Source organism: Conger conger, chromosome 13 (genome assembly GCF_963514075.1).
Source record: "Conger conger chromosome 13, fConCon1.1, whole genome shotgun sequence".
In the NCBI taxonomy this organism is placed as follows: Eukaryota; Metazoa; Chordata; class Actinopteri; order Anguilliformes; family Congridae; genus Conger; species Conger conger.
This window is the reverse complement of record NC_083772.1, coordinates 28,965,873-29,107,759: the sequence shown is the minus strand read 5'-3', so window position 1 is coordinate 29,107,759 and position 141,887 is coordinate 28,965,873. Positions and strand designations below refer to the sequence as shown.

At 41.3% G+C, this 141,887-nt stretch overlaps 9 protein-coding genes across 9 annotated transcripts; all 9 read left to right on the top strand.

Moving 5' to 3' along the window:
• Window positions 1-14,854: 14,854 nt before the first annotated feature.
• LOC133108414 (extracellular calcium-sensing receptor-like) lies at window positions 14,855-25,816 on the top strand. Its single transcript, XM_061217926.1, has 6 exons — window positions 14,855-14,973; window positions 15,198-15,489; window positions 18,153-18,974; window positions 23,371-23,598; window positions 24,496-24,619; window positions 24,924-25,816. Exons 2-6 carry the CDS (start codon window positions 15,232-15,234, stop codon window positions 25,814-25,816), a joined length of 2,325 nt encoding a protein of 774 aa, XP_061073910.1. The 5' UTR covers window positions 14,855-14,973; window positions 15,198-15,231.
• A 5,319-nt stretch (window positions 25,817-31,135) lies between these two features.
• On the top strand, window positions 31,136-40,987 carry LOC133108090 (extracellular calcium-sensing receptor-like). Its single transcript, XM_061217512.1, has 6 exons — window positions 31,136-31,284; window positions 31,553-31,844; window positions 32,319-33,140; window positions 34,360-34,587; window positions 38,245-38,368; window positions 40,095-40,987. The coding sequence occupies exons 2-6, from the start codon at window positions 31,587-31,589 to the stop codon at window positions 40,985-40,987; spliced, it is 2,325 nt and encodes a 774-aa protein (XP_061073496.1). The 5' UTR covers window positions 31,136-31,284; window positions 31,553-31,586.
• An 18,507-nt stretch (window positions 40,988-59,494) lies between these two features.
• On the top strand, window positions 59,495-70,147 carry LOC133108467 (extracellular calcium-sensing receptor-like). Its single transcript, XM_061218010.1, has 6 exons — window positions 59,495-59,610; window positions 59,879-60,170; window positions 61,962-62,783; window positions 66,087-66,314; window positions 68,102-68,225; window positions 69,255-70,147. Exons 2-6 carry the CDS (start codon window positions 59,913-59,915, stop codon window positions 70,145-70,147), a joined length of 2,325 nt encoding a protein of 774 aa, XP_061073994.1. The 5' UTR covers window positions 59,495-59,610; window positions 59,879-59,912.
• Window positions 70,148-77,190: 7,043 nt separating this feature from the next.
• Window positions 77,191-83,688, top strand: LOC133108371 (extracellular calcium-sensing receptor-like). The gene is made up of 6 exons (XM_061217867.1): window positions 77,191-77,306; window positions 77,545-77,836; window positions 78,931-79,752; window positions 80,711-80,938; window positions 81,628-81,751; window positions 82,796-83,688. The coding sequence occupies exons 2-6, from the start codon at window positions 77,579-77,581 to the stop codon at window positions 83,686-83,688; spliced, it is 2,325 nt and encodes a 774-aa protein (XP_061073851.1). The 5' UTR covers window positions 77,191-77,306; window positions 77,545-77,578.
• Window positions 83,689-85,950: 2,262 nt separating this feature from the next.
• Window positions 85,951-98,211, top strand: LOC133107520 (extracellular calcium-sensing receptor-like). Its single transcript, XM_061216508.1, has 7 exons — window positions 85,951-85,957; window positions 86,775-86,925; window positions 87,168-87,459; window positions 87,701-88,522; window positions 94,343-94,570; window positions 96,726-96,849; window positions 97,319-98,211. The coding sequence occupies exons 1-7, from the start codon at window positions 85,951-85,953 to the stop codon at window positions 98,209-98,211; spliced, it is 2,517 nt and encodes an 838-aa protein (XP_061072492.1).
• Window positions 98,212-101,604: 3,393 nt separating this feature from the next.
• LOC133108418 (extracellular calcium-sensing receptor-like) lies at window positions 101,605-111,018 on the top strand. Its single transcript, XM_061217929.1, has 6 exons — window positions 101,605-101,744; window positions 101,975-102,266; window positions 102,525-103,346; window positions 104,006-104,233; window positions 104,782-104,905; window positions 110,117-111,018. Exons 2-6 carry the CDS (start codon window positions 102,000-102,002, stop codon window positions 111,016-111,018), a joined length of 2,343 nt encoding a protein of 780 aa, XP_061073913.1. The 5' UTR covers window positions 101,605-101,744; window positions 101,975-101,999.
• Window positions 111,019-112,965: 1,947 nt separating this feature from the next.
• LOC133108108 (extracellular calcium-sensing receptor-like) lies at window positions 112,966-120,644 on the top strand. Its single transcript, XM_061217533.1, has 6 exons — window positions 112,966-113,093; window positions 113,306-113,597; window positions 113,836-114,657; window positions 115,343-115,570; window positions 116,119-116,242; window positions 119,752-120,644. The coding sequence occupies exons 2-6, from the start codon at window positions 113,331-113,333 to the stop codon at window positions 120,642-120,644; spliced, it is 2,334 nt and encodes a 777-aa protein (XP_061073517.1). The 5' UTR covers window positions 112,966-113,093; window positions 113,306-113,330.
• Window positions 120,645-125,636: 4,992 nt separating this feature from the next.
• On the top strand, window positions 125,637-135,219 carry LOC133108193 (extracellular calcium-sensing receptor-like). The gene is made up of 6 exons (XM_061217641.1): window positions 125,637-125,776; window positions 125,964-126,255; window positions 126,514-127,335; window positions 128,098-128,325; window positions 128,870-128,993; window positions 134,327-135,219. Exons 2-6 carry the CDS (start codon window positions 125,989-125,991, stop codon window positions 135,217-135,219), a joined length of 2,334 nt encoding a protein of 777 aa, XP_061073625.1. The 5' UTR covers window positions 125,637-125,776; window positions 125,964-125,988.
• Window positions 135,220-135,919: 700 nt separating this feature from the next.
• LOC133107519 (extracellular calcium-sensing receptor-like) lies at window positions 135,920-141,390 on the top strand. The gene is made up of 6 exons (XM_061216507.1): window positions 135,920-136,137; window positions 136,363-136,654; window positions 136,913-137,749; window positions 138,504-138,731; window positions 139,278-139,401; window positions 140,498-141,390. The coding sequence occupies exons 1-6, from the start codon at window positions 135,920-135,922 to the stop codon at window positions 141,388-141,390; spliced, it is 2,592 nt and encodes an 863-aa protein (XP_061072491.1).
• The last annotated feature ends 497 nt before the right edge of the window (window positions 141,391-141,887 follow it).

Sequence of the window (141,887 nt, the reverse complement as noted above, 5' to 3'; positions counted from 1 at the left end):
CACAGTTTAAGAATTGCAGAGATTGGTTACATCTTGGTGTCGCCAAGCCTCAAAAATAGCCATAAAATGGCACCTCCATACCTACAAACTGGAAGGGTGGCATGAAGTCCGCACTGACGGAGCACAATAAACAAAACCAAGCATCTGGGCTTAGTATTTCAAAACGTAGTTTTCAGACTGAAAATCAAGATAATCCTGATCCCACTGAAATTATTGAGGAAAATAATCCACTGTGTTTAGACCACTGTGATAAGGCACTCTTTATTACATGCAGCATGGAAAGAAATACATTAGCATGGTGCATTCCCTGAAACAAAACAGTAAGCTCTCTGATATACACTCACTCAGCACTTTATCAGGAACATTTTTACTTTATTACACGTACCTATTAATGCGATTATCTAATCGGTTAATTGTGTGGCGGCAGTGCAATGCATACAATCAAGTAGGAGCTTCAGTTAATGTTCACATCAGCCATAAAAATGGGGGAAAAATGTGATCTCACTGACTTTGACCAATTGTTGGTGGTGGAAAGGGTGGTTTGAATATCTCAAAAACTGCTGATCTTCTGGGATTTTTATGCACACTAGTCTCTGGAGTTTGCAGTGAATGGGGCAAAAAAAAAAATTTTCAATCCAATGAGCAGCAGTTCTGCAGACAGAAACACCTTGTTAATGAGAGTTGTCAGAGGAGAATGCCCAGACTGGTTAAAGCTGAAAAGAAGGTGACAGTAACACAACTAACCACACACTACAAGAGTGGTATGCAGAAGTGCATCTCTGAACACACAACGCATAAAAGTGGATAGGCTCCAGCAGTAGAAGCCTCATAAATACCTAATAAAGTGCTCACTGAGTGTATATCCATCCTATTATACCATCCTAATGTATTCCTTTTCTATGTTGACCACTCACGAGTCACGCACCCTTGTCATCTGAGAGAAATTGGAGTAAGTTTACAATGTGCGCAAAAGCTAATACAAATTGGCTTTTGCTTGGGGTGGGGAGAGCTCATGTTGGCAAAGTATCTCTTTACCCATTTTATTTGTTGAGTTGTCTGTTATGTGTGAAATTCGAGGCAATGAAATCGTCATATGTAATTTCAATACTTATAGGCTACATAATTACACTTATTTCTAGCTATTACCAATTCTAGCTATTAAGCTATTAAAACAAGATCAATAACTGTTCCTGTGCAACAATCATGATGTAGGCCTACAGGCTTTTTTTTTAAATAAAAAAGTTATAAAAATGTATGAATAACTATTATTGAAGTCAACATTACATTGTCCCGGCATGGTTGATTACAGACAAAACTATTCTAAATACTTCTAAAACAAGTCAAAGTAATATATCCACCAAGTAGATTTGGAAATATCTAGATCTTCATATTCCAGAGAGTCATAAATGTGAAATTCATAACTGTCCAGGATACTGTGAGCTACATTTAGCTGCTGTCAGGAATGCAGTACTCACGCTAATCTGTCCATTATGTATCCCTTGGTATTTCTCGAAGATCATTGGTCTTGCTTTCTGGGCCACCCCCAGACATGGTGCTATTAATGAAGGTTGTATGCGTGTGAATGGAAACGGTACAATGAGTTTTCATACAGACACTAATAACCCATAGTCTGCCTTACGTACAAGAAAAATACAGTATTCTACCAGAATCAGAGAGAAACAAAGCAGTTTATTATTGGTAACTATATACAGTAAATAACCCCCATACAGGTATGCTAAGTTTTATTAGCAAAGGCTTTTATGTTGTTGTTCAAAATTTGCCGAAGGTGGAGATAAAAAAATAACATATATAAATATCCATCCATCCATCCATCCATTATCTTAACTCGCTTATCCTGAACAGGGTCGCAGGCGGGCTGGTGCCTATCCCAGCATACATTGGGCGGAAGGCAGGAATACACTCTGGATAGGTCGCCAGTCCATCGCCGGGCGACACACACCATTCACTCACACACTCATACCTATGGGCAATTTAGACTCTCCAATCAGCCTAACCTGCATGTCTTTGGACTGTGGGAGGAAACCGGAGTACCCGGAGGAAACCCACGCAGACACGGGGAGAACATGCAAACTCCGCACAGAGAGGCCCCAGCCGACGGGGATTCAAACCCAGGACCTCCTTGCTGTGAGGCAGCAGTGCCACCCACTGCACCATCCGTGCCGCCATATATAAATATTACAAACAGTAACACTTACAGATGAAGGAGCACATCTTCACCGTGTGCATATGCAGTATCTACCACAAAATCAATCAATCAGCGTCTAAAAAGCTGTAAGTAATCTCTAATTGGACACACCATCGATTGTTGGAAAGCTGAATACGTCCTTTACTGGATGAACTGCGTTTACTCCGATCCGAATTAATTGGAACGACCCACAAAGACGTAAACAGCACACCTGGTTTTATGCACATGTATTTCAGAACATAGACAGCCATTACAATTGAGCCTGTATTTAAACGGATTATCCAAGACCAACAATTACGACTGCATCTTCAAAGGGACATCTCTACTTGTAAAACCAGTGGTAAGATTTAATATGTATTCCATATTTAGTTGCATATATTGATAGAATAATTACGTGGCACAATTATCCAATAATTCATCTTGTTTATTTTGCTATTCACTGATCAGCGTTTTTCACCACTGCGATTTGAAACTATTCATGCTTTCTTGGCTTTATCTTGCTGCTATGATGGAATACACATCTATACATATATATGTATATGTATATATATGTGTATATATATATACACACACATATATGGGGCATTCTACCGAATTAGTTCAAAGTGCGGTCCCACAACAAGAAAAACTATTTAACAAAACAATTAAGTATTCAGACATAGATATTTACTAAGAATATGTTATGGTCTATTTAAAACCAAGGCATTAAATTAGATAGTGATAAGCTAAATATATACAAAAGCATAATTTATAGGGAATTTATTGGGAAGTAGCTGTCCCAAACCCTGACATCTAAATTTCAATTTCTGTAAATAACACTTAAAAACATTTTTTTTAGATTTTGTTCAATGGTGTATTTCAAAGATCTTTATGATTAAGTTTAAACAGAAGTTGGAAGATTTAGATTTATTGTGGGTTTAATTTTTAATTTAAAAAACTATACTCAAAAAATCATGTCCCCAGTTTTCACGTCACTACCGAAACACAAGAGTTTTAGTCCATTGGCTGAGCCTGGTTTTTAGCCACACCCCTGCATTTTTGACCAGGCAGTGACACTGCATCCCTGTCCCTCATGGCTGAATGGTAAGTAGCTAAATCCCATACTTTTGATATAAATCTGTTCCAAAATCTGAAAATCGGCGTGTAACCTTAAGAATTGTCACTACCGAACACATATTCTCTTCAATTAAGTAAACTTTTTGGGGTTTTATGCAAAGTATTATGTTTTTATGTGTGTACACCTCTTCAAAGAAGTGTATGCCATGTGCTTGCTAGCATTCTTTAGTTATGCTCAAAGTTAGCTAGAATTGTCACTACCGAAACAGTCACTACTGAAACATATGGTAAAGTTTTGGTAGTGACATGATAATTTCGGTAGTGACAAAATGGAATGGTAAGTTGTTAAATCCCATCATTTTGAAATAAATGTGTTCTAAAGTCTGAAAATCAGTGTGTAACTTTAAGAATGGAACACATATTCTCTTCAATAAAGTAAACTTTTTGGGGTTTTATGCAAAATATTATGTTTGCAAAGCTATTGCTATAGCCATGTGTTTGCTAGCATTCTTTAGTTATGCTAGCAAAATGGAATGTTCAATCATCTATTTTCAGTGTTTCCCTTACCATTGCCTTGGAGGGACCTCCCGTCCATCCTGAAAGACCCCAAAAGCCAAAAATACGGACTTTTAGACCGTTAACTTTTTTAGCATAAGTCAATGGAGTTTAACATAGCGAGAATTAGCATCGTGGCTAGTGGACATTTTTGTTTGAGTGAGAGATGATGAAATGAAAATAGTTTGTTGCCGTAGCTAGCTAGGGCTACATAAGTAGTGTGACCACAGTTTAGTCTATGTCTTCTGATGTTGGTAACTATGTAGGCTAACATTAGGATAAGATCTGGTACACAGTGTACAAGGTCGTCACCTTAATCCCTCTACCAGAAAACGTCACACAGAGGCATGTCCAGATCAGCCCAAGAGTGTTCACCGCAGTATGTGAAAAACTAAATTTGTGAATGGATTTGTGATGGAGGCGGCACGGATGGTGCAGTGGGTAGCACTGCCGCCTCACAGCAAGGAGGTCCTGGGTTCGAATCCCCGTCGGCCGGGGCCTCTCTGTGCGGAGTTTGCATGTTCTCCCCGTGTCTGCGTGGGTTTCCTCCGGGTACTCCGGTTTCCTCCCACAGTCCAAAGACATGCAGGTTAGGCCGATTGGAGAGTCTAAATTGCCCGTAGGCATGAGTGTGTGTGTGTGCTCTGCGATGGACTGGCGACCTGTCCAGGGTGTATTCCTGCCTTTCGCCCAATGTATGCTGGGATAGGCTCCAGCCCCCCTGCGACCCTGATCAGGATAAGCGGGTTCAGATAATGGATGGATGGATGGATTTGTGATGGTGTCTGACACTGAACCCCCTTAAACATACAGTACAACAAATGTCTCTCTCACTCTGTGTGTGTGTGTGTGTGTGTGTTCTCTGCTGTGTTTGTGTTTTGTGTGTGTGTGTGTGTGTGTTCTCTGCTGTGTTTGTGTTTTGTGTGTGTGTGTGTGTGTATTTGTTTATTTTCCCTGTGTGTGTGTCCACTCTCATTCCATTCGCCTGGCTGTAAAGAGTATCCAGAGCGATAGCGTCTTTTAAGATTGCAAGATGGCTTAACCACTCAAGACCCGTTTTATGATGGCTTACAATAAGCAGGTGCTCACTAGCAGCAATAACGTCAGACATACTAGTAATGTTTGAAGCAACATGAAGACCAGTTGCTGTTTTAATGAAATCCTGATGGTTCTCTGTTACAATTGCGCGCGCGTGTCTGTGTGCGCGTGCAAGTGGTGAAATTTAAAAAAAAAATTTTTTTTTTAGAAGTTTATTTCAGGGACAACGTACAAAAAAACATTAGTCTCCGACTAATCCGACTTAGTACCCTAAGGGTACCCTACTGAAAGTGGGAACAGAATTGACTAGCTAGCAATTGTCCTTTCAAGTGAACTTTGAAGGTGTCAATTGAGCTGCACCTCCTCATCTCTTCTGGCAGACTGTTCCAATAAGTTATTGCTTTTACAGAGAAAGATGACTGTCCAAACACAGTGTAGCGGAACGGTTTAACGCAATCAAGTGCTGACACTGTTCTTGTAGCTCTGATGGAATTTGTAGGACGAATGTGGACACAGTGGAGGAGGTGCCAACCCATTAATGATTTTGTAGACCATACATGAGTCTGCTAGTTGTCTAAGGTGTTCAAAGCTCAGTAGCCTGTGTTTCTCGAGTATCTTACAATGGTGGAAGTGCATAGGCTTTTTGTCTAAAGTTTTCAGGGTTTGCTTATACAAAGAAGCGAGAGGTCTTGTACCTGATTCACTAGCTTCCATCCATCCATCCATTATCTTAACCCGCTTATCCTGAACAGGGTCGCAGGGGGGCTGGAGCCTATCCCAGCATACATTGGGCGAAAGGCAGGAATACACCCTTCACACACACACACTCATACACTCACACACTCATACACTCACACACTCATACACTCACACACTCACACACTCATACACTCACACACTCATACCTATGGGCAATTTAGACTCTCCAATCAGCCTAACCTGCATGTCTTTGGACTGTGGGAGGAAACCGGAGTACCCGGAGGAAACCCACGCAGACACAGGGAGAACATGCAAACTCCGCACAGAGAGGCCCCGGCCGACGGGGATTCGAACCCAGGACCTCCTTGCTGTGAGGCGGCAGTGCTACCCACTGCACCATCCGTGCCGCCACATTCACTAGCTTGTCCCCAGCATGTGATACAGTATGCCATGTGGGAGAGAATCATAGCGTGCATAAATGTCTTAGCTGCATCTAAGGAAAGACAGTTTCTGATGTGTCTAAAATTAACTATGTTGTACTTTAATGTTTTAACCATTTTTTTTACATGGCTCTTAAAGTTTAAATTGGAGTCTAGTACCATACCAAGATATTTAAAGTCAGAGACTACGTCAACCTTGACACCTTTGATCAAGATGTCCGCTGTTGGAGTCATCTTCCTGGGTTTCTTGTGGAGGAACATAGCTTTTGTCTTAGATACATTGAGACTTAGGCCTGACTCTTCTAGCCATTTTGTGATACTCTCCAATGCAGCTGTTAACTTAACAGCTGCTAACACAGCTGTTGCTGCATAAGTCCACACAACAGTGTCATCAGCATACATCTGAAGATGGATGTCTTGAGGACAGTGTTGTGGGAGATCGTTTATGTACATGCTAAATAATAGCGGCCCCAACACGGACCCTTGTGGGACACCCATTGTACAGTTCATGACACTAGACAAAGTATCACCCACTTTAACACATTGCCTCCTATTAGGTAAGTATGAAGACATCCATGTCAGTGCTGTGTTTGAAAAATTAAAATGAGACAACTTTCACAGCATGACAGCATGGTTCACTGTGTCGAAAGCTTTGCTCAGATCTAAAAACACGGTACCAGCTAAAGCTTCCTTATCAAGCCTGGATTTGACATGCTCTATAAAATGCAAAGTTGCAGTTTCAGTAGAATGGTTCACTCTGAAACCGAACTGCATCCGATGCAGCCCAAACTCACTTGTGTTGAGGAAAGTGGTCAGCTGGTCAGCGACCACTTTTTCAGCAACCTTAGAGAGTATAGGCAGTATACTTATCGGTCTATAATTACAGGCATCAAGGCGGTCTCCAGACTTATGGATAGGTGTCACAATAGCACATTTCCAAGCATCGGGGAAAGTGCAGTGTTTAAGAGACAGATTGATTAGATGTGCAATGGGGGCAGCTAGAAGATCTTTATGTGCTTTGATGAATGTAGTGTCGAATAGGAACACATCTCTACTTTTAGAGTTTTTCATGGAACTAATTATTTTGCGTACCTGAACCTCACTTGTTTCAATCAATGTAAAAGCCTGCTTTGTGTCATCAGTAGGACGGATGACCAGGTCCTGCTTCATGAAACCTTTCGCCAGCTCATTTACAGATTCAAGAAAAAGGTTATTAAAAACATTGGCAACCGTGCGGTGGTCTTCAATTAACTCTCCCTGAACTTTGACTTTAAGATCACCTGAGAATTTTGAGTCCCTCCTTGTAAGATTATCTATATTCTTCCAAATTAGTTTACTCTTCCCTTTCGCTTCATGCAGTATACTAAGATAAAAGTTGGATTTAGCTTGTCTCAGCTCCTGAGTGACTTTGTTCCTAAGGCCTTTATATAGAAAGATGTCAGTGTCTCTCCTGGTCTTAACAGCCTTCCTCAGTGCAGCATCTCTAGATTTCATAAGCTTCCATAATTGACCATTAAACCAGGGTAAATTATTTCTCTTTTTCTTTTTGGTCTTTAACCTTACAGTAAATGTTTCCCTCACAGAGTTAATTCTGTGAGTGAACGTGTCACATACAGTTGCCAGATTGTCAGAGGACAGCAGGTCATCCCAATTTAGGGTGGTAATTTCGTTGGCAAATTGGTCCTGTGTAGCTCTGGGAATACACTGAATGATCTTCCTTTTTGTTGTAATATTACTAAACCTGTTTTTGGTCAGTTTTCTTGCACATAAGGTAAAGTTGTGGTTGGACAGACCGGTAATTAAGTTATAGTGTTTAATTATTCTTTCTGTCTTGTTGGAGAACATCAGATCGATCTGCGTGCTAGAGCTTTTTGTTATTCTCGTCGGGCCGTTGACTATTTGTTCCAGGTGGAATTTATCAGTAATCATTTTTAACTTTTTTCTCTTGGATTTGTCCTCCCAGTTCAAGTTGAAGTCACCCATCAAGATTAGTTCCTTATTCAGATTACATTCTTTCAGGGTAGCTTCAAGTTGATTGTAAAAAGCATCGGTAGCAGATGGGGGCCTATAAATACCTATGATGTTAAAAGACATTTGTTGGGACAGGATAATTTTAACACCAACATATTCCAGCATGCTACCGGCGTTGTAGGTCACACGTTCACATCTGATGTTGTCTTTTACATAAAGAAGCACACCACCCCCCCTTCTGTCTGGTCTATCTTGTCTAAAACACTGATACCCTGGCACCGTGAATGTGTCCTCGGGAGCCGTTTCCTTCAACCAAGTCTCAGTTAGACAAAGAAAGTCCAGGTTTGAGTCAGACAGGAGATGGGATATTTGGGTGCTCTTACCAGTAAGGCTTCTGATGTTGAGGTGCCCCCCAAATAGACCTCTAGGTTTCACAGTCGGGTCCCACAGGACTTTAGCATGATTAACAGTTTAGCAGACGAAACAGCCTCTGCTTTCTCACGTGCAAGCCTAGTGGTGGCGTGTGGATCTCAGCTGCTGATGTTGCTGGGGGCCCCCTGCCGCTAGGGCCTAAGCCCGGCCTGATGGTGGATGGGCTGCTGCTGCTGCCACTGGGGCCTGAGCCCGGCCTGGTGATGGATGGGCTGCTGCTGCCGCCGCTGGGGCCTGAGCCTGGCCTGGTGGTGGATGGGCTGCTGCTGCTGCTGCTCCTGCTGGGGCCTGAGCCCGGCCTGGTGGTGGATGGGCTGCTGCTGCCGCTGGGGCCTGAGCCCGGCCTGGTGGTGGATGGGCTGCTGCTGCTGCCGCTGGGGCCTGAGCCCGGCCTGGTGGTGGATGGGCTGCTGCTGCCACTGGGACCTGAGCCCGGCCTGGTGGTGGATGGGCTGCTGCTGCTCCTGCTGGGGCCTGAGCCCGGCCTGGTGGTGGATGGGCTGCTGCTGCTCCTGCTGGGGCCTGAGCCCGGCCTGGTGGTGGATGGGCTGCTGCTGCTGCCGCTGGGGTCTGAGCCCGGCCTGGTGATGGATGGGCTGCTGCTGCCGCCGCTGGGGCCTGAGCCTGGCCTGGTGGTGGATGGGCTGCTGCTGCTGCTGCTCCTGCTGGGGCCTGAGCCCGGCCTGGTGGTGGATGGGCTGCTGCTGCTGCCGCTGGGGCCTGAGCCCGGCCTGGTGGTGGATGGGCTGCTGCTGCCACTGGGGCCTGAGCCCGGCCTGGTGGTGGATGGGCTGCTGCTGCTCCTGCTGGGGCCTGAGCCCGGCCTGGTGGTGGATGGGCTGCTGCTGCTCCTGCTGGGGTCTGAGCCCGGCCTGGTGGTGGATGTCCAGGAATCCAGGCAGTCTATCAGGACTTCACCAGGTCTCGTTTTCATTTGCTTGATGTGTTTCCGGCAGTACTGGCTTCACGTCGGCATCCAGGCAGTTGATGTGTCTGATTTAACGAACTTCGTAGAAAGTCGAATGGAAATTAGTGATGAACGCCAAGTAAGCTAAACTTTTCAAAACAAGAAAAGCCGTATAATTAGCTAGCTAACTTAGCGGACGACTCAAAAACAAGGTACATAGGCTAGCGCTATCTGACAGTGCATTTGTCCAGTCCAGTGTAAATTTGTGTTCATGATCAGTTCATTCATTCAGATTCAACTGCATATCACTTTCTGGTGTATTTTTCTTTAAGATGTTGAATCTATTTGTTACAAACCTTTCGAGGATACATTGGTTAGCGTTCAGAAGCCTGACAGCAACAGCATAATATCAGTTATTTGTCAATGTTTTCTTCTTCTCTTTTACTGAACCCACTTGGGTAATTATTTTCCATTGATAAGTAATGTTTGTACTTTAAATGGTTATGGATGAACAATTGTTATGTCTTCAAAAATAAAATTATTCTATTGACCACAAAACATTTGTGTTTGTAATATTCCCAACATAAGGCATGTTATGAGTTAAGATTAAGCAATAAGGTTGAGGGAATATGATACAACCTTGCAAACAAAATACTGTGGTCACTACCGAAACAGTGCAGTCACTACCGAAACACTGGATTTTTTTGTAAAAAATAAAGTATATTGAGTTATCAACTAAAATGTTATGATACTGATTGGTTTAATGTATGTTCAATTTCATCAATCATCAACTCTGGAATCAATATGATCAGTATTATGCATTTTATAAAGAAAGATTGCATTTAGATTTTGATGAATTGTATAAATTGAACTTTGAAATTTGGTAAAAATTTCATTTTTATTGATTTAATTGTGAAAACCTACAAGAAATATTTGTAAAAATACTCTTTAGAGAAGGGAAGGAAACACAATCTTAACAGGTTAATATAATACTTTTTTACTATAGTGTATTACTATGTTTTGGTAGTGACAATTTTTGGGAGAGGAAAAACATTCCAACAGTCTGAAAATACAATATAAAAATTGACGGTTCTTTTACTAGATATGTGTACTTTAGATATGGTACAATATATATACGGACAAAGTTTTGGGAATAAAACATACAAAATTTCAAAATATTTCCAACCTGACTTTGAACCAATTCGGTAGAATGGCCCATATACACATATATATACATATACATACAGATACATATATACACACATATATACACATATATACATATACATACACATATATATACGCACATATATACACACACTGTGGCACCCCTGCTCCTGCAGTTGTGCCACGTGGGTGGAGAACCCTGGAGGGACCCGCGCAGAGCAACCGCGCAGACGTCACGCATTAGGAGAGGTCTGGGAAGGAGTGTATCTTCCTAGAGAGGTGATGGGAAGATCAGCACCTTGGAGAGAGATCCCTCTACCTGCAGTCCAGGACCCCGGACAGCGCACATGAGTGAGCAGAATGGAAAGGTACTGACTCAGCTGCAGCCTGTTTCCTAACGAGCAGAAAATGGTATTTAAGGCGCGGTCGAGGCTGCAAACAGGTTCAGTCGGCACCCTTCCTGAGCATGTGAGAGTGTGAAAGGCAGAGAGAGGAAGGACCTTCTATGCCCTGCTGTACTGACCCTGAAGGAGACCCCACCTTTACGAACGGCAACCCCAAAGACCCGGAACGGACGCCGGACACGTGAGCCAAATAAAATCCCATCCTACTTACCCTATATCTTTGTGTTTCCCCCACCCAGCCCGGACGCGGCTGAAGAGGGAAGGAGGGAGGAGGCCCTGGAGCATACCCCGGTCTGGGAAGAACCTTAGTTTATTTTTGCCTGAACGGCCCCTTTTATTTCTCTAGTTTTCCCCTACCCTTGCCCTGAGGGGGGGGCGCTATCACCAATACCCCGGGAAAAAAAAAACACAGAAAAAATAAAAATAATAATTTTTTCTGATATCTGCTATCTCCTGTGTCTGGTTTCCAGCTGCGCCCACCCACTGCACCTCAGGATCCACCCCGAGGCACCACAACACATATACATATATACACATATACATATATATACACATGTGTGTATATATATACACACATATATATTTATCTTTTGTCTTCTGATCCGTAGGAAGGATATATTAAAAATAAAAATAAATACGGAGCCCCAGGTGATGTACAACACAGTTTAAAAACACCAGTGCTCCACGTAGCCAGTTACCGGCGTACTAATAGAACTGAAGCCCCACTATTCACGTTCCTTAGCTCTTTAAGGAGTCTACGCGATAAACGCAAATTACTAAATGTCGGCAAAACGGCAGTTAGCAATGTCCTATAATGGAAGAAAGTATTCGTTAGTGCACATGCAATGTGGCGTTCTTGTAAACGCAATATTGAAGCGCATTTTTACCATGACATTACCTCTGAAGCTAAATGCTTTCTTGCCCATACCGTTAACAGGATCGATAAAAATAAATACCTCAATAGGATATGCACGTGCAGAGTCTCAAGCTCCACCACCTCGTCTATGGCGACCGACAATAAAAGTTCTCATCAGGCTTACATGGAACATTACGTGGCTGCAGGCAACAGAGCAAACTGTGTGTTAGGCTACTTGAGAAACAGCAAGGTTATTTTACCAGGCTTTAGTCTTCCACAGCTCTGACAATACACTGCTTACACTACAGAAATGAAATACACCGATCAGCCAACCACCTGCTTAAACCGGTTTTTCATTATTAAAAATGCTTTAAACTGTATACACTTGTCTATAAACATTTAATATGTCATTATATGATATGCATACTTATATAAGCAGATAATCATAAGTGAATAGCATTCAAAAGTAAAAATTTGTAATCAAAATGGAAGTCTTGTAAGCGTATTTGAAGGGGGGTTGTGCGCACTGTTTTATTATTTAAATATCTTGGTATGTACTGGGGTTCACAATGATGTGTATGCTCCAGGACCTGTAGAATTTTCATATTTAACAAGAAATAAAGACCACCCGCTATATTTTAAAATGTATGGCATCTAATCCTACATCAAATTCACCCTTCTTCCCTCTGTTAGAATTACATGGTCCTGCATGTGGTGAAATGAACAGAATGCTCATTTTTGGTGATATTGTCCTCAAATTACTGGGGATTTGTCCAGTATTATGACTTGGCGCCATTGTGTTTCTAATCACATCAGACACAGCTACAACAATCTGTATCCAGTCAAAAACTGAAAATCTTTTCAGTGGAAAAAAAAGCCCCCACTTTTTCAGCCTTTCTAACTTTGTTTTAGTAATACTTACGTTGTAATCTATTCATGATCCTGGATTCTGTCTGTTTAATTCCTTATTCTTGTAAAAAAAGAATTTTCATATTCATGTCTGGTTTTCTGTTTAAATTCATTAGTCATTGCACTCATCTTCCCCTGTGATGTCTGTGTCTTTATGTAGTTCTGAGCCTGAGTCACTTTCCAGTTTCCCACGATTCCTTCTCAGTTTCGCTTTTCTTCATTCTTTCTCTCCATTTATGTTTGTAGATAGCACTAATATACTAATCCAGACTATGTTACGTTCTACGTTTCCCTCCAATTTTACTCTGCAGGTGGCCAATCACAATTCCATTTGCTGTCCCACCTGTCAATCATTGTCATCCTGGTCCTGCCTCCACCAATCACATCCCTCCTCCCCAAGATAAAAGTTTTTACGATTGATCTTTCTCATATCTCTCTGCTACCATTTGTGTATGTGCGTTAAAAACTCTGAACTTGTTATTCCTCCTACTTGTGTGTATGTGTGGTTGTCTGTGTGTATAGTCCAGGCCCTGTGGCAGGTAAGACAGATGCCTCTATACACCATTGCTACATGTAGGTGGAATTTGTGTATTAGACACATTAGGAAAGGGGTGGTTGCCAACTGTTTAATTTCTTATGTTAGAGAAGTCAGATAGGTTGACTGACTTATCCAGCAACAAACAAAAGCCTATCTTTGTTCCTTGTTCGGTTTTGTTTATTTAATTTATTTGGCAACATCCGTGTCCCTTGGCCTTGTGACCTATATGGGTTTGTACTGTAATACTTTTGCAAATAGCACTTGCACTTTGTATAATACACCTTTTTGCACTTTAATTCCTGTTTGGCCCTCATTATTTTCACTGAACATGCTCAACAATCATCAAAATATGTTACGCACTCCCTCCTACCCTTAGACACCTGAGGGACGTAACAGACTAACATAGAATTTGTACAATACTAATTATATTAATACACTAATATGTTCATCTAACAAACTAACATACTAACTCTATTTCTAGACTGCTCTATATAATGACTATATAATATAATATATATAACTCTGCCTCCCTGTTCTCTAATTGCCTGCCTTAATTCAGCTAAATTAATTCGCTCCTGCTCTCCACTATCTCTATATTCCTTAACTCTGTGTGCAATTGTCTACTCCCTAGTCTGGAGCCGTTTATTACACGTGTGTATGTGAATCCAGTCCCGCGTTTTCATTCCCCCCTCATCATTGTATGATTGCCCTTTCATGTGTCTCACCTGATGTTTATTTGTTAGACCGCCCTCACTCCCATGCCCTGCCTAGGTTGTCTCATTCCCCTGTGTATTTATACCTGTCCTTTTCAGTTGCTTTTTGCTAGTTCCAAGCCCTTGTATTCCTTGCCCCTTGTTCTAGCCTCCTTGTCCCTGTACCTTTGCCCTTGTGGCATTCTGTCTGGGCTTTTTTTTCACAGTTTAGGATTTTTTGGTTTTTAACTTCTGCCTGGCTCTTCTCTGGACTCTTTCTTGCTTTGTGGTCTTTCAGAAGATACCAGGATTCTGCCTGTAGTCAAAAGGGTTCAAGAATCATAACCGTTTTATTTTGGGTATGTCATTTTAAAGCTTGTGTCAAGACAGGGGGCAATACTTAAGGAGTTAACTGAATAATTAATACTTATTGTTTTTCTTTCATCACTCATCCAGTAACTGGGCTGCACTGCACCATCCTGCCTGCGGCTCAAACAGTTAAAGTGCAATTATGTAAGGGAAAGCAGTGGAGAGGTGAAGGGTCTGCTCTAAAAAAAAAGAAAGAAAATAAAACATCTGTTGAATACAAACAGCACTCAGCACATTAGAGAGGGAGAGTTAGTACCAGAATCCACTCCTGGGTCTTATGATATAATTACCTCCAGATAAAAAAAACAAGGCGATTTAGCTATTTCCCTTTGGGTTGAGGCCCCAACCATTAACTGCTCCACCAGGATTTGTACAATTACTGCACTTACAATCTTATTTTTCTTTTTTTGCAGTGCAGGGACTGAGCCCTACATAAGGAAGCCTCCCTCTATTTCAGTGGGAGAACTCAGACCCCTCTCCCCAAACTCTCTGTCACTCCTCCTTCTCCTTCAGGACATGGGTGTTCATACCTGGTTATGGCTGTGGGTGTCATTGGTCCTTGGAACTGTATGTGGAATGGTAGGATCCTCCTGCAGGCATCTGGACACTCTGATTTCTCAAAGTGTGTATAAGGAGGGTGATGTGGTCATTGGAGGACTGTTCCCTATTCATATACAGGCACCTGAGCCCAACCTGGACTTCACAAAACGAGCAGCACCTTCACGGTGTCAGAAGTGAGTGCAAAAGTCTTATCTGTGAATATCTTCCTGTGTCTATGTGTAATTACCTGTCTTTCTGTGAATATCGGTCTTTATATACCTGAAAATACCATGTTCATATACAGTATATGTGTGTGTAAGTGTGTTTTGGTGCATGTGTGAGATACATTCTCTAACAATCTACATGACTTTGCATGTGAATAGGTGAATCTCTCTCTCTCTCTCTCTCTCTCTCTCAGATTGGGTTTGGCTATATACCGTTGGCTGCATATCATGATCTTTGCAGTGGAAGAGATAAACAGAAACCCTGAGCTGCTGCCCAATGTCACCCTGGGGTATGCCCTGGCTGACACCTGCCTTGCAGAGGGGACAACATTAGCAGCTGCATTGGGGCTGGTAACAGGGAAAGACCCTGTCATTATGCGCTCCAGGTGCGGGCGTACTCCTGAGGTTCCTGTGATTGTTGGTGATGCGCGCTCCTCAGCATCTATCGTCATCGCTCGCACACTGGGAGTCTTCAGCATCCCCATGGTGAGAAGTACAACAGTACAACAGCAAATCAGTGATCATTAAAGGTCCCATATTGACAACAGGAGGTGGAGTGGGAGGTGGAATTGGGCTCTGAGGGCAGCGTTAAGAAAAAAAAAAAAAAAAAACCTTCACTGTTCTTTCAACCGGGAGTTGATAGATTTTTAAATAATTATAAAATGATTACATTAATGAATAGCATCAGAGCACTGAACCTAAGAGCGAGACCACAGAAGTTAATGTTACAGTCTTTATTAATGTGTGACACATCGAATACAAGAATCCAGGCAAAGGGTCGGTACACAAGCAAATAGGTTCAGCAGGTCAATGTCATATGCAAAGGGTTGAAAACATACGGGCAGTCCAAACAAAAGGAGAATCCAAAATCAAAAAACGCATCGCCAAACAGAGTCCAAGCACAACGGGTCAAATCAAAACAAAAGGGTAAAACCAGAGACGGCGGTGAAAAACAAAACCAGTCAAAATGGAAGTCAGTCAGAAAATACCACTGGGGATTATGGTCGTGAGACAAAACAATCTGGCAGAGACTTAACAAAACAGACAGGTTTATATAGAGGGATAACAAGTGGAAATAACAATCAGGTGTGCACAATAACAAGGAAGTGAAAACCGGTGAAACGATTGAATTGAATGGGACAGACAGACTATGGAAAGCACAGAGGGTAACAAAAGATGAAAATGCTGGGGACTTAAACGAGAATCAGATGACAGAAAACACAGAACCTGACAAATCTGTTTAATAGGCTAGTGGGATTTTTAGCAAATGATTTCATGACTGAAAGAACAACAACAAATTAGAGGTAGGCAATGTTATGGGGTTATTATTGTCTCATAAATAATTAACTAAGCAATAACACACGAGAGGGAGTGATTTATCATGGTTATTGGTATGTGTGTGCTGCGGCAAATCTCTTATGTGTTTTATTGCTTTTAAACAAGAACACTGCCCTGTGTTAAATCTTTTTTTTTTTTTTTTATATATCGGTCAGTAATGTTAAATTTCACTGAATTGTGTTGCTTGGGGGCGACATGGCTCAGGCAGTAAGAGCAGTTGTCTGGCAGTCGGAGGGTTGCCGGTTCGATCCCCCGCCCGGGCGGTGTCGAAGTGTCCCTGAGCAAGACACCTAACCCCCAAATGCTCCTGATGAGCTGGTCGGCAATCGCCGTCAGTGTGTGAGTGTCTGTATGAATGGGTGAATGGAGAAGCATCAATTGTACAGCGCTTTGGATAAAGGCGATATATAAATGCCTGCCATTTACCATTACCATTTATTTCAGCCCTCCGCAATCCAAAATAGTTCCCCATTGTTTACCATTGCTATGGGCAACTTAAACGCCAGCTGGACTGGTCCACAACGTAAACAGAGCAAGCAAGCTCGCCAGCGGCTAACATAAACGTCATAAAATTGTGTCTGTCCCCTTTCAACTAAACATTTTAGTATTTTTATTGTTCACAATGAATGAGTAAAATAATGTCAATAAATAGGCTATCCATCATAGATGGAGCTAGATAGCTAGTGTTAGATTTGGATGTCTCCATTTAATGTGCAGTTGGTGAAAAAGGCAGAATATTACTCTGTTCTCCGGAGATGCTCTCCAGTAACTCTTGAGAGCTCTCTGACCAGTTAACAACATATGCCAGTAGCTATGCTAAACAACTGCGCACTTCACCAACAAAATTAATATTGATTGCTTTTATTTATTTACATTTTTATTCTCTCTCATCAAATATTATCAGTTTAAATCATAAGATTTAATAGGCTGATGTATTACCGGGAGCTAGCGAAATGGCAACATGCGCCAGAGAGCATAGAGTTCTCGGATCACCCCTAATAAACCCCACCCCCATTTACATGCCTAAGAACTGGCTTGCTTTACTAGAAAAAATTATAGCATAACCATCGGCTCTGCTTAGAATCTTAGCTTTTAAATTTGGGCGGCCAGTAGCGTAGTGGTTAAGGTGCATGACTGGGACCTGCAAGGTTGGTGGTTTGATCCCCGTTGTAGCCACAATAAAAAATCCGCACAGCCTTTGGGCCCTTGAGCAAGGCCCTTAACCCTGCATTGGTCCAGGGGAGGATTGTCTCCTGCTTAGTCTAATCAACTGTATGTCGCTGCCAAATGCCATTGATGTAATGTAAAATGTATTTTATGCATTGAAAATGTGTTAAATGATTGTTTTATTAAAGTTATTAGGAGTACATGATTGCCCACCTGGTGGGTCTCAGGGGGTTAATGCAGCCCTGGTTGTGATGTTATAACTTAACAGAAGCTTAAACAGCTCATTTCAATGTACATATTCTTCATACAGCATGTGTGGATTTATTTGGGTTCTATGTGTGTTTTCATACTTTCACAGTGTTTTAATAGCACATTTAAATCCTGTATAATCTAAATAGCTAGGAAATGTCATTTTCCACAATATAGGACCTTTGAAAGCCATTATGACTCCTATCCCTCCTAATCCCCAAATGTGCACAGAGAGAGTGAGTAAGTATGGGCACATTTTCTCATGTCTTACATGTGTTGTTTATTGAAAATGTCTGATGTTGTGTTTTTTTATATTTAAAGTTTTCTGAAGATGACCTGGTTTTGTTAGAAGCAGAATTAAGCTGACAACATGGTGTGTGATGTGTGCTCCCCAGGTGAGCTATTTCGCCACGTGTGCATGCCTTGGAGACCACCGAAAGTTCCCCACCTTCTTCCGCACTGTGCCCAGTGATGCCTTTCAAGCCCGGGCCATGGCTCGCATGCTGCGTCTCTTTGGTTGGACCTGGGTGGGTGTGATAGTGGGAGACGAGGATTATGGACAGTCTGGGATCCAGATTCTGCTGAAGGAGCTTCAGAACTCTGAAGTGTGTGTGGCCTTTTCTGAGGTCATCCCTAAGGTCAATTTAGAGACTAGAATTCCAATCATCGTGGAGACGCTCAGGCATTCTACAGCCAAAGTCATCGTAACTTTTGCCCTTGCCCAAGATATGGAAGTCCTGCTGAAGGAGGTGGTGGGACAGAACATAACCAACAAGCAGTGGATTGCCACAGAGTCCTGGATTGCCTCTGAACTCATCTCCTCTCCTCAAAATATGCGCTCACTCAGTGGTACTTTAGGACTTGCCTTGCGCAAGGTAAACATTCAGGGTCTCAGGTCTTTTCTCACCAGGTTTCAGCCCAAGGATTTGCCCTCTGACCCCTTTGTGAAGGAATTCTGGGAGGTGGTTTTTGGATGTTCTTTCACAAATTATTCCACCCCCTCTGCATCAGTCAGGCCCAAGTGCACAGGGTCTGAGAGCTTGCACAATGTTGAGAGCATTTATACTGACATCTCCCAGTTGAGAGTCGGTTACGGTGTCTACAAGGCTGTGTATGCCGTTGCACATGCCATTCACAACATGCTGTCCTGCCAGCCAGGGGATGGCCCCTTTGAAAATGGTGGGTGTCCAGATGTCTTCAACCTACAGCCCTGGCAGGTAAGAGTGAGCACAGAAACATACTGAGAGTATCAGCATCCAATAACACTGGGTAAATCTATTAATAATTAATGGTTTAGCAGCTTATGAGTATAGGAGTTGAAAAAAATGTACTTGGGCTGCACACAAAATGAAATGGTACACACTATATGTGACACGATGCTGTAAACGGGATATCATGGTACAGATCTCAATTTCTCAAAATTGGAATCTTTTGGAAAATGAATATTTGAAAATCTCAAATGTGTTATTTTATCCTAACACACACACAAAAAATAGACATATATATAATAAAGTCTAGGGTGCCTAAGACTTCTGCACAGTACTGTATGTCTGACATGTGGTTTTGAGAAATTTGTCTCCAAAGTTTTGTTAGCTTTTGTCACAGATTCTCACCCAGAAGTGACCTCAATGTGAGTACTGGCCCATCAGCCACTGCTGTGAAGAGGTCTGAGTAGTTGGGGGCAGGACAATAGGTCTAGGGGTGTCAACAAGCTGCATAATGTATGCATGAGCTTTAGGTGGGAGGTTTAAAAGTTATGTGGTTTACTACTGGAAATTTAGCATTTTTTCAAGCCTCCTATTGGGGATATGATGTTTGTTTAGATTTATAGGGTCATTATCACATATTTATTCTCCCTTAGTGACCTATAATAAATATTATGAAATCATATACTGTAAAACTATTTTTGAAATGTTATCAAAGAGAAATGTTATGAAAGGCTCCTATCATGCTTTCCCTATCTCAGCTATCTAAAAACTGAAAAAAAAGGACTGTTACGAATTGAAATCTGATCGGATTCAGCATATAATTATGCATTTAAACCATGAAACACATACTTTGAACCCAGACTTCAACTTGTAGTTTGCTTATATTTAGCTTCGGCCGCTCTATTTAATAGGGAGCAGTATACCAGTTTACTGGTATCATTCCCGAAACATCAGCTTTACCTCCCTTTAGGCTACTGAGGGTATTGTATTGTATGGGGAAAATTTCTGCAGGGCCATATAGGAAACCGTTTGTTTCAACACATTGATTCTGAACCAATTGACCTTTTTGACTCACAGCACAGCAGAGAACATTCTAGCAGTGCCACCACGCAGCTGCTGTCTCTATCTTGGGGAGACGCTGGAATAAACATAATTTTATATTTCTAAAGTATTGCTGTTTTGTTTTGATAATGATGAATTAATTGAGGCATATTATTATTCTTTTTTATTTTATTCATCCTTTATTTAACCAGAAAGGTCCCATTGAGATGCAATATCTCTTCTACCAGGGGGTAACCTTAAGAATATGAAAATACTGTACAATGAGTTTAGCTTTATGGTTCATATTCATTGAAATATGTATGAAATTAACGGATATTCTACCTCAGATCATTTTTTTTGTATTACAATTCAATGGGGATACTGCTCCACTATTACGTAACCTCACAAACAGGCTCATCAAATACTTAAACCTTGCAATGTAGGCCTGAGACAATGAGGTTGTGTAATTGTTTGCTGATAAGAAGATACGAGATTACGAAGTTTCCTGGGCATGTCGAAGTGTTCCAGAGCAAGACACCAAACCCCCAAATGCTCCTGATGAGCTGGTTGGTGCCTTATATAGCAGCCAATCGCCGTTGGTGTGTATGTATGAGTGGGTGAATGAGTGGGTGAATGAGCAGCATCAATTGTACAGCGCTTTGGATATAGGCGCTATAAAACTGCCAACCCTTTATATTTCTTACCATTGCGTTTTGCAGTTTTCCGACATTATGTGTAAATACATGTATTGTTATCTCACATCATTAAATGTAGAACAACCCATTTTAAAACATTTATATGTAATGCATGTCTAGGAAGAAATGTGTAAGAGCGAGTGCTAAATAGGACCAAATAAATGCAGTGTATACAACGAATATACGGAAACTGAGAATATTACTATACTCATTCTGGGTATGGCCTCCATTAACTCTCAAAACATTGTGGCCATGAAGAGATGCACATGGTCAGCAACAATACTCAAATTGGCTGTGGCATTCAAGCAATGATTGATTGGTATTACCAGCCCCAAAGCAGGCCAAGAAAACATTCCCCACACCATTACATCACTGCCACCAGCCTGGACTGTTGACAAAAGTCCATGGATTTATGCTGTTGGCGGCAAATTCTGACCCTGCCATCTGTATGCTTCGGCAGAAATCGAGATTCATCAGACCAGGCTGTGTTTTTCCAGTCTTTATCTGTCCAGTTTTGGTCAGCCTCAGCTTTCTGTTCTTGGCTGACAGAAGTGGAACCCGACGTGGTCTTCTGCTGTTGTAGCCCATGTGCCTCAAGGCTCAATGTGTTGTGCATTCTGAGATGCTTTTCTGCTCACCACAATTGTACAGAGTAGTTATCTGAGGTACCGTAGCCTTTCTGTCACCTCAAATCAGTCTGACCATTCTCTGTTGAGCCCTCTCATCAACATTTTTGTCCGCAGAACTGCCGCTCACTGGATGTTTTTTGTTTTTCGCACCATTCTGAGTCAACTCTAGAATCACAGTTAGAGAAATACTCAAACCAGCCCGTCTGGCACCAACAATCATGCCACACATCTGCGTGATTTTATGTACTGCGCTGCTGCCACACAATTGGCTGATTAGATAATCACATGAATAAGTAGGTGTTCCTAATAAAGTGCCCAGGGAGTGTACAATGTTATATTAAGCTATTGTGGCTAATGCATTTATAATAAGCAGGGCATGTACTAGTTGTACGCCTGCATGGCTCAGTTTTTGCTTGCTAATGACGTGTCAAAACAATATTGCATTATATGCGACAAGACGGTTATTTAAATGACGTATATTTGGAGGCTTATGTTCACACATCATCAATGGAAGTAGATATTGATGTGCAGGTTTCAAGAAACTTGCATTATGTCAGCTAGATGGCTACTGTATTCTCTCTGTTGAGAATCTAGCTTATACCTTTTGCATAGTGTAACCATAGAGAAAGCCAGCCGATTAATTTGGTCTCCGCCCAGTGACGACAGACCCGAGTTCTACGGGAACGTCCTGGAGAGATGCTCCTAAGGACTCGATTGATCAAAGGGTAGTGCTTTCATATGTTTCCAGCCGATAGCCTGAGCAAAACCTGCCCCGGACCAGGTTAGCCGGTTGGCCCATAACTCAGAAAACCCAGGGTTAGCGCTTTGGTTAGCTTGCTAACCCCCAAATTCTTGTTTTGTAGTATAGGGGTGCAATGAATAATCAACATAGTCAACTAAAATCAACGACCAAATTAGTTGCCAACTAATTTAATTGTCATTAATCCATAATCAATAATCCAGCCAATCAGAAACAAGTATGTAACCAAGCCGTGGTGTAATAACCTATTATTCACAACGATCTTGTTCACACAAAAAAAGTGGAATTTGTATTTATCTTTTGTATCAGCGGGAAAGACCTATTCATTGAATTCATTAAAATATGTATTTTTGAATGTACTCATGTATTAATTGTTGTCTTTATTTTTATGTAATGCTAATAATAATGCGAGCTCCTCATCATGAAAAAGGGCACTGCTGCCCCCCTATTGTTGGAGCCTGCAAGTATTTCAGACCGCTGTGGATTAGAGTGCTCACATATGACACCTGGTGGTGGTTGTGCAAACAACAAGTAGTTACTGTGGAAAAAAACTAAAAATATATGCTGCTGCCTGGCAGATCTCCCGAGGGGGGAGTGCCAAACATGAAACTACTGTAATGGAAGAAAAGCTGAAAACGTTATTTAAATGTTTACCCACATGTATTTTTTAACACTTCTTAATGCTGGATAAAGGTTTTTTTAAAGGTTCAATAGGTCATTTCTGACTAACGGTCAAGAGAGGAATTGCCCTCAAACCACAACACTGTTTATTCCTCCCCCTACTCTGTGAATGTGCCGATGTTGAACCACCCCTCCCCCCCCTTGCTCCAAGTTCTCATACACTGTTTTGGAAAGCTGACAGAGACAAATGGTGATAGTACTTGCCGTCTTTTTGTAGTAGTCTAGTAAGAAAATGTTCGCCGAACATTTAATGCTGACTTGAGAGCTACACAACACTTTATATTTTTGTCTTTTTGAAGTTTTAACTTTAGCTAACCTACTATATTATGAGTACACAAGTTATTTGGCTATATAAGTAGCTGGCTATATAACTATGATATGCTATAGATATGGTCTACCGCAAATGATGCAACTGTAACTAACAGTTTGAGAGAAATGTTAGCTTTATAGAGTTACATTTTCATTTGTCTGTCGCTTTTAATATTTCAGAATAAAGTTTAAACCTGCCTAGCATTGACTTAAAAGTTTACATTTTTCATCACCCTGTGTTTAGTTTTGTAAAACACTGTTGAGAATCTAGATATTTCCTGTCCTTGAAGATTCTCCACTACCTCCGCTCCGTCAACTTCACCACTCCTGTGGGAGAAGCTACACACTTTGATGAGAATGGTGAACCACCGGCCTCTTATGACATCATTAACTGGCAAGTGGGGGCACAGGGGACAGTGGAGTTTGTCAAGGTGGGAGAGTTTGACACCGTGGACAGATCACATAACAAGTTTGACATCGATGTGAAAAGAATCGTCTGGGGTGGAGGCCAGAATAAGGTAAAGCAAACCGCATGCCATACATTTAGATAGATCCTTCGCTGTCATATTTAGACTGCTGTGTCGCTTGCATCTGAGTGTTATGGGAAAGTTATGCCAGTATGCCATTTTTCAAAAGCCTAGGAAAGGCCAAGTAAATCAAACGCATCTCTCCAGTCTGGCTGTTGGATGCCTCTGTAGCAAATCGTAGCCCATTATGTGGTAGCTTGCTAATTTCAAAAGCCAACACGGTTTTTGTGGATCTTAATGTCAAATTTTACTTTGATCTGAATCCCAGAAACAGGAATTTTCGGCATGAGCCGAGTTTGATGATTCATGCAATATGTTGGCACTATGTAAGGAAAGTAATATCAATGTTAAAAAATTACAAAAATAATTATAATCTGTGTAGAAAATTATTATCATCTGTGTAATAATCATTTCAAATTCCTATATGTATTCCTACCAACAACTATATCTGAAATTTTTTAAATCAAATTAAACATGTATTTCTTTGTCCTGTATTTTTCAACATAAAATTATAATATTTAATGGAAATATATTTTTTTCTTTATTTCTTTCATGAAACGTTTGCTTTTTATAAAAGCAAAAACTGTACTTCATTAGGAAGTAGGAAACTTCTCTGTCCTTCTATATGTGAATCCAAATGTTACAACCATGCTGCATGTGGTCGCGAAAATACCAGCATTCACTAGTTACACCCAGTACGTACACTCGCTGTGCCATTGAGTACATGCATGCAGTGTGCAACATTGATTCAGGAAAACAGTCCTAAGAGGTCAGTTTCAGTATGTGAAAACACAGTATATTTAGATGTCTTGTTGAGGGTATAAGATGTTTCTGAGTGACGGTATGGAGGTAGAGTGATGTTCTGTGTGTTGTGTTGGATGCATACAGGTGCCTGTGTCCATCTGTAGCATGCCCTGTTCCCCAGGCACTCGGAAGGCTGTGCAGAAAGGAAAGCCCATCTGCTGCTTTGACTGCTTACCATGTGCAGCAGGAGAGATCAGCAACACCACTGGTAAGATTAAAGTTAAAAGACAGTGAATAAACATTGATACCATGGCTAGAGAGCGAGCTCAGTTTAGTTTTCGATTCCAATCTGGCCGACTGTCATGACGGATTAAAAGATGCATAAGGGATGAAATCTGGAGTGAAAATCTTTTCTATAATTGATTATTGTAGTCATTTTGGTAAACTTCTATGCAACACTGGTTTGATGTTGACTAAATAGTTTTATATTTTTACATGTGACACTTTATGACACCTTAAGTGATTGTCACCCATATATGTGATTGTAAACTACCTTGTGTACACTTTTTAAGATTCAACAGAGTGTCATAAGTGCCAGGATCAGTTCTGGTCGAATGCTGCTCGAACTGCCTGCGTTCCAAAGGAGGTGGAGTTCCTGTCCTTCCAGGAGACCATGGGGATCGTCCTTGCTGCTATTTCAGTCTCTGGGGTGGTCCTCACAGGCAGTGTCCTCGCCACCTTCTTTTTCCACCGGGACACACCCCTTGTTAGGGCAAACAATGCAGAGCTGAGCTTCCTGCTGCTGCTGTCACTCTCTCTCTGCTTCCTGTGTGCGCTGGCCTTCATTGGTCACCCCTCCCCCTGGTCCTGTATGTTGCGCCACACGCTGTTTGGGATCAGCTTTGTGCTTTGCATTTCCTGTGTGCTCAGCAGGACAGTGGTGGTGCTGGTGGCCTTCCGTGCCTCAGTCCCTGGCAGCAACATCATGCAGTACTTTGGCCCGGTGCAGCAGAGAGCAGCCATCTTCCTCTGCACCTCCATCCAGGTGCTCATCTGTGTGCTGTGGTTGGTTCTATCACCTCCCGTCCCATCTGAGATACAGGGGCGGAGTGCCAAGATCATTCTTGAGTGTGATGTGGGCTCAGTGGCTGGTTTTGCTTGTGTCCTGGGCTACATTGGCCTGCTGGCAGCCATCTGCTTCCTGCTGGCCTTTTTAGCCAGGAAGCTCCCAGACAACTTCAATGAGGCCAAGTTCATCACCTTCAGCATGATCATCTTCTGCGCCGTCTGGATCACCTTTGTCCCTGCCTACGTCAGCTCCCCAGGGAAATACACTGTCGCTGTGGAGATATTTGCAATCCTGGCCTCCAGTTATGGTCTCCTCCTTTGTATCTTTGCTCCCAAGTGTTATATAATCCTTCTGAGACCTGAAAAGAATACGAAGAAGAAGATAATGGGCAAATAAACGTCATATACCTTTGATTACATTTAAAGAGTGTGTGAAACATTCAGGTGATGACTAGCAAGAATGTGTATCTGCTTTTGTTTAGATATTGGGTCAGTGTACCAGTCAGATTCTAGAGATTAAAAAAATAATAATTTGTAAGAAATGAGTAATGCTTTTAAAATGTTATTTTTCTTCCTTCTTCGAGTCCTTCCCTAATCACAATTGTTTTCTGACCAAAACGTGAAATAATTAAGCAATCATAACCCATTCAAATATAATGTGAAATGTGATATATTCCAGAAATCATAAGACATTATTCCAGAAACCAAACTGATGAAAATAAAACATCTCTCCCAAGTCAAAACATAAAAACAAAAAAAGCATCTCACATTTTTGGTCCTTCTGGTCATTCTACCATCACAGGCTAGGCCTTCATCAGATTGTCGGCCCTGGAGGGGAAACAGTCGCTCCACTGAGTGGCTGGCTTCTAGGTAAAGAGCCAGTAAAGCTCTGCTGCTTCAGGCCACTGAGTAACCACTCAGAGAACTCATAGGAGAGTAATTAGTGGACACCTACCTCGAGCTCCATTACACTGAGCAATATACTGCAAATATGTGCAAATGCTTTGAGATGCTATTTGAAAATAAATTCTGTAATCTATTCTAAAAGAATTGCGTAATGGGTAGCTGCAAAAACAAGAACTTCACAGTTCTTTCTCAGAAAATGTTACGCCAGCATTCAGATGGACCAGTTGGAATGTCAATGAGACACACTGTAGTGAACCATTATTGTAACGCTTATATACATGCAGTTAGCACTTATTTCAGTATTTATTAGGCTTCTTTTTTAAACACATTGGTCTTGTTGGGGAAGTGAAGTTTAAGGTTAAATATGGCCAATTTCTGAGTCAATTATCAAATAAATTGCCAAATTCGTTGATAGGCAGAGCAACCTGTTGGATCAACGTGTATCAAAATGCACAAGTCATGAGGAAAATAAGATTACGTTTTTATTAAGTTACAACATAACAATCAACGTCTAAATCTAAAGACGAGGGTGAACTTCCTTAAAAAAAGAAGTAACAAACATCGGCAAGTACCAGTCACAAAAGAAATGAGTGATAGAAAGTGCCAAACCCCAGCATGTCTTCCCAAACGGTCCCACAAAACTGAAATTAACCACAGACCAGAAGCCAGGTGTATCTCCCTGCAATCACTGATGGAAAAGTGGTAATATTGCCAGAGCAGTGATGAATCAAAATCCTCTGTGCACACTAATAGCAGCAGAACAACTCCAAAATGTCCATTATCTTGACTCCCTGGAAGTGTCGATGTGAATAAGCCATCCAAGTCCGTTGCGGGGGGCAAAGGGGGCCACAGTTGGACTCTGGAAGGTGCAGGGGAGGCAGAACTGTCACAGCTGGAACTGGAAATCTACTTATTAAGTTCCCTTATGTTGTTAGAAGCAGGACTGAGCAGTATGATATTGTCATCAAAAGATCCTTTAATCTCTTTCTCGGGAGACCAAACATGAGTATTCTAAGAGGTACACAAGCTCAGTTATTGTATAGCTCTAAAGAAAGAGTTTCCTCCTGCTTCTAACAATAGAGGTGATACTTGTAGACAAATACCTATTAAACCCAGTCAGTTGCAACCTGCACCTTCATGTAACTTCAAGTGTTCCATGTAACAAAACCAAATGGGGGGGGGGAGGGGGGGGGAGGGGGGGGGTGGTCGAATGTTCTTCCAAAGCCATCAAGTAATAAACTCAGCATAGTGGGGGCAGGATACAACCAGATAACATTCTACCAACATGGTTTAAGAGAGCAGGATACTTAAACACATGGGCAATGAGAGACTTCTAATAATCAAGTCTGTCTCTCAAAGGCAATATTCAGACTAGTTATCCAACAGTCTTCTGCTGTTGCCTATCCACTTAAAGGTTTTTAACCCCTGCATCCTCCAAGGAGGACATTCCATTTTGGCTTCCCTGAACTCTACACTTTTGTCTCAACATAAGGGACATTCAATTAAAATTAAATATCATATATTTTGGAAAAGAATTTCACTGCAATATGTTTTTATCATCCAAGACATGTATTATGTCAAAAACAGTTGAAATACTTGCTAGCTTTTTTTCTCCTGGGTTTCAGACAAACAGAGGTGAATGAACATGGTGAATGGAAGTAGTGTAAATCACTTTGCATATTAGTGCTACCTTCTGCATTAGTGCACAGTAACTAATTTCAGCCAGACAGCACACTGAGAGAAGCACCATTGGGTTGTTGTTTTCCATATGTGGGAGGTCATAGCAAGTTTGCCTATTCCTAAAATGTAGCCCCTACTGCTGCTCTGCTATAAAATGAGATTTGTGTAAAATGTATCAAAGAAAACATAATTTTAAGTATCAAACAAAACAAATAATCTGCACAGGCACAGAGATAATAATCAAATAAAGATATTTTATAAAAAATTGTTTTGTGACATAAATTACTTGATAAATTTGGAGAAATTTATATATATATATATATATATATATATATATATATATATATATATTTTTTTTTTTTATATATAAAAGAAAATAATGTGCAACTTTAATTGCTCCCTACACCCCAGCCAGACCACTCTGGTCTGCCATTACAGGACTTGTGGTCCTGTCATTACAAGCACCATATGGTCGAGGTTCATGCCTATCTTCCTTTCTGGTTACTCAGTGGTGGAATCACTTGCCTACCACTGTCAGGACAGCAGAATCCCTCCCCGTATTTCAACACAGACTAAAAGCACACCTTTTCAGAATATACCTTAGTGCTCCCTCCTGATTTACCACCCCCCTTCCGATACCCCTCTTGTTCGCCCTATATTATGAAATGTAAAAGAAATTGTACGTACGATGACTATTGTTTTTTGTTTAGAACAGCTCTTCATGCATGTTTTACTATTTATCGATTTGACTTGTTGAATAACCTATGCACTTGTAATCGCTTTGGATTAAAAGCGTCTGCTAAATGACTAAAATGTAAATGTAAAATGAAAATTATTTTAGTATATACACTCACTGAACACTTTATTAGGAATGCCTACATACCTACTTATTTATGCGATTATCTAATCAGCCAATTGTGTGGCAGCAGTGCAATGCATATAATTATGTAGATACAGGTCAGGAGCTTCAACTAATGTTCACATCAACCATCAGAATGGGGGGGAAAAATTTATCTATGTGACTTTGACCGCACACTAGTCCCTAGAGTTTGGAAAGAGTGGTGAAAAAAAAAAAATTCCTGTGAGCAGCAGTTCAGCAGACGGAAACGTATTGTTAATGAGAGAAGTCAAAGGAGAATGGCCAGACTGGTCAAAGCTGACAGGAAGTTGACTGAAGCAAATAACCACACACAACAACAGTGCTATCTTAACTCACAATGAATCATAACCCTAAAATATGTCTAATGAATACCTAATTAAGTGCTCGATGAGTGTATATTCAACACAAAAACTTAAAGTGAGAGATAATGTCATAATGGTAGGCAAAAGCTGAAAAAGACAGGAAATTTACAGAAGCATTATCTTGACCTATGCACTGACAAGGCTTCCAACACACAATGCATTAATACCTGCTATGGGTACTGTAGCTACGGAGGTCTACTTCACTACCACTGGGCAGGCTGCTGAGGATTCAATCAAATATTCTCTTTGAATCAACAACCAAATCGATTATTTTCAGAGGAATGCAAATTATCAAGAGGAGCGCAAAGATTACGAAATCGGTGAAGGGCAGTCATTGCAGTCAATGGAGTCAATAGCAACCACAGAATAAGCTGTTTGGCATTGGCAGAGAAGATTTGACAAATTTTTCATGAGCGCTATCCACATACTCAGCTGTGCTGCTCATCGCACAAATACATGTTCCTTACAAATGGGGCACCATTTAAAAGGGAAATAAACAGGCTTTCCAATGGAATAAAATGTATTGCAAAATTCCCTTTTTAACAAATAAGATATCACAGGTGAGCGTCGTCTGATAACACAGAACCAGTAAAAACACAACAATAGCTATTCTTATACCTTTTAACTTTCATATTTATTTGCAAAGAAATGACAGAAAGTGAGAAAGCTTACCGGCTTTCTGATTTGAATCAGACATAGTAAGACTCTTACACACACTTTTCCTGAAGGGGGGGCTTTACCAAAACAAAAAGACATGAAGCTGGCCACGAACATTTATCAGAATTTTGTCTTCTGAATACCCCTTGTTGACCTTGCTGTAAGACCAGAATGTGCAAGCTGAGAAGCAGAGACATTAAGGTGAAAGGCTATCGGTCTGCTGGAGAGACAGAGAAAGACTCATAGTAAGCACTTAATTCAGAAAGTGGTCTAATAGTATGATTATCACTAAAAGGTTATTTGTAATCATGTGATTGTCTTTATGTTAACACACATTGTCAATTAAGAATCAATTAAGAAAATTACCCTTGCACAAACACAAATTTCTGAACTTTTTGTTCAATGTTTATATATGTATATATGTGTATATATAAATATAAAAAAAAATATATATAAATGTACATACATGTACATATATACTCAACGTGAAGTGAAAAGAAAAGCTTCCACTTTCACTGTGTTTTAGCTTCTGTAACTTTGTTTTAGTAATATTTAGAGTAATTCTAAGTGGAAGACAAACCCCAAAGCAAAGGGTTAACTGTCAGAAGATACCAAGATTATGCGTGTAGTCAAAAGAGTTTTATTTAAGGTATGTCATTTTCAAGCTTGGGGTGATACTTAAGGGGTTAACTGAATGATGAATATGGATTTTCCTGGGATTGTTGTCATTGCATCACTCATCCAGTAACTGGGTTACACCATCCTGTGGCAATTACAATTGCAAGTGCAATTCTGTCAAGGAAAACAGTGGAGAGGTAAAGGGCTTCTCTAAAAAAAACATCTGTTGAATACAAACAGCAATCAGCACATTAGAGAGGGAGAGTCAGTACTAGACTCCACTCCAGGGTCTTATGAAATAATTACCTCCAGATAAAAAAAACAAGGCGATTTAGTTGTTTCCCTTTGGGTCAAGGCCCCAACCATTAACTGCTCCACCTGGGTTTGTACAATTACTGCACTTACAGTACAAGCTTATCTTTCTTTTTTTGCAGCAGTGCAGGGACTGAGCCCTACATAAGGAAGCCTCCCTCTATTTCAGTGGGAGAACTCAGACTCCTTTCCCCAAACTCTCTGTTTGTCCTCCCTCTCTCTCCTGCAGGACATGGGTGTTCATACCTGGTTATGGCTGTGGGTGTCATTGGTCCTTGGAGCTGTATGTGGAATGGTAGGGTCCTCTTGCAGGCGTCTGGACACTCTGATTTCTCAGAGTCTGTATAAGAAGGGTGATGTGATCATTGGAGGACTTCTCCCTATTCATTTACAGGCACCTGAGCCCAACCTTGACTTCACACAACGAGCAGCATCTTCACGGTGTCAGAAGTGAGTGCAAATCTCTACATGTGAATATATTACTGCATCTATGTGTGAATACCTATATATCTTTATATGAATATCTATCTGTACATACCTGTAAATACCATGTTAAAGCACAGTATATGTGTGTGTGTATGTGTGTTGGTGTGGGGTGTGTGTGTGTGTGTGTGTGTGTGTGTGTGTGAGAGAGAGAGATACATGTGGTCTGTGACCATCTACATGAGTTTGCATGAAAGTAGGTAAATATCAGTCTCTACCTACCTCTCTCTCACAGTTTTTATTTGCCAACATACCGCTGGCTGCAGACCATGATCTTTGCAGTGGAAGAGATAAACAGAAACCCTCAGCTGCTGCCCAATGTCACCCTGGGGTATGCCTTGGTTGACACCTGCCTTACAGAAGGCACAACGTTAGCTGCTGCGCTGGGGCTGGTAACAGGGAAGGACCCTGTCATTATGGGCTCCAGGTGTGGCCAAACTCCCGAGGTACCTGTGATTGTCGGTGATGCGCGGTCGTCAGGAACTATTGTCATCGCTCGCACACTGGGAGTCTTCAGCATCCCCATGGTGAGAAGTACAACAGCAAATCAGTGATCGTTAAAGGTTCCGTATTGTACTGTACACCTTTCCAGTGTTTTATTTGGTTTTACATGTCCAGCTTTACCAAGAACAGGTTGTTTTAGTGGTTGTATCTTCAAGGCTCATTGATAATAATCTCTTCTGATTGGCTGGCCAGCTCCAAGGAACTGAAAGCCATCTGTGCCTCTTGGATTTGTTCTGGCTAGGGGGCCATGCTGAAGCAAATGAGTGCAAACGCACTTTAAATTCCTTCATACGGATTGTGTGGATTTATTTGGGGACTGTCTCTTTTGATACTTTATTGCACCTCCAACTTACAGAGAGAGTGATTAAGGATAGACACAATTTGTCATGTCTCACTTGCTGTGTTTATTTTATGTTTCAAGATTTCTGAAGATGACCTACTTTTATCAGGAACGGCATTAAGCTGACAGCCTGGTGTGTGATCTGTGTGCTCCCCAGGTGAGCTATTTCGCTACGTGTGCGTGCCTCGGAGACCACCGAAAGTTTCCCACCTTCTTCCGCACTGTGCCCAGTGATGCCTTTCAGGCCCGGGCCATGGCACGAATGCTGCGCCTCTTTGGCTGGACCTGGGTGGGTGTGATAGTGGGAGACGAGGATTATGGACGGTCTGGGATCCAGATTCTGTTGAAGGAGCTTCAGAACTCTGAAGTGTGTGTGGCCTTTTCTGAGGTCATCCCCAAGGTCAACATGGAGTCAAGTATTCCTCGCATTGTGGAGACTCTCAGGCATTCTACAGCCAAAGTCATCGTAACTTTCGTCATTATCTCAGACATGCGTGTCCTGCTGAGGGAGGTGGTGAGGCAGAACATCACGGACAAGCAGTGGATCGCCACAGAGTCCTGGATTACCTCCAAACTCATCTCCTCTCCTCAAAATCTGCCCTCATTGCGTGGGACTTTAGGATTTGCCTTGCGCAAGGGAAATATTCAGGGTCTCGGGTCTTTTCTCACCAGGTTTCAGCCCAAGGATTTGCCCTCTGACCCCTTTGTGCAGGAATTCTGGGAGGTGGTTTTTGGATGTTCTTTCACAAATGATTCCACCCCCTCTGCATCAGTCAGGCCCAAGTGCACAGGGTCTGAGAGCTTGGACAATGTTGAGAGCATTTATACTGACGTCTCCCAGTTGAGAGCCACTTACAGTGTCTACAAAGCTGTGTATGCTGTTGCACATGCCATTCACAACATGCTGTCCTGCCAACCAGGAGCTGGCCCCTTTGAAAATGGTGGGTGTCCAGATGTCTCCAGTCTCCAGCCCTGGCAGGTAAGAGTGACTACTAAGTGTATCAGCATCCAATAACACTGGGTGACTCTATTAATAACTAATGGTTAACAGCTTATGAGTATGGGATTTTCAAAATAATTAATGTTTCTAAATAATACATTTGGCTAAGATTTAAAATTGAATACAAACAAATGTGTGAAGTAACATTCATATATTTATGAACAGCTTCAAATACGTTTGGAGATAGTCCGAGGCATTTCTTGACTCCAATTTACTTTTGTGTATGGATAAGTCATCGATACAAAAACTCTTGACCGTGTCTGCATGCTTTTATGCATTTAGTTGCTGCCACATGATTGGCTGATTAAATATCTGCATTAACCAGCTGGTGTATAAGTATACCCAATAAAGTGTTCACTGAGTGTATATGCAACAATATGGTGACTTTTTTTTCCAGTTTGACATGCTGCCAGTTAACAATGGGATAACAATTCTGAAAAAAAAAAATTATGCGGAGCGTCCGGAGGTAGTTTGGGCAGACAACTTCAGAAGTGCCGCCCCCCCACATGATGCTTATGTCTAATGGGAGGGGCTATATAAAGCACCCACCTTTCTAATTTTGCACGCTCAGCTGCATCTGCCCTGATACAGTCATACAAAGCTACCTGGTTCATTCTGCATGCCATTGCGCTGCCTGACTTTCTGCTGCACTGCTTGTTTTGGAATGCTGCTTTTGCTCTAATTATCCTGTTATTCCTAATTCATGTCATCAAAAATGTTTGTGCTCCCACCACCACCCCAGCATCCACTGGCGCGCTCTGCTTCTCAAGATCCCCATGAGGGGGTGTTTTTAGGCACTCCTTGTTTCGGCAGGCTTTACAACAGGGAGTGATGAGAGGCAGAGCCAACGCCAAAGTTTGCATTTGCCTCAATAAATAAGCAATTAAAAGTATTAAAAGTCATTTGTAATAACCTTTTGTTCTGAAATGGAATATTCACCCTGATGTTTAATGTATTTAGTTATCATTTAAAAGGTACTGCTCAGCATTTATTTCTTAGGTTCTTAGGTTTCTTAGGTTCTTAGATTTAGTTTGCCCTTAACAGGTTCAGTTAAACACTGTTTTCATTGTTTAGTGTTAGCTTTATAGAGTCATAATTACATTTGTGTGTAGCTTTAATATTTCAGATTAAAGTTTAAACTTAAAAAGTTTCACTTAAAATGTTTCATTTTTCATCTTGATTTTCCCTGCCCTGGAAGATTCTCCACTACCTCCGCTCCGTCAACTTCACCACTCCTGTGGGAGAAGCTACACACTTTGATGAGAATGGTGAACCACCGGCCTCTTATGACATCATTAACTGGCAAGTGGGGGCACAAGGGAGAGTGGAGTTTGTCAAGGTGGGAGAGTTTGACACTGTGGACAGATTGCATAGCAAGTTTGACATCGATGTGAAAAGAGTCATCTGGGGTGGAGGCCAGAATAAGGTAAAGCAAACCACATTCCATACATTTAGATAAATTCTCTAATCTATTTGGACAGCCGTACCCATCATTTGCACATTTAAAATCTAAATTCAGATTCTTATTATTGCAGGTGAGTCTTATGGGACAGTTCAGTATGATATTTTTCAAAAGCACAGGAAAGGCCAATAAATCACACATATCTCTCCAGACTATAAAATAGTTTGAGAATTTTTACTGCATTGGTGAGTTACGAAGTTAATGAGTTAATAAGATATGATGGGTAAACAATGTATACCTTGTCTTTAGAAACTAATTATGTAGACAAATTATGTTTACCATCAATAGGGTTTGAGTGATAATGCAACAAGCAAGAAGTGTTAGAACTTGGTCTCCCCTGTACTTTATTTTAATAGTATGTGCAGAATTAGTTTTGATTATGATTTATTGTGTAATTCACATCAAGGTTTTGGTAATTCTGTTACTAAATAGCCTGTTGGAGGAGAGTGACCCATTTTCACCTGGGTACCAATAGTCTTACCTGCTTCCTACGGGCTGGCAGATTTTTGTGGAAAAAATTTAACATATTGGCTGTATTTATCTACTGAGTTGATTTTATTTTTTTTAATATATTTTTAAAAACTAAGGAGAGGATAGTATTTACAGTGTTGGAGTAATTTATGTTTTTAAAGTCAAAACACTCAATGGCCTTTCTAGTTTGAAACATTCAGTCATTTTTTTCAGGGTTCTACCTCAATAAGATATTTTAAGATGCTATTGCTTTAGCGACAACAGTTCCTTATTTTGTGGGTGGTAAAACTAGTGTGGGGGACCTCACCTTCTCTGCATTTTTAAAATCCACATATCAGTATCCAGTGGACCAAATCCATAATAGTTTCTCATTCTAAAATTGTGCTAACTCAGAGACATTTTGATAGAATGTCTATTGTTTACTTTGAATTTCTCTGTTGTGAATGGTAAACGTTTGGCATTTATATAGCGCCTTTATCCAAAGCGCTGTACAATTGATGCTTCTCATTCACCCATTCATACACACACTCACACACCGACGGCGATTGGCTGCCATGCAAGGCGCCGACCTGCTCGTCAGGAGCATTTGGGGGTTGGGTGTCTTGCTCAGGGACACTTCGACACAGCCCGGGCGGGGGATCGAACCCGCAACCCTCCGACTGCCAGACGACTGCTCTTACTGCCTGAGCCAAAGTTTTACCTTTGTATACTTCTACGAAAGTACTTGTACATAGAAATGCTATAATCTACATGTTGTATAGGCTCTCTCAAACACAATGAGCCCATGTCTATGACCAGTATTTATAACGTAGTTACATCAGTGTGTAAGTTTGGAACTTCAGCTCATCAAAGAACCAACTACGGGCGTGTTATAGAAGTGATGACTGAAAAGCATTTTACCTAATAATTAGGTAGCAAATGATTTAGCTAACTGATAATTAGTTAGGCTCACATAAAACAACACAGCATTTCTTTTTGCCTGTGTAACAAAACTGTAGCATTTTCAATAATATTTTTTAATGATCTGAGGAGAGTAGCAGGGAGAGGAAGTTTGGGACAGAGAGGTAGGGGAGGGTGACAGGTGGGGGGAAGTCCAAACATTTGTTTTCATTATAAAAACCCATAATATAATTTCATTTCAATGTGTCCTGCCTAGACATACAGTCAGGTCCATGAATATTGGGACATCGACACAATTCTCATCTTTTTGGCTCTATACACCGCCACAATGGATTTGAAATGAAACGAACAAGATGTGCTTTAACTGCAGACTTTCAGCTTTAATTTGATTTGTATTTACATCCAAATCAGGTGAACGGTGTAGGAATTTCAACAGTTTGTATATGTGCCTCCCACTTTTTAAGGGACCAAAAGTAATGGGACAAACTAACAACCATAAATCAAACTTTCCCTTTTTATTACTTGGTTGCAAATCCTTTGCAGTCAATTACAGCCTAAAGTCTGGAACGCATAGACATCACCAGACGCTGGGTTTCATCCCTGGTGATGCTCTGCCAGGCCTCTACTGCAACTGTCTTCAGTTCCTGCTTGTTCTTGGGGCATTTTCCCTTCAGTTTTGTCTTCAGCAAGTGAAATGCATGTTCAATCTGATTCAAGTCAGGTGATTGACTTGGCCATTGCATAACATTCCACTTCTTTGCCTTTGGTTGCAAATATCTCCACAGCGACAGTGTATTTCCCAGGGGAGCTGACGTAGGCTGCGAAAGCAACTCTTTGGTTGCTTTCGCAGTATGCTTCGGGTCATTGTCCATCTGCCCTGTGAAGCGCCGTCCAATGAGTTCTGAAGCATTTGGCTGAATATGAGCAGATAATATTGCCCAAAACACTTCTGAATTCATCCTGCTGCTTTTGTCAGCAGTCACATCATCAATAAATACAAGGGAACTAGTTCCATTGGCAGCCATACATGCCCACGCCATGACACTACCACCACCATGCTTCACTGATGAGGTGGTATGTTTTGGATCATGAGCAGTTCCTTTCCTTCTCCATACTCTTCTCTTCCCATCATTCTGGTACAAGTTGATCTTTGTCTCATCTGTCCATAGGATGTTGTTCCAGAACTGTAAAGGCTTTTTTAGAGGTTGTTTGGCAAACTCTAATCTGGTCTTTCTGTTTTTGAGGCTGATTTTTCAGCCTAATGATGGCTTGCTTCACTGATAGTGACAGCTCCTTGGATCTCATATTGAGAGTTGACAGCAACAGATTCCAAATGCAAAAAGCACATTTGAAATTAACTCTAGACCTTTTATCTGCTCCTTGTAAATGAGATAATGAGGGAATAACACACACCTGGCCATGGAACAGCTGAGCAGCCAATTGTCCCATTACTTTTGGTCCCTTAAAAAGTGGGAGGCACATATAGAAGCTGTTGTAATTCCTACATCGTTCACCTGATTTGGATTTAAATACCCTCAAATTAAAGCTGAAAGTCTGCAGTTAAAGCATATCTTGTTCATTTCATTTCAAATCCATTGTGGTGGTGTATAGAGCCAAAAAGAGAATTGTGTTGATGTCCCAATATTTATGGACCTGACTGTATATTAGAAAAAAACTATGCAGAATGCTCAACTTTGGTGATATTGGAAAACTCTTGCACTCTTAGAAAACAAAAGAAAATTTCACTTATGATGACTGTATTTTTTGTTTAAAACAGCACTTCATGTGTATTTTACTAGTTATGGATGTGATGCTTTAACTTGTGGAAGAACCTGTGCACTTGTAAGTCACTTTGGATTAAAAGCATCTGCCAAATGACTAAAATGTAAATGTAAATATTGTCCTCAATTTTGAAAGGGGAGTTGACTAATGCGACTTGGCTCCATTGTGTTTCTAAGTGCACCAGCCACAGCTACAATAATCTGTATCCAGTCAAAAACATTAAATCTTTTCAGTTCACTTTCATTGTGTTTGAGCTTCTGTAACTTTGTTTTAATAATACTTTGAGTAATTCTGACTCTTGGAAAACAAACCCCAAGGGGTTACATTTCAGAATTATGCTTGTAGTAAAAAGGGTTCAAGAATAGTAACCATTTTATTTTGGGTATGTGATGTTCAGGCTATAAGATGTTTCTGAGTGATGGTATGGAGGTAGAGTGATGTTCTGTGTGTTGTGTTGGATGCATACAGGTGCCTGTGTCCGTCTGCAGCATGCCCTGTTCCCCAGGCACTCGGAAGGCTGTGCAGAAAGGAAAGCCCATCTGCTGCTTTGACTGCTTACCATGTGCAGCAGGAGAGATCAGCAACAGTACTGGTACTAGTAACCATTCTTTTGTTAAGCAATAGTGATGCACTCTCAGAAATAAAGGTACGAAAAGTGCCTAAAAAGATACAGATGGTTGACGCTAGGTCGGTACCCTATAGTTACATAAAATTGGACCCTAAGCCAGCAATACAATATTTCATTAATTTGAACTTTTCTTGCTTGGAAAACTTCTGTACCCACTCACTCATCCAAAGAGAATATTACTATAATTTAAGGGGAAAATTCAGGGCACAATTTTAGAAATGTGATCCTTGAAGAACAAAAATGTACCTCCACTGTCAGTATATTTCTGAGAGTGTGAGCAAGCACTCTGATTTTCAATATATGCACAAAGATGCTAAGATGCCAAGATGTTTTCCATTCTGAACAAATGGTTATGGTTGCTATGTTTATTTGAAAGCCCACTCATTTTAGTTGTTTAGGTTGCTAATTAGCGAAAATTACATTGAGCAACTGAGTATCTCAGTGTATCATGGTACCTGTAGTTTTGCACTGGCCTCTTGGTAACCTGGGCAGAAACTTTGCTTGGCCTTCTGTGCCTTTGTTATTGTTGCAATTTGCATTAGGCTACTATGGAAATATCAAAGTCTCAGGTAGTTATGCATGGTTAATTCCATGAAAACATTAGCTAACTATTCCATTCGATAGCTTAACTGATGGGTGAATTATGAGTGTCACACACTGTGACACACCCCTGGGGGTTAGAAAATTCTCGATTGCACGGGTATTGTATTTCTAACCAGCCAAACTTTGCCCTTCTCCCTCATGGGCTCTGGGCAAAAATAATAAAATAAAATAACAAAGGGTGTGTGGAGGTGTGTGGCACATTGGCTTGGTTTGTGGGAAGGAAGAAGGGCAATCCAAGGACCAAACCCACTGCTTATGTAGGCACACAATTGGACTACATAACAAACCAGTCCAGGAGTTTATACAGTATGCCACTTTCCACAGTAGGCGGCTGGACCAGGAAACCATAGCAGAGGAGAGAGCCAAGACCCGAGAGCGTCAACAAGCGTTGACAAGCTACGCAAGTGGGGTTATTTGCTTTGCCATTGTAAATTTAGTTTATTATTTTCGCCCATTTATTATTATGAGAGGGAAAGTTCAAGGTTGCTGTTTATTTTTTGTTTGGCTGTGGGCTCTCTGTCCCTCCAGCTTCGGCTGGTTAGAAATAAAACACTGGCGCAATCTGGAATCTCCTTATCTCTGTGTCCTGCTCTTCTGGAGAAGATCAGGACACTTCCAGCAAGGAAATTCCAGATTGCACCCATATTTTATTTCTAACCAGCTGGAATTCTGATGAACAAGGAAGTAGTGTTGGTCTGACACTTATTTTAAAAAATAATTTCCTTTAGAAGTGCTTTTCATGAGCCAATGCGTATTTCATTAGCAACTGAAAGTGAGTGGGCCTTCAACAAGGACAATCTTCACCCAGACCAGCTTAGTCAGGGTGGCCAGTATGTCACACAGGTGTCTGCACTCAAATATGTGGGTGCGTAAGTATAAGGTAATAATCTACAAACAATAGATCCTCACAAACTAGGAAAAGTTCCTTTAACTCAAGGCGATATGATGCAACACATTAAAACACTCACACACACAGAAATTGTACCGGTGTCCAAATACTTAAGGACTGCAGTGTATGTTATTGTTAACTTCCTTGTAAATTGTGAATTGTGTCTTGTCTTAGAGGTTTGTTTATACACTTTTAAAGGTTCAACAGAGTGCCAGAAGTGCCAAGATAAGTTCTGGTCGAATGCTGCTCAAACAACCTGCATTCCAAAGGAGGTGGAGTTCCTGTCCTTCCAGGAGACCATGGGGATCATCCTTGCTGCTATTTCAGTCTCTGGGGTGGTCCTCACAGGCAGTGTCCTCGCCACCTTCTTTTTCCACCGGGACACGCCCCTTGTTAGGGCAAACAATGCAGAGCTGAGCTTCCTGCTGCTGCTGTCGCTCTCTCTCTGCTTCCTGTGTGCGCTGGCCTTTATTGGTCGCCCCTCCCCCTGGTCCTGTATGTTGCGCCACACGCTGTTTGGGATCAGCTTTGTGCTCTGCATTTCCTGTGTGCTCAGTAGGACAGTGGTGGTGCTGGTGGCCTTCCGTGCCTCAGTCCCTGGCAGCAACATCATGCAGTACTTTGGCCCGGCACAGCAGAGAGCAGCCATCTCCCTCTGCACCTCCATCCAGGTGCTCATCTGTGTGCTGTGGTTGGTTCTGTCACCTCCCATCCCATCTGAGATACAGGGGCGGAGTGCCAAAATCATCCTTGAGTGTGATGTGGGCTCTGTGGCTGGCTTTGCTTGTGTCCTGGGCTACATTGGCCTGCTGGCAGCCATCTGCTTCCTGCTGGCCTTTTTAGCCAGGAAGCTCCCAGACAACTTCAATGAGGCCAAGTTCATCACCTTCAGCATGATCATCTTCTGCGCCGTCTGGATTACCTTTGTCCCTGCCTACGTCAGCTCCCCTGGGAAATACACTGTCGCTGTGGAGATATTTGCAATCCTGGCCTCAACCTATGCACTCCTCCTTTGCATCTTTGCTCCCAAGTGTTATATAATCCTTCTGAGACCAGAAAAGAATACCAAGAAGAAAATGATGGCCAAATAGGTCATAAACCTTATATAACATTAATGTATGTTAGAAACAACCCAGTGATGTCCAGAGAGAATATTTATTTGCTTTTCTTTAGATATTGCGCCACTGTACCAGTCATCTTTCAGAGCTGAATCTAGAAGATATTTTAAAGCATCATACTACTTGCTGAGAATTAATTCATTTGTATCAGGAATACAGTCCTGATGATAAATATTTGGACATCCATCCATCCATCCATCCATCCATCCATCCATCCATTATCTGAACCCGCTTATCCTGAACAGGGTCGCAGGGGGGCTGGAGCCTATCCCAGCATACATTGGGCGAAAGGCAGGAATACACCCTGGACAGGTCGCCAGTCCATCACAGGGCACACACACCATTATACCTACGGTCAATTTAGACTCTCCAATCAGCCTAACCTGTATGTCTTTGGACTGTGGGAGGAAACTGGAGTACCGGAGGAAACCCACGCAGACACGGGGAGAACATGCAAACTCCGCACCGACGGGGATTCAAACCCAGGACCTCCTTGCTGTGAGGCGGCAGTGCTACCCATTGCACCATCCGTGCCGCCCAATATTTGGACATTCACAGTTATTTTTTGGCTGTCAGAGGAAGTGAAGAATGAATATGAGCTCAAAGTGCAGACATTCAGTTTTAATTTGTGTAGTTTTACAGTTTACATCTAAATCAGGTGAACAGTGTAGGAATTACAGCCCTTTTTATACATAGTCCCCTCAATTTTAGATGCTCAAAAATATTTGGATAAATTAACATAATCATAGATTAGTGTATTTTTTTATACTTGGTTGCATATCCTTTGCATGCCATGACTTCCTGATGTCCCTAACCTCAACATCATCAGCGTCAGGATATCTTATTTTCAGTTTGTCCTACAAGCGATACTAAAACCTTTTGCATTGGGTTCAATAGCACAATTATTCAGGAGAAACAACCCTTGAAGTGATCCATTTATATCTTCTGCATATCTGGTGGCAGCATGATGATTTGAGGCTCATTTGATACCTTGTACCCTTGATGACTTAAAGCCATTCAGCCAAAAAATTTGTTCTATACTGTATCAGCATAATTTACATCTGAATCTTGTCCCACCCCCCAATTCCCACAGAGATGCAAATGAAAAGAGTTTTAATATTGCTGGTAGGACAACCTTAAAATATAGGTCATGGACATCAAGAAGTCAGTAATGTTAATAATTTTTGAGCCCATAAAATTGGGAACACAGTGTTTAAAAAGGACTGTAATTCCTACACCGTTCACCCAATTTAGATGTCCATCTATCCATTATCTTAACCCACTTATCCTGAACAGGGTCGCAGGGGGGCTGGAGCCTATCCCAGCATACATTGGGCGAAAGGCAGGAATACACCCTGGACAGGTCGCCAGTCCATCGCAGGGCACACACACCATTGACTCACACACTCACACACTCACAAACATACCTATGGGCAATTTAGACTCTCCAATCAGCCTAACCTGTATGTCTTTGGACTGTGGGAGGAAACCGGATTACCCGGAGGAAACCCACGCAGACACAGGGAGAACATGCAAACTCCGCACAGAGAGGCCCCGGCCGATGGGGATTCAAACCCAGGACCTCCTTGCTGTGAGGCGGCAGTGCTCCCCACTGCACCATCGGTGCCACCCCAATTTAGATGTAAATATCCTAATTCTGAAACCTGAAAGTCTGCACTTAGCTCATATTCGTTATTTACTTTTGACTCCAATATCCTGTGCTAGATAGCTAAAATAATAATAACCTTGTCTATGTCCAAATATTTATGGACCTGACTGTACATTTAAAATTGATATTTTTATTAATTCTCTAGTCATTCTACAAACAATGTTTTATTACCAAATCATATGAGATCATTAAAGAATAATAACTGATTCATTATAATATGTTATAAAATTCACCTCACATTTCGGATCTTGTCATTCTACCATCACAGAACAGAAGCAGTGCAAACTTTGCTCATCATTGTGTTTCCACCTCATACATGTACACTCATTCAGTTTTACTCGTTCAAGTAATATAGATCAAGGCTCAATATTGCAATTGTTCTGTTCAATAAAGACGCACACATAGGGAGCCAACTTTATGAATCATCATACAGTTACAGTGGGCTCCACAATGTTTTCTGAAAAATACATTTATTTACATACATTTATGTGAATTATCTGACTGTAAATCTATTCTCTGCTTTCATTTAAGAGCGTTTAATTAAGAATTTCAGGAAAGCATACTGCTTTTGACATATTAATTTCACGTAAATGAAGTTCAGTAGAACCTCAGAGATTTTAATGTCAGAAAACTCTAATGTCTGGTCAACCGTAGAAGTTATGGAATCGGAAGTATAACATTAATAAAAAATGACCAACGCAAAACAGTGCAATTTGCAAACGAATAACACTATTAATTCAGAAAAAAACTTGAAATTTATAATTAGACAAGAAAGTGAGCTTCATGGCTGTTGCTAAAGAGTAGCCTCCAAGGAAAGTATTGTTTTTCACATAAAAACACTGATGGCTATGGCCAATGCAAGTGCTGACTTTGACTTTCGCTTACCAATGGTGTTCATCCCTAATAGTGTGAAACCTTGCTGCTTTGCCAACGTCACTATCCGGATTTGGTTCTGACTTGGCTATTTTACAAGTTTAGCCTATTGTTGGTTATTTGATTTTGATGGATATGTATTAATATTTTCACTTGTTTCACGATGTCCAGCTGCTCTGTTATATAGTAATACCCCCCCCTTCACAACCATCAGAGCCTGAATGACCTCCTTTCCATATTATCAGATTGTCTGAATAAGACCAACATAGACATTATTCTATAGGTATCTGGTTGTGGAGTTCTTTACATCTCTACAATCATTGTGTTTACAAAACCATACAATTGCACTTCATATGAAAGTTACGGTGGTTATGCCATTGATGCCATTGAGGGTATTGGTTTATTATGACTCAAAATAAACTGAAAGTGAAATAAGTGTGATGCACTTGAGCCACTGTGTGTCCTTCCCGACATAGCTTCTGTGAGGCTTTATAACTCCAGAGGTGAACTGAAAACTGAAAATGATAAATTATAAATAAATTATATTTATAATATATTATTATTAATTTATTTTATAAATTATAAAATACATATACACTCCCTGATCACTTTATTAGGAACACCTGTATACCTACTTCTTCATGCAATTATCTAATCAGCCAATGATGTGGCGGCAGTGCAATGCATAAAATCATGCAGATACAGGAGCTTCAGTTAATGTTCACCATCAACCATCAGAATGGGGAAAAAATGATCTAAGTGACTTTGACCGTGGAATGATTGTTGGTGCCAGACTATGGTTTGAGTATCTCAGAAACTGCTGATCTCCTGGGATTTTCATGCACAAAAGTCACTAGAGTTTGCAGAGAATGGTGTGAAAAACAAAAAACACCCAGTGAGCAGCAGTTCTATGGGCAGAAATGCCTTGTTAATGAGAGAGGTCAGAGGAGAATGGCCAGACTGGTCAAAGCTGACAGGAAGGTGACAGTAACGCAAATAACCACACAACAGTGGTATGCACAAGAGCATCTCTGAACACACAACGTGTCAAACCTCTAACTGGATAGGCAACCACAGCAGAAGACGTAATAGGTCTAAAAAATAAGTCTAATAAATAAAGTGATCATTGAGAGTATTTTACAACAAAATAAAAAAGACAGTTTCTTGACCTATGCATTGAGACGACTTCCAACACACAATGCATTAATACTTGCTATGGGTATTGTAACTATGGTGGTCTACTTCAAACAACATGTACCACTGGGCAGGCTGCTGAGGATTCAGTATTCAAATATTCTCTTCAACAACCAAATAGATTATTTTCAGACCGTTAATACATCTTCCCCTTATGGTGGTATACACTGTGATACACATACGTAAACATTTAATCATTCACTTTTTAAGTTTTCTGTTCTCTAAACTACGTAAACTTTAGTTTAGGGGATTTCAAAACGAATTCAAAGAAAGCATGCCCTAGTCCCTAGCTGCCCTCGTTAGGCTATACCGTGCTCCTATAGGCGACTAGCAGTGACACAGTCCAATACAAATTAGCTTTATTAGCAAAGTCTTAACAAAGTCTTTTACAGCTAATGCGAATAAAACGATATCAAAAATGACACTATGCAAATTATTAAAATGTTACAAACAGGAATATGTACATCATCACCATGTTCGGAACCGTTGTGTCCTGTTCATACTTGTTCCTGTGTTTAATCTGCACTTCGTTGTACGTTGCTCTGGATAAGAGCGTCTGCTAAATGATTGGTAATGTAATATAATGTAATGTTCATATCCTAGACTTCTTACGTCATCTTCTTCTTCTGATACACTCCTCCAAATCCATGTCAGTATGGCTAGAATTTGCTTTCACCATTCAGATCTATTGGCAGAATAATACTAAAACCTTCCCAAAGCCGTATAAAGCAATAATCGTGACTCCAGTGCCTGTATATCACGGTGTAAGTTTATGCTTCAATGTGCTATGCTGTGTAAGGCTAGCATTAAAATGGTTACACAGAACCTGCTGTGGTTTTTCAAGCACCTTGCAAGTGCAATCGTGCTACTATCATTTGAGGAATATAAGGTCAGAGCAGTGTTGTCATCTGTGGATGCAGAGAACATATTACATGCTTTTATTTATTTTAGATTAGATTATTGTTATGCCTTGTTCTCCTGTCTTAACCGCCAATCACTCTCAAGTCTGCAATGGGTACAGAAGTCGGCAGCTAGATTGCTGACCAGAAATTGTGAACCTGTCCTAGCAGCCCTTCAATGGTTACCAGTTTTAGAATCGATTTTAGGATTTTACTAATAACTTTCATGGCTTTGCCTGCTTTAGCACCAAAGTATATTTTAGATTTGCTTGCCCCCTATCAACCACAAAGAAATCTTAGATTGGCTGGCTGTTCCAGAGCCTTGGTTAAAAACAAAAGGAGATTACTTGTTTCTGTAAAGACTGTAAAGCCCGAGACTGTGGAACAGCCTTCCTATTACTCTGAACTCTGAACTCTCATGGCGCACAGCGCACATCGCACTTGCGGTCAGACGTGTTCCCAGGAGCTCCGCATTATTTGCATTAGTTGCCTATTTTCTTTTCTTTTCAAGTATTATTGTGTTATTTAACTTTTGTTTGTTTTGTTTTTAGTTAGTGCCTCTGTGTGTCTGTCGAAGCTGAAAGTTTGGAAGGGCTGACGTTGCGGGAGAACAGCGGCGCATCGGTCGCTTAGTTAGGAAACAAACTAGCCTGTCGAGGCTCGTCTTTAGCCGAAGTACAGGTTAGTGTCGTTTAGCGGCGGGAGAAAGCTTATCATCTGGAATATAAACTGGAATATATTGCTAGACTGGTGTGGCTCGTTTTCAGCCAGGATCCAGGAGGGCAACGTCGGTACAAACAACACCATGGGACCGAAGAAAACTCCAGCTACAACGGAGGATCTTGAGGAGTTAAAATTTACTCTCAACATGTTAACCGAGGAGGTTGCCACTGTTAACAAGCAACAGAAAACTATCATGAGCTTGGTGGCAGAAGTAAAAGCATTGCGACAGCAGAACACGGAGAAAGAAAAAGTTATTTCCAGTTTGGAGAACCGCGTTGCGGACTTGGAACAGTACACACGAATTAATGACATCATTGTCTCGGGATTGGAGATCAAGCCCCGATCGTACGCAAAGGCCGTCTCCTCAACAATGAGCGGCAAGGATGCAAGCGACGAACGGGACCTGAACTCCGTGGAGAACCAGGTGACTACTTTCTTGGAATCAAAGGGAATTGTAATAGACCGAAAAAACATCGAGGCTTGTCACCCTCTCAACAGGAAAAACAAGAATGATAAACCAGCCGTTATAATGCGATTCGCAAACAGAAAACACAAGATGGAACTGCTCAAGCAGGGAAGAAGGCTAAAGGGAACACAAGTGTACTTGAACGAACATTTGACCAAAAAGAATGGGGACATTGCCAGAAAGGCTCGATTCCTGAAAAAGCAGCAGAAAATACAATCAACGTGGACAACCAACTGCAAAATCTTCATCAAATTAAACGGAACGCCAGAACAGGCAAAAGTGCTAGTCATCAGAGAGCTGCAGGACCTGGACAATTACGAATGAATCAAACAACAAAAGGTAATGGGAAAGACACATCATAGATCAATGGATAGACTGTCAAAGCAATTTCACAACACATCATGACAAATCAGGACAAAAGCTATTCATATAAGGGTGAAATTATTGACCAACTAATAATCTTAGACGAACGTTTAAAAACATTTCAATATACTGAACACAAAGCACAGGACATTGAAAACGACATTGACCCTGAAAACAATTTCTTTAACAATATCAACAACAACTGCAGCTACTATTCAGAAGAACAGTTTAATACAAAGATTAAGTTGGATCACAGCTTTTCAATCATCCACTTTAACAGTAGAAGCCTGTCCGCCAATTTCAAAAGCATTAAAAGATACTTAGAGCAATTCAAGAAACCATTCAACATAATAGCAATATCAGAGACCTGGATCAACCCTGAGAAGGGTGTTGATGACTTACAATTGAATGGTTATGACTTGAACTATAAGAGCAGAAAGAATAAGACAAGAGGTGGTGTGGCATTATATGTGGATAATAGACTCAACTATAAAGTGGTGGAATGTATGACAGCAGTTGTTGATGATATAATAGAATGCATAACAGTAGAGATATGTATGGAAAAAAAGAAAAATGTATTAGTTAGTTGTATTTACAGAACACCTGGATCAAGTATTGACTTGTTTAGTGATTGGATGGAAAAAGTGTTTGCAATATCAAATCAAAAAATAATGTTCATTTGTGGTGATATGAATGTGGACCTTCTGAACCCAAATAAGCATAAGAATACAGAGGATTTCATCAACACAATATACGGTTTGGGTTTACATCCAAAGATCACAAGACCAAGCAGAATTACAGTACACAGTGCCACGTTGATTGATAATATACTGACAAATGTTCTGGAAGACAATATAATGAGTGGGCTCCTAGTAAACGACATCAGTGACCACTTGCCAGTATTTGTAGTCTATGACTGCAATAATAGGAAGGACAAGGATGCCAAGAAATTCATCTATAAACGTGATCTAAATGAGGAATCTATGACTCTACTTAGAAAGGCATTATTAGAACAAAATTGGGAAATGGTTTACAATATAGAAGACATAGATAGAGCATATGAATCCTTTCTAAATGTATTCCAGTTATTATATGACACATACTGTCCGATTAAAAAATACAACAGTAAACAAAATTACAAGGATAGTCAATGGCTAACTAAGGGATTGCAAAATGCTTGTAAAAAGAAAAATACATTATACAGACAATTCATAAAATATAGAAATATAGAGACTGAAAATAAATATAAAAAATATAAAAATAAGTTAACTAATATTATGAGAACATGTAAGAAAGATTATTATAATAAATTATTGGATTATAATAAGAGCAACATTAAAGGTTTATGGAGTGTATTGAATAGTATAATTCGAAATGGATTTAGAGGTTCTAGTTACCCATCACACTTTGTCGAAAATGATAAGACTTTAAAAAATATGGAGGATGTTGTTAATGGTTTTAATAAATTCTTTGTCAATGTGGGACCGGAATTATCAAACCAAATCAATTTAGAGTCAAGTGAAGGTTTTGATGGCTATAACTATGATAAAAATCCAAGTTCAATGTTTCTTAAAGCAGTAGAAGAAAAAGAAGTAGTGGACATTGTAAGCAATTTCAAGAACAAAAGGTCAACTGACTGTAATGACATGGATATGACAATAGTCAAGAAAGTCATTGACGGAATATCAAAACCATTAACACACATCTGCAACTTGTCCTTCCAAGCTGGCAAATTCCCAAGTGAAATGAAAGTAGCTAAAGTCATACCGTTATATAAAACTGGTGATAAACACAGCTTTACAAATTACAGGCCTGTATCATTGCTTTCACAGTTTTCAAAAATTTTAGAAAAGGTATTCAGTGTAAGGCTAGATGCATTTATTGATAAACACGAGCTGTTGACTGAGAGCCAATATGGTTTCAGACAAAATAGAAGTACATCTTTAGCACTAATTGAATTATTGGAAGAGATCACTAATTGTATAGATACCAAAAAATATGCTATAGGAATATTTATTGACTTAAAAAAGGCCTTTGATACTATAAATCATGATATATTATTAGATAAATTGGAAAGGTATGGTATTAGAGGGGTAGCGCTGAACTGGATAAGAAGCTATTTGTTGGGCAGGCAGCAATTTGTAAAGTTGGGTGAGTGTAAGTCAACACTTATGGACATCAAGTGTGGGGTTCCTCAGGGTTCCATTTTAGGACCCAAACTGTTTATTATTTATATAAATGACATCTGCAAAGTTTCAGACATTCTTAAATTTGTTTTATTTGCTGACGATACAAATATTTTCTGTTCTGGGGACAATTTGCAGCAGCTTTTGAAGGTGATCACTTCAGAAATGAATAAACTAAAACGGTGGTTTGACAGGAACAAACTGTCATTAAATTTGAATAAAACAAAGATAATGTTTTTTGGTCATCGTAAAATTGAAACAGAGGCAACAGTAATGATAGATAATATAAAAATAGAAAGAGTATATCAAATTAAATTTCTAGGTGTGATTCTAGACCACAAAATCAGCTGGAAACACCATATTTCATATATAAGAGCTAAACTGGCAAGAAATGTTGCTTTACTGGGGAAAACAAGACAAATTCTAAATCAAAGGGCTTTGTATATACTCTATTGTTCAATGATATTGCCATATCTAAGTTATTGTGTGGAGATTTGGGGTAACACATATAAAAGTATCTTACAACCACTGGTCATACTGCAAAAGAGAGCAATAAGGATTGTGAACAATGTTGGTTTCCAGGATCACACAAACTCTCTTTTTGTAGAGCTAAATACATTGAAGTTCATGGATTTGGTCAGGTTCAAAACAGCTCAAATCATATTTAAAGCAAGAAATAATTTACTTCCGGGGAATATACAGAAGATGTTTTTTGAGAGAGAGGGGGGTTATAATTTAAGAGGGGATTTTAAGTTAAAGCAACTTCCTATACATACCACTATGAGAAGTCAGTGGATTACAATCGGTGGGGTCAACCTATGGAATGGTTTGGATTTGGAACTCCAAAAGAGCACTAATATTGTACAATTTAAGAGGTTGTATAAAAACATCATTCTCAATGGTTATAGTGTGGAGGAAAGAGGATTGTTTTTAATTTAGTATTATGTCTTGTTTTTGTGAACAATACAGTGATCAGAGAGTCTTCACGCTTGTAACATACACCAACGTGAATGCGGGTTATATATGTAAATATGTATGTATAGTATATGCATGTATATGTGATGTATGTATGCATGCATGAATGCATGTTGGCATGTGTGTATGTGTATGAATGTATGAATGTATGTATGTATGTATGTATGTATGTATGTATATATAAATAAATGAGAATATTCAAATAGGTGTGTATATGTAGGTATAAATAAATTATATATAGCTATCATAATATATAGTAAGCATACAGCGCATTTGGAATTGATTATTGAAATTATGATTAATGAAATAAGGGGGTAGGAGTAAATAAGTCTTTACTTCTTCCTACTCCTTTTTGGACACAGGGGATGAGAAATGATCGCACTTTTATTTATTTTGTTTTTTTTATTTTTTATTTTTCATTAAATATAGTTTGTGGCCTTCATTATGTTTTATTTTGTTTTAATATATGTAAGTTCAAAATAAAGATTATCAAATCAAATCAAATCAAATCAAATTATGGGTGAGCAAGTAACCAACTAAATTATCTGTATCTGTACTCTGAAGTGGGCGAGGTGTAACCCGGACGTGAGCAGAGTAAACAGTCCCCCGTACTACATTTCGATTTGCAGTGAAGTACATTGTAAAGCCAAGACTTTCACCTTTACATAGAGTCATCTGTCACTTCTGTCATCCATTTGAGGACTTCATTCAACATTAACCCTTTGATGCATAGGATAATGCGTTGTCTTTTTGTAGCAGAAGGATTTTCCTTTTTATTTTCATTTTATTCTTGTTTACTTTGTTCCTGTGCCACTGAAAGTGGAAGGGGATAATACTCTGCCATGCTCTGGCTCTCTCTCTCTTTTCTGGTAATGTCAATTTAATGTCTTCTATGTTGTAAATTTCAAGTTGTGAGCCTACATTTAATAAACAATAATTCATTTTTCAAATTGTAAGCTTCTGAATAATTAATTTAACCCTTTTGTACTTTCGTCCTTTGATTACCTGAATTTTTTACCTTTTGCTTGTTTTTTCTACTATTCTTTTGCTTTCTGTTTTTGGCATTGTCTTGGATCTCTTGGCTTTCAAACTCAGAAATAAATACAATGTTTTTTGGATTATCTCGTGGTCTGCGTCTGGGTCCTCAGTGCCTTACATAACAATGTCATGACAGTTGTGTCTGTTATTTTTCTATTATACTACTACATCTACAAGTAAATTATTTGCCATACAGAAATATCACTACTACTTATAACAGTGGTTCATGAGGTTACTGATGTTGTACTGCTGTTTTTTTTACACAACTATGCAGAACAGCATCTCTGAACACAGAATGCATCATAACTCTAAGTGGATAGGCTACAGCAGCAGAAGTCTAAAAAATAAGTCTAATAGATACCTAATAAAGTGCTCACTAAAATGTTATAACTTTAAAAATTTCAATCCGGTTGTGGGTTGTGCATTTGATAAACAGGTTTGATATGCTCTGCCTCCACCAGCGTGCACACCATGCCAGAATATGTCCTAAGTGAAGGGACAAAGGAGTTCATTGAGAAAATTACAATTACACCTTGCACCCTTCTTAAAATGTCCAGCATTCTGAATACTGAACACAAGTGGTATTGCGTGCTACAACCCCTCACCCTACATAAAAAATAAATTTAACGTTATTAGAAAGAATCATTATTATAGAGAATGAGAATTATCAGTCTACAGTAAACTGGTGGAATCAGCCAATAAGTAAAAACAAACTATATCAGATCTTAAGATTAAGGCAAAAAATCTGAAAACAAAGCAAATAATCAAAACCAAGAAAGCAGATGGCCAAACAAAACCAGAGGGCAAGGCAAACTCGAAAATCAAAATCAAAGGGGTGTTCTTCAAGAATCTCAAGAATAGGCGTACTAGGAACTCGGTACTATCAGTACTATCAACGTTCTGACAATGAACAAAGCGGAGACTGAGGTTTAAATACATACATGAGAGAAGATGACAATCTAGGCGGGGCTAGGGAGAAGGTGATCAATGATGATAAACATAATAGGGTAATAATACAATAACAAGGGAGAGACAAAAATGCGGACTGTAGGCACGATAACACATGTAAAGCTCTGGATAAGGGAGTAGACATTTGCATAGATTGAAGACGTAGTGATAGTCAGAGACAGGTGCGAATACTTCGCTGAAACTAAGCAAGTAATCAGGGATAGCATAGGGAGGCGGAGTTATAGAATAGTGCAGAAAACTAAGAGATTGCGTGAGTTAGTTACGGGATAAATTCATACTACACAATTAAAGTGGCTGTTAGTTAGTTAGACAGACAGTAAATGTATTAATCGGATTAGTACTGTACAATATCTAGATTAGAAGTAGTTAGTAAGAATAGTGCTTTACTACATTTAATTATCGAGAGAAGCAGGAAGTAAGAAATGCAAGACTGCAAGGTTTGTTGAAATCCCGGAAACTACCGTAACCACCCGAATAGTGAAGCACACAGACAGTGACTCGGGCTGGTAAACATTCAGACGCAGACATAACAGGGGATCACAAATGCAAAACTGTAATGGGAAACAATAACCAGGGATGCATGATAATGAATAAATAACCAGAATAAACAATAATAAACAATAATACAAACAGGACAGATTTAAAACATTACAGACACATTACAGACGTGCTGAGTAATTGACTCATTCATTGAAAGGGGCATGTTCAAAATAATAGCAGTGTGGAGTTTAATTAGATAATTAATTCATTCTGTGAAAAATCAGGTGTCATTAATTGTCCTTAATTGAGGAAGAAGGGAAGCAAATGTTTCATACATTGTTATAAAATATAAAATGGGCCGTTCCAAACATTGTTCGGAGGAACAACGTCATCTGATTCAAAAGTTGATTGGTGAGGGGAAAACGTATAAAGAACTGCAGTAAATTATAGGATGCTCTGCTAAAATTATCTCAAATGTTTTAAAATGGCAACAAAAACCTGAAACACGCAGAAGAAAACAAGCAACTACTGTTAAAACGGATCGAAGAATAGTCAGAATGGCAAAGATTCAGCCCTTCATCAGCTCCATAAAGATCAAAGATGATCTACAATTACCTGAAAGTGCTGTTACAGTCAGAAGACGTTTGATTGAAGCTAAGCTATCAGCAAGAAGCCCCCGTAAAGCACCATTGTTGAAAAAATGGCATGTGGATGGTGCAGTAGCACTGCCGCCTCACAGCAAGGAGGTCCTGGGTTCGAATCCCGGTTGGCCGGGGCCTCTCTGTGTGGAGTTTGCATGTTCTCCCCATGTTTGTGTGGGTTTCCTCCAGGTACTCCGGTTTCCTCCCACAGTCCAAAGACATGCCGGTTAGGCTGATTGGAGAGTCTAAATTGCCCATAGGTATGAGTGTGTGAGTGAATGATGTGTGTGCCCTGCGATGGACTGGCAACCTGTCCAGGGTGTATTCCTGCCTTTCGCCCAATGAATGCTGGGATAGGCTCCAGCCCCCCTGCGACCCTGTTCACATCAATTGGACCAAAGATAAATGGCATAACATTCTGTTGACTGATGAGAGTACTGTTTTGGGTCTAGTGGTTGTCAACAGTCAGAGTCACTTAGATCACATTTTCCCCCAGTCTGATGGTTGATGTAAACATTAACTGAAACTCCTGACCCGTATCTACATGATTGTATGCATTGCACTGCTGTCACACTATTGGAATTTAAATTATTAACATGGGTGTTTTTGTGCTTTGGTATGATAGCTGCTCAAGCAAACTTGTGTTTTAAAAAGAACAACAACATACTGATGAATGAGCTCATGCAGCCTTCTGGTGCTACACTGTGCACTGGAACCAGAAATTGACCCATGCAAATCAGGCTGGCCATGCAAAAATGCTCAGTGCAAAATGTTAGCTAAACTAAACAAACATGGCAGCACCCTTTAAGCTAAAGGTGGCTAGCTAACTTAGCCAGCTAGACAAGAAATAGCAACGCTACACTGAAACATGATGATGATATTCATCCCTGCTAATACCTCTCCCCACCTGGATCTCTCCATTTCCCTCGGGGATACCACACTCACGCCATCACCCAGTGCAAGGAACCTCGGTGTGGTGATGGACAGCAGACTGTCCCTTTCCGAGAACTTTGCGGCGGTGACCCGGTCGTGCAGGTTCTTCCTATACTTCCTATACTTCCTTCCTATAATCTCTTGATAACTGCCTCACCCTGGCTCCACAAGTATCCTCCACTGCCAGAACCTGCAGGTTCTTTCTGTATAATATACGCCATATCCGTCATCTCCTGACTGAGAAAGCCACCCAGCTCCTAGTCCAGGCGCTCGTCATTTCCCGCCTGGATTACTGCAACTCCCTCCTAGCCGGTCTCCCAGCGTGTGCCATCAAGCCCCTCCAGCTGGTCCAGAATGCTGCAGCCCGCCTGATCACTAGTCAGCCCAGGTCGGCTCATGTCACCCCGCTTCTCATTGGCCTCCACTGGCTTCCTATTGCCGCACGCATCCGTTTCAAGGCCCTAGTGTTGGCATTTCAGGCTGCTAAGGGGACTGCCCCACCTTACATACAATCCCTGATCACTCCCTACTCCCCAGCTAGACCACTCCGGTCTGCCAGCTCTGGTCGCCTTATGGTTCCCTCTCTACGTGCACCTGGCGGTCGAGCTGCACGTTCACGCATGTTTTCCGTTCTGGTTCCTCAGTGGTGGAATGACTTGCCTACCACTGTCAGAACAGCAGAATCCCTCCCCCTATTTCGACGCAGACTCAAAACCCACCTTTTCAAACTCCACCTTAGCCCTCCCTCCTGATTTCCCCTGCCCCTCCTTTGTGATATCCCTATCCTTGTCTAACCCCCCCCAAAAAAAAAAAAAATTATGCACTTATGATGACAACTATGTTTAGAACAGCATTTCATGTGTATTTTGCTAGTTTCTGGATGTGATGCTTTGACTTATGGTAGAACCTATGCACTTGTAAGTCGCTTTGGATTAAAAGCGTCTGCCAAATGACTAAAATGTAAATGTAAAAAAATGTATACAACATACAGAGAATCCGCCCCTTTCTCACCCCCTACTCGACCCAGCTCCTGGTCCAAGCGATGGTTCTGTCCCGCCTGGACTACTGCAATTCCCTCTTGGCTGGCCTCCCAGCGTCCGCCATCAGACCCCTCCAACTTATCCAGAATGCAGCAGCTCGTCTGGTCTTCAACCTTCCCAAATACTCACACGTCACCCCCCTGCTTACTTCCCTCCACTGGCTGCCTGTCATGGCTCGCATCAAAACATTGGTGCTAGCCTTCCAAGCAGTTAAGGGGTCTTCCCCAGCTTACCTACAAAAAATCATCAGACCCTACACCCCTGCCAGACCTCTTCGTTCAGCCTCCACAGGCCGCTTGGCACCTCCCCCTCTCCGAACCTCCACCTCACACTCACGACTACTGTCTGTTCTGGCTCCACGGTGGTGGAACGAACTCCCCGTTGAGGTCAGAACTGTAGAATCTCTCCCCACCTTCAAGCGCAAACTGAAGACGCACCTCTTCAAGCAGCACCTCTCCCCATCCCTCCCTCCCTGTGATCCTTAATTGTTGTCTTTGTGATTTACGTAGTGTTTCGGTATTTTTAGTTGGCTAGGTAAGCAATATTTGGATAGTTAAGTTTGGTCACTTTTGCTTTGTTGTTTGTTTATTTGTTGAAAAAAAAAAAAAATAGGCCCTGGTCCTTATCTTTGTTGTACGGGTAGCAATTGAAATTGTACTTCCCTCTAGGGTCTTTCAGCGCACTTAGCCCTGGTTATGGGTATGCACTTTGTTGTACATTGCTCTGGATAAGAGCGTCTGCCAAATGCCAATAATGTAATGTAATGTAATGTAATGATATCCACCTAAAAAAAAAGTTAATAAAGTAAGTTTCCAGTGTACATGCCTCAATCTAGCCTCAATTGTGCCTCAATCTATCCGGAGTGGTAGTCACTGAGTGGTGTAGCAAGCATTGTTAGCTCCACAAGCTAGCTATCCTACTTGTTAACAAGCAATATGTTCTTCAAGGCCCACACATATTTTTGACCTTTTCGTGAAGTCCTGGAGATTTTCAATTGTGTGCCATTCTGATCCAAGTAAAACAGTCACAATTTTGGTAGAAGCATGCATACTTTGGGTCTAACTGCTACTTTTCTGAGTTGTTTGTAAAAACCGCATAATTATTGGATGACATTGCTAAATGGTGACACAGAGACCTGACAACAGGAGGCAGAAGGGGAATTAGGCTCTGGGGGCAGTGTTATGTGACTGCATTTTGTGAACATATTGTGGGTGTTTTAGATACTAAAACCAGGAAGAGAATGCTGATGCTTGTGGGCCTTTAATGAGAGGTGGCTAAAATTAGCTTGCTAGCTAGCTTAATAGCTAACACCTGTTCTTGTTTCTCTATACTATACTGTCCAATAAAGCTGAAAAAGGCCTAAAAAAAAAAATCTAAAAAATAAAATAAAATAAAAAATAGGTACATGTAACCTCTGGAACTAGAAATTGACCTAGTACAGGCCATGCAAAATTGGGCAGTGAAAAATAGCATGTACCGCTAAAATGTAGCCTACATGTGAGACTGAAGCAGATTTTACAAAGAATGACAGATGTCTTCCATAGACTAAAGGGCATTTTCCATAGACTGAGGGATGCTTTCCATTGAATTGACTGACTGTTACACGTTGTGTGACTCCCCTGGGAGGAAGATGCAGCACTTCCGGGATGTTCACCGTTGTTTGCCACATGGAGAGAGTGAGAGCGCCAACATCAACATAAAATGAATAATGGTCTTCACCCTTCCCCCCACAGGTTCCAGGCAAATACAATAAACTAACACAATAGACTAAAATAAAAAAGGCAAAAGAAAATAAAACCAGTTGGCCAGCTCCGCTGCTTTTCAGCTGTGTCTTCCTTTGTAATGCTCCTGATGAACTCTAGAATAAACAACATGAAATAAAAACTTCACCACCAAAACTGATGCTCTGGAGTGATCTCCTAGTCTCAGCCCTGTACTGTGGAAAAAGACACACTTTAAGCACCTGGGCTGACTAGTTGACACTACCCACCAATTGGCTGGGCCAAGAATCTGCTTCTTAAATAGACCAAATGTTTTCCATGGACTGACAGATGTTTTCTATTGAATGACAGATATTTTCCTGAGATGTTGTACATACAGTTGAGGCCAAAATTATTAGCCCCCCAGGAATTATGAACATTTTCCTAAAATTCTGCCCAATGCTTGCATTATTGCTAAAACTTGATATAATCAAACATTCACCAGTGCTATTTAGTAGATTTTGGTACATTTTTAGGCTTGCTTTATATCAAATATAGTGAAAAATGGGGTGGTCAAAAATATTATCCCCCATCTGCATTTTTGCACAATCAACCAATTAGCTTTCAAACCACACCTGTGCAGTCAATTAGCTTCCCAACAACGCCTGAGCATTCAGTCAGCATTGAGCTTTACTTAAGGGACTCCAAAGAACAGGGCACTTGAACACATTGAGAGGGACTACTCTTACTCACCATGCCAAAGACAAAGGAAATAAGTCTTGAGCTCAGAAAGAAGATAGTGGAGGCTCATAATAAGGGGGAAGGCTATACTGCCATTTCCAAGCGTTTTACAGTGTCTAGAACAGCTGTACGTTGCATCATTACTAAGTACAAGGTGACAAATTCTGTAAGAAACAAACCTGGGCGTGGTCGAAAGCGCAAGATTTCAAGAACTCTGGATGTTTGGCGAAGAAAGGGCGAGGCCTTCAACCCTAGATAGAACACAGTTCCCACAGTTAAACATGGTGGTGGGAGCATCATGCTCTGGGGCTGTTTTGCAGCCTCAGGCACAGGGAGCCTTGTTCGGGTGCATGACATCATGAAAAAAGAAAATCATATTGACATTTTGAGGGATAATATGAAGAAATCTGCTCTTAGGTCATCGCTGGGTCTTCCAACAAGACAATGATCCAAAGCATACCTCAAAATTGGTCCAACAGTTCTTAAAGGACACCAAAACCAAGGTCCTGGAGTGGCCCGCACAGAGCCCAGATCTCAATCCTATTGAGAATCTGTGGCGGGTGCTCAAAGTGAATGTCCATGCTCGGAAACCACACAATTTGGACCAGCTGGAACAATTTGCAATGGAAGAATGGGCCAAAATCCCTCAAGAGACATGTGCCAACCTTGTGAAGAACTACTCTAAGTGGTTGTTGTCAGTTGTGGCCCAGAAAGGGTACACTATTGACTATTAATGGCCAAGGGGCTAATAATTTTGGCTGTGTCATTTTTGCCTTTCAACTCCGTGCATCAATAAAATATTCTAATCAAACTTAGTGGGCATTTTGTCTTTGATATTTTGGAAACAAACAAACTATAAACACTTGTTGTTAATGGTCATTTCCATGGAGAAATCAAAGGTTTTGTCTGATTTCACAAGGGGGGCTAATAATTTTGGCCTCAACTGTACATGCCCACACATAGACACAAATCTTTTCTTCAAAACACCCATTTGATTTGCCACTACTATTTTTACACTTGTGACTTGTCATTTAAATTCAACTTAATTGAATAGTTAACAAATTGTCCTGGGTGTATTTGTATTGCAATTGGGCTGCACCATCTTGCCTGAGGCTCAAACACTTAAAGGGGCAATGTGAGGGAAAACAGTAGAGAGGTAAGGGGTATGCCATGGAAAAAAAAATGTTGAAGACAAAGCATGTTGAAGCACTTTAGAGTGGCAGAGTCAGTAGCAGACTCCAGGGTTTCTGAAATAATTGCATCCAGATAAAAAATAAGGTGGTTTAATTATTTCCCTTTGGGTCAAGGCCCCCGAACATTAACAGTGGTTCCCCAGGGTTTATACAATTACTGCACTTACATTACTACAGCTTATTTTTCTTTGTTTTTGCAGTACAGGGACTGAGCCCTACATAAGGAAGCCTCTCTCTATTTCAGTGGGAGAACTCCCCCCCATCTTTCTGTCACACCTCCCTCTCTCTCTTGCAGGAGATGGCTGTTCATACCTGGTTATGGCTGTGCTTGTCATTGGTCCTTGGAGCTGTATGTGGAATGGCAGAGTCCTCCTGCAGGCATCTGGACACTCTGATCTCTCAGAGTCTGTATAAGGAGGGTGATGTGATCATTGGAGGACTGTTCCCTATTCATTTACAGCCATCTGAGCCCAACCTGGACTTTACACAAGTGACACAATCGCGGTGTCAGAGGTGAGTGCATAACTTAGTCTATGAATATCTTCCTGTGTCAATGTGTGTGAATACCTATCTATTTCTGTGAATATCTGTCTGAATACCACATGTATATACAGTATAGGCATGCTGACCATCAGTGTGAGTTTGTATGTCAATTGGTGAGTTTGTATGTTAATTGGTGACAGTAGCTATCCGTCTCTACCTTGTCTTTCTTTTACTCAAGCATTTCCCTCTCTCTCTCTCTCTCTCTCTCTCTCTCTCTCTCTCTCTCTCTCTCTCTCAGTTTTTATTTGCGTGGATACCGCTGGCTGCAGACCATGATCTTTGCAGTGGAAGAGATAAACAGAAACCCTCAGCTGCTGCCCAATCTCACCCTGGGGTATGCCCTGGCTGACACCTGCCTCGCAGACAAAACAACACTAGCTGCTGCGCTAGGGCTGGTAACAGGGAAGGACCCTGTCATTATGGGCTCCAGGTGTGGCCACACTCCCGAGGTGCCTGTCATTGTCGGTGATGCCCGCTCTTCAACATCTATCATGATCGCTCACACACTAGGAGTCTTCAGCATCCCCATGGTGCGAAAACAAACCAGCACAGCGGCAAATCAGTGATCATTCAACAAAACCATTATGACTCCTCTTCTTCCTAATGCCTTGAGTGCTCAGAGAAAGTGGTTAAGGATAAATGTTTGTTACAATGAATCTGTATGTGATCAAAGCAAACCTGGGGCTTGTTTCATGAAAGCGATTTGCAAGGATTTTCACTCTTTTCACGAAAATGTCTCTCTTCCAAATCGCAAATAAAGCTGCGATGATTCCAGACCTCTCGCACAACAATTTTCTCATTTGAAACAACTGTGATTTGGATCACCGCTTCATCACAGGTGATTTTACTAATCTAGGTGACAGTGTTAGGTTTAATTTGGATAATACAAATAACAAAACATTACTATAAAGTGTAGGCTATATAATATTAGGTGTACCAGGTAGACGTAATAATTCTGTCACCTGCGTGCCATTTTACTTTTGTGTTTTCTCTGTAGTCACCCCCTTCCTAACATTTTTCTGTTTTCTTTGCATTTTGTGTCTTATGTCCCTGTTCCTTCCATAGTCCATTCTGTTCTGCCTGTTCATTCTTTTCAACTGTGTTCTGACTTCTACTAATTATATGAATTTCCTTCCTGTCTCTTGTCATTCATTTCACCTGTTACTTGTTGCATGCTCGTCAGTTTTGTATTTAAACATCCTTTTCAGTTCTTATTGCTAGGCCAACTTATCATCTTACCTGACTTTGTACCTGTTATTTTCTTGGCCCTGGTTCTAGCCTCTGCTTCCCCATTTCCTTTGCCTGTGTTATTCTGTTCTGACCGGCACCTGGATTATTTGTATTCTGCTTCGGGAATGTTTGTACTTTCGCCTGTGTGGACTGCCTACCCATTACCAAACTCTGCCTGTTTTACACTCTTTATGTCCCTTGATGGTTTTTGCTGTTTTTTTACCTCTGCCTGCCTGAATCTGCCTTTTATTATTATTATTGCCATTTTCACATGATCCCTGAGTCTGTGCTTGGTTCCTCTGTCCCGCATAGTTCATACAAGTTCATTTTTATTTTACAACCTAGATATGTTTTTCATCTGACTGGATGATTCATTTTTCACCCTTGGAATAGCCTTTGAAATATCGGTGTCTGACACCCAGCCCACTTTGCTGAGGAGCACTAATGCTGTGCAAAAATGCAAAAGTTTGATAGAAAACCAAATGGAAGCAGGCGGATGAGAATGATAGAAATTGCGATTTCTACATGAAACACTCCAAAAAGTGCAGGAGAAACCTGTTGTATCTGGCAGATCTCAGCTCACACATTTCAACTTTTGGGAAACAAGCCCCTGAACCCTAAATGGTCGAAATAGTATTGAATAGTACTTGAATATTATTGAAAATCTCAAACATGCCATACATGCAAGGAGACCAAAGAATGTTTCTTAGCTAGAGGTATCCTGCCAGGAAGAATGGGGAAAAATACCAAAAGCAATATATAGTTGCCCGAGGAGGAGTTATAAAGTACTAACTGACAAACTTGTGCACAGGGCCTTTTGCCTTTTCTATAATTTTGAAAAATGTAAATAAAAAGTAATCTTGCTTTAGAATTTTAAGAAATGTGTCATGTTTAATGAGGTCAGGTTCGCTTGGATATTAATTGTAAAAGGGGTGCCCACATTTTTGCTGTATATGTATATGTTTATGTATATGTTTTTTCTATTTTGTTATGCTGTATTTGTGTTCTGTTTGATGTTTTCTGGAGATGAAATGGAAGTGTCAGGCACAGCAATGAGCTAACATCTTGTATGTGATCTGTGTGCTCTCCAGGTGAGCTATTTCGCCACGTGTGCGTGCCTCGGAGACCACCAAATGTTCCCCACGTTCTTCCGCACTGTGCCCAGCGATGCCTTTCAGGCCCGGGCAATAGCACGCATGCTGCGCCTCTTTGACTGGACCTGGGTGGGTGTGATAGTGGGAGATGATGACTATGGCAAGTTTGGGATCCAGCATCTGTTGAATCAGCTGCAGAACTCTGAGGTGTGTGTGGCCTTTTCTGAGGTCATCCCCAAGGTCAACCTGGAGAGGAGCATTCCACGCATCGTGGAGACGCTCAGACATTCCACAGCCAAAGTCATTGTCACTTTTGCTATTGCCACAGACATGGAAGTCCTGATGAAGGAGGTGGTGAGACAGAACATCACTGACAGGCAGTGGATCGCCACAGAGTCCTGGATTACCGCCAACCTCATCTCATCTCCTAAAAATCTGCTCTCACTGAGTGGAACTTTGGGATTTGCCTTACGCAAGGGTAACCTTCAGGGTCTCAGATCATTTCTCACCAGGTTTCAGCCCAAAGCTTTATCCTCTGACCCCTTTGTGCAGGAATTCTGGGAGCTGATTTTTGGATGCTCTTTCAGGAATCATTCCAGCCCCTCCCCATCAGCCAAGCCCCAATGCACAGGGTCTGAGAGCTTTGACAATGTTGAGAGCATTTATACTGATATCTCCCAGTTGAGAGCCACTTACAGTGTCTACAAGGCTGTGTATGCTGTTGCACATGCCATTCACAACATGCTGTCCTGCCAGCCAGGGGATGGCCCCTTTGAAAAAGGCAGGTGTCCAGATGTCTCCAACCTACAGCCCTGGCAGGTAAGAACAAGCACAGAAACATCATCAGCATCCCATCGTGTAATGGGTAAAACTCTTAAAAAATAAATAGCTTATGAGTCAGGCATTTGTGAAACACTTCCGGGTTGTAAATCACTCATTTACCTAAAATTGACAAAAACAAATACAAGTGTAACATCATAGCATTCATACATTCATGAGCAGTTGCAAATCATTCCACAGATCCTGCATATATTACAGTAAGTGTCTATATTAGTACACTGTATAAAAACTCATTAATACAACATTTAGAAAGATAATAAATGTTTTTCCCAACATTAGATAATGCATTTATGTACACTTCCACAGAGTGTGTAAGGGTTGGTAATAATCTCTGAATAACACGCATTTCACGATTTTGTTATATTCTCAAAGTGATTATTGCTTTTCAGACTGCCTCAGCAATTATCTATAAAATAGATGAAACAGTTTAAACATTTTTCTACTGATATTCATACATTTATTCAACACAAATAAATAAGGATTACAAACTGTACTTATGCTATTAACATGGTTATTATTTAATATTATTATTATTTAGACATTATTAGTGTAAAACCCCACAGCTAACCCAATGACGGAATTTAGCGGGGGCCGAAGGGGGTTTTGCGTGCTTGTCCTTCTGGCGTTGCTGGGAGAACATTAGTTGGGTTAATTATTATCCTCCGTACAAGAACAGAGCACAATTATGTTTAAGAATATACTGGGTCCGTTGCCATGGGTCGGATATGGATTGACCTGCCCCATATCCCGCTTATAGCTGGCCAGAAACAGATCAGTACAAATTCTTAATATTCTCCGTTCTCAAACGGGGCCGTATTGTACGCTTAGTGGTTACAATAGTTTTACTCGTTTATCTGACTCCATTTTAAATATAATTTAGAAATTTGGGTTTGCAACTTACGCGGACCTCGGGAGTGATTACATTCGACTTGTACCTGCGCCACCATTACTCAATAGATGCTCCCGGGATTAGCATTACTGCTGAAATCTCAGTTCGGTGGAGAACTCAGAGGCTGCGGGTCCAATCAACACAATACATGCAAACCTGCCATGATAGTTGCGAGCCCAGGTTGGCGTAGCATTAACTGGGCTCCTTAGAGCTAATTTGGCAGGAACCAGCACCGTAACGCCCAAGGGTTCCCTTCGCACCAAATCACAAGAGCCATGCGTCACCCGACCCTTTAAAGGACAGAAATTGCTGGCCGCACAGCTTAGAACTACCACAGGTGTACCGCCCCGCCGATCGGTCGGTCTTCGGCCACCATTTCCCCCTGAGTATTCAGTTGTAACTTAGGCTGAAAAGGTACAAGATAAATTAGAGTCATGGAGATCACGCAAGTTCCAAACAAAATAGTTTATTCGCAGACAGGTAGGTTATTAGCTTTAGAATATCACAATCAAGTATGAAATACACAAATTAAGAATAGAGATAGAGTAAATAATCATACCTAGCCTGCTTGGACTACACCCAAACACAGAGTATAGAATATGCCGTATGGAAAGTCGAATACGATCTTCCTGATACTTACATACACGTACAATATGCTGTGTGGGAAGTCGAATACGATCTTCCCAGATTGGTCTGTCTCCCTTGCTTTTATGCCAAATCATACGTTTGGAACCAGGCGGCAGTGCCATAAATCAACCTGGAGGGGTGGTCAAATCTGGAATTTAGACCCCCACCGTTGGGGGTTGTTGAGTAGGGAAAATGAGATGATTACCAAGAGAGGACGTGTAGGTTTTCCCTTGGGATACTGAAACTATAGTTTATTAAATTCCATTTGGTATGAAATGTATCTCATCCGATTCCTTGATTTTATCAGATCACATCCATACCAAGGAGATTACCCTTATGTTTTATTATGTTGCAGTTATCATGAAACTTCCCTCCTGATTATCCATTTTACATGCAATTCCTGTTACCATTACATAAGACTTAATGCAATAATACAAGGATCACATGGGCAATGTTTTCAAGGTGTTACTGGGTCTATTTACTATCTAATAGCAGTTTTGAATATTTAATCCAAGAGAGCAGTCACCGGCGTAATGACAGCAGTGCCCAAATGAGGGCAATGTGGCATTGTCCGGAGTCTTCCCCCTTGGAAGTGACAAGGTATGGGGTCACAGGGAGGTCACCAATGTTCGGGAGTATTCTTTTCCCATGACCCAACTGGCCTTGGACCACTCATACATCTTAACTCCCCAACAGGTAGTCTAAACAACATTGAAACCCCAGCTCTCAGGCCCCTCACAAATGGCAGCCCTTCCTGACCTTAACCACTATGCTACAGGCCGCCCCATCATATCTATGAATGCTGTAGTTGGGAGTTTTCATGATAACTGCATTATGCTGTAAATATGTCTTTGTGCCTCTCATGGTAATATACCTTTTGGATAAACCTGATTTGGGTGAATGAAAGGAAAGGAGACATCCCAGACTGTTTGGTTTCTTCTCCTTATCTCAGAAATCCAGGCCTTAGTTCTTGACCCTAAAAGTGAGTCACCCATCTATAATTTACAGCCAGGCCCACCAGGCAGGAGGCTAAAACACATGGCTTCTACAGAGACAGCTTTTGCCCAGTTTCCCCTCGGCTCCTGAATGGTTATGATATCAACGGTAGACTGTTACAAAAACTAGACCATTACACCAGTCGCACTGAACCAATCAGAATAACACCAAACATTACTATATTCTGACCTGGGATTATCATGAAACATCTTTATGCCATCTCCAGTACTCCTGTACTCAAATCCTGTAGGAATGTGAGAAAAGGGGGGCCCCCAGGGCCCAAGAAGGTGCCTCTAAGAATCCTTCTCTAGCTCTCCCCCACAGGCATGTGTGCCAATGGTGGGGGCTAACAATGTATGCTCCAGGAGGGGGAAGTCAGCAAGCTGACCAGCGCATGAGACCAAATGTTACTTATGACTGGCTTACATTAGTGATTTAGTATTTTAGTATTAGTATTTCTAGGATTTTTAAGTAACCTTTAAACCTGAAATATTCAACATGCATTATGATATTTCACCCTGTGATGTCCAACCCAAGGATAATTTATTTCTCAGCATGTTTCAGTTCCTTGGGACAATAATAACAACAAAACATCTTATTTCATTCCTTTTTTTGTTTTTACATTTAAAAAATGTTTATGTAGTCTTAAGTCAAACCATTTCTTCTACAACATTTCTTGACTTAAAATGTGCTCTACCATACAGCTATTACTTGAATCAGCTATTATTTGTTTAATTTGTTGAAAATACTGATTTTCCTTGTCTTGGAAGATTCTCCACTACCTCCACACCGTAAACTTCACCATACCAGTGGGAGAGGCTATACACTTTGACAAGAATGGTGAACCACCAGCCTTTTATGACATCATTAACTGGCAAGTGGGGGTGCACGGAACGGTGGAGTTTGTCAGGGTGGGACAGTTTGACACTCTTTATGGATCTCACAGTGAGTTTGACATCGATGTAAAAAGAGTCCTCTGGGGCGGTGGTCAGAATGAGGTAAATCGAACCGTGAATTTAGCATGCAATAAATTTAGCCAGGGAGATTATGCATAACTTTTGGACTGGTGTACCCATCCTTTACACATTCTAAAAAAATCGTTCTTGCACTGTGCAAAAAGGAAAGACCAAATAAATCACATACTGGCTGTACGACCCCTCAACTCACAGGCATTAGGAGCTATGAACACTGTCTAGATATAAGCAAAAATAATCAGTTCACTGCTGGACATACAGATGGTGTGGTGATACACACTGTGACATGGTGTCAAACCGCTGGTTCTGATGAGCAAATACTATTGCACAGCAGTTTATTACCATGTGTGTGGTGTGTGCATTGATGTCACAGCGGGGTAGTGTTGTGGAACATAAGAGACTACAAGTTTGAGAACTGTATTACTAATTGGTGAGATATTAAGTAATGATCATGCGCACGTGTAATGTTGAAATGTGATGTTGAGCAAAACATTTTTAGTGCATAGTATGCTGAATTGTAACACTCTGACCATGTAAAATGTTAAGAGATCAGTTTGCGTTTGTGAAAATACAATACCGTAAATCCTCAAATTGTGTCCGGGGTCTTTTATTTACTTAGGCTGCACAAAGCACAGGCCTTTATTTGAGGCAGGCTTGTATTCGAGGCAGGACTTTATTTCTTATTAGGCTTCTGTTGTAGAATTTTATTCTTAGAAATAAAGTAAAAGGCTACACTTAAAGTGGGCCAACACTGTTCAACACTTCTTGTAACCGTTCAGAAATCAATTAGGGTAGGCTAATCAGGAAAAACCGTTTGGTAAGTCATAGTGTCAGTCTTAACAGATTTAGTTTATTGCAAATATTCTCAAACACAATAAATCACATGCAAGTCCAGAATCCATAAAATAACAACTTGCCAGACACGCCTTCATGAACAATAACAAATTAGCGTAGATAACAGCAAGTTAAGGATCTTTTTTTCCTAAAGTGCGTTTTATTGTGAGACATGCGTTTGTTTGAAGCAGCATACCGGTAGGCTATCAAAAGACTTTCGCTTTGGTTTGGGATTTAATTTACTTTTGGACTGTTTGATTCTATTGCTAAATGTTGGGACTTATGGGCACTGAAATCTGGGGGGAATTTGATGGTTCACTGTTAAGTTTTATGTAGTTGAAAGAGTGTCGGGATTTCCACCCGTTTATTGCGAGCCAAGGCAGCCGCTTTCATTCATTCATTGAACGTGCACTGTGCTGTAAATACATGGAAACCTTATTGCGTAGCCAAGTAGCCTAAATTGAGTTCATTTTTAATTTTGCCTGATTTACTATTTATTAAAGTCGTAGGCTGGAATGCCTCGGGGCAACAATTGTGTTTAAATGTATACTGCTTCAGCCTTTGGCAAGCTACTTAGAAGGGGGCGCCAAGCGACTGGTAGCTTGAGAGCAATGTGTTGGAGACCCATGGTGTAGGACAACGACTTTTCATTGGCAACAGTATTAAACCAACCAACAGTATAAAATATTAAGAAGAGCTCTTTTATTTCATTGAGTTCAATCGAAACAATGTCTTCTAGTGCTCATGGACTGATAGCCCTACTGGTAGGCAATATTACCCCGGCCTGTATTTGGGGGCCGGCCTTTATTTGTCCGAATCGACCACGCTCCCGGCTATTATCCGGCTTCAAATAGAATCCCGGACACAATTTGAGGATTTACTGTATGTTGACATGCTGTGATGTTGTGGTGATGTTGCTTTTGAGCAATAGCAAGGAGGGAGAGTGATGTTCTGTGTGTTCTGCTCGATGAATACAGGTCCCTGTGTCCGTCTGCAGCATGCCCTGTCCCCCAGGCACTCGGAAGGCTGTGCAGAAAGGAAAGCCCATCTGCTGCTTTGACTGCTTACCATGTGCAGCAGGAGAGATAAGCAACAGTACTGGTATGATTAACCATTCCCTCTTTTAGCACACACCCTGATTTTCAACACCTGCACAAAGCAAACATAGGAAAACTTTCAGACTTGTGGTCACTCTGCCTTTTCATATTGGGTGAATAGAATGGCCAATATATCATACAGGCTGTCCCATGCTGTTGAATATAAATCATTTTTGCAGAGAAACTGGGTATCTGTTATTTAGTAGAAGACCAAGACTGCATTAAAAGCATGTTTCATTTGTGCACAACAAATTATTCAATGGTCAGTGTTTGTTTTGGTTAATAGCTGGAACCAAAATCACTTGCATCTATTTTTGCGATCTCTCACTAAGTGGCCCACAGGCGGCTTGACATTTATGTGTTGCGTTTGATAATTTCTGATGGGAAAAAAGTATCTGTATCACTATCTGTACTGGCATGAGTTGGCCAGGAAAGTTTCGGCCAGCAGCTGTTTGATCAGTCCCAACACTTAGTATGGTAACTTCTGACTTTCACCAAGGTATTGAAAATAAATTAAAAATTGTAATTGTTGGGAAGTTTTAAATTGCAGAAAAATAAAAGGAAAGTCAGAATTCCAGGAACATAAGAAGAAAGCCAATCTATATGGAAGTCACAGGGTGAAAGGCATATAGGCTAGAACTGGGACAGCTGAGGAACAAGAGAGCAAGCCAACAATTTACAGAACAGCCTCAGAATTGACTCTGCCAGTGTATTTGAGCGGAACATTTTTTTTCTTATGAAGTATACAGTCATATACTTTATAAAAATTAAGAGAAAATGCTGCACACAATAAGGTCCTACAATCAAATCGTGTTCCGTATTTAAAGTGCAAATGGCCTTCAAGCACAATTCCTTTTGTTTTTTTTTCGTTCCGATGTAAAATTAAATATCCATCTTTGGCATTTGAATGTAATGACTTGCCAGGATAAAAAATGAAAAAGTTATCTTTTGAAACATTCAAATCATGTGTTTAGTCACATTTATTTGTAACTTTGTTGGTCTTGTCTTAGATGTTTGTTTACATAATTATAAGGTTCAGCAGAGTGCCAGAAGTGCCAAGACCGATTCTGGTCAAATGCTGCTCGAACTGCCTGTATTCCAAAGGAGGTGGAGTTCCTGTCCTTCCAGGAGACCATGGGGATCGTCCTTGCTGCTATTTCAGTCTCTGGGGTGGTCCTCACAGGCAGTGTCCTCGCCACCTTCTTTTTCCACAGGGACACACCCCTTGTTAGGGCAAACAATGCAGAGCTGAGCTTCCTGCTGCTGCTGTCGCTCTCTCTCTGCTTCCTGTGTGCGCTGGCCTTCATTGGTCGCCCCTCCCCCTGGTCCTGTATGTTGCGCCACACACTCTTTGGGATCAGCTTTGTGCTCTGCATTTCCTGTGTGCTCAGCAGGACAGTGGTGGTGCTGGTGGCCTTCCGCGCCTCAGTCCCTGGCAGCAACATCATGCAGTACTTTGGCCCGGTGCAGCAGAGAGTGGCCATCTCCCTCTGCACCTCCATCCAGGTGCTCATCTGTGTGCTGTGGTTGGTTCTGTCACCTCCCGTCCCATCTGAGATACAGGGGCAGAGTGCCAGGATCATCCTTGAGTGCGATGTGGGCTCAATGACTGGTTTTGCTTGTGTCCTGGGCTACATTGGCCTGCTGGCAGCCATCTGCTTCCTGCTGGCCTTTTTAGCCAGGAAGCTCCCAGACAACTTCAATGAGGCCAAGTTCATCACCTTCAGCATGCTCATCTTCTGCGCCGTCTGGATCACCTTTGTCCCTGCCTACGTCAGCTCCCCAGGGAAATACACAGTCGCTGTTGAGATATTTGCAATCCTGGCCTCAACCTATGGACTACTCCTCTGTATATTTGCTCCCAAGTGTTATATAATCCTCCTGAGACCAGACAAGAATACCAAGAAGAAGATGATGGCCAAATAATGCATGTTTTATGCAAATAAAATAAATAAAACTTTGATTACCATCATTGTATGTGAAGAAAACATGACGGTTTTGATTAGATGTTGCTGTGCAAGTATGAAATATGAAATATAACATATTCAATATTATTCCATGGTCTAGGTGAATACTTGATTGTGATTGAATGCTTGGTGGTAATTAAAATCATATCCATAACCTCCCTTCAACGTTTGGCAGGTAGTCCAGGTCAAGCCTAATCCCCATTCTAAATTAATACGTTGCCTGTAGTTTGCTACTAGGATAGGCCAAAAGCAAGCATTATGATACAAGTCAAATGCTTTTTTTAAATTATTAGCCATGACTTTGTCATACCAGTAAAACTATTTGCATTTAAAAATTGAGAAATAGCATCTGATATAACTGTGAATGGTTACATTAAGATAGCTAATAGCTGTAAGATCCCTAATGTTTTGGTAGATTGTTAACATTACTAGCTATGTGACATCCTGAAATGGTTGTTTGTAAACATACAGCTCTTAATTAGCTATGATCTTTTCCTTTTTTTTTTTTTGCTATCACCAGTACAAAATAGAGAATCTGGCTATGTTGGCTGAATTGTGTATGTGTGTTTGTGTAATGTCTGGCCGAAGACGATTTAGGCGTTTAAAAACTTTGCTGTGAAATTGCGAACATACTCCACTCTGAGGTGGTCATTACACGGTTTAACACACTCCGTGGAAGCAGCCACACATGATATGTTAAAACCATATAATGACCACCTCGTTGTGCATTATTCCTAACATAAATCATGCAATACATGATCAATTATTCCTGGAAACAAACTGAAAATAAACAATCTTTCCCAAACTAAACCACATAATTTCTTTTCAAAGCCAAAACATCACTTATGTTTTTTGAACATGAAGCATGTCACATTTATTTTCCTTGTCATTCCACCATCACAGAATAGAAACAGCAGGGTGTAAACTTTGTTTGCTCCGTTTGAGAACCCCTCTCATAACAGCATTGTAAGTCCAGTCCACATTTGTAAATTCAGTCATCATCACATTCCCTTGTCCCACTCTAAGATTCACATTTCTATTTCTCAAGAGACTTATGGCATGTCAGATAGAGTTCCCACTCTCCAGACATTATTTATCAGAAGCCCTGTGCTTTGTCTAGACACCTTGTGGGCCTTCATCATGTTATCAGCCCTGGAGGGGAAACGATCACACTACTGATTGTGCGGCTGCCGGGGAGACAGCCAGTAGAGCGGAGAGTTAATTGTGCATACCTACCGACAACTCCATTAATTCAGTTAAAATCCAGGTCTAAATATTGCAAATATTCAGTGCATTTAAGACCTCAGTGTTCCCAAATTGCAGTAGACATGCTCTCTCCAGAGTGGGCTGGCAGGAAAAGGACAGGACAGGAGAGGGGAAGGGATGTGTGCAACTGCTGCTGGGAGGCGGAGAGGAGGACTGAGGAAAGCGTGCACATCTGTGTGTGAACGAGTTTGACCATAAATCATCAGTTTGTTTGTGGGATCCAAAGGGATTTCACTAGTGCTCGTGATAATGAATACTTAATTCTATGCAATATAACTGAACCATAAATAATTTTTGCCTTTAAAAAAAAGAAGAAATTAGACTTAGTGTTAGATACACCGTCCACACCCCGCCCCCTGGCGGCCCAAGGAAGGGCGACACGCCTTCTTCAAGATGTCTCATCTCTCTAAACGTGTCCATGGTTCCGAGGCATCCAAGGTGCTTATTGTGCGGTGATCAGCTAACCCTGCCAAGACCCTCCCTCTGGAGCAGCGAGCCAATTATGCCGTCCACGTGAGCCGGCTAAGCTTGGCTTTTGGCAGGATCGGGAATCAAACCCCAGTCCCTGGTGTGCAACTGCAACAAACTGCAACCGCAAGTCTGCTGCATCTTAGCCTGTTGCACCACCACTGCCCTTCCTTGTCATTTTTGAACAGAATAAACAACAATGAATTACAAAGTAGCTGTAGCATATGTTGTCATAATTATATATATATATATATATATATATATATGATTGGTATTTATCAGACGTGGATACAAAAAAAAGCTGAGTTTGAGGACATCCAGCAGAATTTCATACACGTAAATCGTTTTGATCACACAGATTTACACAAATATTCATAAATGAGGCCCAAGATGTGAATTGGAGAGGTATGCTATTTTTACTTTGAAAGGTTTCTGATTGACTGGGCCAAAGGGGATCGACCCTGAAGTAACAGAAACAGGCTCATTGTTCACTGCATTCATCTGAGAGTATATCGCATCCAAAGATCAAATGTTGAATTTCAGTGGAATACTACTGAAATAATAATTTATATTAAAGGTACAATACTTTCAGACTCCTCACGATCAAGAGAGGAATTGCAACAACAGACAACCTCAAACCACAACACTGTTTATGCCTCCCACAGTCTATGAATTTAACGCGTAATATAAATTTTTATTATACAGTTTAGTGTTCGTGTTCTAGTAAGAAAATGTTCGGCAAACAAGTGACTTTATGAGATCTTGACTTTGGTGCGCTACACAACCCTATTTATAGTTTTCACTTCAGCTAACCAACTATATTGTGAGCACGCAAGTTATTTGGCTCTTTGAGAGAAATAAAGGTTTTTCGGATGATTGAACACGTAAAGAGACAAAAAGAATGTGTAGCTGCCCAAATTGCACTCCAGACAATCGCTCACTGAAACTCTGTATACTATTGCTTATCTAGTTATAAAACAGTACCAGTTCGCTATAACAAGCAAATTAGCGATTATTGCTTAGCTTCCTGAATGTACAAATATCCACCTGAAGCACAACGCTTGTGCAATTGCTACTATGTTCGTATTGCCTATATTTTAACGTAAGTGGATATTTGTAAATTCAGCTACAGCTACAGCTAATTTGCTTGTTGCTACCGATAACAAACTGGTATTGTTTTCTAGATACGTAGTCTTCGCTTGGATAATAACAATAGTACACAGAGTTTCAATGATTGCTTGTCTGAAGTGCAATATGGGCAGCGACACAAACAATCAGAATAAGCCCCCAGAATGCCATTGGCTGTGGCAGTTGGAACCATTTTTCAACCAATGAGGTTTAACTGATGTACAGCTGTATAATGTTTTGATACATTTGACGGCCCTACAAATGTACACTTTGAAACCTGCATTTAATGATTATAAACACTGGCAGAGGGTGATAGGAAGGGATTTACAATGGTCTTGTAACAAAAATGCTGTATCTTTAATATAGATTTTTTTGCTCATAGAGCAAATGTTTAAAAAGGTGGTTGGTGGATTGGATGGAGTTCTGTTTTAGCTTTACTCTGATGCCCAGAGCTCCCTATCTCACTGCCTGCTGCTTAGAGCAGAAAAAGGCTCTCATTAGTGCAATTTAACCTGTGAATTAATGACTCATTAAGGGTTGCTTTGTGTGATAAGTGATGCTCATGTGTGGGAACAGCTAATTGCAGCACTGTGTGGCTGCTGAGGAGACAGGCAGAAGGGCTCTGCTGCAGGCACATGTACAAATAGGGCTCAAGGGGGTTTGAGACCCTGCCCTTTTGCCATTTTTTGTTGTATTTAAATTGACATTAAATTATTTAGTTTGTGATATAAAAACTCAAGGAATGAGCTTGGCACATGAGCTCATTTGTATCGGAACGTGACTTGTCCTTCTTGATTGCAGAACCTTCGTTGTAAAGACAGTTTTTGAGGACAATGTGCAATGTGTGCATGCATGGTATCGCTCTACACTCGGGGTGTGAATGGTTAAGTGGTTAACTGGTTAAGAGAAACTGATTTGTAAACGGTTACAAAAAATAGATAACCGATAACCGTTTTTTTTTCTGAAGGTGAAATGGTAAGCTCCGTTTAAAATAAATGCACGTTCATCACTAGGCATATTATTGCGGTTCTAAACTATTCAGTAGTTTGAGCAAGCAATCTTGCCATTTCAGGGGGTTTAAAATGCAAACACCACAGGGAATTGAATGCTACAGTATTAGAGTTATCAAATAATTTCTGTAGCTGTTTCTGTGAGCTGGCTTATTGTAACGTTATGTCGTTACTTAAGGTTCACAGAAGATCCGTGGTTATTCGTTGACACGCAAATTCAAACTACCCGCAAACTGAATGTAGCTTTCCACTACGCTGTATCTACAAATAAACAAAGCAATACATCATTGGACCGGTTGCACTAAATATTACAATATGCTGTCCACAAGCAATCAGCAGCCTTTTCAGAGGGCTAAGAATGCAAACACTGGATGGAATTGAATGCTACAGTACTATAGTTGTAAAATAGTTTTTTGTGTGTTTTAAATCTCTAGATTTTAGTTCACTTATTGGTTATTCTATGGCGTTTCTTCATCCGTTTTTATTTGTTGACACGCAAATTTAAACTAAAGGTAAACTAAACTTCGCTTTCCACTATGTAGTATCTACATAAAAATAAATTGATCAATACATTATCATTTATTCATCGAATATTGAAAGCAAAAATTCCCCGCTTTCAACTAAAAATTGCATGACCACGGAATTTTAAGTGCACAACCTGGTCTGTGACGAAGTTGTTCACAGCAGCAGCAAGTCTATCAGGCAGAAGCCATAGGGACGAGGGATGAAACCATGAAGAATTATCATTTTAACCGATGCATTGAAAAAATGACACACAGTTGCAGGGATTTCTGCAACTGTGAGGTTACACTGCACAATGCCAATGTAAATGTAAATATTTAATTTGGCAATTAGGCTGACTTACTATTATCGGACTTACAATATTGACATTTAACTATTGAGATGGCCCAAAATAAAGTTTGAAAATGCAATTCAATTTCTCAGTAATCCAGTAAAAAAAGAAAAAAGAAAAGAAAAAGATACAAAAACTGATGATTTGTCACATCCCTACGTAACCTGGAAGTGGTGTGGTTTGAACAGTCCCCCATACTAAATTGTGATTTTCAGTACATTGACTGGTCCTTATCTTTGTTGTGCCGGAAGCAGTTGAAATTGTACTTCCCTCTAGGGTCTTTCAGTGCACTTATTGCTTATGAGCCTGTATATCTTCCTTTGCTTATTGTCTAATAATTATCTGATTGGGGTCCTAATCGTTTGTGTGGGTGTGGTTTTACCTACATAGGTGGGGGGAGGAGGGCCTTGGACAGGAGGACAGAGTTAGTTGGGTCGGGATATTTTCTGTTAACCATACGCCACGTCATGTTTTTGTTTTGTTAGTTTGAATAAGTTTCATCACGTTTAATATCCTTTGACTTTGATTGTAATAAACACCAAAAACTTTAGTTTCGACTGGACATGAATTCAATGGAACGAGTGAGACAGCAACGAGCTGTCCTAAACCTCTCGGCGACCTTTGTTTGATCTAAAAGTCGCTAAAAATGTAATGTACTGTAAAATCATTAAAACACTGTACTTACAAGTACGATCCATTTCCAACCCTGACAGGAGAATGTACCCAAATGCAAAGTAAGTCTGACCCAGGTAGAAAGCTCCAGGTAGAAACATGCACCTGAAAAGGTTTGGTCCAGAACACTCAGTGACTATAGTTCCTACTATAGGTGCGTTAAAGGTGAACTATGTTTGCAGAAAACAGCTACTGTTGAATGATTTTAAATGAACATTCGTATTCAATTTTGCAGCCATTTTGGTTCAGAAATTACTTTTTCAAATTGTTAGCTTACGTTCGTGGCGAACAGAAAAAAAGTTTGAATGTGTTCACTAACATTGTGATCTTGAACGCACCTCTGGTGACACTATGACAAGATACTAGTTAAGTGGTTATATTCTTAATCTACAATCAGAATAAGTTCACACAACAGTCTCTCGACATGCACAAGAGAGAAGTGAGGAAAATAACAGCAGGCTGTAATTTTCACTAAAGTGGGGGGAACCTGGGAGGAACTGGCCAAAAAACTGTTACCTTTACGTTAAACATTCGTCACTGATGTACAGTTACTGCAGCCAATGTAAAAAATAACTGTTGTAGCCTATCCACTTAGAGTTATGATGCATGATCTGAGACACCCCAATACTTTTTATTTATTTTAGTCTTCTGCTGCTGTAGCCTAATGACTACTGTTCAGAGATTCTCTTCTGCATATCACTGTTATAATGTGTGGTTATATGCTTTACTGCCACCTTCCTGTCAGCTCTGACCAGTCTGGCCATTCTCCTCTGACGTCTCTCATTAACAAGGCGTTTCTATCTGCATAACTGCTTCTGCTTACTGCTGCTCACAAAGAGCAGTCGTCTGTCAATTGGATCCCGCCCTGGGTATGTCGAAGTGTCCCTGAGCAAGACATCTAACCCCGAAATGCTCCTGATGAGCTGGTTGGCGCCTTGCATGGCAGCCAATCGCCATTGGTGTGTGAGTGGGTGTATGAATTGGTGAATGAGAAGCATCAATTTTACAGCACTGTGGATAAATGTGCTATATAAATGCCAACCCTTTACCATTTCATTCAACCTAATCAAATAGTTATCACAAATTTTCCTGGGTGTATTTTTATTGCATTACTTTACCAGCAACTGGGCTGCACCATCCTACCTGAGGCTTAAACACTTAAAGGGGAAATTCTGTAAAAAAACAGTAGCGAGGCAAGGGGTATGTTGAGGAAAAACATGTTGAAGACAGTATGTTGAAGCACTTAAGAACACTCCAGGGTTTTCTGAAATAATTACATCCAGATAAAAAACAAGGTGGTTTACTTTGTTCCCTTTGGGTCAAGGCCCCGACCATTAACAGTGGTTCCCCAGGGTTTATGCACTTACACGTCAAGCTTATTTTTCTTTGTTCTTTGAGGAACAGGGACTGAGCCCTACATAAGGAAGCCTCTCTCTATTTCAGTGGGAGAACTCAGACCCCTCTCCCCCATCTTTCTGTCACACCTCCCTCTCTCTCTTGCAGGAGATGGGTGTTCATACCTGGTTATGGCTGTGCTTGTCATTGGTCCTAGGAGCTGTATGTGGAATGGCAGAGTCCTCCTGCAGGCATCTGGACACTCTGATCTCTCAGAGTCTGTATAAGGAGGGTGATGTGATCATTGGAGGACTGTTCCCTATTCATTTACAGCCATCTGAGCCCAACCTGGACTTTACACAAGTAGCACAATCGCAGTGTCAGAGGTGAGTGCATAACTTAGTCTATAAACATATTCTTGTGTCAATGTGTGTAACACATATCTATTTATGAATAGTTTTCTGACTACCACATGTATATACAGTATAGGCATGTACGTGTTTCCATATATTAAATACATTTGCTGACCATCGCTGTGAGTTTGTATGTCAATTGGTGAATATCAGTCTCTACATGTGTCGCCTCTTTCTTTTACTCAAGCATTTCCATCTCTCTTTCTGTCAGTTTTAATTTGCGTGCATATCGTTGGCTGCAGACCATGATCTTTGCAGTGGAAGAGATAAACAGAAACCCCCAGCTGCTGCCCAATCTCACCCTGGGGTATGCCCTGGCTGACACCTGCCTCACAGACAAAACAGCACTGGCTGTTGCACTGGGGCTAGTAACAGGGAAGGACCCTGTCATTATGGGCTCCAGGTGTGGCCAAACTCCCGAGGTGCCTGTGATTGTCGGTGATGCGCGTTCCTCAGCATCTATCATGATCGCTCGTACTCTGGGAGTCTTCAGCATCCCCATGGTGAGAAAAACCAGCACAGCGGCAAATCAGGGATCATTAAACAAAACCATTATGACACCTATTCTTGTGCTCAGAGAAAGTGGTTAAGGATAGTTGCATTTTCAAAAATACCTTTCCTATGTACAGTGGGGTGCAATTATCATTCATTCCACCAGTTACTTCTTGCATACTTTTGTATTTAAGCCTGTCCTTTTCAGTTGTTATTGCTAGTTTATGCTATCCCATATCTGACTGTACCTGTAATTTTCCTGGCCCTGGTTCTAGCCTCTGCTTTACCTGTGTAATTCTGTTCTTGTTCCGTTTGGATTTCCTGTTATGACTTCTGCATGGATTATTTGGATTCTGCCTCTGAATTGTTGTTTTTGTACTGTCGCCTATGTGGACTGCCTACCCATTACATGCCTGTTTGCACCTTATACTCTTCATGTCCCTGATATACCTGTTTGCTGGTTTTTGACCTGCCTGGATCTGCCATGCTTGGTTCCTCTGTCCCGCATCCCTGACAAGTTCAAATAAAACAAATCATTAAAATGGCATTTTTATTTTACAACATGCAGGATTTTTTTTTAAATCTCACTGCAAGATTAATTGTCTGCCCTTGGGATAACCTTTTCAATATTTATTTTCATTTTTTACTTTTAGAAATTATAAAAAAGGGAAAGGGCCAAAAAATATTCAAAGGTCAGTCCAGACATTGAAGTTGAAGATAGGTTGGGTATTCCAGCAAGACAATGATCCAAAGCATACCTTGAAATCAACCATGAAGTACCATTCCACAGTCCCCAGACTTGCCAAAGAATATTTCTGAGCAAGAGGTTTTCTACCAGGAAGAATGGGGAAAAATTCAAAAATCAAGAATTTAAAGACTCTTAGCTGGCTACAGGAAGCATTTGCAAGCTGTTATAGTTGCCCGAGGAGGAGTTACAATGTACTAACAGACAAACTTAGTGCACAGGGCCTTTTGCCTTTTTTATTATTTTGAAAGTCAAAAGAATTTTTATAAAAAACTAATCTTGCTTGAAATTTTTAAGAAATGTGTTTAATGTTGTACCGTTTAGAGGTCAGGTTCACCTCAGGATCTGTGTGCTCCCCAGGTGAGCTATTTTGCCACGTGTGCGTGCCTCGGAGACCACCAAATGTTCCCCACCTTCTTCCGCACTGTGCCCAGCGATGCCTTTCAGGCCCGGGCCATGGCACGAATGCTGCGTCTCTTTGGCTGGACCTGGGTGGGTGTGATAGTGGGAGATGATGACTATGGCAAGTTTGGGATCCAGCATCTGTTGAAGGAGCTGCAGAACTCTGAGGTGTGTGTGGCCTTTTCTGAAGTCATCCCCAAGTTCAACATGGAGTCGAGTATTCCACGCATCGTGGAGAGGCTCAGGCATTCCACAGCCAAAGTCATCGTCACTTTTGCTATTGCTGCAGACATGTATGTTTTGCTGAGGCAGGTGGTGAGACAGAACATCACCGACAGGCAGTGGATTGCCACAGAGTCCTGGATTACCTCCAACCTCATTGCTTCTCCTAAAAATCTGCTCTCACTGAGTGGAACTTTGGGATTTGCCTTACGCAAGGGTAACCTTCAGGGTCTCAGATCATTTCTCACCAGGTTTCAGCCCAAAGCTTTATCCTCTGACCCCTTTGTGCAGGAATTCTGGGAGGTGATTTTTGGATGCTCTTTCAGGAATCACTCCAGCCCCTCCCCATCAGCCAAGCCCCAATGCACAGGGTCTGAGAGTTTGAACAATGCTGAGAGCAGTTATACTGATATCTCCCAGTTGAGAGCCACTTACAGTGTCTACAAGGCTGTGTATGCTGTTGCACATGCCATTCACAACATGCTGTCCTGCCAGCCAGGGGATGGCCCCTTTAGAAACGGCGGATGTCCAGATGTCTCCAACCTACAGCCCTGGCAGGTAAGAACAAGCACAGAAACATGGGTAAGAGTATCAGCATCCAATAGTATATTTTATGTCAAAAGTCAAACCAATTTTTCTGTAAGATTTCATGACTCAGAATGTGCTCTCCGAGATGGCCAAGCAAGGCTGAATGTGTTTAGTGATGACAATCCCATTTGTGACCCGCTTTATTGTAATCAATGGGAAGTCATGGTGGCCAGTTTCATTTCATTTTTGGCTATTTTAGGCTTTGGTCTTAATTTTATAGAACAGTATCTTGTCTTTAATAATCTACATATTTTACTGACAAATTCAGAGTAAAATATAGTTCTTAAACGCAAGATTAAAGTTGAGAGTTGCTTCGTTTGGAGGTTAGCCAGCTTGTCAGTGGTCATCAGTCACCTGGCTAACAACCACATCAGCGGCTAGTTAATGTAGCTATTAGGTTTAATTGTATTTTACTAAACTATTTGCTAACTATTTTGCTTTCATGGTCTATATGTCTTAGTGTCAAGAGTAAATATTCAGAGTAAAAATATAGTTTTATACATATGATAACAACATATAGCCCCAAAGTTTTGTTTGTGTTGGTTGTCTCCTAGCCTCATATAACTATCATCTTTTTCTCAAAAACATGGTTTGGGGGCACTCAAAATCCAAAGGGACAGAACTGATATTTGGAGTAGAAAGATAACTTTGGTATTGTTAGAAAGCTTTCATTTTCTAAACTCAAAATATATTTTGTGGTCTGATTTTGATAGAGGAGGTCACATTTGTGTTCATCATGTTCAGTTCTCTCTTTACAGATTTGAATGTTCATTCTTACATTGTGTTCAATATTTATTCTGAGCTTTACATAATTTAACTATCATTTGATAGTGCATAGTCATAATATTTCAGATTAAAGATAAAAGAGTCATTTTTCATCACCATATGTTTCAATTGTTGAAAATACTGATTTTCCTTGTCTTGGAAGATTCTCCACTACCTCCACACCGTAAACTTCACCATACCAGTGGGAGAGGCTATACACTTTGACAAGAATGGTGAACCACCAGCCTTTTATGACATCATTAACTGGCAAGTGGGGGTGCACGGAACGGTGGAGTTTGTCAGGGTGGGACAGTTTGACACTCTTTATGGATCTCACAGTGAGTTTGGCATCGATGTGAAAAGAGTCCTCTGGGGTGGTGGTCAGAATAAGGTAAATCGAACCGTGAATTTAGCATGCAATAAATTTAGCCAGGGAGATTATGCATAACTTTTGGTGTACCCATCCTTTACAAATTCTAAATATGGATTTTTTACATTCTTAGCATTACAGGCCATTGGGAGGTGAGCTTTCTGTAAAAAAAAATCACTCTTGCACTGTAAATCACAAACTAGCTTTACAACCGCTCAACTGGCAGCCGTTATGAGCTATGAACACCAACACTGTCTGGAAATCAGCAAAAATAATCAGTTCACTGCTGGACATACAGATGGTGTGATGATACACACTGTGACATGGTGTCAAACCGCTGGTTCTGTTGAGCAAATACTATTGCGCAGCAGTTTATTACCATGTATGTGGTGTGTGTGCATTGATGTAACAGCATTGATGTAACAGCGGGCTAGTGCTGTGGAACATAATAGATTACAAGATTGAGAAATGTATTATTCATTGATTAATTTCTTGAAGATATTTATCATGCGCACGTTAAGTGTTGAAATGATTTTTTGCGCATAGTATGCTGAATTGTAACACTCCATGACCATGTAAAATGTTAAGAGGTCAGTTTGTGTTTGTGAGAATACAATATGTTGACGTGCTGTGATGTTGTGGTGATGTTGCTTTTGAGCAATAGCAAGGAGGGAGAGTGATGTTCTGTGTGTTATGTTGGATGCATACAGGTGCCTGTGTCTGTCTGCAGCATGCCCTGTCCCCCAGGCACTCGGAAGGCTGTGCAGAAAGGAAAGCCCATCTGCTGCTTTGACTGCTTACCATGTGCAGCAGGAGAGATCAGCAACACCACTGGTATGATTAACCATTACCTCTTTTATCCATGATGATGAGCAAACACCCTGATTTTCATCACCTACACAAAATAACGATAAGATACTGAGAACTTTGAGGGTCTCAAAAAATGGTTATGGCTGCAAGTTTTATTTCAGGTGGACAACCTTCTGAGCTGTCCTCTTTTTTGGTTATTATTGGGAGAATAGAGTGGACAGTATGTTTGTGCCCAGGACTTTGCAGGAAAAATACCTCAACTGTCAGCTAGGACCTGGTATCTGTGTGTGTGTTATGCATTAAAAACACGTTTAATTTTGTACAACAAATTATTGTGATTTGATTTTCTGTTTAATGCTCTCTGTTAGAGCGAATGGCTCCAGCCAAAATCTTTATTTGTCATTATTTATCATTTATCAACCACCCTGATTTTCAACACCTGCACGAAGCAAACATATTAAGATAAAGAGAAGCATTAAAGTCTCAACCAGCTATGGCTGCAACTTTTATTTAAGAAGGAAAACTGTCAGACTGACCTGATTATTTGCATTCATATTTGGTGAATAGGTTGGCCAGTATGTCATCCAGGCTTTTTTAAAATCATTTGTGCAGAAAGAAGTCTACATCCCTGCACATGATGAAAATGTGCTATATGTGTAATGCAAATAAAAAGAAATATATAAGGCATATATAAACTAAACTGCCAAATTGGGGAGACCTGGCTATAACTAATGATACTGAGTATTGTGAATTAATTGTTGTATTGATACTCAAGGAAAATCAGGGGAAGTGCTAAGTGATTAAAACTTATTTTTCAAAATTGTATTTATTATTTAACACAATGTGAAAAAGCTGCGTGTTAATTTCCGATTGATTACTCACATCGTTAGCATGCTTGTCAATCAATGAGAATTAAAGAAAACAAGTTGACATCAATTATATGACTTGGTGGGATGAAAAATTAAAAAGTTAAATCTTGAAACCTCCAAAGAACGTGTTTAGTCACATTTATTTGTAACTTCTCTGTGAACTGTGTTGGACTTAGATATTTGTTTGCATAATTTCAAGGTTCAACAGAGTGCCAGAAATGCCAAGATCGATTCTGGTCGAATGTTGCTCGAATTACCTGCATTCCAAAGGAGGTGGAGTTCCTGTCCTTCCAGGAGACCATGGGGATCGTCCTTGCTGCTCTTTCAGTCTCTGGGGTGGTCCTCACAGGCAGTGTCCTCGCCACCTTATTTTTCCACCGGGACACACCCCTTGTTAGGGCAAACAATGCAGAGCTGAGCTTCCTGCTGCTGCTGTCACTCTCTCTCTGCTTCCTGTGTGCGCTGGCCTTCATTGGTCGCCCCTCCCCCTGGTCCTGTATGTTGCGCCACACGCTGTTTGGGATCAGCTTTGTGCTCTGCATTTCCTGTGTGCTCAGCAGGACAGTGGTGGTGCTGGTGGCCTTCCGCGCCTCAGTCCCTGGCAGCAACATCATGCAGTACTTTGGCCCGGTGCAGCAGAGAGTAGCCATCTTCCTCTGCACCTCCATCCAAGTGCTCATCTGTGTGCTGTGGTTGGTTCTGTCACCGCCCGTCCCATCTGAGATACAGGGGTGGAGTGCCAGGATCATCCTTGAGTGTGATGTTGGCTCAGTGGCTGGTTTTGCTTGTGTCCTGGGCTACATCGGCCTGCTGGCAGCCATCTGCTTCCTGCTGGCCTTTTTAGCCAGGAAGCTCCCAGACAACTTCAATGAGGCCAAGTTCATCACGTTCAGCATGATCATCTTCTGCGCCGTCTGGATCACCTTTGTCCCTGCCTACGTCAGCTCCCCAGGGAAATACACTGTCGCTGTGGAGATATTTGCAATCCTGGCCTCCAGCTATGGACTACTTCTCTGCATATTTGCTCCCAAGTGTTATATAATTCTATTGAGACCAGACAAGAATACTAAGAAGAACATGATGGCCAAATAAAAGTAATATAACTTTGATAACCTTCATTGTATGTGAAATAACGTGATGGCTAGACAGAATATTCAGCTGCCTTTGTTTAGACGTTGCTGTCTAAAGTAAACTTCCAGAGCTGATGCTCAAAGGCATTTTCATGCTCCATATTATGTAAATACATGACATTCATTCATTTGTCAGTGATTAGTTGTACATTGTACGTGTACATGTTCTATATGTACTTTGCTCTTGTCCTTCCCTTCACAGTTAGGCAATCATCAATCATTGAACAATAAGCCATTCAAATATTATCATATGAAATATAAGATATTCAATATTATTCCATGGTCTGGCTGAATACTTGATTCTGATTGAATGCTGGTGGTGATTACATTCATATTATCCTTCAACGTTTGGCAGGTAGTCTAAAGGAAAGAGTATAATACGAGTCAATTTTTATTTATTTATTAGCAATGACTTTGTCACGCCCGTAAAGCTGTTTGCATTTATTAGATGCATTTATTTAAAATATTGGCCCAGGATGCAAATTGGAGATGTATGCTATTTTTACTTTGAAAGGTTTCTGATTGACTAGGCCAAAGGGGATCTACCCTGAACTAACAGAAACATTGTTCACTGCATTCACCTGAGAGCACATGGCATCCAAAGATCAAATGTTGAATTTCCTGAGTCAGTCACTCTATCATTTTATATAAATATAGATTTTTTTGCTCACAGAGTACATTTTAAAATAGATGGGTGGATTGGATGGAGTTCTGTTTTATAAAATAGTGCGCCAAAGGTAGTGCTTTATTCTCATGCCCAGAGCTCCCTATCTCACTGCCTGCAGAAAAAGGCTCTCATTAGTTCAACTTAACCTGTGAATTAATGACTCATTAAGTGTTGCTTTGTGTGATAAGTAATGCTCATGTTTGCTAATTACGGCACTGTCTGGCTGCTGAGGAGACAGGCAGTTGAGCTCTGCTGCAGGCACGTGCACAAATAGGGCTCAAGGGGGGTTTGAGACCCTGCCCTTTTGCCCTCAAAAAGTGGGTGGTGTTAATTGTATTTAAATTGAAATTCTAACAAATATGGAGATAGAATTCTATAGTAGTATCCACAAAAAAATACACCTTATCAATTTAAAACTACTCCGCTCTCCAACCTCCCCCCACCCCTCCTGCCCTTCCAAATGGTAGGACTTGCCAGTTGCCACCATACAGGTTGTAGTTTTGCTAGTCTAATTATCATTAAAACAATGTTATCTTTGTCATGCCCAACTTACAGATATGCAATTGATTTCTGAAGCAGGTAGTTGGTAGTTTAGTGATTCCTCACCCCTTTTCTTTAGAGGCAGTTTTCTAAAAACATAATGTTTAAAACTTTTTGTTTGGGCATGTCGCAGTGTCTTTTCCCTGTTAACATACATGTTTCAATCAATCAATCAATCAATTTTTATTGGGAAATAAGAAGCAGCATAAACACTGCTAGAAGAGACAAATACAGCCGTCTCCAATGAAAGGTAAAATACTTCTCACCTCCCTGACCTTGGATAAGTTTTTCAGCCATATGCATAGATGTTTAAGTAGTGTGTGTGTGTGTGTGTGTGTGTTTCAATATAATATAATACTGTGGTTTCTTTTTCTCTCAGTGTGATGTTCAAAAACATGTTACTAAAATCAAACTGTCATTCAGTAGTTGTACCGTAGGTCTCATTTATAAAATATGTGCAGTGTAACAAAATGATACAGAACATAGAAATAGAAGGAAATTCTGAAGCCCCAAATTCAGGGGGCTTATGTACATAGTGTGTAATTATGGAAATAGCTCCCGTACCACACTGTGATGCAGTTCGTCAGGATGCTCTCGATGGTGCAGAGACAGGTGGGCTTTCTTAAGTCTCCTCAGGAAGTAGCAGTGCTGTTACACCTTGACCAGTATGGAGGTGTTGAGGCAATTAACATTTAGGCAATTATTGAAACTGTGACAGAAGAAAATAAGTGAATTCAGATTTCTGGGGATTTTGGATATGAGATTCATTAGAACACATTTTTGAAAAAGGTGAAGGCCCAACTCTGCATCATCCGCTAAATTACATCTTGGGAGAAAGTAGCTATATCCATATCACTGTACTTCTATTGCAGCCATGGACTACAGAGTAGCCATGACCAGTGCACCCTTGCCATTGACTGTGCTCACACGCAATGTGAAATTGATTCCAGAAAATAGGTGAGGGGTCTGCTGTGGAAAAACATGTTGAAGACAAACAGCACTCAGGGCACATTAGAGATGGAAAGTAAGTACCACACTCCAGGGGCTTCTGGAAGAATAACCTCCAGATAAAAAAGGTGGTTTAATTATTTCCCTTTGGGTTGAGGCCCCAACCATCAACTGTCATCAATTACTGCACTTGATGGTAGAAAGATTTTCTTTAAACAACTTTCATGACTCGAATAATGGCTACTTTCTATGAGCTAATGTTTATGTTACGATAGTATGGCTGTTTAAGCCATTTAGGTGTATCCATGAGTTAGCTGATATTTTTAGCAGTAGATAGACAGCTGTAACTATCTGCAGGAACTTAAAAATGAAATTCCATATTTCCACATGACTGATTTTTTCAACTACAATGTTCACATGTGAAAACAACAACCTGGCTGCATCATCCTATCTATGACTTAGACACTTAAAGGTGTAATTCTATAAGGGAAAACACTGGAGAGGTGAGGGGTCTGCTGCGAAAAACATGTTGAAAACAAACAGCACTCAGGGCACACTAGAGAGGGAAAGTCAGTACCACACTCCAGGGTCTTTGAAAGAATTACCTCCAGATAAAAAACAAGGTGGTTTAATTCTTTCCCTTTGGGGTCAAGCATTAACTGGCCTCCACCAGGGTTTACACAATTACTGCACTTACACAACAAGCTTATTTTGGCAGTGCAGGGACTGAGCCCTACATAAGGAAGCCTCCCTCTATTTCAATGGGAGAACTCAGACCCCTCTCCCTCCATCTCTCTGGCCCTCCTCCCTCTCTCTCCTGCAGAAGATGGCTGTTCATACCTGGTTATGGCTGTGGGTGTCATTGGACCTTGGAGCAGTGTGTGGGTTGGCAGGATCCTCCTGCAGGCGTCTGGACAGTCGGATCTCACAAAATGTGTATAAGGAGGGTGATGTGATCATTGGAGGACTGTTCCCTATTCATTTACAGCCCCCTGAGCTCAACCTGGACTTCATACAACGAGCAGCACCTTCAAATTGCCAGACGTAAGTGCCTAACTCTGTGAATATCTTCCTGTGTCCATTTGTGAATACCTATGTCTTTCTGAGAATATCTGCCTGTATATGCCACTGGACACCATATTTATATACAGTATATGCATGTGTTTCCATATGTGAAATACATTGACCATTTACATGAGTTTGTATGTCAATAGATGAATATCAATCTCTACGTTTCTAGCCATGTCTTTCTTTTACTCAAGCCATTCTCATCTCTCTCCCTCCAGTTTTTATTTGCGTGGATACCGTTGGCTGCAGACCATGATCTTTGCAGTGGAAGAGATAAACAGAAACCCCCAGCTGCTGCCCAATCTCACCCTGGGGTATGCCCTGGCTGACACCTGTCTCGCTGACAAAACAACATTAGCCACAGCGCTTAGCCTGGTAACAGGGAAAGACCCTGTCATTATAGGCTCCAGGTGTGGCCAAACTCCCGAGGTGCCTGTGATTGTTGGTGATGCGCGCTCCTCAGCATCTATCGTCATCGCTCGCACACTGGGAGTCTTCAGCATCCCCATGGTGAGAAGTACAACAATACAGCAGCAAATCAGTGATCATTAAACAGAGCCGTTAAGACTCCTATCCCTCTTAATTGCTCCGACGGAGTGGTTAAGGATAGATGCATTTTCAAAAATGCCTTACCCATGTTTTTTTAATATTGTATGATGCCACGATTTGTTTCTGTTTTCTGGAGATCAATTGGATATGTCAGAAGCAGTATTAAGCTGACAGCCTGGTGTATGGTCTGTGTGCTCCCCAGATGAGTTATTTTGCCACGTGTGCATGCCTTGGCGACCACCAAAAGTACCCCACCTTCTTCCGCACTGTGCCCAGTGATGCCTTTCAGGCCCGGGCCATGGCACGAATGCTGCGTCTCTTTGGCTGGACCTGGGTGGGTGTGATAGTGGGAGATGATGACTATGGCAAGTTTGGGATCCAGCTTCTGCTGGAGGAGCTGCAGAACTCTGAGGTGTGTGTGGCCTTTTCTGAGGTCATCCCCAAGGTCAACTTGGAGAGGAGTATTCCACGCATCGTGGAGACGCTCAGACATTCCGCAGCCAAAGTCATCGTCACTTTTGCCATTTCCACAGACGTGTATTTCCTGCTGATGGAGGTAGTGAGACAGAACATCACCGACAAGCAGTGGATTGCCACAGAGTCCTGGATTACCTCCAACCTGATCTCTTCTCCTGAAAATCTGCTCTCATTGAGTGGTACTTTAGGATTTGCCTTGCGCAAGGGAAATATTCATGGTCTCAGAAATTTTCTCACCAGGTTTAAACCCAAAGCTTTATCCTCTGACCCCTTTGTGCAGGAATTCTGGGAGGTGATTTTTGGATGCTCTTTCAGGAATCACTCCAGCCCCTCCCCATCAGCCAAGCCCCAATGCACAGGGTCTGAGAGCTTTGACAATGTTGAGAGCATTTACACTGACGTCTCCCAGTTGAGAGCCACTTACAGTGTCTACAAGGCTGTGTATGCCGTTGCACATGCCATTCACAACATGCTATCCTGCCAGCCAGGGGATGGCCCCTTTGAAAAAGGCGGGTGTCCAGATGTCTTGAACCTACAGCCCTGGCAGGTAAGAACATGCACAGAAACATACTGAGTGTATCAGTATCCAATAATATATTGGGTTAAAATGATTTGTAATTAATAGCTTAAGAGAAAAGGACCTGTTTAAAGCATACTTACTGGTTTTAAATCATTCATTTATGTAAAACGTACTTCATAAGCAGTTACTAATAATTTTGTACACTGCAGTCCATAAGTATTTGGACAGTGGTACAATTTCTGTTCTTTTGGCTCTGTACTTTTGCCAACTGTCCAATTACTTTTAGTCCCCTAAAATAGCTATGTATTGAAAAGGGATGAAATACTGACACGGATCTCCCGCGATGGATGTAAATTAAAATTAAAGGTATAATAGGTAAGATTTTTGTGTTAAAATATTGTTACAAGACCATTGTAAATCCCTTCCTATCATTGAAAACTGTGTTTATAGTCCTTAAATTTGTGCTTCAAAGTGTACGTTTGTAGGGCCATCAAATGTATCAAAACATAGTACAGCTGTACAGCAATTAAAGCTCATTGGTTGAAAAATGATTCCAACTGCCACAGCCAATGGCATTCTGGGGGCTTATTTTCATTGCTCGTGTTGCTGCCCAATTGCTCTCCAGACAAGCAATCATTGAAACTCTGTGTACTATTGCTTATTATCCAAGTAAAGACTACATATCTAGTTATAAAACAATGCTAGTTTGTTTTCGGTAGCAACAAGCAAATTAGTTGTAGGTAGCCTGACAAATTTACAAATATCCACTTACATTTACATTTTTGTCATTTGGCAGATGCTTTTAATCCAAAGCGAATTACAAGTGCATAGGTTCTACCACAAGTCAAAGCATCACATCCAGAACTAGGAAAATATACATGGAATGCTGCTAAACAAAGTCGTCATCATAAGTGCAAATTTCTTTAAAAAAAGGATAGGGATATCAGAAAGGAGGGGCGGGGGAAATCAGGAGGGAGGACTAAGGTAGAGTTTGAAAAGGTGGGTTGAACGGAAAACAGGCGTGAACGTGCAGCTCGCCCGCCAGGTGCACGTAGAGAGGGAACCATAAGGCGACCAGAGCTGGCAGACCGGAGTGGTCTAGCTGGGGAGTAGGGAGTGATCAAGGATTGTATGTAAGGTGGGGCAGCCCCCTTAGCAGCCTGAAATGCCAACACTAGGGCCTTGAAACGGATGCATGCGGCAATAGGAAGCCAGTGGAGGCCAATGAGAAGCGGGATGACATGAGCCGACCTGGTCTGACTAGTGATCAGGTGGGCTGCAGCATTCTGGACCAGCTGGAGGGGCTTGATGGCACACGCTGGGAGACCGGCTAGGAGGGAGTTGCAGTAATCCATTACATTACATTACATTTTACATTATTGGCATTTGGCAGACGCTCTTATCCAGAGCGACGTACAACAAAGTGCATACCCATAACCAGGGATAAGTTCGCTGAAAGACCCTAGAGGGAAGTACAATTTCAATTGCTACCTGTACAACAAAGATAAGGACGAGGGCCCCTTTTTTTATTTTTTTTTGAGAACAAAGAAACAAACAAACAGAGCAAAAGTGGCCCTTTTTTTTTTTTTTGAGAACAAAGAAACAAACAAACAGAGCAAAAGTGACCAAAGTTAACTATCCAAACACTGCTTACCTAGCCAACTAAAAATACTGATACACAAAGCAAGTCACAGAGACAACAATTAAGGTTCACAGGGAGGTAGGGAGGGATGGGGAGAGGTGCTGCTTGAAGAGGTGTGTCTTCAGCTTGCGCTTGAAGGTGGGGAGAGATTCTACAGTTCTGACCTCAACGGGGAGTTCGTTCCACCACCGTGGAGCCAGAACAGACAGTAGTCGTGAGCGTGGAGTGACTCACTGACGGAGAGGAGCGCAGTCTCTGTCGAGTGGCCCGATCTGAAGCCAGACTGATGGGGGTCTAGCAGGTTGTTGTTAGAAAAGAAAGAAGAAAGTTGAGTAGAAGCGGCTCGTTCAATAGTTTTAGAAAGGAAAGGAAGAAGAGATACTGGGCGGTAGTTCTGGATGATGGAGGGATCCAGAGTAGGTTTTTTTAGCAGCGGAGTGATGTGGGCCCTCTTGGAGGATGCCGGAAAACAGCCGGAAGACAGGGAGGAGTTGACAAGGGAGGTGACAAATGGGAGAATGTCAGTTGTGATAGTTTGGAGAAGAGAAGAGGGGATAGGGTCAAGGGCACAGGTTGTAGGGCGGTGGCAGAGCAGGAGTTGAGAAACATCAGAGTCTGTAAGGGGGAAGAAAGTGGAAAAGGAAGGGATGGGCCTAGAGGGGGGGAAGGGCACAGTCAGGGGGGCGGTGGTTGTAAAGGATCTACGGATGACTGTGACCTTCTCATCGAAGAAATCAGCAAAGTCATCAGCAGCAAAGGAGGACTGAGGAGGAGGAGGCGGTGCATTGAGGAGAGAGGAAAAAATAGAGAAAAGTTTCCGGGGGTTAGAACCGGAGTTCTGAATTTGTGTTTGAAAGTATTTTGCTTTGGCGGCAGTGACAGCGGAAGAGAATGCCGCCAGGAGAGACTGGTAAGTCGTGAGGTCTGAAGCGTCTCTGGATTTCCTCCACTTCCTCTCCGCTGCGCGGAGGCTGGCCCTGGAGGTACGGAGGGTGTCAGATATCCAAGGACTGGGAGGGGATGTGTGAGGTGGCTTTGAGACAGGCGGACAGAGAGAGTCAAAGGCAGAGGAGAGAGATGAAAGGAGGGTGGCAGATGCAGAGTTAGTGGGGAGTTTGAAGAAGGATTCAAGAGGGGGGAGTGAGGTGATGACGGTGCTGGCGAAGGAAGAGGGTGAGAGGGAGCGGAGGTTACGGCGGGCTGAGGAAGTGTGGGTGGGAGGAGGGGGAGGAGGATGGGGAGGAAGAGGGAGGGAGAATGAGATGAAGTGGTGATCAGATATGTGCAGAGGGGTAACCGTGAAATCGGAGCATGAGCAGTTCCTCACAAAGACAAGGTCTAGGACATTGCCCGCCTTGTGGGTTGGAGGAGAGTGTTGCAGGGAGAGGCCGAAGGAGTGGAGTAGTGGTAGGAAGGCAGCAGCCTGGGAGGCTTCTAGGTGGATGTTGAAGTCTCCAAGGAGAATCAGTGGGGTGCCATCCTCAGGGAAGGAGCTGAGAAGGGTGTCTAGCTCATCAAGGAAGTTTCCCAGGGGCCCTGGAGGACGGTAGATAACTGCAATGAAAAGGTTAGTAGGGTAGGATACTGCAACAGAATGGAATTCAAAAGTGGATATGGACAGGTCAGAGAGGGGGAGAACAGAGAATTTCCACGAGGGAGAAATTAAAAGACCAGTGCCACCGCCACGGCCGGAAGGGCGTGGAGTGTGCGAGAAGGAGAAGGAGGATGAGAGGGCAGCGGGAGTGGCGGTGTTGTCAGGTGTGATCCAGGTCTCCGTGAGGGCAAGGAATTGTAGGGACTGGAGGGAGGTATACGCAGGGATGAAGTCAGCCTTCCGAGTGGCAGACTGGCAGTTCCATAGTCCCCCTGTGACAGCAAAGTCCTCACAAGGGGTCAGCGGGGGGTAGCTGAGGTTCGAGGGGTTCCGACGCTGTGGAGGCCCACGTCACAGGGGGGGTCTTCGAGGGAGAGAGCAGACTGGGATGGGGTGAAACATAACATCACAAACTGGGACGGAGCGACGCCTATTTAACACGCCTATTTAAATGGCCTACAATTACTCACAAGCAATATGAAATCAACGTTACCGCGTCTAGAGGAAAGTCCGCAGCGATACTAAACACCTGGTCAGAATGATGCACTTACTGACTAATGACAACTTTCGCGAGTCTAATATACGCTAGCGTCGCTCTGACACGCCTATTTAAATGGCCTACAATTGCTCACAAGCAATATGAAATCAAAGCTAATCTACTGATAAATTCCACAGCTATTTAAGCTATTTAAGACAAATGTTCAATCACTCTATAGGTATGCAACCAGTAGAAGTGATTAACAGGTAACAGACAAACAAACTGGCTCAAGCCCTAACCCTTGCTGTTCAAATGAGCAATTTAAAAATCAACGTTACCGCGTCTAGAGGAAAGTCCGCAGCGATACTAAACACCTGGTCAATCCAGGCGGGAAATGACGAGCGCCTGGACTAGGAGCTGGGTGGCTTTCTCCATCATGAAGGAAATAAAGAGTTGGGTGTCATCAGCATAAGAATGATAAGAAAAGCCATGGGAAGAGATAACAGAACCAAGAGACATGGTGTATAGCGAGAAGAGGAGAGGCCCAAGAACTGAGCCCTGCGGGACTCCAGTTTGTAGGGGGTGAGGGTCAGAGACTGAGCCCCTCCAAGTCACCTGGTAGGAGCGACCAGAGAGGTAGGAGGAAAACCAAGCGAGTGCAGACCCTGTGACACCCAGCCCAGACAGCGATGAGAGCAGAATCTCATGGTTGACTGTATCGAAGGCAGCCGACAGGTCGAGGAAGATGAGGACAGAGGAGAGGGATTTGGCTTTAGCAGAGTGGAGTGCCTCAGTGACCGCGAGCAGGGCGGTCTCAGTGGAGTGGCCACTCTTGAAGCCAGACTGGTTGGGGTCATGGAGATTGTTCTGGAGAAGATAAGTGGACAGTTGGGAGCAGACCGCCCGTTCCAGAGTTTTAGCGAGAAAGGGAAGAAGAGAGACCGGTAGTTGTTCAGGGCAGACTTACGTTAAAATATAGGCAATAAGAACATAGTAGCGATTGCACAAGCGTTGTGCTTCAGGTGGATATTTGTACATTCAGGAAGCTAACTAGTAATCGCTAATTTGCTTGTTATAATGAACTGGTATTGTTTTATAACTAGATAAGCAATAGTATACAGAGTTTCAGTGATCGCTTGTCTGGAGTGCAATTTGGGCAGCTACACATTCCTTTTGTCTCTTTACGTGTTCAATCATCCGTAAAAACCTTTATTTCTCTCAAATTGTAAGTTGCAGTTGAATCGTTTTTGGTAGACTATCATATCTTAGTTATATAGCCAGCTAGTTACGCAGCCAAATAACTTGCTTGCTCACAATATAGTTGGTTAGCTAAAGTGAAAACTATAAATAGTGTTGTGTAGCGCACCAAAGTCAAGATCTCATAAAGTCACCTGTTGGAACATTTACAAAGAATGATTGAAGAAACAAAGTTTGCCAAACCTTTGCCCAACATTCAGCAATGTATTTATGGACACTTTGAAATACTGTTTTTAATGAACTCTCAATAACATGCATGCCATAATTTGCTTAAATTATTTTTCATATTGATGTAGGTTTTGCTGGCAGTTGAAATGGAAATTTGGGGACAGTTGTTTTGACTGATTCCCAAGCTTAACGGTCTAAACAACTGTCTTTTTCACTGTTTTAAGTCATTGTTGCACTCTTCCATTGTCGTATTCATAAAATGTGCAATTAATTTCTTATAATCTTAGCGCCTCCTGAAGGGATGCTTGCTTTTGAGTGCCTCATCAATTATCTATGAAAAAACAGTTCAAACATATCTTGATTGATGTTGTTTAATACATTCATGTAACACAAATGATGAATGATTACAAACAGTACCTTTGTAATATATTTTTAGAAATAATAATTCTTTATTATTATTTATTATTTTATTCAGTATTTATAGCATGTTAATAACATTTAGAGGTGCAATATTCAACATTGTTCAAGGTGTTCAGTTTTTTCAGTCCAACACGCTGTTCAATATTTAGTGTTAGCTTTAGATAGATAATAGCTAATACTTAAGATTAAAGTTGAAGTGCCAAGCATTTCACTTTTTTCATTTTGCACCACTATATGTTTCATTTTGTTAAACAATGTTGAAAATGTTAATGTTACCTGTCTTTGAAGATTCTCCACTATCTCCGCACTGTAAACTTCACCACTCCTGTGGGCGAAGCTACACACTTTGACGAGAATGGTGAACCACCGGCCTCTTATGACATCATTAACTGGCAAGTGGGGGTGCACGGAACAGTGGAGTTTGTCAAGGTGGGACAGTTTGACTCTGTGGATGGATCACACAGTGAGTTTGACATTGATGTCAAAAACGTCATCTGGGGCGGTGGCAAGAATGAGGTACAGTCATCCGTGATTTTAGCATGCCATGAATTTTGCCAGGATTCTCCCAGTCACACATTCTAAACCTGGATTATTTATATTCAGACTATTAACATTGCATGCCAAAATCATATCCTCAGTATGCTTTAAGAAAATAGCAGTCACACAAAACCTGACAATAGTGACCTCATGGCAATGCAGTACTAGCAAAATAGTACATGTACATGTATAGAGAGAGCAAAGTGGCGATGCTATTTGTGTAATGCAATGGCCAATATAATAACAGGCGCCAATCCAATGGTCACGATATAAGATAAATTACATCGGGCCAGATTTACTAAGCCTTTTGCAACGATTTTCAGGCGCACAACACATTCTGCCCAGGAAATATGTATTATATGTATCAAACTGGCGCACCAGGCTGGAACCACACTATCTGACAATGTATAACAGTAACCAAACCATCTAGGTGAGTCATCGCAAGGTGCGCTTCTCTCCTTAATGTATATGCATTTAAGGGTGGATTGCACAAATAAAGAGCAGACATATTATAAGTGTGACTGATGATGTATTCCGTTGAATTTACTAAAGTTTACGCAATTAACAAGGGTCAATTTGTGTGAGAAATGTATCTGCCTCGAAAGAGCAGGCATAAACCAAGGTGCAAGCAAGACAGAGAAAGAGGTGTAAACTCCAAAGCTGCACTGAAAATCTTCACGAGAAGTACACTATTTCAACTCCCAGAGCAAGAAATAATAAAATAGCCAAACAATAACAATAATTAAAACTTAATAATGTATTCAATTAACCAATGTCTCATGTGAAGCAGTGGGAAGTGACTGAAATAACATGCTCAACCGTAGTGACAGTAACAAGTGCCTGAAGTTTTAAAAAATCAGTTTTTAATTGCTTTTGTCCATCGTGGACAGAGTGTGTGCTTGTTTTGATGAGTTATCCTCCAAAACAATCGCAGAAATATAAATGGGGAATTCAAGGAACTGCCAAAAAAGAGAAAATAACCTGCCACTTCTGTGACAAACATGATGCAAACACCCAGCCATACAAATAAGTACGCTTCTGAGAGAAAGAAACACGTTCTCACAAACACATGTTCTCATTCTCTCCTTGCAATATTCAAGCTCATTGCAACGTTACATCATTTGGATGAATTAAAACGACAACTGCTGCCACAGATGGATTATCTACCCATTTTGTTTTGCACTGGATAAACTTTCACATGATACCAGATACACGGATATAGCCACATGCAGTGAAGATATTCAATACACATAAAAAGTGTTTTAATTCCGGCATTTAAAATCTGCCTCAATCGCAAAATGCGATTAGTTGGCAGTCCCATTCGCTGATTGTGTAATGAGCTATAGCCTTCCTAAATAAGATGTTACTTTCAGGCGGACTGCAAAGTTAATTTACGTAAATCTGGCCCATAGTAATTCTAACCTAATATGTCAAGCCTACCTACTATGGGGAATGCTGTTGTTGGCCTACCATTTTATTAAACAATTAGTTCAGCTATTATGGAAAAATAATACCATATAGTATCACATGATGTCCAGGATTTGAGAAATTGTATCCTGAGTACAAGCTTACTGATAACAAATAGGTGATACCAATGACATTGTTAATGTGATTATACGGTTAGTTGATATGTTGCCATATTCTTTACCACACAGGATGTAATTATATTGAAAAGAACAGGCCAGAAAACAATCAATAGGCTTTATTTGGTATTAAAAAACTATTCCAAGGTAATCTTCTTCTTCATAAGTTTTCAAAAAATCTTTTTATTAATAGTGGCATGCCATAGGGAAACATGAAGCGGATCTACCCATTTCAGCTTACCTGTTATTTCATAATTGTGACAGGGATGTTGGCAGGAAAAAAGTAAAATGAATGAATGAATTGGCTGCCATTATGAGTTATGAACACCAACACTGTCCAGAAATAGCAGCACTAATGATCAGTTCCCTGCTAAACACAGATATGGAATTGCAATGAAGTGTTCCCAGTACACACTGTGGCATGGTGACAAACTGCTGGTGGAATACTGTTGAGCAGTAGTTTACAAATCACTGTGTGTGAATGTGCTGTTGAGGCTATAAAATGCTTTTGAGTGATGGCATGTTCTCTGTAATCTACTGGATGCATACAGGTGCCTGTGTCCGTCTGCAGCATGCCCTGTCCCCCAGGCACTCGGAAGGCTGTGCAGAAAGGAAAGCCCATCTGCTGCTTTGACTGCTTACCATGTGCAGCAGGAGAGATCAGCAACACCACTGGTACGATTAACCATTCCCTCTTTTATCCATGATGATTAGCGAACACCCTGATTTTCATCACCTGCACAAAATAAAGATAAGATACCGAGAACTTTGAGGGTCTCAAAAAATGGTTATTGGTTTTATTTCAGGTGGACAACCTTCTGAGTTGTCCTGTTTGTTTATTATTGGGAGAACAGAGTGAATAGTATGTTTGTGCCCAGGACTGTGCAGGAAAAATACCTCAACTGTCAGCTAGGACCTGGTATCTGCGTGTGTGTGTTATGCATTAAAAGCATGTTTAATTTTGGACAACAAATTCCTGTGATTTGATTTTCTGTTTAATGCTCACTGTTAGATTTAATGGCTCCAGCCAAAATCTTTATTTGTCATTTTTTATCATTTCTAATACCTGCCACTTCATGTAATTGTGAACTTCCTTGTGAAATGTGTTGGTCTTGCCTTAGAGATTGTTTACATAATTTTTAAGGTTCAACAAAGTGCCAGAAGTGCCAAGATCGATTCTGGTCGAATGCTGCTCAAACTGCCTGCGTTGCAAAGGAGGTGGAGTTCCTGTCCTTCCAGGAGACCATGGGGATCGTCCTTGCTGCTATTTCAGTCTCTGGGGTGGTCCTCACAGGCAGTGTCCTCGCCACCTTCTTTTTCCACCGGGACACACCTCTTGTTAGGGCAAACAATGCAGAGCTGAGCTTCCTGCTGCTGCTGTCGCTCTCTCTCTGCTTCCTGTGTGCGCTGGCCTTCATCGGTCGCCCCTCCCCCTGGTCCTGTATGTTGCGCCACACGCTGTTTGGGATCAGCTTTGTGCTCTGCATTTCCTGTGTGCTCAGCAGGACAGTGGTGGTGCTGGTGGCTTTCCGTGCCTCAGTCCCTGGCAGCAACATCATGCAGTACTTTGGCCCGGTACAGCAGAGAGTGGCCATCTCCCTCTGCACCTTTGTTCAGGCGCTCATCTGTATGCTGTGGTTGGTTCTGTCACCACCTGTCCCATCTGAGATACAGGGGCGGAGTGCCAAGATCATCCTGGAGTGTGATGTGGGCTCAATGGCTGGCTTTGCTTGTGTCCTGGGCTACATTGGCCTGCTGGCAGCCATCTGCTTCCTGCTGGCCTTTTTAACCAGAAAGCTCCCAGACAACTTCAATGAGGCCAAGTTCATCACTTTCAGCATGATCATCTTCTGCGCCGTCTGGATCACCTTTGTCCCTGCCTACGTCAGCTCCCCAGGGAAATACACTGTCGCTGTGGAGATATTTGCAATCCTGGCTTCAACCTATGGATTACTCCTCTGCATCTTTGCCCCCAAGTGTTATATAATCCTTCTACGACCAGAGAAAAATACCAAGAAGAAGATGATGGCCAAATAAAAGTCATAAGCCTTACACTACATTTATTGCGTGTGAAAGATTCAAGTGTTGACTGTAGATAATATTTATCTGCTTTTGTTTATATATAAGGTAACTTCCTATAACTTCCAGAGCTGAAGCCTCATATTAAGTAAATGCAAAAAATGAATTAATGAGCAATTTGTAATACAGTTGAATATGTTCTATAACTTCATTGTTCTGGTCCTTCTTGACACACAGTTGTCTCATAACCAAAACATATTAAATAATTTACCATGACAGAAATGTAAAATATGTATGAATAAATCATGAAATAAATTATTATAAATTAAATTATTATTAATTATTATTATTCCATCAACCAAACTGAAATAGAACATATTTCCTTAACGAAAGCATCATCCATCTGTGTACCTTGTCAGAGTGCAGACTCAGATTAACTTAATCCTAGAATGCACAATATATCGAATACCCATAGTATGCCAAATGGACCTGTAAAACCCAACGCTAACCCAACGACGGAATTTAGCGAGGGCTGAAGGTATCAGCGTGCTTGTCCTTCTGGTGTTGCTGAAAGAATACTAATAGGGTTAAAAATTAGTGGCCCCTATGCGGAGAGTCTAGATCAGCCAATAAATAAACCATGATACAAAGACAGGAGTACCACTCTGCCTTCCGCTCTTTACTGGTCCGAGCTGACCAAGAATCTCCACAATAGGGCCAATAGATTCACCTTCGTTTATCTGACTCCATTTTAGAATAATAATTTAGATTAGTTATCCACATTCGTGGATGTCGTATTTATAATTTTGACTTGATCGCTATAGGAATCCTGTACTGAGATTTACTCTCCGAACAGTCCTCTGCTGGTACCACCGCATGTCACATCGCGCGTAATGTGCACGTCTCACGAACTGACTATCTGTCTATCTGTAGTCATCAGAGGTCGCAGGAATAGCTACTCTTGGGTATATCTGTTTACAGCCTAGGGACCCAAGCAGACCAACCTAGCTATGGCTGTGCTCGACATGAATGAACTACCATGCGGAGGCGAGGGATTTACCAACATAGGTCTACGGGTGCTATACGCCGTGATACATTAAGTGGAAATAATCGTCCTCCCTAGACCAGTTCGAGGGGGTAAACCACGCATTCCCTGTATAACTTTGAGTGTCAGTAAGCGAAACCAAACAGATCAAGTTTTAACAATTTTATTTTACCAGGCAGGTTACATACGTAATTACACACTAGTTTCAAAACAAAAAACATTACAATGGAAACCAAATTACGGAGTCTTAAAAGTCATACCTGGTAATAAAGGCTACATACGGGAGTCTGGCTACAGACACCCTGTACGTAAAAATTACGTGCACTGTGTGCACGGGAGGCTGATTGCATTCTCCCAGATTGCTTAGTTTGCTGTCCTTAAATCCAAAATCTGGCCTTTGATGTTAACCCTAAAAAATGGGTCACCCATCTGTAATTTGGAGCCACGCCTCCCCAGGAAGCTCAGGGGGGTTGAGGCACATGGCTTTCACTGGGGCAGAGCTCCACACAGCTTCTCCTGGTTGGTTATGATGTACAGGGTTTGCTGTTGCAGAAATAAAACCATTGCACCAGTCGCACTGAAACAATCAGAATAATACCAAACATGAATATTATCTAAACTGACTTTGTCATGAAACATCTAATGCTGTACACATCATTTAGTGACTGAGTAAAAGAGGGAGAGAGCAATAAAGGGGGGTTTGAAGGGAATAATGGGCCCAACAGGCCGTGCCCTCTGAAACCTTCCCGTGCCGTAAAGGATGTTGCCCCGTCGTAACGAGTTTTACGGCTGGAGGCCTGAGTCTTCCCCCACAGGCTCCTGCCCGTATGGGTGTGGAGATAGTGGGGGTTAATGATGCACGCTCCTGAGTTGTTATTATTAAATTACTTTACAGCCATATATTCCACAATACCAGAGGAAGCCAGCAAGCTGACCAGCCCTGAGTGATAATGACAGATTTCCAGCCTTACAGACCCATATTCATTTCCTATAGAATTTGATGCATAGCTGAGGGTCTCCTTGTTACCTCTTTTTAATTCATTAATTTACTAATTTGACATTTTAGTGTAATTTTTAATATTACTACTCCGAATCAGTTGGCTTTTAGTTGCTGCAGCCAATTCTAGGCTACATTTTTTTTTTTATCTCAGCAACAGGGACATTTCTCTGTTCCCCTTGCACTTCAATTAAAACATTTGCTTCAAAACAAAAAATAAATTCTGCATAACTACATTACTTTGGCAAGTATAAGTGGTATAAGTGGGATAATATCGTAGGAAATAATTGCCCTTGAGGGTGGTAAATGGCCCGACATGAGCACCACCCTGTTGGGCAATTATTTCCTAATAACTGACTCAGTCATTGGGTATTATCCCTTACTTGTAAGGGGTGCAAGCAGTGATGCTGCTGGAACCCTATTATAATTGTTCTGGGATGGCCTATAGCCTAGTTGCTTAGGTAGCTGACCAAGACCCGGAAGGTTGGTGGTTCAAGCCCTGGTCGAGCCACAATAAGATCCGGTGTCAGGTTAGTCAGTCTCACGACTGTCTGGCGCCTCTGATTGTTTGTGTTGGTCCACTCTCCCTTCACAAGAATTTGTTCTGCCTTTGTTTCTTGTTGTTATATTATTATTATTATGATTATTATTATTGGTATTTTTTATGCCCTTTCCTCAAGGAGGCTTCATCGTAATGCTTTTTTTTTTTCAGAGGTAAATATGAATGATGGCGTACATGACCCCACTGATGGCAACATTTATTGTGTCTACATTGAGACACACACACACAAACACGCATACACATCTTGCCTTCAGCTATCAATCATTTCTGAAAACACGTATTTAATTATTTAAATTACAATTTACAGTGCCTATTATTTACAGTGCATGTTATTTATGCGATTAGTTTGATAGATAAGTTATGGGGCTGCTGTGGAAAAGAAAACAACCAGTAGTCAGAGCACATAGAGAGAGAGAGAGAGAGAGAGAGAGAGAGAGAGAGAGAGAGAATCTGTACTGGACTCCAGGGTCTTCTGAAATAATTACCTCCAGATAAATTTAAAAAAACAATGTGGTTAAGTTCTTTCCCTTTGGGTCGAGGCCCCAACCATTAACTTGGCTCCACCTGGGTTTACACAATTACTGCACTTACACTACACTCCAAGCTTATGTTTAGTTTTTTTTGTTTTTTTGCAGTACAGGGACTGAGCCCTACATAAGGAAGCCTTTTTTAGTGGGAGAACTCAGACCCCTCTCCCCCATCTCTCCGGCCCTCCTACCTTTGCAGGAGATGGGTGTTCGTACCTGGTTATGGCTGTGGGTGTCATTGGTCGCTGTGGCCTTGTGTGGGAGTACAGGGTCCTCCTGCAGGCTTCTGGAGACTCTGATCTCTCAGAGTCTGTATAAAGAGGGTGATGTGGTCATTGGAGGACTGTTCCCTATTCATATACAGCCACCTGAGCCCGACCTGGACTTCACACAACGAGCAGCGCCTTTGCAGTGTCAGAGGTGAGTGCATACCTCTTAATTCGTGAATATCTTCCTGTGTCAATGTGTATGAATACCCAAGTGTGTCTGTTTCTGCAAATATCTGTCTGAATATACCTCTGAACACGTCATATACAGTGTTGTATGCTTGTATGTCTGAAAGATATTCACAGATTATCAACATTAATTTATTTGTAAATAAACGCCAGCTTATATCTGTCTCTCTCTCTCTCTCTCTCTCTCTCTCTCAGGTTTCTATTTTTAACATATCGTTGGATGCAGACCATGATCTTTGCAGTGGAAGAGATAAACAGAAACCCCCAGCTGCTGCCCAATCTCACCCTGGGTTATGCCCTGGCTGACACCTGTCTCACAGAGGGCACAACTTTAGCTGCTGCGCTGGGACTTGTAACCGGGAAGCACCCAGTCATTACGGCCTCCAAATACGGCTGTACTCCTGAGGTACCTGTTATTGTCGGTGATGCGCGCTCCACAGGATCTATCATGATCGCTCGCACACTGGGAGTCTTCAGCATCCCCATGGTGAGAAATGGAACACCACAGCAGCAAATCAGTGATCATTAAAGAAAGGCATTATGAGTCCTATCCCTCCTAATCCCCAAATGTGGCCAGGAAGAGTGATTAAGGATGCATTTTCAAATATGCCTCTCCTGTGTTTTATTGTTTGTTTCATTGCATGATGATGTGTTTGTTTTCTCTTTGAAGTTTCTGGAGATTAACTGGATGTGTCAGAAGCAGCATTAAGATGACAGCCTATTGTCTAATTTGTGTGATCCCCAGGTGAGCTACGGTGCTACATGTGCGTGCCTCGCAGACCACCAAAAGTACCCCACCTTCTTCCGCACTGTGCCCAGTGATGCCTTTCAAGCCCGGGCCATGGCTCGCATGCTGCGCCTCTTTGGCTGGACCTGGGTGGGTGTGATAGTGGGAGATGATGACTATGGCAAGTTTGGGATCCAGCTTCTGCTGGAGGCGCTGCAGAACTCTGAGGTGTGTGTGGCCTTTTCTGAGGTCATCCCCAAGGTCAACCTGGAGAGGAGCATTCCACGCATCGTGGAGACGCTCAGGCTGTCCACAGCCAAAGTCTTTGTCACATTTGCCATTTCTACAGACATGCAAGTCCTGTTGAGGGAGGTGGTGAAACAGAACATCACCGACAGGCAGTGGATCGCTACAGAAGCCTGGATTACCTCCAGCCTCATCTCCTCACCTCAAAATGTTCCCTCGCTGATTGGCACATTAGGCTTTGCCTTGCGCAATGGGAATATTCAAGGTCTCAGGTCTTTTCTCACCAGTTTAATGCCCACGGATTTGACCTCTGACCCCTTTGTTCAGGAATTCTGGGAGATGATGTTTGATTGCTCTTTGAGGAATGATTCCGCAATGCCGCTGTCAGCCAGGTCTCAATGCACAGGGTCTGAGAGCTTGGACAATGTGGAGAGCCTTTTTACTGACGTCTCCCAGTTGAGCACCACTTACAATGTGTACAAGGCTGTGTATGCCATTGCACATGCCATTCACAACATGCTGTCCTGCCAACCAGGGGCTGGCCCCTTTGAAAATGGTGAGTGCCCAGATGTCACCAGCATCCAGTCCTGGCAGGTAAGAACAAGCACTGAAACACAGACTGCCAGCATCCAATAACATATTTAGCATATTTAGTCTTTTTTAAGTCATTTTTTCAAATGATTCATATGTTCATAAGCAGCTGCAGTCATTTCATTTATACTTCATAAGGCATTTATGAAGTATTTAAGTAAGTATGTATGACTCTTAGATGCAACAATTGCAATGCATTTGTTGTAATGTATTTGTAATGTACTTCCAAATGGTATGTTTTGTTTTAACTTGGTTCCTTTTGCAAAAGCATATTTTTCATGATGCCTTATTAATTCTCAATGAAATATTTTAAAGTTTAAAATGATCTGAACTGATATTTAATGCTCTTATTCAACACTAATGACTGATTAAAAACTGAGCTATTAACGTGTCTATTATTGGTTTTCCACTAATAGACATCATTAGTATTAAAATTATGAGGATTGTAATTATTTCCACAGGCAATATGATATTTCATATATTTTATTATAATCTCAAAGGTATTGCCCAGCATTTATCGATTGAACATTCAGATTAGTGTTCAGCTTTCTCCACAGATTTGAGTGTTCAGTATTACAGCATATTCAATTTTCATTTTTCAACACGCTTTGCCAAATTTTGTTAAACATTGGTGAAAATCTCGATCTTCGCTGTCCTGGAAGATTCTCCACTACCTTTACACTGTCAACTTCACCACTCCTATGGGAGAAGCTACACACTTTGATGAGAATGGTGATCCACCGGCAGCTTATGACATCATTAACTGGCAAATAGGAGCACAGGGGACATTGGAGTTTGTCAAGGTGGGACAGTTTGACACTGTGGATGGATCTCACAGCGATTTTAACATTGATGTGAAAACAGTCGTCTGGGGCGGAGGCCAGAATGAGGTAAAGCATTTACATTAAAGCCAACAGAGCTACTATATGTTGCAGTCTAGCGCCCACTGTGTGATGGCACCCAAAAAGATCGCACTCCCTGAATAATTTCAGAGCGAAGACCTTGAGCTGCTGTTTCAATATAAAGGCCAGCTCATTCATTATACTGGTGTTTATGGGGAGCAATCAGTTTTGCATTTTGCAAAATCAAAGTAAAGACCAAATAAATTACACATACATTTCCCTGGTTATATGATCTCTCAACTAGCAGCCAGTACTAATTGTTAGCACCGACTTTGCAGAAAAAACAAAACCAGAAGCACTTCCTTAGACACGCATAGGACCTTGCGTGCATTGGTGAGATGTGAAATGAACTCAGAACCATGCATATGATGGTTTAAGTAAATGGTACACTGAAGTATAATACTGAGCATGTTGAAGTAATTTTCAGTATGTGGGAATAAATGCGCATGATGACGTGTTGTGATGTTGAGGGTCTCAGATGTTTCTGAGTAGACAGCATGGAGTTTGAGTGAGTCTGTTCTGCTGGATGCATACAGGTGCCTGTGTCCGTCTGCAGCATGCCCTGTCCCCCAGGCACTCGGAAGGCTGTGCAAAAAGGAAAGCCCATCTGCTGCTTTGACTGCTTACCATGTGCAGCAGGAGAGATCAGCAACAGTACTGGTACGATGAACCATTCTTACTTTAAATGTAATGATGAGCAAGACCGGTACAATGCAAAGAAGATACTGAGAAGCTTTAGGCCATTCACGCAAGCCCTCTAGTGGCCATGGTGCCAGCACCCTGAGACTGCCGAACAGTGATATTCAGTGCTCCTCCAACCAAACTATGAGAGAGAACAATTTAACTATTTGTTTCAGTTTCATTAGTAAGCAAAGCACAAATAGTAAAGAAAATACAGGGGTTTTACATGCCTCCATTGTCGCATAGTTCAGCCAGTTAACAAGCACACCCTGCCCAGAATCATCTGCAACAAGTATGACAGAATAGATTCAATAAAAGAGGTAGGAGTGTGGCTCTCTATGTAAAGAAAATCTTAATATGCAAGAAGTTCCAGAAATTGACCAGGTCATGCCTAGTGAGCATATTTGAATTAGGCTCATAGGGGAACATGAGAAGGGTCTAAACATAGGAGTGTGTTACCAATCACCAGCATCAGATAGTAGTGTTTAATTTACGTCTCACTTTAAACATTGTTTTTGTGTTGACTTTTTTTTTCCGGAAGGGAATGTAATCATGTCTATATAAACAGTGGTTGCCCTGACCGATGACATCTTGTGTTATCAGAAAGTAAACCATTTGAAAATCTGCATTTTACAATATTCCGCTACTTGCGTTCTGAATAAACTCCACTAATTTTGCCAAAATATCTTGAACTATTAATGGTTAATATAATTTTAATTTTTGACTATTTAAAAAGAATAGAGAACCGTAAGTAGTTTAAGACTTACCTATCAAATACCTAATGGCCCTTACACGTAAATGTGACATCAGCAAGAGTTTCAATGAAGTAGCCAACAAGCCTTGAACCCCTTGAACCACATTCTTTTCAGCTTTTTCCGGATCGAGTCAAAAATGAAATAGGTGAAGTTACGGTAATTGTCCGGAAGTATTGCGATGGCTGATTTTGCAAAACTTTTAGCTACCATTTGGCTTGTGCCATTGCAAGTGCATTTTTAAATGTTTGTTTTAAACCAACTAGTTAGCTAGGTCACTAAGCAAGTGCAAAAAGAGAAGAGATGAAAGAGATGCATGCGCTTTACTTTCTATAACATGCTACCCAAGACCATGTAAATATAACATTTTTTAGGCCTTTTTCAGCTTTATTGGACAGTATAGTATAGAGAGACAGGAAGAATGGGAGCGAGAGAGAGGGAAAGACATGCGACAAATTGTCAGAAGGTCGGATTTGAACCGCTGATGTCGCGGCTCGCAATGAGCATGCGGTCAGTGCTCTACAGGCTGCGCCACCGAGACACATTACATTACATTACATTATTGGCATTTGGCAGACGCTCTTATCCAGAGCGACGTACAGTTGATTAGACTAAGCAGGAGACAATCCTCCCCTGGAGCAATGCAGGGTTAAGGGCCTTGCTCAAGGGCCCAACGGCTGTGCGGATCTTATTGTGGCTAGACCGGGATTAGAACCACTGACCTTGCGTGTCCCAGTCATTTACCTTAACCACTACGCTACACCCGCAGACCATGTAAATATTATGATACTAACAACAACACATGCTAGATGCCGAAAGCTGATCGACTGAGAAACACATTCAGATATTTCCACAGGGTCAGTCTATGTGTATGTGTATGTGTGTGTGTGTGTGTGTGTGTGTGTGTGTGTGTGTGTGGGGCAGCAATTATTTTATATATATAAATATGCTAGCTAGCCACTTGACCAACCAACCATAGATGACAAATTTTGACTAGAGTTTACTGCTACAAACTAGCTAACATTACAGCATGATCGAAGACAGTTACTAGCTAGCTCTGCCTATATTGCTAGCTATGACAGCTATCCATGCAATTAATGTAGTGGCGGGCAGTGAAAGGGAATGAACAGAGTCATGCCTCATGCCAGGATTTGCTAGCTCTTGATAGGTGCAAATCTGGAGATAATATTACATTAAGGCAATGTCGTTTTGTAAGCATGGTGGTGACAACTAGTTTGCTGTTGTTGGTTTAATGTATGTGCTTTACAGGACTTAATAACATAGCTAGCTAGCTAGAAGTTGCCATTATAGCAAAATTGTCCTAAGTAATGTTACATAGCTAGCTAGCTAAAGCAATTAGCTAGTAACGTTAACGTTACTATACCACCAAGCCCATATAGACTAGCTAGCTAACCATAGAAGCATTGAGCTAGCTAGCTATCCCAACAAAACACACCGATAGACATTTGATGCCGAGAATAGCTACAGACTAACCAGAGATGCTGTTTTTTGTGGTGTAAAGGATGTTACCCATTTATCCAGGGTCAGACATAATGTGCCTTAGATATTTTGCAAAATCAGATCCAAGACCAGCAGGGCAACAAAAGCCTGCTACTTGTAACGAACAAGATAGTTAGCTATGAAAAGCTAATGTTAGCTGAGCTAACTGCCATCTTGAAAGCAGTCAGAAATAGCCTGTCATGACCACCCTCCTTCACTATGTGCTCCAGAAATATATATATGCTATATATAAAACCCAGCATTAATGATCAGTAATCGGTAATATTTTCCCCTGATAACTGACATATGAAGCATCATATGGCATAGGCTACGTTTCACTAATGTACAGAAATGTTTCTGAATTAGCATTTGTGAGATGCAACCAACAATAGCCAAGAACATAAAACTGGAACAGTACATGGTGTTGAGATCGGATACACTGGGATTCTGGGTTAGCTTATGGAGCTGGTCCAACTGGTCAGCCAGCTGTTTCAAAGTGCTAGCTCAAGGTGTCTTTTTCAGAAGGAGCTGATATTGGCTTGCGAAGATGGACAGGGATGTAACGTCAATGACCCGGACCAGGTCTCGTTTGGTTGTAGCCTATCGAGATAGCAAAGTATGCCTTTGAACTACACACAAGCTAAATGACACAAAAAACACTGCCTGCTATTCACACTCCTGGATGTCAAGAGGCACCATTTTGACTCCAGATGGCTCTGCCAATGTATAATCCGTATGTTCTGTGAGGCGTGTGGCTCGCAGTTGCGCAATGCCTTACATTATAGAGTCACTGGCTAACAGACAAGCTAACTTTTCACCATTCATTTTCAACGGGGCCTCGTTCTCAAAATATCAATTTTAATAACAACCGTAGCACATGAAAACCCGATTTTAGAAAAAGGCACTGGTCCGTTTAAATGTAGGAAGTGTTTAAATTGGGTGAGAAACTGTAAAACTCTTTTAAAAGTTTGTAGAAGAGCGCAAAGATAACTCTTTTGAAAATGCTAATATTTTCACTTGTCTTTTTAATGAAAACTACCAAATGGACTTTTATGAGATTTTCTGGATTAATTGGAGTAGCGCTTCTGCCTTAGCAAAACATTTTCATGTATATCGGTCCCAGAACGGCGAAACCACGAGGCTGACAATTTTTGTGTTTTGCATGCAAGTGTGGTTCGGACATTATCTAGCAGAGGCACGACTGTCAGTAAGCTTTAGTCACACATTTCTATCTAGCAAATATTTGGAATGTTGTTTTGTTACTTCTCATTTCTAGTCAGCTAACCTGGAACTTCAAGATAAGTCTTGAAGTTACCTGGTTATAATATTAGCTAGCTAACTAACAGTTAGCAAGCAATCTTGGGTTTGAATTTAACATAGGTCGATAATGTTAGATAGGATCACTTACATGTGATGTAAGTGACGTTTGTAGCGTCACTTACTGTTGATTTCCACACAGGATTCAACTGACTGAAATTAAGTGTGCAGCAGCTCCTCAAGAAACTATTTTGTCTTTCCTGAAAAGGTTTGTCAAAGTGGTACATTTGTGCACCAATTTGTACTACCCTTTCAGCTGATATCTCATGTTAATTGTGTAATATTATTGATTAAAAAAACTCAAACAGGCAAACAGGCCGCTTAATAATATTGATAAGAAGTCATAAACCTATGCACCTGATAATATTGAAATCAGTTCAAGCAGGTTAGTAGCACGCTAGTGAACAGTAACACAGCCCAAGGTACTTTCCTTCCCTCAGTGACGACGGGAAGGCGTCTCCAAGACTGCAAAGAGCAGGCCCAACCACGGGTTCAGCTCAGTCAGCCACAGGTGATGTGCACATAGCTTCGCCTTTTTCCAGGCAGTTTTTATTTTATGTATTTTGATCAAATTAAAATCTATCTGCAGCCACGTTATTAAGAAAAGCTCATCTGTCGCTTAGGCCAGTAACACAAGTCTTTAAAGATGCACTCAATAATTCTATCACCAATAATTGTTTTCAAATGTATAGATATGCTATAGTTCTATCAGGAATAGCAAAGGAAATATTATTATGGTTTAAATGCTTTCGATATCCTTGCCTATATATAAAAAAAGGCCATTTTTAATAAACAGCCATGGTGAAGTAGTGTGGTTGCTGGTCATTTTGTGATATGTGGTATGTTCTCTGAGTACTTTTATGTGCATTATTTTATTTATGCAACAAACTGTGATGGATGTGTTGCTTAAGAGTATAGTGTTTTAGGAAAACATTGGTGTGTGTTTACAGAGGTGAGTGTGATGGCAACGCAGATAGTTGTTCTGATAAAAAACGGGGAGGCAGGCAGCCAGAAGTGTTACTTGTAAGATTGTTTAGATTGTATTGATATGTTGTCTTTTGTACAACCATAAATTCAAGAGCTAATTTAAAAAAAGGTTTCAAAGTTTTTCCTGAAATGATGCCCCTGTTGCACAGTGACATATCTAATTAATGTGTGTATACTGAATTTTATTGTTTTGGGTTGGCTGTGGTCCATATTTGAGCATGCTTGTATAGCCTATTACGGGAGAAAAATAAAATTTTGGCCGCTAATGGAACCATAGAAATACTGAAAATGCATATCTCTAGTGAATAAGGTCACCAGTATGTCACATAAGCTGTCCCATGCCTGTGAATACTCATGTTTGTGACATGGAGCCAATCATGGGTGTGCAGGGAAACTATCATTGCTGATGCCCTGTCAGCCAGGACTGGGTATCTTTCTGTCTTGCGGTTATATAGTACAAATAAAAAAATGTATGAAAAGCATGTTTCATTGTGCTCAATAAATGGTTTGGTCTGTGAAATGCTCAGTGTTTCAGTACATTTTTCTTCATTTCTAATAAATGTCACTATATGCGATTGTCAGCTTTCTTGTGAACTGTGTTGGTCTTTAAAGGTTTGTTTACATCATTTTTAAGGTTCAACAGAGTGCCAGAAGTGCCAAGACCGATTCTGGTCGAATGCTGCTCGAACTGCTTGCGTTCCAAAGGAGGTGGAGTTCCTGTCCTTCCAGGAGACCATGGGGATCGTCCTTGCTGCTCTTTCAGTCTCTGGGGTGGTCCTCACAGGCAGTGTCCTCGCTACCTTCTTTTTCCACCGGGACACACCCCTTGTTAGGGCAAACAATGCAGAGCTGAGCTTCCTGCTGCTGCTGTCGCTCTCTCTCTGCTTCCTGTGTGCGCTGGCCTTCATTGGTCACCCCTCCCCCTGGTCCTGTATGTTGCGCCACACGCTGTTTGGGATCAGCTTTGTGCTCTGCATTTCCTGTGTGCTTAGCAGGACAGTGGTGGTGCTGGTGGCTTTCCGTGCCTCAGTCCCTGGCAGCAACATCATGCAGTACTTTGGCCCGGTGCAGCAGAGAGTGGCCATCTCCCTCTGCACCTCCATCCAGGTGCTCATCTGTGTGCTGTGGTTGGTTCTGTCACCTCCCGTCCCATCTGAGATACAGGGGCGGAGTGCCAGGATCATCCTTGAGTGCGATGTGGGCTCAATGGCTGGTTTTGCTTGTGTCCTGGGCTACATTGGCCTGCTGGCAGCCATCTGCTTTCTGCTGGCCTTTTTAGCCAGGAAGCTCCCAGACAATTTCAATGAGGCCAAGTTCATCACCTTCAGCATGATCATCTTCTGCGCCGTCTGGATCACCTTTGTTCCTGCCTACGCCAGCTCCCCAGGGAAATACACTGTAGCCGTGGAGATATTCGCAATCCTGGCCTCAAGTTATGGACTCCTCCTTTGTATCTTTGCTCCTAAGTGTTATATAATCCTACTGAGACCAGACAAGAATACCAAGAAGAAGATGATGGCCAAATTGAAGTCATAAGCCTTAGATTACATTAATGTTTGTGAGAAAGATTCAAGTAGATAATATTTATCTGCTTTTGTTTATATATTAGGTAACTTCCTATGACTTCCTATAATAGAGCTGAAGCCCCATATTAAGTACATGCAGGAAATTAATTAATATAAGCAATTAGTAATACAGTTGAATATGTTCTTTAACTTCATTGTTCTGGTCCTTCCTGACACACATTTGTCTCATAACCAAAACATATTACATTATTTACCATTCAGATATTATACAATGAAATGTAATATATGTATTAATAAATCATTCAATAAATTATGAATTATTCCATCAACCAAACTGATACAAAATAAAACATTTCCTTAACCAAAGCTTCCTGCATTTCTGTACCTTGTCAGAGTGCAAACATTGTACAGTGTGGAATCAAATTTCAAACTGAATTAATTTATGAATAAGAAAACTCCAGTCATAATACAGAGGCTCAGATTAACTTAACCCGAGAATGCAAAACATATCCAATAACCATAGAACGCACAACACGGGTCCAAATTCATTTCCTATGGAATTTGATGCATAGCTGATGGTCTCTTTGTTATCTCTTTTTCATTCATTAATTTACAAATTTGCCATTTTTGCATTTTTTTAAATATTACAACCCTGAATCAGTTGCTTTTTAGTTGCCGCAGGCAATTTTAGGCTACATTAAAACAATTTTTTCTGGGACTATTTTTTCTCCCTTTCCCCTTGCATATCAATTAAAACATTTGTTTCGAAACAAAAATATTTGCATTTTCATAAGAGTTGTCTTTGCGCTCTTCTACAAACTTTTTAAAGCGTTTTACAGTGTCTCACCCAATTGGAACACATCCTACTTTTAAACGGACTAGTGCCTTTTCCTAAAATCGGGTTTTCATGTGCTACGGTTGTTATTAAAAGAGAGAACGAGGCCCCATTGAAAATGAATGACTACATTAATTTGGCAAGTATAAGTTGAATAAGTGGAATAATATCGTATGAACAAGTCAGTTATTAGGAAATAATTGCCCTTGAGGGTGGTAAATGGCCAGACATTAGCACCACCCTGTTACCCTATAGCCGAGTTGCTAAGGTAGCTGACCAAGACCCGGAAGGTTGGTGGTTCAAGCCCCGGTTTTTTTTTTAAGTAATGAAAATTAAAAACTGTTAAATAAGGGTGACCCCCCTTGTGGTGCAAAAAAAAATTGTCAAATTAAAAAAGGCACAATTATTCATTGAATCAGTGTTATGTGTTTATACATTCATGAGTGTGGCACATTCATAATGAAAAAAATAATAGCTTATGTGACAGGTAATTACTGTATATGCGAGAGTAACATTTGTGTTAAGAGGTAGAAAAGTGTGTATGAGGAGTAAAATTATATTTCAGAGTGAAGGTCAGAGAGAGAGAGAGAGAGAGAGAGAGAGAGAGAGAGAGAGAGAGAGAGAGAGAGAGAGAGAGAGAGAGAGAGAGAGAGAGAGAGAGAGAGAGAGAGAGAGAGAGAGAGAGAGAGAGAGAGAGAGAGAGAGAGAGAGAGAGGAGAGAGAGAGAAGAGAGAGAGAGAGAGAAGAGAGAGAGAGACTGTACTGGACTCCAGGGTCTTCTGAAATAATTACCTCCAGATATATAAAAACAAAACAATGTGGTTAAGTTCTTTCCCTTTGGGTCAAGGCCCCAATCATTAACTGAGCTCCACCTGGGTTTATACAATTACTGCACTTACACTACAAGCTTATGTTTTGTTTTTTGTTCTTTTTTTGCAGTACAGGGACTGAGCCCTACATAAGGAAGCCTTTTTTAGTGGGAGAACTCAGACCCCTCTCCCCATCTCTCTGGCCCTCCTACCTTTGCAGGAGATGGGTGTTCATACCTGGTTATGGCTGTGGGTGTGATTGGTCGCTGTGGCCTCGTGTGGGAGTACAGGGTCCTCCTGCAGGCTTCTGGAGACTCTGATCTCTCAGAGTCTGTATAAAGAGGGTGATGTGGTCATTGGAGGACTGTTCCCTATTCATATACAGCCACCTGAGCCCGACTGGACTTCACACAACGAGCAGCGTCCTTTGCAGTGTCAGAGGTGAGTGCATACCTCTTAATTTGTGAATATATTCCTGTGTCAATGTGTATGAATACCCAAGTGTGTCTGTTTCTGCAAATATCTGTCTGAATATACCTCTGAATATGTCATATACAGTGTTGTATGCTTGTATGTCTGAAAGATATTCACAGATTATCAACATTAATTTATTTGTAAATAAACGCCAGCTTATCTCTGTCTCTCTCTCTCAGGTTTCTATTTTTAACATATCGTTGGATGCAGACCATGATCTTTGCAGTGGAAGAGATAAACAGAAACCCCCAGCTGCTGCCCAATCTCACCCTGGGTTATGCCCTGGCTGACACCTGTCTCACAGAGGGCTCAACTTTAGCTGCTGCGCTGGGACTTGTAACCGGGAAGCACGCAGTCATTACGGCCTCCAAATACGGCTGTACTCCTGAGGTGCCTGTTATTGTCGGTGATGCGCTCTCCACAGGATCTATCATGATCGCTCGCACACTGGGAGTCTTCAGCATCCCCATGGTGAGAAATGAAACACCACAGCAGCAAATCAGTGTCTCTCCCTATCCCCCCTAATCCCAAATGTGGCCAGGAAGAGTGATTAAGGATGCATTTTCAAATATGCCTCTCCTGTGTTTTAATGTTTGTTTCATTGCATGATGATGTGTTTGTTTTCTCTTTGAAGTTTCTGGAGATTAACTAGATGTGTCAGAAGCAGCATTAAGATGACAGCCTGTTGTGTAATTTGTGTGATCCCCAGGTGAGCTACCGTGCTACGTGTGCGTGCCTCGCAGACCGCCAAAAGTACCCCACCTTCTTCCGCACTGTGCCCAGTGATGCCTTTCAAGCCCGGGCCATGGCTCGCATGCTGCGCCTCTTTGGCTGGACCTGGGTGGGTGTGATAGTGGGAGATGATGACTATGGCAAGTTTGGGATCCAGCTTCTGCTGGAGGAGCTGCAGAACTCTGAGGTGTGTGTGGCCTTTTCTGAGGTCATCCCCAAGGTGAACCTGGAGAGGAGCATTCCACGCATCGTGGAGACGCTCAGACATTCCGCAGCCAAAGTCATCGTCACTTTTGCCATTTCCACAGACATGCGAGTCCTGTTGATGGAGGTGGTGAAACAGAACATCACCGACAGGCAGTGGATCGCCACAGAAGCCTGGATTACCTCTAGCCTTGTTTCCTCACCTCAAAATCTTCCCTCGCTGATTGGCACATTAGGCTTTGCCTTGCGCAGTGGAAACATTCAAGGTCTCAGATCTTTTCTCACCAGTTTAATGCCCACGGATTTGACCTCTGACCCCTTTGTTCAGGAATTCTGGGAGATGATGTTTGATTGCTCTTTTAAGAATGATTCTGCAATGCCGCTGTCAGCCAGGTCTCAATGCACAGGGTCTGAGAGCTTGGACAATGTGGAGAGCATTTATACTGACGTCTCCCAGCTGAGCACCACTTACAATGTGTACAAGGCTGTGTATGCCATCGCACATGCCATTCACAACATGCTGTCCTGCCAACCAGGAGCTGGCCCCTTTGAAAATGGTGAGTGTGCAGATGTCACCAGCATCCAGTCCTGGCAGGTAAGAACAAGCACCGAAACACAGACTCCAGCATCCAATAACACACTAGATAAATGGAAAAATAATGTGTATTCAAAGCTTATGAACAAATTATTCATTAAAAGCGTATTTAGTAAGTCATTCATATGTTTATAAGTAGCTGCAATAATTTATGAAGAGTATATAAGTAAGTATGTATGACTCTTAGATGCAACAATTGCAATACATTCGTTTTAATGTATTTGTAATGTACTTCCAAATGGTATGTGTTTTTTTTTTAATCAACAACATGCATGCCATAATTACATTTTGAACACTTTGTGTGTATGACTTTGTTATTAATCTTCCTTATTTAAAAGCATATTTTTCATAATGCCTCATTAATTCTCAATGAAATATTTAAAAGTTTAAAATGATCTGAACTGATATTTAATGCTCTTATTCAACACTAATGACTGATTCATATTATTATTAGTATTATAATTGTATTGTAATTATTTCCACAGGCAATATGATATTTCATATATTTTATTATAATTTCAAAGGTATTGCCCAGCATTTATCTATTGAACATTCAGATTAGTGTTCAGCTTTCTCCACAGATTTGAGTGTTCAGTATTACAGCGTATTCAATTTTCATTTTTCAATTTTCATTTTTAATTTTGTTAAACATTGGTGAAAATCTCGATCTTCGCTGTCCTGGAAGATTCTCCACTACCTTTACACTGTCAACTTCACCACTCCTATGGGAGAAGCTACATACTTTGATGAGAATGGTGATCCACCGGCAGCTTATGACATCATTAACTGGCAAATAGGAGCACAGGAGACACTGGAGTTTGTCAAGGTGGGACAGTTTGACACTGCGGATGGATCTCACAGCGATTTTAACATTGATGTGAAAAGACTCGTTTGGGGCGGGGGCCAGAATGAGGTAAAGCATTAACATTAAAGCCAACAGAGCTACTATATGTTGCAGTCTAGCGCCCACTGTGTGATGGCACCCATAAAGACCGTACTCTCTGAATCATTTCAGAGCGAAACCCTTGAGCTGCTGTTTCAACATGAAGGCCAGCTCATTCATTATACTGGTGTTTATGGGGAGCAATCAGTATTGAATTTTGCAAAAACAAAGTAAAGACCAAATAAATCACACATACATTTCCTTGGTTATATGATCACTCAGCAGCCAATACTAATTATTTGCACCATCACAGTGTGTACAGGACACAGGGTGCTGACGTTGTGTAACATTACAAATAATACAATTTCAGACAATTTTCACAGCATTGGTGAGATGTGAATACATATGATGGTTTAAGTAAATGGTACACTGAAGTATAATACTGAGCATGTTGAAGTAATTATCAGTATGTGGGAATAAATGCGCATGATGAACCATGTTGTGATGTTTAGGGTCTAAGATGTTTCTGAGTTGACAGCATGGAGGTTGAGTGAGTCTGTTCTGCTGGATGGATACAGGTCCCTGTGTCCGTCTGCAGCATGTCCTGTCCCCCAGGCACTCGGAAGGCTGTGCAGAAAGGAAAGCCCATCTGCTGCTTTGACTGCTTGCCATGTGCAGCAGGAGAGATCAGCAACAGTACTGGTACGATGAACCATTCTTTCTTTAAATGTAGTGATGAGCAAGACCGGCACAATTCAAAGAAGATACTGAGAAGCTTTAGGCCATTCACGCAAGCCCTCTAGTGGCCATGGTGGCAGCACCCTGTGACTGCCGAACAGTGATATTCAGTGCTCCTCCAACCAAACTATGAGAGAGAACAATTTAACTATTTGTTTCAGTTTCATTAGGAAGAAAGCACAAATAGTAATAAAATACAGGGGTTTTACATGCCTCCATTGTCGCATAGTTCGGCCACACCCTGCCCAGTATCATCTGCAACATGTATGACAGAATAGATTCAATAAACGAGGTGGGGTGTGGCTCTCTATGTAAAATAAAATCTTAAATTTCCAGAAATTGTCCAGGTCATGCCTAGTGAGTATATTTGGATTAGGTTCATAGGGGAACATGAGAAGGGTCTAAATATACTTGTGTGTTACCGACCACCAGCATCAGACAGTAGTGTATACTTCATAAATCATATCTATATAAACAGTGGTTGCCCTGACCGATGATACTAAACCATTTCAAAATCTGCATTTTACAATATTCCACTTGCGTTCTGAATAAACTCCGCTAATTTTGCCATAATAGCTTAACTATTAATGACTAATATAATTTAAATGTTTGACCATTTAAAAAGAATAGAGAACCGTAAGTAGTTTAAGACTTACCTATCAAATACATAATTGTCCTTACACGTAAATGTGACTTCGGCAAGAGTTTAAATGAAGTAGCCAACAAGCCTTGAACCCATTGAACCACATTCTTTTCAGACTTTTCCAGACCGAGTCAAAAATCAAATAGTTGGAAGTTACGGTAATTTTTCTGGAAGCATTGCGATGGCTGATTTTGCAAAACCTTCAGCTACCATTTGGCTTGTGCCATTGCAAGTGCATTTTTTAAAGTTTGTTTTCAACCAACTAGTTAGCTAGGTCACTAAGCAAGCGCAAAAAGAGAAGAGATGAAAGAGATGCATGCGCTTTACTTTCTATAACTTGCTACCCAAGACCATGTAAATATTATGATACTAACAACACATGCTCGATGCCGAAAGCTGATCGACTGAGAAACACATTCAGATATTTCCACAGGGTCAGTCTATGTGCGTGTGTGTGTGTGTGTGTGTGTGTGTGTGTGTGGCAGCAATTATTTCCACAGAGTCAGTCGCAGTTGCTGAAATTGCTGAAGTTGCTTCTGAAATCAGCACCTTTTAATACGACAAAGTTATCCTCAAAATATTACTGTGTAATGTGACCACTGATATAAAGATGCCTGTAATCAGTCAATATAAAGTGTTACATACACCGACCAGCCGCAAACATTAAACCCACCTGCTTAAACCAGTTTTTTCATGATTAAAAATACTTTAAACTGTATAACTTTTCTATAAACACTTAATATTTCATTATATGATATGATTAGCATTATCATCTGTCGCTTGGGCCAGTAACACAAGTCTTTAAAGATGCACTCAATAATTCTGTCAGCAATAATTGTTTTCAAATGTATAGATATGCTTAGCTATGATATTTCTATCAGGAATAGTCAAGGAAATATTATTATCGTTTAAATGCTTTCGATATCCTCGCCTATATATACAGCCATGGTGAAATAGTGTGGTCGCTGGTCATTTTGTGATTTACGGTATGTTCTTTGAGTACTTTTATGTGCATTATTTTATTTTTGTAACAAACTGTGACGGATGTGTTGCTTAAGAGTATAGTGTTTCAGGAAAACATTGGTGTGTGTTTAACAAGGCAAGTGTGACGGCAATGCAGATAGTCGTTCTGATACGAACGGGGAGGCAGGCAGCCAAAAGTGGTCCTTGTGAAATTGTTCAGATTGTACAACCGTAAATTCAAGAGGTAATGTTGAAAAAAGTTTCAAAGTTTTTCCTGAAATTATGCCCCTGTTGCACAGTGACATATCAAATTAATGTGTGTATACTGAATTTAATTGTTTTGGGTTGAGAAGAGCTCTAAAAATAGATTTTCAATCGTTTAAGCGATAAAATTTTGCCAGGTAACGGAACCATAGAAATACTGAAAATGCACATCCCTAGTGAATAAGGTGGCCAGTATGTCACATACAGTAAATCCTCAAATAGTGTCCGGGATTCTATTTGAAGCCGGGCCTCGGATAATAGCCGGGGGCGTGGCCGTTTCGGACAAATAAAGGCCGGCCTCCAAATACAAGCCGGGGTAATATTGCCTACCAGTAGGGCTATCAGTCCATGAGCACTAGAAGACATTGTTTCGATTTAACTCAATGAAATAAAAGAGCTCTTCTTAATATTTTATATTGTTGGTTGGTTTAATACTGTTGCCAATGAAAAGTCGTTGTCCTACACCATGGGTCTCCAACACATTGCTCTCAAGCTACCAGTCGCTTGGCGCCTCCTTCTAAGTAGCTTGCCAAAGGCTGACGCAGTATACATTTAAACACAATTGTTGCCGCGAGGCATTCCAGCCTACGAATTTAATAAAAAGTAAATCAGGCAAAATTAAAAATTAACTCAATTTAGGCTACTTGGCTACGCAATAAGGTTTTCATGTATTTTTAATTGAATGAATGAAAGCGGCTGCCTTGGCTCGCAATAAACAGACGGGTGGGAATCCCGACACTCTGTCAACTACATAAAACTTAACAGCGAACCATCAAATACCCCCCAGATTTCAGTGCCCATCAGTCCCAACATTTAGCAATAGAATCAAGCAGTCCGAAAGTAAATTAAATCCCAAACCAAAGCGAAAATCTTTTGATAGCCTACCGGTATGCTGCTCCAAACGAAACGCATGTCTCACAATAAAACGCACTTTAGGAAAAAAAGATCCTTAACTTGCTGTTATCTACGCTAATTTGTTATTGTTCATGAAGGCGTGTCTGGCAAGTTGTTATTTTATGGATTCTGGACTTGCATGTGATTTATTGTGTTTGAGAATATTTGCAATAAACTAAGTCTGTTAAGACTGACACTATTTCTTACCAAACGGTGTTTCCTGATTAGCCTACACAAATTGATTTCTGAACGGTTACAGGAAGTGTTGAACAGTGTTGGCCCACTTTAAGTGTAGCCTTTTACTTTAGTTCTAAGAATAAAATTCTACACCAGAAGCCTAATAAGAAATAAAGGCCTGCCTCGAATACAAGGCTGCCCCAAATAAAGGCCTGTGCTTTGTGCAGCTGAAGTAAATAAAAGACCCCGGACACAATTTGAGGATTAACGGTAAGCTGTCCCATGCCATACTTGTTTGTTACATGGAGCCGATCATGGGTGTGCAGGGAAACTATCTTTGCTGATGCCCTGTCAGCCAGGACTGGGTATCTTTCTGTCTTGCGTTTATATAGTACAAATTAAAAAAATGTATGAAAAGCATGTAAATTCAGTAAATTTTTCTTCAGTTCTAATAAATGTCACTATATGTGATTGTCACAGATTGAACTGTGAACTGTGTTGGTCTTATTGGTTTGTTTACATCATTTTTAAGGTTCAGCAGAGTGCCAGAAGTGCCAAGACCGATTCTGGTCGAATGCTGCTCAAACTGCCTGCGTTGCAAAGGAGGTGGAGTTCCTGTCCTTCCAGGAGACCATGGGGATCGTCCTGGCTGCTCTTTCAGTCTCTGGGGTGGTCCTCACAGGCAGTGTCCTCGCCACCTTCTTTTTCCACCGGGACACACCCCTTGTTAGGGCAAACAATTCAGAGCTGAGCTTCCTGCTGCTGCTGTCGCTCTCTCTCTGCTTCCTGTGTGCGCTGGCCTTCATCGGTCGCCCCTCCCCCTGGTCCTGTATGTTGCGCCACACGCTGTTTGGGATCAGCTTTGTGCTCTGCATTTCCTGTGTGCTCAGTAGGACAGTGGTGGTGCTGGTGGCCTTCCGCGCCTCAGTCCCTGGCAGCAACATCATGCAGTACTTTGGCCCGGTGCAGCAGAGAGTGGCCATCTTCCTCTGCACCTCCATCCAGGTGCTCATCTGTGTGCTGTGGCTGGTTCTGTCACCTCCCGTCCCATCTGAGATACAGGGGCGGAGTGCCAGGATCATCCTTGAGTGTGATGTGGGCTCAATGGCTGGTTTTGCTTGTGTCCTGGGCTACATTGGCCTGCTGGCAGCCATCTGCTTTCTGCTGGCCTTTTTAGCCAGGAAGCTCCCAGACAACTTCAATGAGGCCAAGTTCATCACCTTCAGCATGATCATCTTCTGCGCCGTCTGGATCACCTTTGTCCCTGCCTATGTCAGCTCCCCAGGGAAATACACTGTAGCCGTGGAGATATTTGCAATCCTGGCCTCAAGTTATGGACTCCTACTTTGTATCTTTGCTCCTAAGTGTTATATAATCCTACTGAGACCAGACAAGAATACCAAGAAGAAGATGATGGCCAAATAGAAGTCATAAACCTTAGATTGCATTCATGTATGTGAGAAAGATTCAAATGTTGACTGTAGATAATATTTATCTGCTTTTGTTTATATATTAGGTAACTTCCTATAACTTCCTATAATAGAGCTGAAGCCCCATATGAAGTAAATGCAGGAAATGAATTAATCTCTGCAATTAGTAATACAGTTGAATATGTTCTATAACTTCATTGTTCTGGTCCTTCCTGACACACAGTTGTCTCATAACCAAAACATATTAAATGATTTACCATTCAGATATTATACAATGAAATGTAATATATGTATTAATAAATCATTCAATAAATTATGAATTATTCCATCAACCAAACATATAATAAAAATAAAAAATGTCCTTAACCAAAGCATCCTGCCTTTCTGTACCTTGTTAAGTGTGGAATCAAATTTCAAACTGAATTAATTTATGAATAAGAAAGCTCCAGTCCTAATACAGAGGCTCAGATTAATTTAACCCGAGAACGCATAACATATCGAATAACCATAACATGGATCCGAATGGACCCATATTCATTTCCTATGGAATTTGATACATAGCTGAGGGTCTCTTTGTTACCTCTTTTTAATTAATTAATTAACTCATTTGACATTATTGTATTAGTTTTTATATTACTACCCCGAATCAGTTGGTTTTTACTTTCCGCAGGCAATTTTAGGCTACATGAAAAAAATTTTGCAGCAAAAGGGAAAGAATTTTCTCCCGTTCCCCTTGCATTTCAATTCAAACATTTGTTTCTAAACAAAAAATTAATTATGCATAACTACATTACTTTGGCAAGTATAAGTGGGATGATATCGTATGAACGAGTCAGTTATTAGGAAATAATTGCCCTTGAGGTTGGGAAATGGCCCGACATGAACACCACCCTGTTGGGCAATTATTTCCCAATTATAATTATAATTGTTCTGGGGCGGCCTATAGCCTAATTGCTAAGGTAGCTGACCAAGACCCGGAAGGTTGGTGGTTCAAGCCCCGGTCGAGCCACAATAAGATCCGGTATCAGGTTAGTCAGTCTCACGACTGCATCTATCCATGTTGTAAAACCCCACGCTAACCCAATGACGGAATTTAGCGAGGGCCGAAGAGGTTTGCATGCTTGTCCTTCTGGTGTTGCTGGAAGAATATTAGTAGGGTTAAATAGTAATGGCCACTATGCGGAGAGTCTAGATCAGCTAATGAATAAACCACGTTACAAAGACAGTAGTACCACTCTGCCTTCCGCTCTTTACTGGTCTGGGCTGACCAAGAATCTCCACAGTAGGGTCAATACATCTACCTTTGTTATCTGACTCCATTTAAGTATACTATAGAAATTTGGGTTTGAAACATACGCGAACCTCGGGAGTGATTACACTCGACTCGACAAAACACTGCCATGATAGTTGCGTGCCCAGGTCGGCGTGCATTAAATGGGCTCCTTAGAGTTAACTTGACAGGAACCAGCGTCGTAACGCCCATAGGTTCCCTTCGCACCAAATTACACGAGCCATGCACCACCAATCCTTTTATGGGACAAACTTTACGGTCTCTCAGCTTAGAACTACCACGAATAATACAAAGCCACTGATCAGTCAGTCTCTGGTCTATATCATTCCCCTGAGTATTCAGTTGTAATTTAGGCTGAAAAGGTACAAGATGAATTAGAGACATGGAGATCACGCAAGTTACAAACAAAATAGTTTATTCACAGGCAGGTAGGTTATTAGCTTTAGAATTCTAATAGTCAATTACAGAATACACAAATTAAGAATAAAGATAGAGTAAATCATCATACCTAGCCTGCGTTGGCTACACACAAACAAAGAGTAGAACATGCAGAGTGTGGGAAGCCGATTACAATCTTCCTGATACATACATACACACGATATGTTGTGTGGGAAGTCGAATGCAATCTTCCGTTGCTACACATACATAGAACGTGCTGTGTGGGAAGTCGAATGCGATCTTCCGTTGCTACACATACATAGGACGTGCTGCGTGGGAAGTCGAATGCGATCTTCCTGATACTTACATATACGTACAATATGCTGTGTGGGAAGTCGAATGCGATCTTCCCAGATTGGTCTGTCTCTTGCTTTTAAGCCAAATCATACGTTTGGAACCAGGCGGCAGTGCCATAAATCAACCTGGAGGGGTGGTCAAATCTGGAATTTAGACCCCCACCCTTGGGGGTTGTTAAGTAGGGAAAATGAGATGATTACCAAGAGAGGACATGCAGGTTTTCCCTTGAGTTACTGAAACTATGGTTTATTATTTCATTGGTATGAAATGTATCTCATCCGATTCCTTGATTTTACCGGATCACATCCATATGAAACAGATTACCCTTATGTTTTATTATGTTGCAGTTGTCATGAAACTTCCCTCCTGATTATCCATTTTACATGCACTCCCTGTTACCATTACATAAGACTTAATGCAATAATATAAGGATCACATGGACAATGTTTTCAAGGTTTTACCGGGTCTATTTACTATCTTAATAGCAGTTTTGAATATTGAATCTAGGAGAGCAGTCACCGGTGTAATAACAGCAGTGCCCAAATGGGGGCACTGTGAGTGTCCTGAGCCTTTCCCAAAGGGTTACATGCGCCTTCTCTTCCCATGACCCATGTGACCTCTCAACTAAAACACAGCCACAGTCCATCTTCCCCTTATCTCCTTCGGCGCCGATGGCCCGAACCACCCCAAAGGTAGTCCAAACAGTCCAGTCCAAAAGGTTACAAGACATCATTTGGTCGATGCTCTTATCCAGAGTGATGTACAGTTGATTAGACTAAGCAGGAGGCAATCCTCCCCTGGAGCAATGCAGGGTTAAGGGCCTTTCTCAAGGGCCCTATGGCTGTGCGGATCTTATTGTGGCTATACCGGGATTAGACTTTGCGTGTCCCAGTCATTTACCTTAACCACTATGCAACAGGCCGCCCCATCATATCTATGAATGATGTAGTTGGGAGTTTTCATCATAACTGCATTATGCTGTGAATATGTATTTGTACCTCTCATGGTAACATACCTTTTGGAGAAACCTCATTTGGGTGAATGAAAGGAAAGGAGACAAAACCCCAGATTGCTTGGTTTCTTCACCTTATCTCCAAAATCCAGGCCTTAGTTCTTGACCCTAAAAATGGGTCACCCATCTGTAATTTACAGCCAACCCCCACCAGGCAGTGGTCAGGGGGCTAAAACAAATGACTTTTGCCAAGTTTCCCCTTGGCTCCTGGATGGTTATGATATCAAAGGTAGACTGTTACAAAAACTAGACCATTACACCAGTTGCACTGAACCAGTCAGAATAACACCAAACATTCCTATATTCTGACCTGGGATTATCATGGAACATCTTTATGCCATCTCCAGTATTCCTGTGCTTAAAACCTGTCAGGAATGTGAGAGAAGGGGGGCTCCCCAAGAACCCTTCTCTAGCTCTCCCCCACAGGCATGTGTGCCAAAAGGTGGGGGCTAACAATATATGCTCCGGGAGGGGGAAGTCAGCAAGCTGACCAGCGTATGAGACCAAATGTTACTTATTACTGGCTTACAATGTGTGTCTATGTCTGACGCCTCTGATTGTTCTGTCTGTGTCGGTCCACTCTCCCTTCACTTCCATCAAGGAGGCTTCATCCTAATGCTGTTTTTTTCATTACAGTTGCAATTTTTTTTCATTGGAATGAAAATTTAAAAATTTTAAATAAAGGTGACCCCCCTTGTGGTGCTAGAACAAATTGTCAAATTAAAATAAACACGATTATTTATTGAATCTGTGTTATGTGTTTGTACATTCATGTGTGACATATTAATAATGAAAAAAATTATTGCCTATGTGACAGGTAATTACTGTATATGCGAGAGTAACATTTGTGTTAAGATGTAGAAAAGTGTGTATGAGAAGTAAATTATATTTAAGAGTGAAGGTCAATTAGTGCATATGAGCTTGATTTTGGTGTGTGAGGTAAAACTGTATGTGAGAGGTGAAATAGTATATGAGAGACAGTCTTGTATATGTGACTTGTGTATGAATGACTTGAACGTATATGAGAGCAAGGCTTGTGTAGGTGAGAGGTCAAATTGCATATATGAGAGGTAAATATGAATTATGCCAAACATGACCCCACTGATGGCAACATTTATTGCGTCTACATTCTTAAGGAGACATTGAGACACACACACAAACACAAACACATGTCTTGCTTTCAGCTATCAACCATTTCTCAAAACACCTATTTAATTACTTAATTTAGAATTTACAGCACCTATTATTGCATGTTATTTAGGACATTTAAATGAAACTCAACTGAATAGTTCATGTGTCTGCAAGACTTAATTTCCTGTGTTTTTATCGCATCACTATTCCAGCAACTGGACTACACCATCCTGTCTGTGTCTCAAACAATTTCTGTAAAAGAGCAATAATCTGAGAGCAATAGATAAGTTATGGGGCTGCTGTGGAAAAGAAAACAACCAGTAGTCAGAGCACGAGAGAGAGAGAGAGAGAGAGAGAGAGAGAGAGAGAGAGAGAGAGAGAGAGAGAGAGAGAGAGAGAGAGAGAGAGAGAGAGAGAGAGAGAGAGAGAGAGAGAGAGAGAGAGAGAGAGAGAGAGAGAGAGAGAGAGAGAGAGAGAGAGAGAGAAATCTGTACTGGGCTCCAGGGTCTTCTGAAATAATTACCTCCAGATAAATTAAAAAAAACAATGTGGTTAAGTTCTTTCCCTTTGGGTCGAGGCCCCAACCGTTAACTTGGCTCCACCTGGATTTACACAATTACTGCACTTACACTACAAGAAGCTTTGTTTTTTGTTTTTTTGCAGTACAGGGACTGAGCCCTACATAAGGAAGACTCAGACCCCTCTCCCCCATCTCTCTGGCCCTCCTACCTTTGCAGGAGATGGGTGTTCGTACCTGGTTATGGCTGTGGGTGTCATTGGTCGCTGTGGCCTCGTGTGGGAGTACAGGGTCCTCCTGCAGGCTTCTGGAGACTCTGATCTCTCAGAGTCTGTATAAAGAGGGTGATGTGGTCATTGGAGGACTGTTCCCTATTCATATACAGCCACCTGAGCCCAACCTGGACTTCACACAACGAGCAGCACCTTTGCAGTGTCAGAGGTGAGTGCATACCTCTTAATTCGTGAATATCTTCCTGTGTCAAGTGTGTCTGTTTCTGCAAATATCTGTCTGAATATACCTCTGAATACGTCATATACAGTGTTGTATGCTTGTATGTCTGAAAGATATTCACAGATTATCAACACACATTTATTTGTAAATAAAAACCAGCTTCTCTCTCTCTCAGGTTTCTATTTTTAACATATCGTTGGATGCAGACCATGATTTTTGCAGTGGAAGAGATAAACAGAAACCCCCAGCTGCTGCCCAATCTCACCCTGGGTTATGCCCTGGCTGACACCTGTCTCACAGAGGGCACAACTTTAGCTGCTGCGCTGGGACTTGTAACCGGGAAGCACCCAGTCATTACGGCCTCCAAATACGGCTGTACTCCTGAGGTGCCTGTTATTGTCGGTGATGCGCGCTCCACAGGATCTATCATGATCGCTCGCACACTGGGAGTCTTCAGCATCCCCATGGTGAGAAATGGAACACCACAGCAGCAAATCAGTGATCATTAAAGAAAGCCATTATGAGTCCTATCCCTCCTAATCCCCAAATGTGGCCAGGAAGAGTGATTACGAATGCATTTTCAAATATGCCTCTCCTGTGTGTTATTGTTTGTTTCATTGCATGATGATGTGTTTGTTTTCTCTTTGAAGTTTCTGGAGATTAACTAGATGTGTCAGAAGCAGCATTAAGATGACAGCCTGTTCTGTAATTTGTGTGATCCCCAGGTGAGCTACCGTGCTACGTGTGCGTGCCTCGCAGACCGCCAAAAGTACCCCACCTTCTTCCGCACTGTGCCCAGTGATGCCTTTCAAGCCCGTGCCATGGCTCGCATGCTGCGCCTCTTTGGCTGGACCTGGGTGGGTGTGATAGTGGGAGATGATGACTATGGCAAGTTTGGGATCCAGCTTCTGCTGGAGGAGCTGCAGAACTCTGAGGTGTGTGTGGCCTTTTCTGCGGTCATCCCCAAGGTCAACCTGGAGAGGAGCATTCCACGCATCGTGGAGACGCTCAGACATTCCGCAGCCAAAGTCATCGTCACTTTTGCCATTTCCACAGACATGCAAGTCCTGTTGAGGGAGGTGGTGAAACAGAACATCACCGACAGGCAGTGGATCGCCACAGAAGCCTGGATTACCTCTAGCCTTGTCTCCTCACCTCAAAATGTTCCCTCGCTGATTGGCACATTAGGCTTTGCCATGCGCAATGGAAATATTCAAGGTCTCAGGTCTTTTCTCACCAGTTTAATGCCTACGGATTTGACCTCTGACCCCTTTGTTCAGGAATTCTGGGAGATGATGTTTGATTGCTCTTTGAAGAATGATTCTGCAATGCCGCTGTCAGCCAGGTCTCAATGCACAGGGTCTGAGAGCTTGGACAATGTGGAGAGCATTTATACTGACGTCTCCCAGCTGAGCACCACTTACAATGTGTACAAGGCTGTGTATGCCATCGCACATGCCATTCACAACATGCTGTCCTGCCAACCAGGAGCTGGCCCCTTTGAAAATGGAGAGTGCCCAGATGTCACCAGCATCCAGTCCTGGCAGGTAAGAACAAGCACCGAAACACAGACTGTTAGCATCAATAACACACTAGATGAACAGAAAAAGAATGTGAATTCATAGCTTATGAACAAATTATTCATTAAAAGGGTATTTAGTCTTTTGTAAGTCATTTTTTAAAATGATTCATATGTTTATAAGTAGCTGCAATAATTTATGAAGAGTATATAAGTAAGTATGTATGACTCTTAGATGCAACAATTGCAATACATTAATTGTAATGTATTTGTAATGTACTTCCAAATGGTGTGTGTTTTTTTTTTTATCAATAACATGCTTGCCATAATTACATTTTGAGCACTTTGTGTGTATGACTTTGTTATTAATCTTCCTTATTTAAAAGCATATTTTTCATAATGCCTCATTAATTCTCAATGAAATATTTAAAAGTTTAAAATGATCTGAACTGATATTTAATGCTCTTATTCAACACTAATGACTGATTAAAAACAGTCTGAGCTATTAACGTGTCTATTATTGGTTTTCCATTAATAGACATCATAAGTATTATCATTACAAGTATTGTAAATAAGCTTTATTTCTACATGCAATATGATATTTAATGTATTTCATTATTATTTCAAAGGTATTGCCAAGAATTTATTTATTGAACATTCAGATTAGTGTTCAGCTTTCTCCACAGATTTGAGTGTTCAGTATTACAGCGTATTCAATTTTCATTTTTCAATTTTCATTTTTAATTTTGTTAAACATTGGTGAAAATCTCGATCTTCGCTGTCCTGGAAGATTCTCCACTACCTTTACACTGTCAACTTCACCACTCCTATGGGAGAAGCTACATACTTTGATGAGAATGGTGATCCACCGGCAGCTTATGACATCATTAACTGGCAAATAGGAGCACAGGAGACACTGGAGTTTGTCAAGGTGGGACAATTTGACACTGCGGATGGATCTCACAGCGATTTTAACATTGATGTGAAAAGACTCGTCTGGGGCGGGGGCCAGAATGAGGTAAAGCATTTACATTAAAGCCAACAGAGCTACTATATGTTGCAGTCTAGCGCCCACTGTGTGATGGCACCCATAAAGACCGCACTCTCTGAATCATTTCAGAGCGAAGCCCTTGAGCTACTGTTTCAACATAAAGGCCAGCTCATTCATTATACTGGTGTTCATGGGGAGCAATCAGTTTTGAATTTGAATTGAAGTAAAGACCAAATAAATCACACATACATTTCCTTGGTTATATGATCACTCAGCAGCCATTATTAATTATTTGCACCATCACAGTGTGTACAGGACACAGGGTGCTGACGTTGTGTAACATTACAAATAATACAATTTCAGACAATTTTCACAGCATTGGTGAGATGTGAATACATATGATGGTTTAAGTAAATGGTACACTGAAGTATAATACTGAGCATGTTGAAGTAATTTTCAGTATGTGGGAATAAATGCGCATGATGAACCTTGTTGTGATGTTTAGGGTCTCAGATGTTTCTGAGTAGACAGCATGAAGGTTGAGTGAGTCTGTTCTGCTGGATGGATACAGGTCCCTGTGTCCGTCTGCAGCATGCCCTGTCCCCCAGGCACTCGGAAGGCTGTGCAGAAAGGAAAGCCCATCTGCTGCTTTGACTGCTTACCATGTGCAGCAGGAGAGATCAGCAACACCACTGGTATGATTAACTATTCTTTCTTTAAATGTAGTGATGAACAAGACCGGCACAATGCAAAGAAGATACTGAGAAGCTTTAGGCCATTCACGCAAGCCCTCTAGTGGCCATGGTGCCAGCACCCTGAGACTGCCGAACAGTGATATTCAGTGCTCCTCCAACCAAACTATGAGAGAGAACAATTTAACTATTTGTTTCAGTTTCATTAGGAAGAAAGCACAAATAGTAATAAAATACAGGGGTTTTACATGCCTCCATTGTCGCATAGTTCGGCCACACCCTGCCCAGTATCATCTGCAACATGTATGACAGAATAGATTCAATAAACGAGGTGGGGTGTGGCTCTCTATGTAAAAGAAAATCTTAAATTTCCAGAAATTGTCCAGGTCATGCCTAGTGAGTATATTTGGATTAGGTTCATAGGGGAACATGAGAAGGGTCTAAATATACTTGTGTGTTACCGACCACCAGCATCAGACAGTAGTGTATACTTCATAAATCATATCTATATAAACAGTGGTTGCCCTGACCGATGATACTAAACCATTTCAAAATCTGCATTTTACAATATTCCACTTGCGTTCTGAATAAACTCCGCTAATTTTGCCATAATAGCTTAACTATTAATGACTAATATAATTTAAATGTTTGACCATTTAAAAAGAATAGAGAACCGTAAGTAGTTTAAGACTTACCTATCAAATACATAATTGTCCTTACACGTAAATGTGACATCGGCAAGAGTTTAAATGAAGTAGCCAACAAGCCTTGAACCCATTGAACCACATTCTTTTCAGCCTTTTCCAGACCGAGTCAAAAATGAAATAGTTGAAGTCACGGTAATTTTTCTGGAAGCACTGCGATGGCTGATTTTGCAAAACCTTCAGCTACCATTTGGCTTGTGCCATTGCAAGTGCATTTTTTAATGTTTGTTTTAAACCAACTAGTTAGCTAAAGTGCAAAAAGAGAAAAGATGAAAGAGATGCATGCGCTTTACTTTCTATAACTTGCTACCCAAGACCATGTAAATATTATGATAATAACAACACATGGCATTTCCACAGGGTCAGTCTATGTGTATGTGTGTGTGTGTGTGTGTGTGTGTGGGGCAGCAATTATTTCCACAGAGTCAGTCGCAGTTGCTGTAGCTTCAGAAATCAGCACCTTTTAATACAACAAAGTTATCCTCAAAATATCTGCTTGTTAGGAAAGCAAGATGACGACTGATATAAAGACCACTTTATACTGATATGCTACATACACCAATCAGCTGCAAACATTAAACCCACTTGCTTAAACCAGTTTTTTCATGATTAAAAATACTTTAAACTGTATAAACTTGTCTATAAACACTTAATATTTCATTATATGATATTATTATCTGCTTATATAAGTACACATAAGTGAATTGCATTCAAAAGTTAAATTCATGAATGAAAATGGTAATCTTGTAAGCTCATTTGGCCGGGGGGTGCATTGTTTTTTTATTTAAATATGTTGGTACGTAGTGGTGTTCATGATCATGTCTAAACAGGTGCTCTTGGACATGTAGAATCTTTAAAAAATAAAGACCACCCGCCATATTTAAAAATGCATCCATCTAATCCTACATCAGTTTCACCCTCCTTCCCTCCATTGGAATTACATGGCAGTACATGTGGTGTAACTTATGTAGGGTTGCGTGAGCATATTACGTTTCTTCATTCCAGCTTGCTGTAGCAACATTGCCTGAAGTTAAAAAACAAGGATAAAAACAAGACAGTAAGACTTATTTTCATTGTGATCGAGGGTCTGTTGTTTTTTCATTTACAAACAGTTATATATATATGTTAGCTAGCTACGTAACCAACCAAACAGATTTTGGCTAGAGTTTACTGCTACAAACTAGTTAACATTACAGCATGATCAAAGACAGTTACTCGCTAGCTCTGCCTATATTGCTAGCTATGATAGCTATCCATGAAATTAATGTAGTGGTGGGCAGTGAAAGATAATGAACAGAGAAGATGTCATGCCTCATGCCAGGATGTGCTAGCTATTGCATTAAGGCAATGTTGTTTTGTAAGCATGGCGATGACAACTAGTCTGCTGTTGTTGGTTTAATGTATATGCTTTACAGGACTTAATAACATAGCTAGCTAGCTAGAAGTTGCCATTATAGCTAAATTGTCCTAAGTAATGTTACATAGCTAGCTAGCTAAAGCAATTAGCTAGTAATGTTAATGTTACTTTACCACCAAGCCCATATAGACTAGCTAGATAAGCATAGAAGCATAGAGCTAGCTAGCTATCCCAACAAAACACACCAATAGACATTCAATGGCGAGAATAGCTACATAGCTAACCAGAGATGCTGTTTTTTGTGGTGTAAAGGATGTTACCCATTTATCCAAGGTCAGACATAATGTTCCTTAGATATTTTGCGAAATCAGATCCAAGACCAGCAGGGCAACAAAAGCCTTAAATATAGATAGATAGATAGATAGCTAGGGAAGTAAAAAAAAAAAAAGATTTTTTATTAATTTTTTTATTTAAGTTGACTTAGCTTAATTATAGCTTTGTACAGTTGTATCGCTAGCTACTAGTAACGAACAAGATAGTTAGCTATGAAAAGCTAATGTTAGCTGAACTAACTGCCATCTTCAAAGCAGTCAGAAATAGCCTGTCATGACAATGTCCCATTAGCCAGAAAGTGCATACTCCTTTACTCCACTACCACCCACCTTCACTCTGTGCTCCGTTAATATATATATGCTATCTATAAAACTCAGCATTAATGATCAGTAATCTGAGTAATCAGCAATATTTTGGCATAGGCTACATTTCACTAATGTACAGAAATGTTTCTAAATTAGCATTTGTGAGATGCAACCAACAATAGCCAAGAACATAAAACTGTAACAGTACACGGTGTTGAGATCGGACACATTGGGATTCTGGGGTTAGCTTATGGAGCTGGTCCAACTGGTCAACCAGCTGTTTCAAAACCTAGCTCAAGGTGTCTTTTTCAGAAGGAGCTGATATTGGCTTGCGAAGATGGACAGGGATGTAATGTCAATGATACGGACCAGGTCTCGTTTGATTGTAGCCTATCGAGAGAGCAAAGTATGCCTTTGAACTACACACAAGCTAAATGACACAAAAAACACTGCCTGCTATTCACACTCCTGGACATTACATTACATTACGTGGCATTTAGCAGACGCTCTTATCCAGAGCGACGTACAACAAAGTGCAAATCAAACACAAGAACAAGTGCAAAAGTGGACCTGAGAGGACAGTACAGTTCCGAGTCCTAGTGTAAACAAACAGAAATTCAGAACCCTTGAAGAGTACAATCAACTTTCAAACTAGCATACCACAGTTGGCAGCTAGAATACAACAATACAATAGGCAATAAAAACAACAATACCTATACAAGTAACAATAGCTATACATAAGTGTCATTACGGTCTAAGGCTTATCACGGTGATTGAGTTGGGGAGGGAAAGGTGTTGCCTTCTGCCGTTCTGACATCCACCGGGAGGTCATTCCACCACCGTGGGACCAGGACAGACAGCAGTCCTGAGCGTGAAGTGCAGGTGTGGCGAGGGGGAGGCGCCAGACGGCACGAAGTGGCAGAACAGAGGGGTCTTGTTGGTGTATAGGTCTTGATAAGGGATTGAATATTTACAGGGGCTGATCCTTTAACTGCCTGGTATGCGAGCACCAAAGTTTTAAATTTGATGAGAGCCATAACAGGCAGCCAGTGGAGGTTGCTGAGCAGGGGGGTGACATGTGAATGTCTGGGAACATTGAATACCAGATGGGTTGCAGCATTCTGGATGAGTTGTAGGGGTCTGATGGCAGATGCTGGAAGGCCAGCCAGCAGAGAATTGCAATTGTCCAGGCGGGACAGGACCATTGCTTGAACAAGGAGCTGAGTGGAGTAGGTGGTGAGAAAGGGTCGGATTCTCCGGAAGAACATACACGCCCGGGTCACCGTAGCGATGTTCTCGGAGAAGAGGCACCATTTTAACTCCAGATGGCTCTGCCAATGTATAATCCTTATGTTCTGTGAGGCGTGTGGCTCGCAGTTGCGCAATGCCTTACATTATAGAGTCACTGGCTAACAGACAAGCTAACTTTTCACCATTCATTTTCAACGAGGCCTCGTTCTCAAAATATCAATTTTAATAAAAACCGTAGCACAAGAAAACCCGATTTTAGGAAAAGGCACTGGTCCGTTTAAAAGTAGAAAGTGTTCTAATTGGGTGAGAAACTGTAAAACGCTTTAAAAAGTTTGTAGAAGAGTGCAAAGATAACTCTTATGAAAATGCTAATATTTTCACTCATTTTTTTAATGAAAACTACGAGCAAATTTTTGGAATGTTTTTTTGTTACTTCTTGTTTTTAGTCAGCTAACGTGTAACTTCAAGATAAGTCTCGAAGTTACCTGGTTATAATATTAGCCAGCTAACTAACAGTCAGTAAGCAATCTTGGGCTTGAATTTAACATAGGTTGATAATGTTAGAAAGGATCACTTACATGTGATTTAAGTGACGTTTGCAGCGTCACTTACTGTTGCATTCGACACAGGATTCAACTGACCCAAATTAAGTGTGCAGCAGCTCCTCAAGAAAAAACTCTGCAAACAGGTGGCTTAATAATATTGATAAGAAGTCATAAACCTATGCACCTGATAATATTGGAATCAGTTCAAGCAGGTTAGTAGCAAGCTAGTGAACAGTTACACAGCCCAAGGTACTTTCCTTCCCTCAGTGACGACGGGAAGGCGTCTCCAAGACTGCAAAGAGCAGGCCCAACCACGGGTTCAGCTCAGTCAGCCACAGGTGATGTGCACATAGCTTCGCCTTTTTCCAGGCAGTTTTTATTTTATGTATTTTGATCAAATTCAAATCTATCTGCAGCCATGTTATAAAGAAAAGTTCATCTGTTGCTTGGGCCAGTAACACAAGTCTTTAAAGATGCACTCAATAATTCTGTCACCAATAATTGTTTTCAAATGTATAGATATGCTTAGCTATGATATTTCTATCAGGAATAGTAAAGGATATATTATTATGGTTTACATGCTTTCGATATCCTCGCCTATATATACAGGCATGGTGAAATAGTGTGGTCGCTGGTCATTTTGTGATTTACGGTATGTTCTTTGAGTACTTTTATGTGCATTATTTTATTTATGTAACAAACTGTGAAAAAAGCATGTTTCATTGTGCTCAGTGTTTCAGTAAATTTTTCTTCATTTCTAATAAATGTCACTATATGTGATTGTCACAGAGTGAACTGTGAACTGTGTTGGTCTTATAGGTTTGTTTATATCATTTTTAAGGTTCAACAGAGTGCCAGAAGTGCCAAGACCGATTCTGGTCGAATGCTGCTCGAACTGCCTGCGTTGCAAAGGAGGTGGAGTTCCTGTCCTTCCAGGAGACCATGGGGATCGTCCTTGCTGCTATTTCAGTCTCTGGGGTGGTCCTCACAGGCAGTGTCCTCGCCACCTTCTTTTTCCACAGGGACACACCCCTTGTTAGGGCAAATAATTCAGAGCTGAGCTTCCTGCTGCTGCTGTCACTCTCTCTCTGCTTCCTGTGTGCGCTCGCCTTCATCGGTCGCCCCTCCCCCTGGTCCTGTATGGTGCGCCACACGCTGTTTGGGATCAGCTTTGTGCTCTGCATTTCCTGTGTGCTCAGCAGGACAGTGGTGGTGCTGGTGGCCTTCCGCGCCTCAGTCCCTGGCAGCAACATCATGCAGTACTTTGGCCCGGTGCAGCAGAGAGTGGCCATCTTCCTCTGCACCTCCATCCAGGTGCTCATCTGTGTGCTGTGGTTGGTTCTGTCACCTCCTGTCCCATCTGAGATACAAGGGTGGAATCCCAGGATCATCCTTGAGTGTGATGTGGGCTCAATGGCTGGCTTTGCTTGTGTCCTGGGCTACATCGGCCTGCTGGCAGCCATCTGCTTCCTGCTGGCCTTTTTAGCCAGGAAGCTCCCAGACAACTTCAATGAGGCCAAGTTCATAACCTTCAGCATGCTCATCTTCTGCGCCGTCTGGATCACCTTTGTCCCTGCCTACGTCAGCTCCCCAGGGAAATACACAGTAGCCGTGGAGATATTCGCAATCCTGGCCTCAAGTTATGGACTCCTCCTTTGTATCTTTGCTCCTAAGTGTTATATAATCCTACTGAGACCAGACAAGAATACCAAGAAGAAGATGATGGCCAAATAGAAGTCATAAACCTTAGATTACATTAATGTATGTGAGAAAGTGATGACTGTAGATAATATTAATTTTTTATTTATTAAAACATTTGTTTCTAAACAAAAAATAAATAGTGCATAACTACATTACTTTGGCAAGTATAAGTGGTATAAGTGGGATAATATCGTATGAACGAGTCAGTTATTAGGTGCAAAAAAAAAAAGTCAAATTAAAATAAGCACAATTATAAAAAATTTTTTTAATTGTATTTATTTATTTAATTTTAATAATTGCTTATGTGACAGGTAATTACTGTACATGCGAGAGTAACATTTGTGTTAAGAGGTAGAAAAGTCTGAGAATTAAAATTATATTTAAGAGTGAAAGTCAATTAGTGCAGAGAGAGAGAGAGAGAGAGAGAGAGTGTGTGTGTGTGTGTGTGTGTGTGTGTGTGTGTACTGGACTCCAGGGTCTTCTGAAATAATTACCTCCAGATAAAAAAAAAACAAAACAATGTGGTTAAGTTCTTTCCCTTTGGGTCGAGGCCCCAACCATTAACTGGGCTCCACCTGGGTTAACACAATTACTGCACTTACACTACAAGCTTATGTTTTGTTTTTTGTTTTTTTGCAGTACAGGGACTGAGCCCTACATAAGGAAGCCTTTTTTAGTGGGAGAACACAGACCCCTCTCCCCCATCTCTCTGGCCCTCCTCCCTTTGCAGGAGATGGGTGTTCGTACCTGGTTATGGCTGTGGGTGTCATTGGTCGCTGTGGCCTTGTGTGGGAGTACAGGGTCCTCCTGCAGGCTTCTGGAGACTCTGATCTCTCAGAGTCTGTATAAAGAGGGTGATGTGGTCATTGGAGGGCTGTTCCCTATTCATATACAGCCACCTGAGCCCAACCTGGACTTCACACAACGAGCAGCACCTTTGCAGTGTCAGAGGTGAGTGCATACCTCTTAATCTGTAAATATCTTCCTGTGTCAATGTGTATGAATACCCAAGTGTGTCTGTTTCTGCAAATATCTGTCTGAATATACCTCTGAATACGTCATATACAGTGTTGTATGCTTGTATGTCTGAAAGATATTCACAGATTATCAACATTCATTTATTTGTAAATAAACACCAGTTTATATCTGTCTCTCTCTCTCTCTCTCTCTCTCTAGGTTTCAATTTTTAGCATATCGTTGGCTGCAGACCATGATCTTTGCAGTGGAAGAGATAAACAGAAACCCCCAGCTGCTGCCCAATCTCACCCTGGGTTATGCCCTGGCTGACACCTGTCTCACAGAGGGCACAACTTTAGCTGCTGCGCTGGGACTTGTAACCGGGAAGCACCCAGTCATTACGGCCTCCAAATACGGCTGTACTCCTGAGGTGCCTGTTATTGTCGGTGATGCGCTCTCCACAGGATCTATCATGATCGCTCGCACTCTGGGAGTCTTCAGCATCCCCATGGTGAGAAATGGAACACCACAGCAGCAAATCAGTGATCATTAAAGAAAGCCATTATGAGTCCTATCCCTCCTAATCCCCAAATGTGGCCAGGAAGAGTGATTAAGGATGCATTTTCAAATATGCCTCTCCTGTGTTTTATTGTTTGTTTCGTTGCATGATGATGTTTTTTTTTTTTTCTCTTTGAAGTTTTTGGAGATCTGGATGTGTCAGAAGCAGCATTAAGATGACAGCCTATTGTGTAATTTTTGTGATCCCCAGGTGAGCTATGCTGCTACATGTGCGTGCCTCGCAGACCGCCAAAAGTATCCCACCTTCTTCCGCACTGTGCCCAGTGATGCCTTTCAAGCCCGGGCCATGGCACGAATGCTGCGCCTCTTTGGCTGGACCTGGGTGGGTGTGATAGTGGGAGATGATGACTATGGCAAGTTTGGGATCCAGCTGCTGCTGGAGGAGCTGCAGAACTCTGAGGTGTGTGTGGCCTTTTCTGAGGTCATCCCCAAGGTCAACCTGGAGAAGAATATCCTGCATATCTTGGAGACAGTCAGGCATTCTACAGCCAAAGTCATCGTCGCATTTGCCATTTCAACAGACATGCAAGTCCTGTTGAGGGAGGTGGTGAGACAGAACATCACCGACAGACAGTGGATTGCCACAGAGTCCTGGATTACCTCCAGCCTTTTCTCCTCACCTGATTGGCACAGCTTGACACAGGTTCCTCCGCTGATTGGCACATTAGGATTTGCCTTGCGCAACAGATATATTCAAGGTCTCAGGTCTTTTCTCACCAGTTTAATGCCCACGGATTTGACCTCTGACCCCTTTGTTCAGGAATTCTGGGAGATGATGTTTGATTGCTCTTTGAAGAATGATTCCGCAATGCCCCTGTCAGCCAGGTCTCAATGCACAGGGTCTGAGAGCTTGGACAATGTGGAGAGCATTTATACTGACGTCTCCCAGCTGAGCACCACTTACAATGTGTACAAGGCTGTGTATGCCATCGCACATGCCATTCACAACATGCTGTCCTGCCAACCAGGAGCTGGCCCCTTTGAAAATGGAGAGTGCCCAGATGTCACCAGCATCCAGTCCTGGCAGGTAAGAACAAGCACCGAAACACAGACTGTCAGCATCCAATAACACACTTGATGAACAGAAAAATAATGTGTATTCATAGCTTACGAACAAATTACTCATTAAAAGCGTATTTAGTCTTTTGTAAGTCATTTTTTTAAATGATTCATATGTTTATAAGTAGCTGCAATAATTCATGAAGAGTATATAAGTATGACTCTTAGATGCAACAATTTCAATACATTCGTTTTAATGTATTTGTAATGTACTTCCAAATGGTATGTGTTTTTTTAAATCAATAACATGCATGCCATAATTACATTTTGAGCACTTTGTGTGTATGACTTTGTTATTCATCTTCCTAATGCAAAAGCATATTTTTCATAATGCCTCATTAATTCTCAATGAAATATTTAAAAGTTTAAAATGATCTGAACTGATATTTAATGCTCTTATTCAACACTAAAGACTGATTAAAAACAGTCTGAGCTATTAACGTGTCTATTATTGGTTTTCCATTAATAGACATCATAAGTATTATCATAACAAGTATTGTAAATAAGCTTTATTTCTACATGCAATATGATATTTAATGTATTTCATTATTATTTCAAAGGTATTGCCCAGCATTTATTTATTGAACATTCAGATTAGTGTTCAGCTTTCTCCACAGATTTGAGTGTTCAGTATTACAATGTATTCAATTTTCATTTTTCAACACGCTTTGCCAAATTTTGTTAAACATTGGTGAAAATCTCGATCTTCGCTGTCCTGGAAGATTCTCCACTACCTTTACACTGTCAACTTCACCACTCCTATGGGAGAAGCTACATACTTTGATGAGAATGGTGATCCCCCGGCAGCTTATGACATCATTAACTGGCAAATAGGAGCACAGGAGACACTGGAGTTTGTCAAGGTGGGACAGTTTGACACTGTGGATGGATCTCACAGCGATTTTAACATTGATGTGAAAAGACTCGTCTGGGGCGGGGGCCAGAATGAGGTAAAGCATTTACATTAAAGCCAACAGAGCTACTATATGTTGCAGTCTAGCGCCCACTGTGTCATGGCACCCATAAAGACCACACTCTCTGAATAATTTCAGAGTGAAGCCCTTGAGCTGCTGTTTCAACATAAAGGCCAACTCATTCATTACACTGGTGTTTATGGGGAGCAATCAGTTTAGAATTTTGCAAAAAGAAAGAAAAGACCAAATAAATCACACATACATTTCCTTGGTTATATGATCACTCAGCAGCCAATACTAATTATTTGCACCATCACAGTGTGTACAGGACACAGGGTGCTGACATTGTGTAACATTACAAATAATACAATTTCAGACAATTTTCACAGCATTGGTGAGATGTGAATACATATGATGGTTTAAGTAAATGGTACACTGAAGTATAATACTGAGCATGTTGAAGTAATTTTCAGTATGTGGGAATAAATGCGCATGATGACGTGTTGTGATGTTTAGGGTCTAAGATGTTTCTGAGTAGACAGCATGGAGGTTGAGTGAGTCTGTTCTGCTGGATGCATACAGGTGCCTGTGTCCGTCTGCAGCATGCCCTGTCCCCCAGGCACTCGGAAGGCTGTGCAGAAAGGAAAGCCCATCTGCTGCTTTGACTGCTTGCCATGTGCAGCAGGAGAGATCAGCAACAGTACTGGTACGATGAACCATTCTTTCTTTAAATGTAGTGACGAGCAAGACCGGCACAATGCAAAGAAGATACTGAGAAGCTTTAGGCCATTCACGCAAGCCCTCTAGTGGCCATGGTGCCAGCACCCTGAGACTGCCGAACAGTGATATTCAGTGCTCCTCCAACCAAACTATGAGAGAGAACAATTTAACTATTTGTTTCAGTTTCATTAGTAAGCAAAGCACAAATAGTAAAGAAAATACAGGGGTTTTACATGCCTCCATTGTCGCATAGTTCGGCCACACCCTGCCCAGTATCATCTGCAACATGTATGACACAGAATAGATTAAATAAACGAGGTGGGGGTGTGGCTCTCTATGTAAAAGAAAATCTTAATGTGCAAGAAGTTCCATAAATTGTCCAGGTCATGCCTAGTGAGCATATTTGGATTAGGTTCATAGGGGAACATGAGAAGGGTCTAAATATAGGACGGCAATGCAGATAGTCATTCTGATACGAACGGGGAGGCAGGCAGCCAAAAGTGTTCCTTGTAAAATTGTTTCGATTGTACAACCATAAATTCAAGAGGTAATGTTAAAAACATGTTTCAAAGTTTTTCCTGAAATTATGCCCCTGTTGCACAGTGACAGTGATCTAATTAATATGTGTATACTGAATTGAATTGTTTTCGGTTGGCTGTGTTGGAGCATGCTTGTATAGCCTATCATGGGAGTTCTAAAAATAGATTTTCAATCGTTTAAGCGATTCAATTATGCCAGTTAACGGAACCATAGAAATACTGAAAATGCACATCCCGAGTGAATAAGGTCACCAGTATGTCACATAAGCTGTCCCATGCCTGTGAATACTTGTTTGTGACATGGAGCCAATCATGGGTGTGCAGGGAAACTATCTTTGCTGATGCCCTGTCAGCCAGGACTGGGTATCTTTCTGTCTTGCTTTTATATAGTACAAATTAAAAAATATATGAAAAGCATGTTTCATTGTGCTCAGTGTTTCAGTAAATTTTTCTTCATTTCTAATAAATGTCACTATATGTGATTGTCACAGAGTGAACTGTGAACTGTGTTGGTCTTATAGGTTTGTTTATATCATTTTTAAGGTTCAACAGAGTGCCAGAAGTGCCAAGACCGATTCTGGTCGAATGCTGCTCGAACTGCCTGCGTTGCAAAGGAGGTGGAGTTCCTGTCCTTCCAGGAGACCATGGGGATCGTCCTTGCTGCTATTTCAGTCTCTGGGGTGGTCCTCACAGGCAGTGTCCTCGCCACCTTCTTTTTCCACAGGGACACACCCCTTGTTAGGGCAAATAATTCAGAGCTGAGCTTCCTGCTGCTGCTGTCACTCTCTCTCTGCTTCCTGTGTGCGCTCGCCTTCATCGGTCGCCCCTCCCCCTGGTCCTGTATGGTGCGCCACACGCTGTTTGGGATCAGCTTTGTGCTCTGCATTTCCTGTGTGCTCAGCAGGACAGTGGTGGTGCTGGTGGCCTTCCGCGCCTCAGTCCCTGGCAGCAGCATCATGCAGTACTTTGGCCCGGTGCAGCAGAGAGTGGCCATCTTCCTCTGCACCTCCATCCAGGTGCTCATCTGTGTGCTGTGGTTGGTTCTGTCACCTCCTGTCCCATCTGAGATACAGGGGCGGAATCCCAGGATCATCCTTGAGTGTGATGTGGGCTCAATGGCTGGCTTTGCTTGTGTCCTGGGCTACATCGGCCTGCTGGCAGCCATCTGCTTCCTGCTGGCCTTTTTAGCCAGGAAGCTCCCGGACAACTTCAATGAGGCCAAGTTCATCACCTTCAGCATGATCATCTTCTGCGCCGTCTGGATCACCTTTGTCCCTGCCTATGTCAGCTCCCCAGGGAAATACACTGTAGCCGTGGAGATATTCGCAATCCTGGCCTCAAGTTATGGACTCCTCCTTTGTATCTTTGCTCCTAAGTGTTATATAATCCTACTGAGACCAGACAAGAATACCAAGAAGAAGATGATGGCCAAATAGAAGTCCTAAACCTTAGATTACGTATGTGAGAAAGTGTTGACTGTAGATAATATTTATTTTTTATTTGTTAAAACATTTGTTTCTAAACAAAAAATAAATAGTGCATAACTACATTACTTTGGCAAGTATAAGTGGTATAAGTGGGATAATATTGTATGAACGAGTCAGTTATTAGGTGCTAAAAAAAATTGTCAAATTAAAATTAGCACAATTATTTATTGAATCTGTGTTATGTGTTTATACATTCATGTGTGGCACATTAATAATGAAAAAAATAATTGCTTATGTGACAGGTAATTACTGTACATGCGAGAGTAACATTTGTGTTAAGAGGTAGAAAAGTGTGTCTGAGAAGTAAAATTATATTTAAGAGTGAAAGTCAATTAGTGCATATGAGCTTGATTTTGGTGTGTGAGATAAAACTGTATGTGAGAGGTAAAATAGTATATGAGAGACAGTCTTGTATATGTGACTTGTGTATGAATGACTTGAACGTA

Bases quoted from the DNA above. Each gene is read 5' to 3' on its own strand.
- LOC133108414 (XM_061217926.1), top strand. From the start codon at position 15,232: ATGATCTTTGCAGTGGAAGAGATAAACAGAAACCCTGAGCTGCTGCCC. The intron at 18,975-23,370 runs GTAAGAGTGAGC...CTGTCCTTGAAG, and splicing joins TCAACCTACAGCCCTGGCAG to ATTCTCCACTACCTCCGCTC. The intron at 23,599-24,495 runs GTAAAGCAAACC...GGATGCATACAG, and splicing joins GGGGTGGAGGCCAGAATAAG to GTGCCTGTGTCCATCTGTAG.
- LOC133108090 (XM_061217512.1), top strand. From the start codon at position 31,587: ATGATCTTTGCAGTGGAAGAGATAAACAGAAACCCTCAGCTGCTGCCC. The intron at 31,845-32,318 runs GTGAGAAGTACA...TGTGCTCCCCAG, and splicing joins GAGTCTTCAGCATCCCCATG to GTGAGCTATTTCGCTACGTG. The intron at 33,141-34,359 runs GTAAGAGTGACT...CTGCCCTGGAAG, and splicing joins CCAGTCTCCAGCCCTGGCAG to ATTCTCCACTACCTCCGCTC.
- LOC133108467 (XM_061218010.1), top strand. From the start codon at position 59,913: ATGATCTTTGCAGTGGAAGAGATAAACAGAAACCCTCAGCTGCTGCCC. The intron at 62,784-66,086 runs GTAAGAACAAGC...TTGTCTTGGAAG, and splicing joins CCAACCTACAGCCCTGGCAG to ATTCTCCACTACCTCCACAC. The intron at 68,226-69,254 runs GTATGATTAACC...CATAATTATAAG, and splicing joins AGAGATAAGCAACAGTACTG to GTTCAGCAGAGTGCCAGAAG.
- LOC133108371 (XM_061217867.1), top strand. From the start codon at position 77,579: ATGATCTTTGCAGTGGAAGAGATAAACAGAAACCCCCAGCTGCTGCCC. The intron at 77,837-78,930 runs GTGAGAAAAACC...TGTGCTCCCCAG, and splicing joins GAGTCTTCAGCATCCCCATG to GTGAGCTATTTTGCCACGTG. The intron at 80,939-81,627 runs GTAAATCGAACC...GGATGCATACAG, and splicing joins GGGGTGGTGGTCAGAATAAG to GTGCCTGTGTCTGTCTGCAG.
- LOC133107520 (XM_061216508.1), top strand. The intron at 87,460-87,700 runs GTGAGAAGTACA...TGTGCTCCCCAG, and splicing joins GAGTCTTCAGCATCCCCATG to ATGAGTTATTTTGCCACGTG. The intron at 94,571-96,725 runs GTACAGTCATCC...GGATGCATACAG, and splicing joins GGGGCGGTGGCAAGAATGAG to GTGCCTGTGTCCGTCTGCAG.
- LOC133108418 (XM_061217929.1), top strand. From the start codon at position 102,000: ATGCAGACCATGATCTTTGCAGTGGAAGAGATAAACAGAAACCCCCAG. The intron at 102,267-102,524 runs GTGAGAAATGGA...TGTGATCCCCAG, and splicing joins GAGTCTTCAGCATCCCCATG to GTGAGCTACGGTGCTACATG. The intron at 103,347-104,005 runs GTAAGAACAAGC...CTGTCCTGGAAG, and splicing joins CCAGCATCCAGTCCTGGCAG to ATTCTCCACTACCTTTACAC.
- LOC133108108 (XM_061217533.1), top strand. From the start codon at position 113,331: ATGCAGACCATGATCTTTGCAGTGGAAGAGATAAACAGAAACCCCCAG. The intron at 113,598-113,835 runs GTGAGAAATGAA...TGTGATCCCCAG, and splicing joins GAGTCTTCAGCATCCCCATG to GTGAGCTACCGTGCTACGTG. The intron at 115,571-116,118 runs GTAAAGCATTAA...GGATGGATACAG, and splicing joins GGGGCGGGGGCCAGAATGAG to GTCCCTGTGTCCGTCTGCAG.
- LOC133108193 (XM_061217641.1), top strand. From the start codon at position 125,989: ATGCAGACCATGATTTTTGCAGTGGAAGAGATAAACAGAAACCCCCAG. The intron at 128,326-128,869 runs GTAAAGCATTTA...GGATGGATACAG, and splicing joins GGGGCGGGGGCCAGAATGAG to GTCCCTGTGTCCGTCTGCAG. The intron at 128,994-134,326 runs GTATGATTAACT...ATCATTTTTAAG, and splicing joins AGAGATCAGCAACACCACTG to GTTCAACAGAGTGCCAGAAG.
- LOC133107519 (XM_061216507.1), top strand. From the start codon at position 135,920: ATGGGTGTTCGTACCTGGTTATGGCTGTGGGTGTCATTGGTCGCTGTG. The intron at 136,655-136,912 runs GTGAGAAATGGA...TGTGATCCCCAG, and splicing joins GAGTCTTCAGCATCCCCATG to GTGAGCTATGCTGCTACATG. The intron at 138,732-139,277 runs GTAAAGCATTTA...GGATGCATACAG, and splicing joins GGGGCGGGGGCCAGAATGAG to GTGCCTGTGTCCGTCTGCAG.